The sequence below is a fragment of the Cydia splendana genome, chromosome Z, assembly GCF_910591565.1.
Source record: "Cydia splendana chromosome Z, ilCydSple1.2, whole genome shotgun sequence".
Classification (NCBI taxonomy): Eukaryota; Metazoa; Arthropoda; class Insecta; order Lepidoptera; family Tortricidae; genus Cydia; species Cydia splendana.
Window position 1 is genome coordinate 38,699,776 of NC_085987.1, and position 144,179 is coordinate 38,843,954.

Consider the following 144,179-nt stretch of genomic DNA (forward strand, 5'->3'; position numbering starts at 1 on the left):
AAGCTTTCCTCTTTCGCAGCTGGGCCTTCTGCCTTGCTCACACTTCACATTCACTTGGTCAATTCCAAGCTCTGCTTTCTTGCATCTTTTCTGTATGAAAACAACCTCGCTGAAACCCTTAAATATCGAGCCCTATGCGATGCTAGGCCGATAGAAAACTGTCCCATCCCTTCTCTGTATGAAATCCTGGATTCGCGCCTGGTTGGAACTAAAAGTAAAAATGTACAACTGTCTATCAAATTGCGTTCTTTATATCGAAAAATTTTTCGCGCTCGCTTCGCTCGCGTTTACAATAACATTATAAGGTATGATAATGGTGACATTCGGGTGGCGACTGCAGTAGCATTACTCTGTTGTAAGGTTACTGCTGCAGCACTGTCAATTTTCGTAATAAAATGATGTGACTGATTTCCATACTAAAAGTAAAAATATTCAACTATCTATCAAATTGCGTTTTTATATCGAAAAATTTTCGCGCTCGCGTTTTCAATAACTTTCTAAGATATGAAAAGGTGACATTCGGGTGGCGACTGCAGCAGCATTACTCTGTTGCAACGTTACTGCTGCATCACTGTCAATTTTCGTAATAAAACGATGTGACTGATTTCCATACTAAAACTAAAAATGTTCAACTATCTATCAAATTGCGTTTTTATATCGAAAAATTTTCGCGCTCGCTTTTTCTATAACTTTCTAAGATATGATAAGGTGACATTCGGGTGGCGACTGCAGCAGCATTACTCTGTTGCAACGTTACTGCTGCATCACTGTCAATTTTCGTAATAAACTGATGTGACTGTTTTCCATACTAAAAGTAAAAATGTACGAGTACAACTGTCTATCAAATTGCGTTTTTATATCGAAAAATTTTCGCGCTCGCTTCGCTCCCGTTTTCAATAACATTCTAAGATATGATAAAGGTGACATTCAGGTGGCGACTGCAGCAACATTACTCTGTTGCAACGTTACTGCTGCAGCACTGTCAATTTTCGTGATAAAATGATGTGACTGAGATTTCCATTCTCAGCTGTAATGCGGCAATGAACGTCACTCAACTTACCAAAAAAATCAATGTAATCTCGATGACCCTACGGAGAGGGGGCACCATGGTCTAGAAATGCTTAGGGCATCAAAATATCTTAATCCGGCACTGACTATACATTACGATACAAGAGGGAAAAGTAGGAAATTCGCAACGAGTGGCGATAAATTAAAACACGAGCCGCATTATCTTTTCGTCAAAAAATTCCCAACGCGCCTACAGAAGTTTTCACTTCAAAAAATGGTAGACAATAATAGCATGCACAACGGGCAATAATATGAGTTTTTCTGCCGCAGTAGGTATGTAATACGAGTATCTATAAGGTAAGATAACAGAGTATGTTGACTAAACTACACTTAAAAATTAATACACAGTGTGTAAACCTTTTAAACATAACATATTGAGTGAGTAATTGAGTATATTCGGAGCTACATAACTTTTACATTAAGGTAAATCAATAAAAACATTAATGCGGAATAGCCCCAGGGTGTTATAAATAGTAGATTAACCGTGATCCATAAAATTATTGTTTGCGTGAGGAAATGGCAAATGTGCATAATAGATCTGGGTCACAGTTGCATGTAAACTTGTTAATAATCTGGTTATAATGACGCACGCCATCGCAGTTGCTTGCTCCGAATGGACTTACCTACTCTACTAAATACATGTTCAAATGCTATTATTTCAGCCGCGCCAATTATCATAATTGCACGGCTTTAGGCTGAAACCTATTATTATAAAATATTTTGCCACAAAAAGTATACCAAAGTAGAGTACGGCTACGGCATATGCGATGACAAAGAAAAAGTACATTGTTGTTGGAACACCAAAGCATTAAGGCAGGAGTCAGGGAAACTTGACCAGTTGGTAGAATTAAAAAGTGGTAAATTCAAAATATTTATTTTCTCACTCCAATATCATCTTAATTAAGTATAAAATAGTGAGAAATACCTGACTACGCAGCCAAACTTTTTAAAACTACTATTAGTTGCATCACTAATTGCAAAATTATTACTCCGCACCGGGAAAATGTCCTGTAAAGGTCATTTGACATGCTTTCCACTGAACATTTTGATTGCTATGTGGACCCTAGGCTCCGAAAGTAAGCCGTAAAAAAACCGGGATAAATACATGCAAACTTAGCTAACTATTAGAAATAATTTGTATGGGCGTTCCAAACGCACTTGGAAATAGAGACTTGATGAAATCAATATTATTATTGTAACTGGACCATCAGGAATACCATGAAAGCAGAACAAAGCTACTATTACTTAGGGTTTTTTTGTAATATTTTTTTCGCATTGCGCCGCATCGGGGAGGGATTACGCAAAAGGATACCAATTGCGCAATAAATTTATACCACAATTTTACACATTTTTTCACCTTTACGTAAAAGTTATTTTAGGATAGGGGCTACATAATTGCTTAATTGAATTCGTACTTTTTAGGTTAATTTTTATTGTAAGTTTGTTATTAATTATGTTTATGGTTTTAGTACATATTGTCAGTAAGTAAGTGCATACCTATTATTTTTACGACGCTGTAAACTAAGTAGCCACTCACAAAAGACACCTACGTTCCAAATCTTCATTAAAATATATCTTATAGCTTCCGAGTAAAATGGCTTTGGCATAGGTACGCACAGCCAGACTGACGGGTGGACATGACGAAATTATAATGGTCCCGAAGTTATTGACATTTTGGAATGCTAGAAATTAAGTAGAAACGCAACAATAATAAACAATAAAAAATACAAATTCTTACAAAAAATAAATAGAAACTAAACTAAATAGCGGCTTACAAAATAAATTAACATAATAATATTATATTCATATATTGAAATTAAAAACTTATTTTTATAACTAAACTTAACTGTACTAATAACGTAGCATATATATAGGTAACATATAACTAGAGTTAGACCAAGAGAAGTCTGCAACGATTTTGATAGCACACGCAGTGCAAGTGTTGTTTATAAAGGGTGTTTTTTTAGAGGTTTGGTTTTTAAATTGGCGACACTGTTTCTAGTGATTGTCAATGTAACAGTTGGCGGGATATTTGTGGTCAGTACGTTTTGCCATTTTCATAATGAATAGACTTACTTCAGAACAACTATTGCAAATTGTACAAATTTATTTTGAAAATCATGGTTCAGTTCGCCAGCTTGACCCACGTTTTCAATGCAAAATTTTGTTCAGTGATGAGGCTCATTTTTGGTTTAACGGCTACGTCAATAAGCAAAATTGCCGAAATTGGAGTGAAGAAAACTTAGAAGCCTTTGTTGAGACGCCGTTACTGTTTGGTGCGCTTTATGGGCAGGGGGAATCATTGGCCCATATTTTTTTAAAGATGATACCGGCCAGAATGTTACCGTCAATGGAGAGCGCTATAGAGCCATGGTTGCTGACTTTTTTGTTTCTCAGTTGAATGGTATTGATGTGGCAGAGCTGTGGTTTCAACAAGATGGTGCAACATGCCTCACAGCGCGCGACACCATCAATTTATTGCGGGAAACATTCGATGAGAGCATAATTTCCCGTAATGGACCTGTGAACTGGCCTCCACGATCGTGTGATCTCACACCTATGGATTATTTTCTTTGGGGATATGTGAAATCACAGGTCTACGCAGATAAACCATTGACGTTGGACCACTTGGAAGCCAACATTCGCCGCGTTATTGCCAATATACGGCCCCAGTTGCTCGAAAAAGTCGTCGAAAATTGGACTTCCCGTTTACGCTTCATTCGAGCCAGCCGTGGCGCCCATATGCCCGAAATCATTTTTAAGAACTAATGGCATAAGAATATTTTTTGAATAAAACCAGTACCATGACAATAAAATTTATTCTTACGTGTTTTATTTCATTTTGAATTTGTATACCTTTAAAAAAACACCTTTTATGTCATAATTTCATAGAAGTTTGACGTTTAAAATAACACTTGCACTGCGTGTGCTATCAAAATTGTTACAGACTTTTCTTGGTCTAACCTTACCTGCACCTTACGGGAGACCTCGATGGAGATGGCGGCACGATCTTGACGTCTTTCGGAAAGATTGGCCTATAGACACGTGGAAGAAAGAGAGGGAGGCCTTTGCCCAGCAGTGGGACACAACAGGCTAACAAATAAAATAATAATAATAAATAATAACCTTACCTGATTACTAACTATGAGGTCAATGTGCTTTATCTTATTGCTCTGTTATCAATATTAGCACGAGTTGGGGAAAGTTGTAAATCAATCTATTTATCTCTGATGAGATAAATCGCAAAAGCAACTAACGTGAACTTTTGCGGCACTAGAATGAGGAAACGTTGCAGTAAAAGCCTTAAAAAAAATGAATTCTCTAATTTGGTTCCATCCAGTTTTATATCTTCAATCTTGTGCACGTGCCAAAACCTCCGGGAGTCGTAAATCCTACTTCCTAAGTGAACGTTGATTTGGATATACCAAATTTTACGCAAATCCTCGTTTTTATTGCTAAAGGATTCCATGTGCCTATGTGGATGCAGATACTATACATCAGACAAAACTTAAAAATAAATCACTATTCTGTACGGATATTATGGACATTATGGTCGTTATTGTCTACGTGACACTGTGATAAAATTGTGTCGCTTAACTTCAAACTCGGGTAAATCCATTCGACCCTCTCAGCAAATATCTACCCTATTACCTTATCTTAACACCAAAATCGCATAATCTGACAGATGGATTTACCCGAGTTTGAAGTTAATCTACTCAATTGTGTCCCTCACTTTCAACCCCACGATGTTTAAATGTGACGTTTATTTTGTCTTGTGGATAAACTCATCCATAATGCCTACGCGTACAGTACTTTTAACGTAGGTATCTCAATAAGAAGACGTCTGAAAACTAGGTCTGGAAGCTAAAATAGTTTGTAATTACTTTGGTAAGTCGATGGAAAATATCTTACGTAATGCGATACCTAGTTAGAGAAATTGCGCGCGTAATTTAACGAGCGATAACACTAATAACGTGCCAGTCACCTTTAAAATGAGATATATGTTTAATGAACGTTCCACGTAAATACATAATTGTGTATATCGGGTGGAACAGAACGAGGGACTTTTATGCAAACGGGGAATTGTTCAGGCTACATACTTTATTTTTCACTTATATTATAAATCACTTTAATATTTCTAACCGTTTTTGAGATACAGTTTGTTAAACATTAGTGCAAAAATCTGTGTTTCAACCCTAGCATGAATATCCTATTAATGATATGACATGTGTCAATTTAAAATGTAAATAACTTTGCAGGGTTGTCACTAATATAAAACTATTTCATTTTAATGATTTTGTTTTACTTTTTAATCCAGCTTTACAATTAATAACTCGATTGTAGATCACTTAGATAACTGCACTATCCTATCAGCTAAGTCCCTAAAAATGTTCCATCCTGTATGTATAACCATTCCCCTCAACATTAGTTCCAAATTTACTATACATTTTTTTTTATAAAATGGGAAAACGTTCCTAACGCATAAATTAGAGGAAAATTTATAATGGTCAAGCGTGAGTCAATCTTAAGGAAAAAAATGTGTGAGCACTGAACCCCTTGAGCCCGGCTCACATTTGGCAGGTTCTATTTATTTAAATTGTTTGCATTATTTTTAACCGAGTTAATTTTTAAACAAAATTCACGTACAGCGTTGCATTATTTGCAAATGTATTTAAATATATTATATGCAAACAAAATATTTTAGTGAATACGTGTATCAGTTTAATTTTTTATTACATAGGTATTTGAAATTAGCAGAAGTGTAATCGTTTTAGCAGGAGATCTAAGGTCCACCACCTTGCATTTTGGAGACAAAGCAAACCGCTTGGAACAGGTGTTCCTGGGGGTGATCTGAGCTGATTAAGCCCGGTTGCCAAGAGGTTCCCCCCAGCAGGTGGGCAGGGGAGGGGGGGTAAAAGTGCCTCCGGCGCGCCTCACTCTAAGCTTTATATCTGCATACATCTCGCAACTATATCAAGTTTGGTGTCTTTTTCGTGTAATTCGAGGATAAAGAATTCAGTTCTGTGACTAAATTTTCACTCACCCATACAAATAAATCGAGAAATTCAAAATTAAAAAAAAATCTTTTCATTTTTTTTTTCGTAAATCCTCTAAAAAATTTAAACTATTAGGATTTGCTCTAGAAAAAAAATACCTGTGAATAGCCCAGTTATCCTACTATACAGAATAGTAAACTTGTCAATCATTTTTTTTCATAACTCTGTTAAAAATGTTTATTGTCGCACGGCGTACCTGCTTTGTAAGAGCGGTATGCAGCGTTTAGGATTTTTAAGTATGTTTAGATGATTTCTGATAAGTTGTTATTCTTCTGGTTGTAGATTACATTAATAAATTACTTCTGGAAGTGATAAATATACAAATATAAATTAAATATATAAATAAAGATGTTGGGAAAACTTTCGCCAACAGAGTTAAGTATTATAAATGTGATAAAATTAACATTATTATTTGCATGTCTTTTCCATATCTCGGGACCATGGGGTCCCGGATCTTTGGGAGGCGTACGTGGGGACGAAGCCAACAGCGCAGAGGCCCTTTAAGGCACGTTAATCTAAAAGCAAGGGATACATGTGGTGGATACTATCCCCGAACGCACAATGTGATACATCCGGAGATGGTCCCCGCCAGGTGCAAAGACTATTACAGTGCAGCACTTTTGTGCTGCGATGGGAACTAAGGTCATGGGCTATAGATTTGAAAGTTGGATGGACTGGATAATGGGCTATGGGAGAGACTAGCGGACACCTGCCGTGACAATCAGTCTCAAAATTGTAAATGACAGGTGGTGACTCGCCAACTCATTGAGTGGGCCCCGCAATGGCCGCACGCACAGTGCGACAACAGGGCAACACTTTGGAGTGGCTGTGAGGTTGTCGAGAGGTGAGTCTGCGGTAGCCAGATCCCGGTAATCCGTTCAGCAGGCCGCCGGCGTTATGACATTTTACACTTCCAACCTGGAGCATAGGTCCCGCTCTTGCGACTCCATTCTGGCCGGCCAATCAAGGCAAGCACAGAGGCGAGGGCCAGATGACAGGGCCCTCTGGAATAGGGGTCCGCGGTGTCGTCACTCACCGTCAGCTCGCCACAAGCTGCCCCCGCGGGACATTATTATTATTATTGTGGTGTTGTGGGCCTTTGAGTGTCGCATTGACCAGCATTGATCTATTGTGACGGCCCTTTAAGTTTATTACTAATGCCCGTTGCATCCAGAAAGTTCCAGATTCTTTGGGCCGTAATGTTTTGTACCTCATAGGGTTGCACTACGTGTCGCCCTAGGTAGGTACTTCTTTTTGACATTAGTAGTCCACAAGAACAGAGAATGTGCGTTGCAGTCTCCTCTGACTCCTGACAGAACCTGCATGTCGCATCTTGTTTCTTGCCAATTTGAAACACATATGTTTGTTCAACTTGCAGTGTCCAGTCAGTATTCTGGTCACCGCGCAGGTTTTGTGCCTTTTGAGTCTTAAAAGCTCCTTAGCAGTTTTGCTGTTGAACCCTTTGATCGGAGCTTTCGAGTGTTCTTGTCCTTTAACGAACTTCCACCAATCGATTGCTCTCGTTTTTTCTAAGTTGCTGAGCAGAGAATATGCATCTCGTTTTGTGCTTCCACAGAAGGGTTCTGGGCCGACCAGGGGTGTGTCTGCGCCCTTTCTAGCAAGTTCGTCCGCTTCTTCGTTTCCGTTAATGTCGGAGTGCCCTGGTACCCATCTAAGTGTAACTTTGTTGGAGTAAACCAGTGCATTTAGGTTTGTTTTACAGTTCTGGACTAGTTTTGAGTTTGACTCAAGGGATTCTAGTGCCAGCGGAGCAGCCTGGCTGTCTGAGTTGATGTAGATAAGCTGGTGTCTTAGGTTTCTATCCAGGTTGATCTCCGCACATTTGTTGACGGCGAAGACTTCTGCCTGGAAGATTGAGGCCAATGTGCCCATGCTGACGCTAGCTCTGAGCTTAGATCTCTCACCATAGATCCCACATCCTACATCATTGCCTTTCTTGGAAGCATCTGTATACCAGATGTGGCTTCCCTCTTCGACGTACATTTGGTTGTTGATCCATTTGTCTCTAGGACATGACATTCGGTGTGAGCGTCATCAGTGGGCATACTAAGGGCTCTATTCGCAAAAACCCAGGCCTTTAGATTGGTTAATGCCTAAGAGCGCCATTTTGGCCTGTTTAGCGTGCATATTCTGTAGACGCACTGCTTGGCCTCCTTTTTCACCTGCAAGTGGAGTGGTATGATGTCCAGCAGTGCATCCAGGGCCGCTCCCGGTGTCGAGGAATAGGCGCCTGTTACTGTTAAACAAGCCGTGCGTTGCAGGCTGTTTAGAGTGTCTATTGCTGTCTTTTGGCTGGTTTTGTTACACCAGACTGCGGAGGCTTAGGTGACAATTGGCCTCACTACCGCTGTGTATAATAACCACATAGCAATTTGGATCTTAAGGCCAATCTTTCTCCTGCCATTCGACAGCATGACCACATGGCCATTTTCACTTTTTGTATAATGTTTCTCAGGTCAGGGTTCCAAGTTAACTTTTGGTCAAAGGTGACCCCTTGATACTTGACCTCTGCCGAGAACGGTATTATTTGTCCATTAAGTCTTGGTTTTGTGAGTTTATCGAGCTTCCGTTTCCTTGTGAATGGTTAAATGGCTATTACAGTCTTGCTCGGATTAATGGACAAGTCATTTTCTCTACAGCATTTGAATATTGTGTTTAGAGCTCCTTGCATTAGGTTGGATATTGTGTTGAGGCAAGGGCCTTTGACGATGACTACAAGGTCGTCGGCATATCCTTGTGTATCAAAGTCTTGGCCTGACATGATTGCAAGAAGTTGGTCCACTGCTAGGGTCCATAATAGTGGGGATAAAACGCCTCCTTGTAGGCACCCTTTAGTGGTATAAAATTCATGCTCTATATATAGTATTGATGGTAAGAGTGGCTACTCTGTTCGAGAGCATGCTATGTACCCATCTGGTGGTTTCGTCTACTCCCTTTGATTTCATACCATTGAGTATGGTCTCTGTGGGCGTATTGTCGAAAGCACCTTTAACATCAAGGAACGCACATAGAGCGGTTTGCTTTTCCTCTAGGGTTTTCTGCACCTTGTCAACCTGGTTGAAAATTATTTCGGCGACACGGCGGTTTTTGGCGCACGGCGCGATTTGGTCTATGTTTGGGGACAGATTATAGCCCCTCAGCAACAGCCACCATGCCCTGCTGACTGGGGCTGGTCCAAACAACAAGGTTGGGAGCCCATATGGACAAGCCTACCTGCGGCGGCTGCTGCTTGTTTAGAGCTTATTCGTTGCCGCTGCAAAACAAAATGCGCAGGGAGGTGCAACTGCGTTAAAAAAAACCTAAAATGCACAGTCCCATGGGCATGTAATGGCAATTACGAACAATATAATATCTTATTTTAACCCGCATTTTTTGTCAAACATCTCCTATGTTAATTTTATCACATTTATAATACTTAACTATATTAGCGAAAGTTTTCCCAACATCTTTATTTATATATTTAATTTATATTTGTATATATATCGCGTCCAGAAGTAATTTATTAATGTAATCTACCACCAGAAGAATAACAACTTATCAGAAATCATCTAAACATACTTAAAAATCCTAAACGTTGCCATACCACTCTTACAATGCAAGTACGCCGCGCGACACAAATCATTTTTTTTAACAGAGTTATGAAAAAAAATGTTTGACAAGTTTACTATTCTGTATAGTAGGAGAACTGGGCTATTCACAGGTATTTTTTTTCTAGAGCAAATCCTCATAGTATACATTTTGTAGAGGATTATCGAAAAAAAAAATCTAAAGATTTTCTTTGAATTTTGAATTTTTCGAATTTTTTGTATGGGTGAGTGAAAATTTAGTCACAGAAATGAATTCTTCATCCTCGAATTATACGAAAATGACACCAAACTTGATATAGTTGCGAGATGTATGCAGATATAAAGCTTAGAGTGAGGCGCGCCGGAGGCATTTTTACCCCCCCTCCCCTGCCCACCTACTGGGGGGAACCTCTTGGCAACCGGGCTTAATCAGCTCAGGTCAACCCCAGGAACACCTGTTCCAAGCGGTTTGCTTTGTCTCCAAAATGCAAGGTCCCCTTAGAAAACGGGACCTTAGATCTCCTGCTATTTAGAATTGGCAAGTGTCGGCTCGGCCGCCTCGCGCGGCGACCGCGGCTAAGTAGGCGGGCGATATGAGAGGCCCGAGATTGCCTCTTCAGACTAGGAAGTGTTGACATCTTCAACGCCACCTGACTGACTGACCTTTTTATTGACTTGAGCCGGCACTCAAATTGATTTTGAATTTAATTTTCAAGGGGGTAGGTATTTAAGAATATACGAGTATTTATTAGCAACAAGTAGTACATAATGATGATTGGGATAATTCGCTAGTAGATACTGTGTCTAAAAAAAACAAATGTGTACCCCAACAAACATTATGGAGTGTATTTGGTCTCTCCTTTGTAAATAAAATTAAATAATCGATGGAACCGCTATCAATACAACATTGACTGCAAGGTCCCTACAAATGAATGTTTATTAAATTTTCAATCCAACTGAAAAATGTATTGATACCAATTTTACTTATCCGATTGACTTTTAATGCGCCAGATTTATTTAATTAAGCAACCAGTCTGTCAATTCTATAAAATCTATAGTATTTTTTCATGACGAACTTTAGAAATTTGTAAACGAAGTATTAGATTTAAAAAATAATAAGGATCGTGAAATGGAATTACTTCAATATCTTCATTCAACAATCAATTAGACCACACATACACAAACTCGAAGGGAACTCGCGGTTAACGGTAACAACAAACATACCTATTGTACTTATAAACGTATAGCGGGTAGGTAGTCCACGGCATTCATTCTCGCTCCTCGTGTCAGACATGACATGAAAAACAAACACCACGAATAAAACTCCTCTGTTGAGAAATTTTTGACATTCAATATCGCTACAATAAGTATTTCAATAAATGTGAAAGTACGTACCAACGTTTTCCAAGATAAGTAAAATAAGTTGAGGCGATTGAGACTGTCACTGAAGACAGCTCAGTAACAAGTGACTTGTGAACTTAAAGGGACCGTTCGGATTTAGACTACATACACCAGCATTAAGTATAGTCTATCTATAAAGTTCGTTTTTTTTAGCATTAGAAATAAGGTAAATAATCTTGATGTGTCTTTTAATTGAAAAACACAGTTTAAAAATAAGTTACGGCAAATATGTAAAAATTATGAATCTAATACTATCATTTATATTCTTCTGCTTTCATAAGTAATTGTTATTGATTTATAAAAAGCGTTTTTCAATTAAAAGACATGTCAAGATCGCTTACCTTCTTTCAAGTTCTTTCTAATGCTAAAATAAAACGAACTATAGGTAGTTATATAAATGTAAACAATGTGTTTTTACATTTTCGGGTACTTTAAACATTTATCAGTTAACCAGCCAAATAGAAAACTGCCTGGATCTTTGACATTTGTGGTAGCATTGCAGTCGGCAATAATTTTGGCGAAGGTCTCTCGTTTTCAGATAGACAGAGGGGTAACATTGAGACTTTTTAATATGGCTAGTTGCATGACTACTTGACTAGCCCTTAGACTGTAAATTGTACAGTGCTGTGGGCCGCATCTGTATAGTTTAGGAGTATTTTCCTTGTCGAGTGGTACTAGTCTGTTCCAACTTGCTGCCGCCGCATTACTGCTGTGATTTTAGCAAACTTCTCATTTAGGAATTTGACAGACAAAGCGGTGACATTAATGCTGCTGTAGTAATTTCGTAACAGTAATGCAACTGGAGTTGACATATGAATGTTAACTTTAAACACCTGTCGCGGCAGGCAGTGCCTATTAAGTGCATGAGGAAATCGCGTGCAAACTTCTAGTTACAGACAATCTAGTTTATTATCCCGCGCCTGCGACAGAGTGTTTACACTATATATTTACAGGCGCTGTGGCGTTCAATTACCTTCAGACAATTTATATGGTGGTCGACTGGTCACTTATGTATCAATCCCCAAGAAACACCCAATCAGTGGCGGATTTTCCCTAAGGCCCAGTAGGCCCAGGCCTAGGGCGGCAAAAAATTAGGAGCGGCAAATTGTGACAAAAAATTCACTGATGATAACAAGAAATAACTTAAAATGTAGTCAATATGATAGGTTCTGCATAAGTGGCGGCTATAGGGCCTGGGGCCTAGGGCGGCAAAGACTGCAAATCCGCCACTATACACCCAATTCTTATACCAAATTATTATTTGTATCTAATGCAGTGGTGGGCAAAGTACGGCCCGCGGGCCATCTCCGGCCCGCGAATGGATCTTATCCGGCCCGCCGCCGGTCCTATGAAATAATTAGTATATGGCATTGGCCCACGACTATCAATTTATCACAAATCAAAATAAATTTTGGCTACAATTCTGGCCCTCCACTTAAATTTTCTAAACTTTCTGGCCCCCCATGAAGAAAGTTTGCCCACCACTGATCTAATGTTACAAAGAGATTAAAATGTTTGTTCGTTCTTTTTTCACTTCAGGAATTTTCGGGGTTTTTCGATATTGCACCTACGAGGCATGTTTTATAAAAACATTAGACAAATGATTTCAGAGAATGTTTAATTCAAGCAGTTTGTTTAGTACACAAATCTTTGGCAAAAAAGACGCAGTAAGTATATTGGGATATTTATTTAGTGAGGTGTCGCGCGCAGGTTTGAAGTTTTAATGTGAAGGAGTCCGGTAGTAGTAATTAGGAGGTGAGTACGCGTCGCAGCGGCTGCGGCGGCGCGACGGTCGATAGCTGGAGCGACAGGCGGTACCGTCCCGGGTCACGCCTGCCAGATCGATAGCGGCACGGCGGGGGCGGAGGACCCGAACCCGGCATTACTCGCGCCGCCACGGCAGACGAGACACCTAGTCCGCCGCGAGATCGGCGGCAGGCGAGCGCGGCCGGGGCACGACGCTCCATGCGACCTCCGCTCGCGACATGAGCGGCGCCCGCCCCCGCAGCGCGCCCCTGCTCCTGGCGCTCGCAGCCGCCTTTCTCCCGCAAGCCAACCATGTCGCGTAAGTATACGAGCAATACCAATCCCACCAAATGTGACGCTGACGTAAACTTTGCTCCAGCATCATAAAACACAGCGCGGCAGTAAAACGGAATACACGGTTTTTGCTAGCTCTTACATTTTTTCCAAAAATTAATACGGTATAAAACAAGTGCGCCTAAGGGTGAATGATATAGAATGCATTGGCCATAATTTTTTTTTAAATTGACATTTTGCGGTTGAATAACTAAGTAAATTAGGATGCTAAATAAATCAAGCGTAAGAATAGGTCGTTATAGTTTCTACTTTTTATTCAATAATGTATACGACGTGGGACGTGGTGAATAAGTATATATCAACGAGTGAAATGTGATTTGCCTTCTTAAAATACTTGATTAAAGATTACAAATATAGGTGCAAACATAGTATACAAATGTTTCTCACACACGTTGTTAGACTAAACAAGAATGATAACGAGTAAGTTTAATGTAGACCCAGTTTTATCGATTCGCAAAAGATGACACTGTATCGGGACTTCAATAAGATTCCCGATGCTTCGAGGACGTCCGGGCATACCTACGTAATAACGTTTGCAGATTAAACTCATATAAAAAGTAAGGAGATCGTTTTACTTCCAGGACATTTAGTTATTTTCTTGCTACAAAAAAAAATGTATAAGCATTTTAAGCCAACTACTTATACGCAGACTTTTATGCGACGAATAAATATATAATTCCTAAATTATCTAATCTCAGTGATTTCTAATCATCGAACTTAAAGATAATTACTTATAACACACAATCCTCTTGTTTTATTTAGGTACTTACTAGAATCTCCCAATTAACAAGTGATGTGAAACTGTAAAATGATTAGAAAAAAGCCATTGAAAGGCCGATTTTACCTAGACTAAAAACAAGTAGGTAGTACCTAATATGTATTTAACAACTAACCCTACGTACCTAAATGTTTTATATGAACGGATCTTTAACGATCTTTGTTCAGTATTAAACAATCTTATCAATAAAAATAACTTTCTCCACGTCTAAAAACCTGTAACATAAGTAGTTTGCGTAAACATGATTTTAGAATCCCATCCCAGTTAAGGATGAAGGAGACCCAAGTTAGAACGGCCCGGGCCCCGGCCATTTTCTATGACAGGTGACCGGTGATCACGTGATGCTTTCTAAAGAAAACAAAGTGTCGGATGTCTCGGCCTGGACCCGCGTCGTTCTAACTTGAGTCTATTTTACTCTAACATCTTTTGGCAAATCATTTAATATTATATTTCGGTAAACAATATTTGTTTTGGCGCTGTAGACTAAACGTACCTATATACTGCTAACTTGTTGTTCAAAGAAAACTGATATTAACTATAAAATATTATATCGTGATCAATGCATTTTTTCGACATATCAACGAATAAAATACTAGCGATATTGGATAGTCACAAAGTAAAGACCAATTTTGTTTTTGTTGATTCTACTAATTAAATCATAAGTGATATACTCAATGAAATTTAATTGTTTTTTGTACACGATAGAGAATGGCATAATCTCGCAGAACGCCGGTATTCCATACTCAGACCACAAAGCCACGAGCACTCACGCGACGCAGTTGAACGTGTCGCAGATATCACGCGAACTTCTACTTAACAATCTGCCAGTCGATTCTACATGAAACCCTGTAATACCGACTCAAGTCATAAGTATTACAATCTAGGTGCAGTGCAAAGCTGGATACCTACGATTGCGCGTACCTAATAGGAAAACACATTTAAGGGCGAAGGTACCTCGTCCTAAATTATTGAGGCAACTGCAATTCAAGAACACAAATTGCTATTAGTGCAACAAAATCAGTGCAGGTGGAAGGAAAATGTTCAAGTACAAACGAGTGTATGTGCTACGCGACAACATTTCCATCTTCACCACTTAAATGGTTGGCAGTCCTCAAATGTGCGATTCTGTCATAACTTCCTACCTACTGTGGAATGAACTATTGCTTGCGGTATGTCCGGACCGATACGACCTTCGAACCTTCAAGAAAAGAGCGTAATTTCATATTAAAGGCCGACAACGCACTTGTAACCCCTCTGGTGTTGCAGGTGGCCATGGGCGTCGGTAATTGCCAAAAGGCGATTCGCGTGTCGTTTGCCTCTTATCATATCATGAAAAATTTTTTTTACGATTAACAATATTATTGCATAACTGATGATACTCACTAAATGCATAAAAAAATAATCTTATGGTACCTTTAAACGAGCAATTGTATATTTATATATTTCGGGGATCTCTGAAACGGCTTTAACAAATTTCGATGAAATTTGCTTTATAGGGATTTTCGGGGCCGAAAAATCGATCTAGCTAGGTCTTATCTCTGGGAAAACGCGCATTTTTGAGTTTTTATATGTTTTCCGAGCAAAGCTCGGTCTACCAGATATTAAGTGGTTAAATCTCTTACTTCAGACACTAAAATTAGTTGTACTTCAACGAGTGAATAAGCCGCATCAGGTGTTCTATCGATACAGCTTTGCAGACATAACGAGTATACGTAGCTGTATTGATATCTAAAGGTTGTCGGTGTGATTCTATAGTCACAGTTGCCGATATTCGAAATACTGGGGATAGGTATTCAGTTACGTCGGATATTCAACTTCCACTGTATTTAAAGCTATGCGAAATCCGACTTTGAATCTATGCGGGCTTTATTGCAATAGTTCGCTTTGAAATTGCCTTCTATCTGCAATGACCATGGATAGCTATTATAGGTATATATTTGACTTTTATTATTTAATGCTAAAGGTATACCTATATAGTACAATAGTAGTAAAATACTCGGATCACCGTTTAACTAATCGTGCATCTAAATCTAATGCGTAGTGGAAACTGTCTTAAAACATTAAATTTATTTAGTTTGCGTATTAAACACGCATCATACACAATTTAATACATATTTGCAAAATCAAGTCGTATAAAAATATAATAAAAAAATACTCTTTTTGGGGGTAATATTTACGCAATTTTCTAATTTTTATTACGTTAATAACAAACTCTAGGAGCTCTAAATGACTTAAAAAGGCGCCTAAACTAGGTACTTAGTTTACTACTGAATGGTTACACATATTAGTACTCATGTCTTTGTTTTTCATTTTCATTGGACTGTATGTAAGCATAATATTTTGTTCCCGTGAAAAGTCAGCCAGGAGTAAAAATTATCAGTTTGATAATAATATTAAAACAACTTAAGTATGGACACGAAAAAATCTGGTCGTGCATGATATGGTAAATCATTTAAATGTAGTTGTTTGATATCCACAAATCATTAAAAAAAAGTGCTGCTTGAAAATCCTCATTTATTTAAAAAAATTAGTGCCATATCTTTCACGACCAGATTTTTTCGTGTCCATACTTTAAATATGCATCTTACATTTTACATGTTATGTCTATCATGCGGTACATTAAATGTTAAAAGAGCGAGGAAAATTGTTACCACTTGATGCGTGGGAAATGATGTCTTATTGGCAAAATAACAAGGGCAAAAATCGCCTGGCGGCTTATATCCAGGGGCCGCGCTGCGCGGTGGGTTAGCTACGCCCTGGCTCCGGGAGTGCTTCTATTTTTAGATAGCTGAAAAAGACATCAAGTCCTTTACGAAATACAAATAACATTTATATTTTGCTTATGCATAGAGCTACACTCGAGCCTTACAACATATATTTATGAATGTATATTCTTCTTGTTATGTGCTCTTAAAACTAACGTAAAATCTAATTTTACTCATATCCGAAGGACAAAAGGTTCTGTTACAATTAAAGTGGAGCTGTAGCAGTTCAGCCAAAAATATTATGATTTACACAATAGTTACATAATATACATGTTGAAAAAATATAGGTTCAAGGTCTATTTCCCGATATCAGTATTAATACATTACAATATCTTTATTTAATGTAAACATGTCGATTCAATTTTAGTCCTACTATAGGTAGGTAGCGTTCGTATTTGAAACATGTGTATATATTTTGGGGCATCCTAGGAGTAAAAGAGACTACCTGATCTTTGGGCGCGAGAGGCTAACTCGCTCTGTCTCGCAGGCGCGCCGCGTCGCGCCGGTCCGGGCATTCGCCAGCTCCACGTAGCCTTCCTTTTCGTATTCGCACACCACAGTAAAAATGAGCTTCTTCCAAAATACTCTTTCAGATATCGGTAAAATAAAGTTGCATGTTGATAGTCAGATTAAACATTCAGTAAATCCTCGAATTGATATGCAGTGAGTATCGATGGAAGGTATAAGGAATGAGTTTTCCTAAGCCTATCTTGACAATTCGATCGCTCAATCCGGCTTTATATCTTATATCTGTCCTACTTTTAGTAATCGATGTCCGGCATCGAAATGCTTTCTCGCTATGTCGAATTTGAACTGTAAATACTATTCAATAGGTACTTATACTGTATATTATTGAAAATGTGAAATCGCAAATAATTCAGTCATATTCTACTTCGATTGATTGTTAAAGTTTTTTTCACACCAAAGATAAAAATATTGTCATCAAATAATGTACCTACTTAAAATATTAAGCACAAAAAGGAAGCTATTTAAACGGACACTACTCATATTGAGCATTAAGAAATGACTGTTTGTTTCGTCTGGTTAATTTGGTGAAACTTTAAACAAACCGGTGTAATGTTACTGCGTGGCAAATTGAACCGAGCCAAATGAACCTAGCGAGATTAACACGGCCTTTCGGCTTCATTTATGCACAATCGCGTGCGCGAATCCGTTATAGCGAAGGTTGTTAGCTTGCTGCCATTTCATACGGTCGGCCGAATGTCCGAATTATGTCGTTGTTGGTGTAGTAACGTTTTGTCCGCGGCTATAGCAGCGCAGCACAATGCCGCAGTACGGTAAGGGCGCGCTCTCACAAACTGAATACCTAGATCCTTTTAGTAGTGTTAGCGGTACAGCCTGAAATTCGGGAATTAGCTGCAAATGGTGTTAAAGGTATGAAAATCGGTACGATTTATTTTTAGACCATTTGAATCAATTTGACCCGTAGCACTAAAAGAAAAAAAAAGGAGAGGAGTTATGACATCATCTTTTTTCGTATGGAAAAATAAATTTTTGGTCAGAAACCTATCGTGTGTGGTAATAAATGATAGGGCATTTTGAGCCGGTTCTAAAAATATATCACATTATTATATTTCCGTCACTTGTATTCAATTAAAATAAAAATAATTTTCAAAACATAAGTTTAGGCTCCTCCAGATACGAAACCGTTGAATTATTTTTTGTAAAATATACCTCATATCTAACTCCAAGAAATTAATTTCGAAAATATTTAGTTTTAGTATTTTTTTAGTATTTTAATACTTATATTTATAAATTATTAATAAATATTATTTTACTACCAAGCAAAGCTTGTAGGTACTTGAGTACCGTAATCACAAGGTAACTTTAATGCACATTAGTCCAGACATCGTACATTTTCCAGCATTTTTGGTGCAGCAGAGTGGTGTACATATCAACTATGCCGATTAGTCTAAATTCAAATATCAAAGATTTTATTAAAACCATAAACATAATTAATATATATCAAACTTACAAATAAGTACATATCAAATATCAAATTATTTATTTAGAATAAAAGTTCGTATAAAACATGTTTAATTTTTTTTAATAATGCTTAAAAGTAAAAGACTCGTCAATATTCAACGTTAAAAGTTACATTAAAACGCTTTTACAAACAGTAACTAGTTTTCTATTGGATTTTATGCACTTTATGAAAGATTAGCTTAGTTCTCATTGCATGGGTGGAAATACTTTACGTTTATTTTATATTCATGTTTAAATAATTTATCATATTCTAATCTGCTGTTTTGAAATCATAGCTAGGCTCTCCTAAATGGACCTTCTGTATTATTAATATAATATATGTGTCCTCGTCCGGGTTGTAGAATGGGCACTCGTATTGGTTTTATCCTGACACGGTTTTCTCTATGAAATAACAATGCACTGCTTAATCCTTTAAGCTTATTATTTTTCAAGTAAATGGAATGGAATATTGACAATATGTTAAGGTACCTACTTGAAGTATCAAATCGACTAATTTTATTTGCCAAAGACCTGTGTAAGTATTGGTCTAATGGTATTAAAAAAATGGTTGGAGAAAGAAACTTAAACACGCCATATCGTGATTAAATGGCGTGCGACGCCGCCGCCTTTGGTTCAATAGAAAAAGGCGACCAATTTTGTGACCTTACTTCAAAAGAAATAGTACCTATATTAAATTTAATTTTAATATACCTAGTAGTCATTTGTACAAAGCTCAATTTTTATATGATATGAAATCTAACATAAGCTATATGTAAATGACTAGCGACCCGCCTCGGCTTCGCTCGAGTTAACAAATTATACACGTAAACCTATCTCAAGAATCACTTTATTGATAGGTGAAAACCGCATGAAAATCCGTTCAGTAGTTTTTGAGTATATCGCGAACATACAAACAAACAGACAGACGCGGCGGGGACTTTGTTTTATAGGGTGTTAGTGATTACCTAGTGATAAACTCGAGTGCGCTTTATTTAACTTTATTTAACTTTACCGCCAGTTTAAGTTTTCAGTCACTTGACATTTTATTCTTCAATTTTAGCAGTGCATAAACAGTTTATCTTTGTCTAGGTTAAGGTTGACTACAAGGGAGGGAGGCGGCCTCCATCTCTAATAATAAATCCTTTCATATCCAATTTTGTTTTGCTGCATTTTATTTTAGTCAGACTGCGCTTGAACACAACCTTAACCGATGTGAACTAGGCTTGTGAAAATAGATGGAATCAGTGAACTACACTATTTATAAAGACCTGACCTTCTCCAAGTCTATCTAGCTCCTCTCTGTTTAGAACTTGGGGACATATATGTCATATTCAAGGTGAGTTCCTTGAGCTCCAGTTGAATATTGCTGAAGTTCAAAGAATTCAGGAACGCATTGAAGATTTTAGTCCCTACAAAATTCACATGAAAGTTATCAGTTAAATATCCTTAAAAAGCAAGTTATTTTATATTTACATCGCTCGTGAAATGTATGATTCTAATTAGATATCCATATTTGAATAGCTTGCATATTATATAGGGACCCTAGTCAACCATTTACGATAACCGCTTTGCTGTTCGGGTGTCCATGGGTTTATCATACCACCACCCATACAACTTATTATTTATTAAAATATCTGGGAGACCGAGCTTTGCTCGGAAAACACAAAAACTAAAAAATGCGCGTTTTTTCAGAGATAAGACCTAGCTAGATCGATTTATCGCCACCAAAAACCCCCATATAGCAAATTTCATCGAAATCATTAGAGCCGTTTCCGAGATCCCCGAAATATACATATATAAATAAATATACAACAATTTCTCGTTTAAAGTTATTAGATAAATAGATAGATATGATTTTATTTATTATAAATACTTAAATGTGAAATAATTTATTGGTCAACAAACAAACAATCTGAAATACTTTTATAAAACTAATTTATAATAAAATTAATACCTAAAATTAAAAACTAAAAATTGGTGACCCTAGGAGGTTTAGAGAGTCCTTGTTGACTACTTTTATATTGGGCATGATGGCTTGAAATCTTTGAACGATATCGGGATTGCAGAGGTTTAAATATAATTCGCGCTTCGCGAAATTCAATTCTAATTTATTGTATTAAAATAAAACATAAACTAAACATAAAACTAATTAAAAACTAAACTTAAATATAAATATAAATATAAACTAAATAAGTATAAAATAAATTACCTACTGAAGCCCGTCCCGGGCTGCCCCCGACGCAAAGGTGCCCATCACGCTCGCTGCGTTGCCGCGTCGGATTGCGATGGACAACCTTTGCATCAGGATATCAATCCTATAAGCTTAAATTTATGTTTATTATTTATTTCCGAAAGGTCTGCTAGTACTGTGTTTATGTACATCACCTCCTAGGGGTTCTCTTATATATCGCCGAAAATGGTATGGCCGATTATCACTTCCCAACTCACGTTTGGCGGATTTTTATTTCGCCGAATTTTCATTTCCCAACTTTTCAAATCTTTTTTTTTCATTTGCCAACCGCACACTTACCAACAAAACGTCTGTGTTTTATAATGCCAATTATCAAAATGCCAACTTTCATGTCGTAGAATGTTTTACTTGGCATAATATACACTTAGTTGTTTTTTGTTTACCAATTGTTTCATTTGGTCAGACTGTACTGTACCAAAGGGGGGCCGTTTCTGGGACTTTAATATATTTTTTTGAGAAAATGAGAAAAACATAGGGGTTTCAAAACACTTTTTTCTTAATAAACTTTCCTCTAAAATCAAAAATGGCTGAGATATTTTACCCGAAAGTTGCTGTGTAATTACTTTTTTTGGGTTGTTGAAAAAAAATAACCTCGAAGACTAAGGCGGGAGCAAAGCTCCCGCCTTAGTCTTCTAACCTAACCATATCCAAGTCGGCTCTGCCCAGGAAGGTCTTGCTCGCTCGCTTCGCTCGCTCGCTGCCACTGGCTTCAAATATTAAAATATACATTATAAAAAGTACAACAACTCGGCCATTTTTGATTGTTTGGTATGTATCTTTTTCTTATTTGTAACTTGCCTAATGTATGAAAAGCGAACTGTAGCTCCAACGAAACGTTATTCGTCCAAGAGTTGTTCGACCAAGTGAAAGATTTGACAAATGATAAGTCTCCCAAAAGTTTAGAGGCGTTATAATAATCTGCTTTACAATAATTCTACCAATTGAAACGTTGCCATACAAAAATTTGCTAATCGTTAGTTGTCAAGGTGAAACGTCGGCGAAATGTTGGTTGGCAAATGAAATTCCGCCAAACATAGTTCTGCGAAAAGGCAGAACACCCCTCCTAGGGTGCCATCATGCAAGTACCAAACGTTAAATTTTGAATTTAGGTTTTACACAACTGGATTGATAGCTAAACTGAAGATGGCTGGTCCGAGAGGGTCGCCCTGCTGACAGCCAACTTCGGAGGAAAGTTCATGGTTTTTGTAGAGTAATTTCGACGGATATGCATAGCAATTTAATAAATAGTTATAACGTTCCGGAGCGTGGTTGTTGACTTCTGCAAGCAGGGCGTCCCTATTGAGCGAGTTGAAGGCATTTTTGACGTCAATTTTTAGGTTTACCTCATACTGGTCTATGATCAGGCAGGTGCGAAGGGCATGGACGGCGGCTTTGCATCCACCTTTAGTACAGTCGTCGTCAAAAATATGTTAACATTTTTCGCCTTATTACAAAAGAGTAAGGTGCAAAAGTGTAAACATATGTTTGACGTCGACTGTACCAAAACCAAGTTGTACCGGTTCAAATTGTATTTGCAATTTTGAGAGTACGTGACGCACGGATATTTTGGAAGTTAAGCGTCGACATGTTGAACCAACAGCAATGGGCCTGATTCCCCCGTCTTTTTTTGTGAGGGCTATAAGATTTGCGCCGCAAATAATGGGTACAAAGAGGGGGTTGACTTTTCCGGAAAGCATGAGGTTGACAAGTTTGGTGAGTGCGATAATGAGGCGTTGGCCTGTATCGCCGACGCAGGGCGTTCTACATGACATCAAATCTCTCCAAACGGCCTCTACGTGTTGGATCCATATCCCCACGCACGCCTTATAAATAACCGGGCTCGAAAGACCCGAGAGTTTTAAAACTGAGATACAAATAATAATAATAATTCGTTAATTAAAAGAAAGAATATAATATTACATAACTAGCTCAGTGAGATTATTCAGAGTAGAGTAGACTAGTAGCAACTAGTAGTAAACTGTTCAGAGTACTGTAGACTATTTTGTGAAAATGTGAAAATATCCACTCAAACATAGAATTTTCAGAAGTGAGAATGTAGCTATATCTTATGCTGTTAAGTCATTTGAGTACGAATTTAGTACGTAAAACAGTAATATAAATATATTTTGAGTCCGGAATTTTATTTACACTTCCGTTGTTGACAGTTGACAATTCTCAATTAAAATTTAATGGGATCCCTTTGTTTCCCATAAAGTTTTAAGTCATAATGTATTGTTTGTCATAGTATCGTTAGTCATAAAACTGAAACCGTTAACTTTTCAGGATTTTCGTAAGGTTATTCTATAGATAGGTTAGGTTAGGTTAGGTTTGTTTTATGGCAATCCTGAAAAGTTACGCGTTTCCGAGAAAAACAATTATGACTAACGAAAGTTCGGACAAACAATACATTATGACTTAAAACTATTTGGGAAACAATAGAGACCCAAATTTAATTAATAGTACGTACGATAAGTGTAGACCAGGTGTCGATTGTACGTCTTTATAATGGCAGCTTGTACAGTTACCTGCAATAATATGATACACAACGAAGCCCGCATAAATATCTGACACGATATTATTTGTAGAGCCAGAAGCGCGTGTCAATTATGTATTTAATTCAAATATAACAATGCCAGGCGTTTTATTTGGGGGAAAAGTAGTGCCAGGTGATGAAAATACACAATCACTTGTGCGCCTGCAGGAAGATCACGAGCAAATTGCACCTGACTCACAAACTATGCGTAAAGCAATTGTGAGTACTGCAGGCGCACAAGTGATTGTGTATTTTCATCACCTGGCACTACTTTTCCCCCAAATAAAACGCCTTGCATTGTTATATTTGAATTAAATACATAATTAGCAATTATATCACACCAAACACAGAGCTCTATAAATTACACACCTTCAATTGATTTTACAACCACTTTGTTGCCCATCCACTCCCACACCCACCGCTAGACAGCTGCCAGGCGCCCGGATTAATTAATAATGATAGTATGGCATACTAACTAGAGGGATTTCGTTGCTCTATAAATTGCATACGTATTGCCGTGGCTAGCTCTTAGACCATTTTTGCGGCCTTCGAAGAGTAACATACTTATTGTTGCAGGTGACTGTATATAGCAGCCACTCAGCCGCGTTTTGTGGTCAGGGCCTGGCGTTGTGTTTAAATTATAACGCGCCCGAGGGACTTCGTAGTTGTCACAGTGCTCTGTTTAGTTAATTACATAGTTAGATGCTCGCTAAATTTAATCTGAACTTTGTTCGTTTGATATGGTGAGGTGGATTCAAAATATTGAACATTTAATTATATATAAATAAATTTGAGAATTATTCCCTATTGTCATATTGTTATGTAGCTTTTCGGTGGAGTACGTGTTTAGGCCACGAAGCTTGCTGAGTGGTCTAACTCGATACGAGATATTGTATACAATACTTTTTCTACAAGTCAACTAAAATAATACTTTTTCTACTATAAAACCTAAATAATTAATCAAAATTAGGTACTTAAGTATCTCACTAAAGCGTTTCGTAAGGAAGTTATTATAGTGAAGTCGGGAGTCCATAGGGAAAAGTATGTGAATCCAGTTTGGTATAAGTACGAAGTTTCAATTCAACTATTAATATCGATGCATCGAAATAACAAATTTTGTTAAGGAGTCCAGTAAAAAAGTAGCTGTGAATTATATGGTTTATTTTTTTTGCTAATTATGAAGCAGCTTTTTTTTTTGTAATTTAGTTAAATATACTATAAAATAAAAATTTAACATAAAATAATATCAATAAATATGAGATTGTTTGAGTTTTCTCATTTTTATTGCAATGTAACTTTTTGAACAGTACAATTTGATAATATTTGTTGGCGGTTCTACAATGCCACAAATGAAGTTCCAGTTTCATAACTTTTTTTATGCTTTTAAGAACATCATCTAACGAATAAGCTATTCCTATAAACTGGAATTTATCTTGGGTAGTTAGGAAGTCTCTCCAATCTAACCTATGACAGAGGTTTTTCTATGGAAGACAAATCTCTGTAAAAATGGCAAATATACAAAAGTAGAAATTCCATGAAACTACCTCAAAGTGAAGTCAAATAAAAAAGTTTTATATAGAACGAAAAATAATTGAATAATGTATTAATTCACTTATAAAACTTTTAGAAAAAACGATGTGTAAGTATGAGAAATACCTTATAATTTCTTTCAAAAGACACTGTTCAAAAAGTGTCATGAAAGATGTAATATAAAACGCGAAAACTCTAATTCACCCTTTTGAATTAAATACGTGTGTATTTAATTGTAAAGAATAGTATCTACAGATCACTATAGAAATGAACTGCTTACAAATTATTACAAAATAAAATGAAAAACCACATAATGTGTTGCTACTTTTTTTCCGGACCACTCCTATTAGAGCAGGAGTTAAGCATGAATAGCGATTTATTATAAATTCACGTAAACTCTGTGGCCAGATAGCAACGGAATGAGTTCGTAAAATAAAAGAACTTCGTATAAAAGTTTTGTTGGCTTACAACACAATAGATAAAGGTTGTTCAATACATTCTCTTGTCTTTCCGTCGGGATCCATAAATAAAAGAATACCGCAGCGTTTTCCATTGACAACTTTCAGCCGTTACACATGTTACGCTGTCGATGGACAGTTTTCCGATCACTAAGGTTCACGATACGTGTAATACGAGAATTTATTATTTTTTAAATAGGTATTATTTTATCTGTCAGTCACTCTCACTCTTCCTTTAGTACGCAGCGTGCGTGTAGTGAAAATATTTTGGCACGTTTTTAAAATACATGTGGATATATTCACTGTGACTACGCTTCAAATAGTATTTTAGTGTTCGCATGTTCAAGTAACTAACAGCCCCGCGGCTCTATTATAAATGCATAGGTACCTTTCCATGGTTTTATTCGCTCACGTTGAAGGAGTAATTACCATTGATTGTGTTTGCCCCACTTACCTGTGATAATGCATCACTCAATATGCAAGTGGCTCTCTCCTGCTCACACTTTGATCTTTATCTAATCGATTCACTTTCACACCTCACCGCAATATCAAATTTTAATGCCGGCTAGGTGCGAGATTAGGTAATATTAAACAAATATTATATTCAATCAAATCAAAATCAGTTACATTCGCGGGTACTCTAATGGAATAATCGTTATATCGAACGATACTAGACTGATATTATATAGAAATGGGAACCAGAATAAGATGTATTTATTAGGATAATACGAGTAGCTACAGTTCTATATATCCCGTTTTTTACTAACTTACGTTACGTTTTTGTACATCCATCTCAATCACAGACAATCCACTGGAGAACCTAATATGCTTTCTCTGAAATAAGTGATGTGCTGCGACTTGACGAATAACTTTCAAACTAGGTACCTGCTAATTTTTCATGAAGTCATGCTGCTTGCATTAAAAAACGACGTGTTTTCTGAGTGCACTACCTACGCTACCACGCAACCAAAGTGAAAATGTACTTACTAAACACTTAACTCTTTATTGTTATATTTAGTTTTAATAATAACTAATTTAATTGCTTGTGGATAAGAAACAGATTTTCATCTGCCTTTTTACATGCGAATATTATAGAGAACTTTTTCAAACATAGGTACGACCAAGTACAACAATAGGCTAGATGACTAATTTTCATTTATGGTATCAATCGATCAGGTTTGTCTTTAGGATCAAAAGTCTATATGGGACCCTTTGCATTAAAGCAATACAAAAGTCAGAAATGATAGTCAAAGTCCGACAGTCGTACTTCACGCGCGAAACGCTTCTAACAAAACTGTCACTGAGAGTCCATCTTGAAGTATGGACAAAACAAGAAAATTGTGTTTTTGTCGGTGAAATATTGCGTTTATGTATATATTTAGTTGCAATATACATACAATCTTTTTTTGGATAAAATGTAAGGAATCGAATGGTATCCTTACTTATTTCCTTTATGGAAGTTAAAAAAAAACTTAAATTTTGAAACTTGCAGGTCCTATATTTTTTATATTATGTCCATATATTATTTTAATATAATTGTGATAAATTGCTCATTTGCTATCTATTTTACTAGATTTTGTTATAAAATTCAACATGTGTCATCATCCCTATTGTACGCCCTGAGCCGACGACGTAGGTAACGCATCACTTCTGAAGAAACTACAAAGTATTGTTTCCAAGGAGGTACTGCAATAATAATAATATTTTTTTCCATAATTAACAACATCTTGTACTAAGTGGTATCGCGAGATTTGATTGGATGAAATCTATAAGCAATCATCTTCCCTCCCGTCTAACAAAGCATTTTGTCTTGCACCGGATAGGCCCGATGTAAGTGTAAATAATGTTTAAGATAGTTTATTGCTCGTATTAACTTATTTTATTGGATGCTTCCTGCATTATTCTGGAAATTGTTTCTAATTTAAGACAAGTGAAAAATATGATAATGTTACAAATAGCCTGTACGCGTATAATAATTTTAGTAGCTAAATATTATTATTTACAAAATACACATTTTTTTAAATGGAAACCATAGTAGGTACATCACAATAATGCATCTGTGTGTTTTTTTATCGAAATATTACCAATATATGAATGTTCCCCGTGTATAAAAAACTAAACTGAAGCTATGATAAAACTTAATAAATGCAAAAAAAAACCAATGACTGGATTAACTACCTACAAGTCATTAGAGAACTAACTATGTATGTAGGTGGTAGGTATTACAAAGTTCCGCATTACGCTTGCCTATTATGCTAAGATCACAATGGGCAACCTGTCCAGTTTAAGAACGAGAAATATATACTTACGTTCTTTGTTCATTATAAAGAAAAACGCCAGCCTGAATGCACTGACACGATGGAGTATTTGCCACGTAGTTCAAATTCTTGCCTAGGATTTGGGTTCTATGATGGCCTATAAGGTTAGGAACGCAAAGTTTCCTTATAGAGTCTGTGCGGAAAGATAAGAGTCGTAGTTTATATTGGTTCCCATAGATTCCACGACTCTTCTCTTTCCGCACAGACTCTAAACTTTTTTATTGTTGGAAATATGTAGTTACAATATTTTATAAAATGGTTTGTTTTTTGTTTACAGGGGCGCCGGTGGGGGTGGCATGTTCGGCGATGTCAATATATCAGCCATATTGGATTCCTTTAGTATAAGTTATGACAAAAGAGTAAGGCCTAACTATGGAGGTTAGTAATACACATAATCATTTCAACATAGGCCTTAGTTAACCCCACGACTCAGTATAAAATTGCCTTACAATTGCTTTAATGTGTAAATTGCATTTTATTTTGGGTCGCAGTGGATATGCAAGTTTATTTTACATGGACAATTTTGGAGGTTAAAATCAAATAACAAAATGTAACAACTTGAACTTTGCGGAGTACTTTTGCATGATTGACTGTTTGATGTTTTTATAAACGGTACATCTCTTCTGAAACTAATCGTGTATATTTAGTATCCTTAGAATGTTTTTGTATATAAAGCCAAATTAAAACGATAACCTTACTTATTTTTATATCAAACTATGGCCCCGAATAGTTTTTGTTTAAACGATCGATATCTCGAATCAACTTTATTCAAAGATACCTCATTAACTAGATACTACTTATAAAATAATAAATAAAAAGCCCTTATTAATTCTCTACCATATTGCAGTATGTTATATAGATATTTAAAAAAAATCCTTAGAGACACTACTTACTTACATCAAAATAAAAATAATCTACCGCCCGAGAGCGACCGATGCGTATCTTAAGATGACTAAGTCTGATCTGTTTGAAGTTTCTATGCAATAGCTACATAATATAGCATAAATACTCTTCATCGCACATCTCAAAAATAAAGTAAAACAGTCAACAAATTGTAAACGTAAAGGTATACCAATGGGCGATCTAGAAGAGCATTTTTTTCTAGACGACCTCTGGGTAGTGGAACTATTACAACATATTTTCAGAATTGAGTCGTTGTTGGTGTTCTAAAATCAAGATAAAAACAGCTGTTAATCAGCTTACAGAATAAACGCACATAAACTTTTACATACAAATAAATGTACATGTAAGCTCCTAGGAGCGAATCCTACGAAAATTATAAACGTGAAAGGTTGCATATTGGGATATTAGTTCCTTCTTCACGCAATGATGACGAGAGATGAACAGATTTCAATGAAATTTGACACACAGAGTGTAGGTTGCGATTTAGTTCGAGGGTATTAAGCGGGAGGATGTTGGCGCAGTTTAATGACATCCACGAGTGCGATAAGCGTGTAGAAACTAGTATAATATAAGCCTCATACGTAGGTATCATTACTGGTAGGAGACAAATAATGTGCTTTTAAAAACCTAATAGCCCGAACGGCAAAAGTGTTCACAATGAAACAACGTTGAGACGCAAATATCAAGTTTCTTATCTGGTACCTACTGTAAATGAAGGTTCTTAGCGGAAACGATGTTTGACATAATACCGTAGATAAAAAAAAATAGTGTGTGAAATGAATAGTATTTCATATTCGAATGTTAGCCATCCGCGTTCGCAAAGACTGAGGTCTTTGACCACGTCGCAAACTGTGTAAATTCTATAGTCGCTTCTCAGGTACAGATGGTGGATGGTCTATGAGATATTGCTTAGCTATTTTCCGGACATTTGATTTATAGGATTAGCTCAATCATAATTCATAGGTACATAGGTACCTACACATTTAAAGGTGATCCGTTTGCGTTGCACTCTCGTGCACAATAAATATGAATAGTACTAGATATAGAGACTTTAAAATGCGTTGCCATCGTGTAAGGTGCGTTAGGGCCAGGCTCGGGCGGTGGGAATTACGAAGTAGGTTCAACAATCAGTAGCAGCAGGCGCTGTAACCCAATTAGGTAACGTTCGGATGTCAACCGCAGCAGCATTACTGTCGCGGTATTGTTGCTGCCGCTGTATTCTGTCAAATATCTAGATAAAATGAGTGACCGAATAAATGTCATAATCGCGGCAGTAACGCGGGAAAGTCACTCATTTTATCAAAGAAATTGACAGATACAGTGGTGGCAACAACGATGCCGCTACAGTAATTGCAGCGGCTGTTGACATCCGAAAGTCAACAGCACGCTGTGCGGTACAAGCAACATATTAACCTGACTAATTTTACATGTTTTTAGTATAGCACTTAACGAAAAATTCGTTTTCGATACTGCAAAATGGGATGTTTTCTTTCATAGTTCGAATGTATGTGTGCTGTTGTGTTTAATTCCGGGATATTCGAGAATCATCTCCCTGTGCAGGTGGAAATGCCCAACGCAATACTTTAGACTATTGCAAATGGTTATATACATTCTGGAACGTTAATTTGAAAGTAATGGCGATATTGTTAAAAACAAACGTAAGCAAAAAGGCTAAATAATTGGGGTGGATGAATAGGCTGTAAATACATTATCAATTTTCAATAATGTGCAATAGAAATAGAATAGAATGTGCAATAGAATAACTTAAGACTGGGTAATACTATAAAAAGATAATAAATTACCGACTAAATGAGAGCTCAGCACATATACAACTCGTCAGGCAAATAATCACCATATTATGAGTATGTTGTGTCGTTTTCAGGACCACCCGTGGAAGTGGGGGTCACCATGTACGTGCTCTCCATCAGCTCTCTATCTGAAGTGAAAATGGTATCTTCCTTTAAAAACAGTATATGTAAAAGACACAGCGCATATATAGCAAGATATGTCCCTTAGTACAATCACCAGCATTATACCGTTCATCGTAGCACCCGTGTCCACGGTTCGATCAAATAGAGTAGGCGTGACGCGCGCGCGAGTAGCTCAGTCGCGCTGCCGCGGCCCGCGTCCGCTCGTAGCGCCCGCGCCGCGCCCCCTCTGCTCCGCCCGCCCGCAGGCGATGGGGAACGTCACCGTCCTCTGGTTTGGTTTTCACGGCGCAAGGCGCGCGCGCACTCACGATTGGGCTTGATTGCAGGTCCGCCAGTGGAGGTGGGCGTCACCATGTATGTGCTCTCTATCAGCTCCGTCTCCGAAGTGCTCATGGTACTCGCCCCTGTCAGCTCACGCTTGACTCGGTCGCTCCGGCGCCGCGGCGCGCGCCTGCCGCGGCGACCGAGCAGCCCCAGACACGAGGCTGCGAGCATGTCCGCGTTTGGTGGAGCAGATCGCCCTTTGTCCGCCAACTTGCTTTCTTATTATGTTGTTTCTCGTTAAAACACCAAAATGGTAACCTGAAACACTATACGTCAAGGGCATCATAATAAGAAAAGCAATTCGTTATAACCTTGAAAGTTTATCCAGTTGTGTGTCCAGCAGTACTCGTAACTCCAAAGTTGCTGCTACTAAAGTGATAATAAAATAATGGCATCTGATGATATTTGAACGACAAGTGATGTTATTTATAATTATAAACGTAAGGTTAAAAAAATGTTGAGAAAATAATGACAAGTTTCATAAATCAACAGTTGTCATGACTTTTGTTGTCTCGAGGTACCTAATCCAATCGTTCACAATGGAATAATATTAAAATGTGTATAAAGAAGATGTCGCGGTATTCGAAAAGCGTATAGTCAGCATATATCATGGTTTATAACAGTTTTCTATTATTATGTTCTTGTTTGTAATGTCCGAATATTTCACATTTCATGCTCTATGGATTTGCGACGACTGTGCAATTCTTGTCGTGACTCATTTTGTAGTTTGTTGTGTTTGTACGTCTATGTGTATCTACTGAACATTACCAGTATTCGTACCTTTTTGGTCTTCAGTAAATTGGAACACCGACTGCATCTCGCTCGTATACTTCATAGTCAACAGAAGGAAAATCTTATGAAGTAGGCGTTATCACCTAGCTAGCTAATACAATGCCCGCTTGCGCTGCACGGCACGCGGTCGCGCGGAGCGAAGTCGGCTTTCCAATGAGTCAAGCTGAATGAGCCCGATAGGCGTGATTGGGTGAAAGACCCCGAAGTGGAAACCAAATCAAGGTTGGGAAGGTCACAATGAGACGTGACCCATGGCCCAGGGAGGGAGGTTGCCTGAATAAAAAGTCGCGTTTCAGCGATTGGTGCTCATTAACGAACGTTGAAAATGTTTTATACCTTGTCAAAGTTAATCGTGGCAAGTTGTACCTATTCGTGCCGGCTTGTTAGCTTCTGAGAGAGGTCTGCCTATATCGAGCCGTGGGTGCCCGCCTGCGCTGCCACCCACTCAACTCGTCCTTCCTCCACGTAGCGCACCCACCTACCTGTTCATACTTAGACTTCACACCATTAATGTCTATAGGCTTCATGTCACTGATACACTCTGTGCACACCTTTATTTTATGTTTAAGCTTTTCGCTAAATTTTGTCTTTTCAATGTAGTACTGTGTCTTAATACCGAAACTCAATAGAAACTGACGCTATCTGGAGCTTAAGAACCAAGTTCCGGACTTGTTGTTACTTACTTTGTTCTTAGTCTGCCGAACACGACTCTCGCAGTGTCTACTCATCACTGTAAGATGAAGTTGTTTTCAAAACAAGCATGCCGGTGTTAGATGTTTATGTAATAATAGAATAATAGTATTTATTAAAAAAAAACTCATTTGAAAATCTATTGACTTAACATAGCTCCTACCATATATAAAAAAGTAATTCATCGATTAAATGAAGCAAAAGAAGTAGGAACTATGTATTTAAACTTTTTTAATATCCATATTATATATTTTTTAGTTGATTCATCCCGTAAGCTCATATTTCCATTCGCTGTGTAATAATTAAGAAGATAACAATTTAAATTGATTTTTTGTTTTGTGCTTTCAACAGGACTTCACATTGGATTTTTACTTCAGACAGTTTTGGACAGATCCACGACTGGCGTATAAAAAACGACCTGGAGTGGAGACGTTATCAGTGGGATCCGAGTTCATAAAAAACATATGGGTGCCAGACACATTCTTTGTAAATGAAAAGCAGTCATATTTCCACATAGCAACCACTAGCAACGAATTCATACGTATCCATCATTCAGGCTCTATTACTAGAAGTATCAGGTAACATGAATATCAACGTATATTCAATGAAATAATACACATCAAGCGCTACAAATTATATTCTATAGGTAATATGAAACCGTCACGACATATTTTATTGGCCTTTCAGATTAACTATCACAGCATCATGTCCTATGCATCTACAATATTTTCCTATGGACAGACAACTGTGTCACATAGAAATTGAGAGTTGTAAGTATCTTGACATTTTTAAAACATTACATTTTTATTAAGTCACTGAGTGTGTCAAATGCCAAAAAGTGTGCCTTAAGACTTGCAAAAATTTTGTCCTTGAAATATGTATTATTTATATATGTACTTTCTAAAATGTTATACAACTTATCATATATCAGTGTATAAATGAAAGCACGCTTTTCAATGAGTGTTTTGCATTCTTTGTCTGTCAAGAACGGTTCACGTTGATAATATAAACGGGGACGTTATATTTACAAACAAAGAAAATAAAAGAGCGAGGCCTACCGTATTTAATCACCGATGATAGAAAAATAATTAATTACATTTCAAAACTGTGTTTAATTGTGCTCACCAAAAGCAATCCATTAATTTGAGCCTGCCACAATGCAAATGTATCACTAGGCTTACCGATATTGTGTCGTGATCACTTTCTTGTATCACAGATGCTACACAGGTACCCTGTGAGCACAAGCGTTACCTTCAACACGTGCTGTGATTTCCCTCGTGTTCTCATGTACGTTGGAACGTCTCCTTCTCGCATACAGCACCCGCAGAAGGCAGACTCGTAAATACTAGTAAGCCTTTGTTCTCACGAGCATAATGCGAAAAAATGATACTGAGACATCGACGCTGAGATAGCTGCGGGCCTAAGGAGGCGGGGACGGTGGCGCCCCGGAGTCTGCATGAGCGGGCCGTAGACGAGCGCCGGCCGGGAGCGCCGCTCGCGGCGCCGGCGACATCCGGCACACCGCGTGCGCTCATCGACCTGCACTCGCACCCCGCACCCCGCACTCACTGACTGATCAACTGATCGCACCTGCATGACTTTTTATTTTAAGCTTATAATAATGCTGAATTTCATACTGTTTGTATCCGCTTTTCGTCTTGTTGTCTATTATTATTTATATACATAGATAGCATATCATAACGTTTATATTTTATTCCAGTCCCTTTTCATCAATTACGTAGAATTAGTAGAATGTACCTATATTTTTCTATCATCCACGTCGAGTCGACCCGAGAATTTAAATATGGTAACTCGGGTCTACTCGTTTGCGCCTCGCCATTTACGGCCGTGAGTCTCATCTCCGACATCGTTGCGGCCTCGCGGGTGAGGGAACCGCAATGCTGCCGCAGCGTAAGTGATAGCGTTTTGTGTGTTTGACATGTCTCCGGAGTCGGATACACTATGAGAGACATTCGATACCATTGGAAAGACGGACATTCTAGCGTCGGAATGAGCAACGAGGTGCAACTGCCCCAATTCCGAGTGCTCGGGCACCGACAGCGCGCAACAGTAGTGACGCTGACGACAGGTAACATCATACACCCGCTATCCCATGCACTGTTTGTTCATCGCTCCGCCACCGCCCCGTCTCCCTCAGCCCGTGTGCAGACGATCGATACCGCGACACTAGCACACACGCTAACATGACACGACTACCGCACGACGAGACCGCGACTATCCGAGCTCGTGACTCCCCCGCTCTTACCCCGACCGTATGACGGCTCGAGCTCAAAACCCATTGCGATGGGCCTGGGGTTATTTCATGTATGTGTCCGCTGCGCACAGTCGGCTACACCATGCGGGACATCCGATACAAATGGAACGAGGGCCCCAACTCGGTGGGCGTGTCGAGTGAAGTGTCGCTGCCGCAGTTCAAGGTCCTCGGCCATCGCCAGCGAGCCATGGAGATCTCCCTCACCACAGGTATTGCGGGGGAATTAACCCATAAATAACAAGTGAAAAGACCACTACCTTTAACACTGGACAAAAACAGCCACGATTCTTTTCACGTCCTGCTTTTGTATCATTGCACAAAAAACACGATAGAGTGGTGTGATTATACTAGTATTAATGTAATTAACACTCATATACTGTCTATTAAAATCATATTAAACAAAAACATACAATTCGTTTAAAGTTTTAAATTCTAATAAGACCTATTTTATTGAAATTTGATATGTGATATTTCTATTAATTTAATAATCAATTAATTGTTTATATCTACCTCACTCCTACACAATTAATTTCATGTATATTTTTATACTTTCTACAGGAAATTATTCTCGGTTGGCATGCGAGATACAATTTGTTCGATCCATGGGATACTACCTAATCCAGATATACATTCCGTCGGGTTTGATCGTGATCATCTCGTGGGTGTCGTTCTGGTTGAACCGCAACGCCACGCCGGCGCGCGTATCGCTCGGCGTCACCACCGTGCTCACCATGACCACGCTCATGTCCTCCACCAACGCGGCGCTGCCTAAGATCTCCTACGTCAAGTCCATCGACGTTTACCTCGGCACTTGTTTCGTCATGGTTTTCGCCAGTTTATTAGGTACAGTTTGATTGGCTCTCTTAATTATCATTATCACATTTGCACAAATGAGCTCGTGTGTATATGTATAACTATTGTTGTTCACAAAAAGGTTAAACACGTGCTCTTAAATTGCAACATTGGGTTAGCACGATTGGTTTGCGGCTGAAAATCGCGGCAAATATAAGCTTAATAATTTTGATAATCATATTACGAGACAGACTTCCCAGAGATCTGAGAGCTGACAGTTGTGCTAACTTTCCTAAAAGCATATATTAAAGCCAATGCGACTTTATCCAAATGAATGCTCCTAAGTAGAACTTATACTATATGCAATATATGTAAGTGTAGTACATATGCAATGCATTTATCAAGCGAGGCGAATTTTGCGATAGTGTATTTATGTATATTATCATAGTTTATGAAACCCTACGCTTAGACACTGAAGGCCTTCTCTTCCTTTCAGAATACGCTACAGTAGGATATATGGCAAAGAGAATACAAATGAGAAAACAAAGATTCGTAGCCATACAGAAAATAGCGTCCGAAAAGAAACTGCCTGTTGATTGCCCTCCAGTTGGTGATCCACATACTCTCTCTAAAATGGGGACGTTAGGGAGATGTCCTCCAGGAAGAGCTTCGGTAAGCTGTTCGGTAATATGACTTGCTCATTAGTAACTCGTATACAAACATGAGAGTGTCTTTATTCTTTAAGTTAATTACCATTATACTTTCCAGGAAGTAAGATTCAAGGTGCACGATCCGAAAGCACATTCAAAAGGCGGAACGTTAGAGAACACTATAAACGGGGGCCGGAGCGGAGCCGAAGAAGAGAACCCAGGACCACCGCCGCACATACTCCACCCCGGCAAGGTAATATATATTTTATTTTATTTTCTACAAGTGTCAGTAATTTTAACATTCTAGAATAAGGCCTTGCATAAACTACGCGAATATATATACATATATAATATTTCTGTGTCAATCCATGCTTGACTTATAGGCATGTGCTCCGCGAACATTTACCTAACGTTAATATTTAATAATTATATAATAACTAATAATACACTAACGCTTGCGAATCTATTTTATACTAAAGTGTAGGTTATATTTAGTTGACATGCATTTAAAATAGCTATGTCTAATTTCCAGGATATAAGCAAACTGCTGGGCATGACGCCCTCTGACATCGACAAGTACTCGCGCATCGTGTTCCCGGTGTGCTTCGTCTGCTTCAACCTCATGTACTGGATCATCTACCTGCACGTCTCCGACGTCGTGGCTGACGATTTGGTTCTTCTGGAAGAGGATAAATAGAGGGGACGATGTCTTTTATCCACTTATTTTTCCACTTTAATCGCATACAATAATAATTTGAAACGAACCGCACTTATTTCCGAAATAAGTTTGAAGAAAAATAGAACTAGCTGTATTATCCGTACGACTTAGTAACAAAGTTAGCTAACGATGCGTCGTAGAACTCATCGGTAACATAACTTATTCCAAAAAAAGAATTTGTAGATATAACAGCACTATCTAGTACCTAATTAATTAAATTTAATAATGTAATGAAAATGTAAATAACGTGTTGAGGATATGTAAAATATGGACGTCTTAATCTAAGATAATAAATCTCTTTTCTTGGAGTCTGAAGTAGTAACTAAACGACTGAACATTTTAGATAACATGGACAAGACGTGTTTTAGTTTCCGTAGTGACAGAGGGTGTCGCAGTGAATGCGAGGAGGCGCGCAAGCGTCGGCGCGGGAATTGCCGGGCTGCCAGTTCGATTGTGAGACAGTTTCCTGGTGGTCAGACTCTGTAAATACTAGCTTGCCGTATGAGTAGGTGTTTATTATAAGGCTTTAGAAATAAATATCTTTAAAACTAAACGAACCCAGTAATTCAATCATGGACGTTTTTGGAACACAATGTTGGTTCCACATTTTCCAATTTTCTTATTAAGATTTTGACACAGTGCAATTTTTCGAAGTAATTGGAAAAAGTTCCTAAACTAATATTGAGTAGCAAATGGTTGTATGAATTAAAATTAAATCGTGAAATTAAAGTTTCAAATTATTATTATTTCTGTGGTAAAATGAGTGGAGTACAAAATAATGTATGATAAAATCTGATGCTCAAATTTCTCCGCTTGAACATATTAATTACTTAGTTGTAGTATTTTGTAGGTATGTTAAAAACTTAGTTGTTCGTTTATTCTTTGCTATTTTCTACATTGTTGTGATAATAATATTAGATGTTTTTTGTTGGAATGTAGTGCAAACCTATCCAATTCTGTCTATTAAATATATTTTGTTTCATTTTAATACAAATTTGTAGCTACGTGTTGTAATTTATATATGATAAATGTTTCAAATCAGCTATAATTTAAGCTTCTCATTGAAAATGCACGTCGATTTTATGACATTGGAACCCATTATAATTACAAGCCGACATATCTAGTTACCAATTGGATACATTATTACAAGAGCAAAAAAATCTTACCTAAGTATGTTGAGAATGAATTATACCATGTCAAAAGTCGACTGCACTTGCGAACGACTAACACCGTTAGATGAAGATACAGGTAATTCATAATTTGCTTGCAGTAATAATATAATGATCATGATTAGTTTTGTCACAATAGTTTGGCTCCATAAGCGGTGTGCATGTGCGAAGTTAGTAAAGTTATTGTTGACCCACTGATAACTCCAGCATGCGTACCTACTCAACCTACCTCTGCGCCTTACACTTTGTTCCAGTCATGGTATGTTTACCTTTAAATATTAGGCGATACATTTATTTCGTTGAAGGAATTGTTGAGATTATAATATGAATGAATAAGATTAATATACTTATAACACGTTAATTTTTATATTGACATTGAAATATTTTATAGTCTAGTGCCGTGAGACGATTGTTTTTGATCGCAACTATTTATAAAATAGTGAAGAGTTTTGCACTAAGGGATGTTAATTGAAAGCGTGTTCTTGCCCGAGTAATTTATCAATAAGTGATTCGTCGCTAGTTTGAACCCAAATATCGATTACACAATAGACAAACATAATTCTTCAATATCAACCATTCCATTAAATTAAATTATGTGTAAAAACCTTTAGTAAAGCAGTGTATTATTTTCCAACTATTTATTCGCTTCCAAGCATGCCAAGCCTACGTGCGCTTAGTTAGTATGTCATTCAATGTTTTTAGGTTATTTTGATTAAACGGTAAGAAATTAATTTTGAACGTATCTTAGATTCATTGAAGTACTCCCATTATTAATTGCATAATTTATGTTTTTAAAAAATAATTACCTACCCAATTTTTACTTACCAATTTTTTCATTTTTTTTATTAAATGATTACCTCCATAGAATAGGCGCACAGTAGTCTATGCAATGCTTTCCCTAATTAGTTGGAATTAGTGTAATATTTAGCTTGTACCTCTCGCTAGAAGTAAGCTCTCGTAGCTGGAAGCATTAGGTTGAGCATTAGAACCGTTGGTGCCGGGGAAGCCGATTCGAGATCGCGGGTCTGGCACGTTGTGGCTTACTGCCACAACGTGATCCACGCGGAGCATTGAGCGACTTCCCCCCAACAACGTTCGCCGGTACCCTCGAATATCTGACAAGCAGGGCTCCTGTCATCAGCTGCGAATTCGCGAGATCGTGTTACTCTTAGCGGGTTCCATAATAACAAATATTTATCTGTTTAACTTTTAAAACTACCTAAATTAAAGCTCTAACACCATATACAGCAAACAACTGCCGTGTGATCGAAAACAAATACTACCCAGGTAAAATTTAGCGTTAAATTGTTTTTCAATTTTACTAATTAATTATAGGTACATAGATATTTATATAAGTCATTTATATTTAATGGAACCCATTGAAACAAATTCTGCGAGAGAGTGCTATAATTTAAAATATTCAGATGCTATTGTCACTTGATTGTTCAATATGTTGTGGCGATGTTAGTCAGCGACCCGTCTGCCGTGGGGGTCGTGTCGCTCGCCGAGCTCACAGATCCGTGGACTAATCTAACAGCTGTGCGCTTTAAAGTTAACTAGTGCCCGAAATGTATAACAACATCAGAAAATTTTAGAAACAAGAAGTAGCATTGTAAATTGTAGATGTCTACTAATTAATATATTGTACTAAATAGGTACGTTTTAGATTAACTTTACTTATATTACTTGAAGTATATCAAAGGCACTCTGATAATAACGGCACCTCTTAAACTGTATACTCACTGTTTATTTAATTGCAAACCGTTACTACATTCTAAATTATAATACTTACAGATAATTGATAGATTAAGATTTAGGTTCGCTGGTAGACGTTTGAGAGTAGGTACTACGGCGTAGCCTCTGCTTCGTCTCTCCGAAACGAAATTCTAAAATATTTGTCTAGTGATTAGATATAAGTACGAGACAAATAGTTATAAGGAAATGTATCTTAGATATTATTATATACATAAATACTCTTATATTATATACAACAGTCACATCCACGTTAATACGTCACAAGTAAGGTAAATAATATTAACGTTACTCGATGCTAGCCGTCCGTCGCCGTAGTCGGGGCGGAGGTTCCGGCAACTGATAGCCGGTTGTTGACTAGGTGCAGTATGTAGTCGGGGCGGAGGTTCCGGCAACTGATAGCCGCTTGTTGACTAGGTGCAGTATGTAGTCGGGGCGTAGGTTCCGGCAACTGATAGCCGGTTGTTGACTAGGTGCAGTATGTAGTCGGGGCGGAGGTTCCGGCAACTGATAGCCGGTTGTTGACTAGGTGCAGTATGTAGTCGGGGCGGAGGTTCCGGCAACTGATAGCCGGTTGTTGACTAGGTGCAGTATATAGACGATGCAGAGTACAAGGGCGGCTCGCGGCCGTAGACGCGCGAGAGGTGCCATGGCGCGGTGACGCACCGCGGCCCTACATGATCCCGACAAGTAGCCACCTTTCCAGTATTTGTATATTCTATCGAACATAGAAAATTGTATCGAAGTTCTAAAACAATAATCCACCAAAGAGTACTTGCCTAAATGTAAAAAATATACCTACTGTGCAATATGCTAGTCAAGTCAGTCGGATACTTAGTAATAAGTAGGTAAAACAACGGATGATATTTTAGCATTATCACGACGTCGTATGTAGGGTACCTTATATAATATGAATTGCTCAGAAAATAAATAGGAACACTTTGCCTCATGTATTTACTAAATGAAGTGTATAATATAACTCCGTGTATAAAACTAAAACATAGATAACCTAAGCTCATTAAAAAGTATATTTTGATGTTAGTAACAGATTTTTTGAGATTGTTCATTTGTCTACGTATTTGGAAAAATATATTTACTGCATAGATTTCACTTAGGATAGCCTGCGTTCATTTGGGGAGTGACTGCTTAAATGATATTTGTTTTTTGACTAATATGTTATATTTATAAGTTTCGTGTTATATCACTTTTCTAATAAATAAAAGAACGCTAGGTAATTAACGTGTACAGTCTGCCGGTCTGCCCGAGAGGATAGTTTATGTGCTCAATACGTGACGCTAGTCAAGTCAATTTTTTTTAGGCTATTGAACGAATAAACTATTGGCGAACGCGACAGAAGAGGGGCGACAATAACAAAGCTAGCACTCCTCAAGTACCAGAAGTACAAATGTTCGTTCTAGAGTGAGCTGCCGAACCGTGCCGGGTAGGTACTTTCGAGCCACGACGTGGCGCGCCAAGTCTGAAGTGCCCACCTAGCATGGTTTCGTGACTGACTGTATGAGTCTGATTCAACGTTTCGTTCACAAATTGATTTATTACTACGCTTCAAAAGATATATCAATATTTTCTAAACGGTATTATAAAAATTAAGCGATTACTTGATACTTTAAAGTAATTTTATATCAGTTTTGATGGAAATTACACTAAATGGAATAATAGAATCAATTAATAGTAAAAATTATTTTAGAAAATAGTAGACATCGGGGAAAAATATGAAAAGTTGCTCGGAAGACCTTTGCAGGTTTGCTCGTACATTTTTTATGACGAGAAATAAAGTTCCGATACTGATGGGATTGATTGTACTCCTGGAATGAATTCGTTATAATAAGCATGCCGCTAATGATTCCTTTGCCACAAGCTTCGGAAGCCGTCTACCATCAAAACGATGCTAAGATGGCGAATGAAACCCATTCTTTGCCTCATTCCGTGGCGTGTACCTACACTGCATAATGTAAAAAAGTGTTTACGCTTTTTGGAAGGTTTCAAAGTAGGTACCTACCTATATTTTACATATGTGATCAATTTAAATCCTGAAATCAATTATCTATAAAACTCGATTAGGTATATGAATCTACTTCCAATTGCTGTTTTTCCAGCCCGTTTTCACTACGGTAACGACACATCAACTGAATAGGATCTGTATTATTTGACCCATGATTTGACCCTGCAAGTAATAAAGCAATAAATAATTTTGGCACCCCTAGAGCACTTGCGCGGCGTAACCATGACGAAATTGATTAATTATAAAGAGACTAGTATATAGTAAGACTCCGGGTCGGGGCCGATGTATGTGTAGACCATAGCTGCGCCTCTTGTGGGGCCCCTGTTAATCGCCTTGGCCACCACGGACTCGCCTGCTCCTCGGGCGCCGGCCGCCTATCCCGTCATGCCGCGCTTAACGACATCCTGAGGAGAGCGCTCGTCAGCGCCGACGTCCCTGCGGCTCTGGAGCCCCAGATCGCAAGGGATGACGGCAAGCGCCCCGACGGGATGTCGTTGATCCCCTGGCGGTTGGGCCGCGCGCTGGTGTGGGACGCCACCTGCGCAGACACGCTGGCGGCGTCCTACATTTCAGCCACCAGTAAACAGGCCGGGGCGGCGGCTGACGTCCGAGAACGTTCCAAGGTTAATAAATATAGTTGTCTCGGCGCACACTACGAATTTGTAGCCTTCGGCGTCGAGACTCTAGGTCCGTGGGGTAGGGGGGCTCGGGGGCTCCACAAGGAGCTCAGCAAACGCCTAAGGGAGGCCACAGGTGACCCTCGCGCGGGCAGCTTTCTCGCGCAAAGATTGGCCATAGCAATCCAGCGCGGGAACGCTGCCTGCGTGATGGGCACCTTACCAAGGGCGCAAAGTTTTGATAAATATTTTTAGTTTTTAGCTTTAGTTTTTAGTTGTACTTAATTTTAGTTTTGTATTCATTTTATAACACTTATTTTACAATAAATGAGTTTTCCCCCCAGTATATAGTCATTTCTCGCGCGACAAGCTATCGCGGCGCACATGCGTTAGGGGTGCAGGTGTATTAAGGGCGACTGAATTGATAGTAGTATTTATAGTCTCCGTTGCAACATAAATTCTAAAGAAGTTTACAATAGCAATAATTACCAGTACTGTTCAACCTGTAGATTTCGTGTCTTATAAAAACATACAAAATAGTATGTAATTTAAGTTTGGTAAGAACACAATAACGACATTTTCGAATAGGGTAGACACGTAAGTATAAATTTAGCAATCGTCTTTTAAATACGTTCGACGGATCTCACAAACTATACCTAATTTAAACCAAGTCACTAACAATACTTTCACTTTAAACCTTAGATATAATAAATACCCTCTGCACAATTTTATAATAATAAATTATAATTTGGCCACACGAATTGTAGTTTATTTAGAAGTTATCACTTAACGTCAGCGCTCACTTAAAAAGTAACCTTTTTCATTAAAACGCGTACCTACATAAATAATAGTTGTACTACATATTCGGTACTTCGCACGATTTTTTAATACGTAGCACGTTTCGGTACGAGCTGCGCACCGCCGCAGCCGCTCTTCTCCATTCCATTACAAACAGTGCATATACTTGTGTAACCTTAACACATTCAACACCAAGAACCCGACTGTCGGGTACACTGTTCGTAGCGACTACGCGCTACATACGACGAAACCGTGGCTACGCGCTACGAGCGTAACCCGTAGCACTTAGTGGTATTGAATGTGTTAACAAATTAAACCCACTTAAACTCGTATAATAAAAATAACAACGTCACCACAAATTAATAAACTAGAAGTTCGTTATTAGAACATACATAACATCTCGCCTAGATACATGATAACAATAAATAATCATAAAATTAGCAGTGTCCCATTGACTCATTAACATCAAGCAACATACAAAGTAGATGTTAAAAGAAATATATACATACATACGTATATATATTATAGCGATAAACTATGACTGTAGATTGAAATGTAGTGTTTAATTACAACGATGCTGTAATAAGGATAAAAATTCTAAATCAATAATGAAACGATAGAATGAAAACAATGTGCTTTCCGTAAACATAAGAAATAATGTTGATAAACAATGGTGACGTGCATTCAGTCTAAGATGCCGCCGGCTTGAATCCCGGTCACCGGGGGTTTTATACTCAGGCTCTACGGTGCTTCTGCGGTGGCAGACATTTTGCAGAATCATATGGTAGACTATGGATACATACTATAGATTAAATGGACCAGTTGTGCCTACAGATATTAACCTGGATGATTTTATATATCTAATCTATGTGCTCCACTATTATTCTGCAAAATTTCCAGCTGTATTGATTGTTCTAGTAAAGTCCCTCGTTGAAGGAATCATTGCGCCCGCGCGCCCACGAAAGTCGCGTCGCAACAGCCCGTGAACGACTAATCCATGTGTACGCTTTATAAACGTGTCGAGTAGGTCACTAAGTTGTTTTGTAATCTACACCTCTCCCAGTAAACTGCATTGGTTTCCAATCGGATAGATGCTGACTACACGAAATGGGAATGTAAACTTATCAAAATAAAGAAAGACGTGAAATCAGTTTTGTATTTAAAATATTTATTATTACCGACACCATAGTATTTATGTATACTTATGAACGATAAATATTATGTAAAATAATAAAGAAAAATAAATCATTTTTCAAACATGTGTTTTGATTTTGCCTGCCTACTTAGTACCTAACCTACATATCTCTTTTAGTATTTAACTATTAGCTAAGGTCTCTAAGCAAGTATCCTATAGAGTTGCCACATGCCACATGCGTATGTCATGAGGGACAGAACATACACAATCACGAAATTAAAAACACCTTTTAATACATGTATTTTATGGATGTGTGCATCATGTATTTCCTTGAGGCTCAGTGGCACGTACCCCTCAATCAATTTCCACAATTTCTTGTCGAACTGTACTTCGGTAAGTAGTTGTAGAACAACACTTTATTGTACAAAACAGAAACATAAAACAGGAAAAACCACACATCACACATCATTAGTACAAAAGCGAATTTATCCTTCTCAGGGATCTCTTCCAGTTAACCTTTGAGCAATTAAGGGAGAATTGGAGATGAAGGAGCATAACGACAATATTTCATACAAATATATCTCCAAGCATATGCATTTCAGCAAATTTGTTGAACAATACACACTTAAGTACCTAACTATAAATCCGTCAGGCTCGAGTCTACTGGGCAAGTAGTTTTCAGCATTGATTTAGGTTAGGTATTACATCTTTCAACGCATTTCGAAACGAAAGACGAATTTAGTTTGTGTTGCGACACGCTACTGTGAAGTATCCCATAGCGTTAGTCACCTCTAATAATGGAACAGTAATCCCATCGAAAGGGAGTACTCCTCAACCACAGAATAAGTATAATATTATCATACAGAACGAACACGCTCCAGCCCACCCCGAATGTAATTACATCGTCCCGAGGCAGAAGTTTGACAGTCTACAGTCTACTGACATAGTCTCAGTTCGGTTAGCAACGCGATGACGAAAAGTTCAAATTGCCGGTCCCAATTTTAAGTAATGTGCTTGTCAGTTTCAAGTTATAACTACTTTAGCTTCTACCACGTTGCCATGCTTACGCCTAAATATTGATGCGTATACAGACATGCGCGGCATAAGAGATTAAGAGATTAGATACTCAAACGATTTTTGTAGTATGGCGTATAGAGACATTATCACATAGACCATGCGTGTTGGAGGCTCTGCCATCTCGTGACCTGAATCGAAAGCGAAAACATTATACGCTTCTGAGCAGGTACTACTCCCTACACTTCACGTTGACTCTATTTCTCATAGTAGAGTCTGCCATCACTAGATGGCTTAAGCCACTATAGGCGTAAATTTAAAAATGGAAACCTGACATAATGCTTCGCGCCAATGAATCTTCTTCTGTGCTGCCGTTTACGGCTCATACACGCACCCTATAAGGCCAGTGTCTTACACTACCTCGAAGGCACTTTTAATTGAGCACGAGGAATAACTGCAAGAAAAAGTTGATCCACTACTTAGTATTCCAAGCGCCCTCAAGAACCAATTAGGAAAAACATGTAACTATGTATGATACGTATTATCTACATGTTAATTTTGTAAAAGCATAGACAAAGTCTCGTAAATTAGTGCAGTATATTGTAACCAAATAATTGACAAATTAGTAGATAGATGGCGCTGTACGGCGTTACCGTATGGCCACTGTGGTATGGCTATGTGCGGCCATCTACGGTACTTCAGCTGCCAATTTCGTGGCTTGCACAATTTTTTTGTTACATAGTATTCCTTTGTCTATGATAATAAGTAGGTAAACTGAAAATCGTAATTAGATTCCAAAAACAGTAAGACAAATTTTGCCACTTTTTACTAGCACGTCTTGTATTTATGTAAAAATAAATAAATAAAAGTAGTAAATATTGTACGCCTGACAGGCAAATTATAGTGAGTCCACTAAAATACATATTATGTAATCCACCTTTCTGTAACACCTATAATTATGCAATAAATGATTATCTTATCTTATCTTATCTTACTTTTTTAAATCGTAGGTGTAAAATTATCAATAAATAAATTATCTTAGCGTGTTTATTTATAAAAAGGAATTTACTATTTTACAAACAAATTATTGCAGTGGCAACATTGTCTTACTTTTTTTGGAATCTAATAATCGAATTACGATTTTGAGTTTAGTTAGGTACCTCCCTAAATATATGCACAGGGTAAATTGATTATTCTAACTAGTCTATAGTAGGCGATTTGCATAAAACTTACGTAATCGTATATCGTATCGTTTACAAAATACCGCTCCCACATTTTTTTTATATTTGGAAAACAATATGTTAATTGCAGATTTACCTAGTATAATTCAATGAAACATTGTGTCATAACTTTTGCTAACGAACTTTTAATCCTTTAGAAGTATTAGAACAAATTAAATTAATTTCAGAAAAAAATTAAATTTATTTTTATTTCAAGTAGAAACACTACTATATAAATTATAAACTGAAATAAATGTCATATACTAAGAAAACCAAGATGCCTGTGCCATAGCAGAGGACGCTGGTTCGATTCCAGCCTGGGGCACTGGAGGCCTTGGTCACCTTTTCTTAGTATATGACATTTATTTCAGTTTAAAACTTTTAAGCGTTATAGTTCTGGCCATTCATCATTAAAAATTACTAACGAAGCATAATAATTTTAAATCCCTAGTAACTTCTCACTTGATATTGTACGTCGCTTTTCTTTTTTGGGGTTTTGTGCCCTAAGGGTAATAATGGGCCCCTATTACTAAGACTCCAGTATCCGTCTGTCTGTCTGTCTGTCACCAGGCTGTATCACATGATTTCAACTGTCTAACTAATAAGTTAGACAGTTGAAATTTTCACAGATTATGTATTTCTGTTGCCGCTATAACAAATACTAAAAAGTACGGAACCCTCCATGGGCGAGTCCGACTCGCACTTGTCCGGTTTTATTTATTTTTTCGTAACATGGCGTAACATTGTCGCCATATTGGGTTTAGATTACAGTCATGTCTTCACTTTTTTATCATTATCAGTGACATTCGGATAATCAAGTCAAGTTTATTGACGACAAAATCATCAAACCCGGCCCACGCGTTTGCGTAGCAAAACAAATTATACGTAGTCTGATAAGGGCATCTCTCCTCTTCTTCTCTTAACCTTTTGGACGCCAATGACCGATATATCCGCACCGCAGGTTCAACGCCAAAGACCGATTAATCGGTCACAGACCACAGAGCAACATAGACCTACGTGCATATGCATAAAGTTCAATTTCAGTTTTGACACTTGGGTGATGTGTGACAGCTTTTGTGTTTGACACGACGTCGAAAAGGTTAATCTCCTTTGCCGAAGTGAAATACGCGTAATGTTGCAGTTACAAGTAAATTACTAAATTGTATTGCTAAAAACTCGGGTTTCATTTATACTAGGTATATTGAAATAACACACACTCAATAAATATAAATATTCATTATACAGAAGATGAAATATTTAACAATAGCTTAACATTCATTGACGAATGATTTGATTCACATTATGTACATTATATATATAATAATCTCTATTTTAAATGGATTTTTCTGGACGGAGGTCTAGATTTAAATGTGAGCTATCCATAGGTAAACCATACGTTAGTAAAATCCATTCTTTCAGTGCGGTGTTCGTACTCGCTTTCCATACTAATTTAACATATGGTTATGAAACCTCATTATTTACTTAGGTACTTATCCAAAGTTTTTTTTAATCCTGTCCATTACAATGTAATGATAAAATTAAGCTAAATGTAAATACCTACTATAAAATTTACTATAACGTTACAGACAAACACACATCATACAAGAGAGATTATCAGGTAAAAACTTAAGTACAGCCCTCTTATTCCTCTTAAGTTTTGACCTGATAATGCTATACGTAGAATGATTGATGAACGTGTACCAAAAAGTCAATGAACCGTTTTTTTTATTGTTGAATGTTAACCGTTTATATGAACTTACATTTGGAGATCAATATCGAAAAAATCGCATATTACATGAATTATTTGTATAAATAAAGCGGTAATACTTATTGTAAGTAGGTAGGGGACTATTGGGCAGTCGGGGGGCTCGGGCACCTCCTTGTCAATCAGGACGATACAAGGGCGTGCCCGAGCCTCCCGACTGCCCAATGGTCCCCTATGTCCCCTACTCGACTATTATATTATAATATTACAATTTGAATCTGACAAAATTCTAGACCAATTTAAATTATCTTTCTTACATAAATATACCGATTTTAAATTTAAGATCACATGACAGGCTAGAAAATTACTGAACAATTACATGACTTAATAGTTATTTGTTTTACAAGGGGGCAAAGTTGTTGTTTAACCGCTCGTGCTAATATTGATACCCGAGTAAGCGAAAGATTCCAAAATTGAACCACGAGTGAAGCTAGTGGTTCGAAAAGTGGAATAATGAGCGTTGCGAGGGTTTCTAGGCACGAGGGTTAAACAAATTTTGTCACCGACTGAACACACAAAATATTACACCACACCAACGCGAGGAAAATATTTAGCTACTGTTAAATATATTCAAAATAAACAAAAAAATGATCTTTTTTAAATGAAACGTTCATTTAATACTATTTATCATTTCAAATTCAACATCTCAAAATTTGCATTCGATTACTTTGCCACACATGTGGATAAAACGCAACTTCCTCATTCGTTTCGAACAATCAAGAGAGCCTTTACCAGCTGGTGTGGTGAAAATACCTTTTTGTTATTAAAAAAGAAGTTACATAGCAAGGGCACAATTTACTGCCCAATTTTTAAGATATATTGAATTACCGTATTCCCGAAAGCTCGTAGCACTCGAAAAATGATTTATGTAAACGCTTTCATATGGATTGGTTCCTCGCCATTCTGATATTGCTTCCACATTTTATCATATAAAGACTCCAATCCGCGCGCGTAATGCTTACAGTCGAATAAAGTACTGCTGAAGCGAGACTCTGAGACTTTCGCGCGGACGTATCGTCGGCTGAAATAAGAGAGAAAAAATGTGATTAAACAGAATTTTAGTTGACAAGCTTGACTGTTGTCGTAATAATATTATTGTTCGGCAAATAAAAACCCTGTTTGACATACTAATCCTAAACTTACACATTATATCGCTAATCAAATCATAATAACAAAAGTATACCAAAAGAGTGAGAGACTTCAGCGATACCAATCCTGAGTTTTTGACTTCAGCTCGATAGAAAAAAAATCACGAACATAGGTTTCAAATGCATTATAAAAATTATAATAAATTATGCACAAAAGTTAAACACTTGAAATTTATTTCTAATAATGAGCAATATTATGCTTGAGGCTACTCAGCGATTACTTTTTTATTTTTAAAAACCCTAAACTTAATATTAAAAGCACATGATATCCGCGCTCCCGGACAGGCACTTCTATCTCGCTCACGGTTACGCTCCAATTTATTTTTATTAAATATACTTACTATTGGTTATTTAATCCTAATTTTACTGCAATGTTAACGTAATCCATCTTGCTGGTTGCAATCAGTTCTGGGCAGTTTAATGTTTTCAATTGCGATGCAGCCACTCTGGAAGAAAGATAAAAATGACATCGATTAAACAAACGATAAATATAAAGTTATTGTAGAAACATTTAAATAAAATTACGTACCAAGAAATAAAACTATTGAAACGGGTTATATATTTCAATAGTTTTATTTCATGAGGAACTATCACGGTAACCGAAGACAATATTACGTACCATGTTAAAAATACTGGAATGTCTGGAATAATGTAGTGACCCTTTAAAATTAAATTCTTCATAAATTAAATAGGTATATGAAGCCCCGCGAAGCTGTTCTTCATTGACTAGTAACCAGACTTTCCTCCTTCTTTACAAGATTTTTATTAATATGAACACTACAAGGCCGCTTGGTCTCCGGACGCAACATACGGAGTCAGGTTATGTCTATAGAAATCTTCCTGTCTTCACAAACAATGTGACGTTGCACGCAGAGACCACTGACCAGGGTCTGGGACAGATTTTGGTATACCTCAGGCTAACCGAACCAGATGCTTACCTTGACGCTAGGGTATCTCCGGGCATAGTGACTAGCGGAGTGCCAGCCCACAGCACGTCCATGGCCGTGGTATGCCCGTTGCACAGAGGCGTATCCAGACAAATATCCGCCACCTGCCCGCGGCGCACGTGCTCCTCTTTACATGCGATTTTAGTAAAAATAATTCTGCCTGGCTCTAAACCTGCAAAGCGTAATATATTTTTAACGCGACTGACGAAAGGAGATTTTAACACAATATTATATATCTTATTGTTAAACATCTCACATATGAGAGTGACATAGTTTTGCAAACAGTGGGTGTTAATAACAGAAACTAGTCAATCGGTTTATTTTTCTCAAGCAAATAGGGAATATTACGCAAGACTCTGCGTAGGGGGCGCCACTAGCACAAACAGTAAGCAAACCGCCGGGACTCCCTCTGGTCGCATAACAACTTTTGTCAGATTTTTAATTGTCATATCACTTTATGCATAACATTGTAAGTCATAAAAATCTTTAGTCAGAATTATTCTTGAGCACCACTGGGTTTTTGTCATAAATGAGTTATTACATATTTTTTATAGTCGAACGAGCGAGCGAAGCGAACGAAGTTCTTACATTCGACTTGGGACACGCGGCTGGCTACGGGCACGTCCCGGCATTTCGATGTTTTTAAGCTGAACTATCAGAGGATAGTTTGATACTCAAGAACTTAAGTAAATTTGTTCTAATTTAAATGCAATTGGGTAAACGTGTAGTTGAGGGCATTATATTTTAGTCATTAAATTATGAGCAGGCTCGATCAATGGGTTATTGAGCTAGAAGAGCTTAGAAGGCTAAAAAGCTATTTGTGAGGGGTCTTGCTATTCTGGTCATCTTTTTGCAAGAAAATATGGTCGAGTTTGGTATCAAATGAAAGTGCTCGGCTTGCACTTTTATAATATCGTTTTTAACTTTACCATTTTGAAATAATTAGCAAGATAAAAAATAAACATAATATGGGTATTTGACATTTGACAGGAAATATTTCGGCTTACCACAGATACAGTATCAGTTAAGGGCTCCACAGACCTTGTAATATATCCACGCGATTTTTGATCCATTGCTGCCTATAGTGGGACATAAAATAGTAGAAATAAAATAAAATGGAACTCTAAAATTTCCATACTATAGTCGGCCAAACAAGTTCGTCAGTAGAAAAAGGCGCGATATTCAAATATTCTATGGGACGATAACCCTTGGCGCCTACATTTATTAGCCGCATTTTTCTACTGATGGAAATGACTTGACAGACTATGTATTGTTGCCATGTGTAAGAATTTTACGTCAAAAATGTGACAGCTACGTAGAAAGTGGCGCCCTCATTTATTAACCGACTTCCAAATCTCAAAAGGAGGAGATTCGATTGTGATTTTTTTTTATCTTTATTACTCCATATCTCCGTCATTACTGGACCGAGTTTGAAAATTATTTTTTTGATTGTATGTATATGCATACAGATTGGTCCCGTTTTTGCAAAACCCAGTTTTGATGATGGGATCCGAGAGGAATGGAGGGAACTCCTCAAATCTTAAAGGCATACATATAGTGATTTATGTTTTATCAATAAATCAAGCATATACATTCAAAAAAGTGACATTTGATGAAGTGGAACTGCTGATGATGATCAGAGAACTCTTCAATGAAGCATATAGTTCACGTTCGGCGATTTGTCCTCTTCGTTATGTTTGTTAAGCAAGTTAAGTTTTTAAGCCACATTTTTGTCAAGCTCGAGTTCTGATGATGGGATCCACGAGGAATCGAGGGAACTCTTCAAATCTTAAAGGCATGCGTATAGAGATTTTTGTATTTTCATCAGAAAATCAAGCATTTTCATTAAAAAACTGTCGCATTTGATGAAGTGGAACTGCTGATGATGATCAGAACGGAACTTTTCAACGACGCATAGTTCACGTTTCGCGATTTGTCCTCTTCGTTATGTTTGTTAAGCAAGTTAAGTTTTTAAGCCACATTTTTGCCAAGCTCGAGGTCTGATGATGGTATCCATGAGGAATCGAGGGAAAACCTCAAATCTTAAAGGTATAGAGATTTGTGTATTTTCATCAGAAAATCAAGAATTTACATTAAAAACTGTCGCATTTGATGAAGATCTGCTGATGATGATCAGAACAGAACTCTTCAATGACTACACGTTTAGCGATTTCGAATTTCGATTTTGACGGAGCTGGCCCTGGAGCCAGACCTGACCCGGATCCGGGCTCTTATCTGGACCTGAACCTGGACCCGGACTTGGACCTGGACTTGGACCTGGACCAAGACCTAGACCTGGACCTGGTCCTGGACCCGGAACTGGACCCGGACCCGGACTCGGACTCGGACCTTGACCCGGAAAACCACTGATACCAAAGCTAAATAAACCACTATGATTACCTACCATAAAATGTAGGTATAAAGTATAATGATGCCAAACTTACTAGCCCCTCCCGCTCAAACCCCCGTACACCGCACCGCACGCGCCGTTAAGTGGGTTAGGTTAGGTTTGAACTGTGATCATCACAGAACCGAAAAAAAGTGGGTTAGGTTAGGTTAGAACTGCGAGCCTTACAGAAACGAAATGCTACTAGAAAAGTGGTTTTGGTTAGGTTCGAACTGCAATCCTCACAGAACCGAACTGCTATCAGAGAAGTGGGTTCGTGAGGCTAAAACTGCGACCCTTACAGGAACGAAATGCTACCTACTAGAAAAGTGGGTGGTTTTACCTCCTTTTCTACATAGTGCACCATCTATGTAATATAATCTTTCACCGGCCCCCATAGAAATCGGTTTTTTTCCTTGAAAATTATTTTCTACTATTTTATATCGAACTATACGAGTACGTAGGTGCAACAAAGTCAATCGCTATATATAATTTTTGGCAAACCGCGAGTTCTCAGTTCGGGGCGAACTACTAGTCATTAATTTAATTCGCATAAAATTGTAAGTCATCTGCTTGATATCCATAATTGTTTTTCGTTCGAAGTATTGCAATGCATAGTATTAGTTAATATAGACATAAAAAAATAAGTCATATTTTTAGTGGTCATAATAAGTTTTTTTCATAAATGTTACAAAGCATGAAAAATAAATATGTATGGTTGTGAGCAACCTATGACGCAAATATTACTTTAGTCATAATCATGACCACAGAAAGACCGTATAAAAGAGGAGATCCAAGGAGAGGAACCCGCTCCACTAGGAGAAACGGTTGTATAAAATAAACTAATCATAGATATAGATTTATTCAAATAGTAGGTAGGTTAGGTTCGTTAGGTTTCTTTAGATGCCCGAAGGGCAAACTACGCAGAAATAGGAGCGTGAGCGGGGCTCCGTCGAATTAAGTGTTTGAACGGAGATTAGGGCTATCAATAACTAAATATGCCTTAAACCATTATGGCTGAAAACTATTATGCTACAAATCGTTATACGTAAAAACATTATAAGTATCGATAAATATGCGTTTAGCTGGTATGACATTTGATTCATTATAATTAAAACCTATATGCACTAAAAATATATAACAACTGCTGAGTGTCATCAAATATTATGGCTAAAAATGTATGACACAATATAATATGACTTTTCATTTGTATGCGCAATGATGATTATGACACAAGTTGTTATGCGCATCAAAGATATGACTTAAACTTGTATGCAAACCAATATGGACCCCAAACCGCCTTATTAGGTGTCAATGTCATAATTTCGTAACAAATATTTTGTCAAAACTTGTCAATAAACTCCATAAATAAACTGTTTATCGTAAAGGCATCGTAAAGTTACTTACTCTATGGTTTACAGTTTGTGCTAGGGCTGCACTCTGGCGGCAGAACATTGCAGTAATACTCCCTATCGCTAATAGATTGCTTTAGTGTATGCAATTGTGTTCGTATTAATTACATTAACAAAATTGGTTTGTTCAATCATATTTTTTACCTAAATCTTCTGCAGCTTTTCGTATATTTGGTTCCCCGGCAGCAGGAAAACTTAAAAGCCAAAGAACACTTTTTGGTACTTCCTTTAATATTTGTACCCACATGCTCATAACCCCTGGATCGACCTTATACAATTGATTAAAGTTACAATACACAATTGCATCTTCTGGAAGACTGTACTGCATCCTCGATGTAAATATGACATTTTGTAGGATATCTTCACCAGATGCAACTTTTTTGTTGTTATTATTTATCGAAACTCCACTGTATATTGCCATATCGTTGATGAATACCTGCAAAATAAACTGCATTTCAATAAATTTATTAAAACTACGATTTTTTACTTTAAACAAAGTAACACATAAAATAAAATTTGACCCTGGTCGAGTAGTATGAAAATTCTGCGCATCAAAAGATAAGATGTTGATGCCTTCTCTAGTCAGTACTCCAGGATAATTAGGTATTCAATATCGTTGAAGATTATATAAGACGTTTCTCCAAGTGTCCTGTTATATTCCAATAAATATATGCCATTGTCCAATTGCAGTAAAAATATGGAGAGAAAGAGAATAACAAAATAGTGTTGGAAAATAGAATTTAAAATCTATTATTACCAATTTATTATAATTAACATATTCCACATTATCAATAGTACGCACCTTCGATTGATGAGAAGTATTTAAAACTTCAATAACCTTATTTGGAATGTATACTTCTCTCGTATGCACTTGAATGGGTGAATATTTCTCAAACTGAACAACTTCGTTCTCTTCCTTTACTAGAAGTGGTTCCATTAAGTTTTCGGGCGAATTGATTATTGCAACGGTACCTTCATATCTTTCATCGTCACCCTTAACTTTGAATTGATTTTTTAAATGAGGAAACATTTGCATATGGTCTCCGATAAAATAAGTTTGTGACATAAAAGCTAATTTTTCACTAAAATATTCGGCTGATGATATTGGAGATGATGTTTCGTCAGTAATTATGTAATCCATGTAATCCGCTCCACTGGTACCGGGGTATCCCAGCCACATCACTTGAACAGGTGCTGGTCTCAATGCAAATATTTCATTCCTCGCTCCCTTAGTATATCCGTTCATGTTGACCAATATATGAATCCCATCCTCATATATTTTCTTAGCCGCTATAACATTACATGTGACCGAAGATAAATCAACAAAATGTTCAGATTCTTCCTTAATCTTACTACGGAATGTGGTTCCATCATCTGGATTTAAAGCATAACAAAATATTTCGACCCGTGTGGAGTCGTGCAGTCCTGGTATCGATTGCATGAGATGTGACGTAGGGTGATTACCAAAATCACTACTCACATAACCGATTTTCAACCTCCCATGCAATGTTGTTGGGAAGTTAAATTTAATTTTTTCTAACATGTTTACTTTGTCAACATACAAGGTAGCATGTCGGGCAGCGATTTCTTTCCGGGTTTCGTTCGACAAAGGGTATAAAATGGAATGATGTGGGTGTACAGAAAGTAATTTTTCATTACTTAATTGATCTTCAACTATCGCTAAAATGTTCTGCATTCGTTCATTATAGCCATCCCAATTGCAAATGATTTGCAAACAATGTGCTAAATTGCAATAAGCATCAGGAAAGTTCGGTTTAAGTTTCAAGGCATTCTCATATGATTCAATTGCATTATTAATAATACCCAAATCTTTGTAAATACTCGCCAAGTTGCAATGCGCATCAGCAAAAGTAGGATTGATATCGATAGCTTTTCTGAAACAAGCAAGAGCGCCATTTATATCTTGCATTTCTCTTAATGTGTTACCCATGTTACTGTAAGCATCGGCAAATTTTGGCTGTATATTTATAGCTTGTTTATAGTGCGCTAATGCCTCTTTCAACCTCCCTGTAAGTAATACTTATAATTAGTCATATATTTGGCACAATTAAAAAAATACGTAGTTACTATAAAAAATATTGGTAATCACAGATATAATCTCTCCGTGACTAGCAGCCGTTTATAAATGTTAGCGTACGACACATTAAAAGTAATAAATTAAATATATCAGGCATTCGATTTTAGTAAGGTGGTGGTACAGTCACCTGCAATAGTATGATACACAACGAAGGTCGCAAAAATATCTGACACTATCTTATTTGTAGAGTCATAAGAGCGTGTCACATATTTTTGCGGCCTTCGAATAGTAACGTATTATTGCAGGTGACTGTACCTAGGTACGAGTACTGGTGCTATACGCGGTCCCAGTAGATGTCATCTTGAAATTTAAGTCATTGTCAATAGAGGTGACAGCAGGGTGACATCTATTGGGCATTAGCATGTCGAGCACTAGTACCACCACTTACAAGTAATTGCAAAAAAATATATGAGTCGCTTCTATATTTTAAAGCTTAAAATTATAATGGTTATAATTCTTATATACCTCATAGTATATTTTGAATCTTACGATCTACTACTAGTTTTTTTGTTGTAGGTATAGAAAAAACATATTTAAAAAAATATAAAAGACGGTCAATACTTAGTGAATACTTTTTGACCAAGGATGTACAGTCAGCAGCAGAAGTTGTTAAGCGGGCCAGGTATTCAAAATGATCTTGACGCGACTTTATTGTTAAGAGAATAAGAGCGTGTCAAGGAAATTTTGAACACCTCGCCCGTTTAGCAACTTCTGCTGCTGACTGTACCTATATGATATATTTTTTTATTTACATAAGATACTACCTATCACATACGTCCGTATTTAAGTATTTTTAAATAAGTATTATAACATAGACCATTGGACAAATTTTCCACATTTAACTTTGTTTTTAATAAATATTAACACCTTAAGTACCTATAAGAATTTAGCTAGGTATATTGGGTGGAACAGAACGAAGGACTTTTACGTAAACTGGGAATTATTCAGACTACGTACTTTATTTTTCACTTATTAATCACGTTAATATTTCTAACTGTTTTTGAGATACAGTTTGTTTAAACATTAGTGCGAAAATCTTTATGTTTCAACCCTAGCATTTAGATCGTATGAATGACATGACATGTGTCAATTGAAAATGTAAATAACTTTGTAGGGTTGTCACTGATATAAAAATATTTCATTTTAATGATTTTGTTTTACTTTTATATACGATTATAAGTAATAACTTGTAGATCACTTAGATAACACTATCCTTTCAGCTCAGTCTCTAGAAATGTTCCACCCTGTAGGTATAGTAGCGGCAAATAATGTATCTATTGTTTTTTCATATTTTTAAATCTTTTCTAGCGTGGACACCCTTGTGTTGGTGATAATGATATACAATAATTGATTGATTCATTTCAAGAATTTTCAAATGAAAACCTGCAATAACTAATTATTGCTATTACCTGCAATAACTAATTATTGCTAACAATATGATAGGTTATTTCCCGCTACTGTACAAAATACAGCTCAAATATATTGCTCATAAAAGACACTGATGTCTAAAGACACCAATGTGAAATAATATCATATTAACAATTCGCCATTATGTATTTGATAACCAAATAAACACTTTAACGAACCTTGTTGCTGTAAGAGGGACGCCAAATTGCTATGAGTGGCCGCAAAATTTGGAAACACTTCCAAAGCTCTTAAGTATAACTTAGTTGCCTCTTCAATTCTTCCTTGCTCCCTCTTAACATTGCCGAGATTGTTTAGAGTGTCAACATGAGAGGGACATAAACGTAAAGCCACGTTATAGCACTCTTCTGCCTCGAAGACATGCCCTTTCTCTTTGAGAGCATTAGCTAGATTACAGTAGGCATCTGGAAAGTTAGGCTGAAGTTCTATGGCGCGCTTATATGTGTCTATTGCGAGATCTATTAAGCCTTGTTTGTAGTACGAGCATGCAAGGTTGCCGTGAATTAAGCCATTGTTGGGAGTTAGCTTCAAAGATTGGAGATAGACTGCTACCGTTCTGAAAGCATACGGATAACATCTTATCGTTGGTTGTCATTTCGGAGTTAACTTCTTCGTCTAGAATTCAATCTGTACTTATATAAATAATTACGTATTTACTTATGTATTACTACAATTGAGTCGCTTAATTTCAAACTCGGGTAAATCCATCTGTCAGATTATGCGATATTGGTACTAAGCAAAAGTAATAGGGTAGAAATTTGTTGAGAGGGTCGAATGGATTTACCCGAGTTTGAAGTTAAGAGCTATGCAACATGTCTAAACTACAAGTAGGTAGTTTAATAAAAAAATAAGTGTTAAAAATTGCCGTTTCTTAATTAAGTAGGTAGGTATATTAAATTGGTAAATAAAATAGACTAATCAGAGTCAAGCAAGAAAACAATCTACAAGGTTTACAAAATTATTATAATGATCTAAAAAAAAATATTATAAATTGTAACTAAGTTGGTAACTGGATTTACTATAATGATTTGTAAATAATAATGAATAAATCTTAACCCCTTGAAGTACTTGCAGGTATGTGCTGTAAATTTAGAAACTGAAAATGTTTTGGCTAGTAATAGTGCCACTGACCTTTTGATTTTGTTTTTAAGCCACGTGATACAGCCATCGGAAAATTCCGCATTTTGGTCGAACCGCGGCGGAGCGATGTTGATGACCGTATACACGACGATGCATTGGTAGTCCATAACAGGGACATATCCTCCGACGGACAAGGCTGCACTGGCGGAGCACACGCTCCCGACTCCGAGTCAGGGCATGACGCGCCGTCGCCGCGACGCGTGCGCCGCTGCCAACTCCCGCGTCCGCGTCCACGCAAACCGCGGCCTTCGTTTACGTTAATAAACTCAAAATCAAAGGCATATCTCAAACGGTCTATTAAACAGGCGGACGAACCAAGCGATTACGCGCGCCATTGATTTGATGTGAGAGAATACCACATTAAAAAAGTAACTTTCGTGTTTCTTTACAAATTTCAATTTCATATTCAACATTAAAATTCACAGTCTTAAAATACTTATCGCTATAAATCGTTATAACAGGCCCATAATGTCCACATAACAATAGTCAGCTGTTCCCCGAGTCAGCTGTTAAGTCGTACGAGTTATATTGGTATTGTTTACGTTGCGGCATGGACCTGTCAAGACCGCGTTAAACTGTCGAAAAAGGAACTGCGATGAAGTAGAATGTAGTATCAAAAAACCGCGCGATAAAACTTTTTAAACAGCCATAACACGTCTAGGTGAGGTAGTAAAACGTGCATGTGGCATGCTTGTATCGATTTTGCGTGGAAGCGAGCGGCGTGGCGACGCGGTGGGCGCCGGGCGCGACTGCGGCGCCCGCCGCCGCGCGCTAGGCAGCGCGAGCCCATCGCGCCTGAATCTGCCGACCGCAAGACGCTCAGCTTCTGCTGATGGTACCCAAATTCTACAAAAGAACGTTCCTGTTTTGTTCTGCAAGCCCTAAAATAATGTGGGTCCTTGCTATATGTACATAACATGAACCTACCTACCTTACTCGTAGGTGCATTATTTAATTATTCTTTACGTTTTAATGATAATATATTTTTTGACAGTGTTAACTAATTTACAAATAAATAAATATTATAAAAGCAAAAGTCACATTTGTTTTCTAAGTGCCGCACTATAATCCGTGCTATAAAACTCTTCGACAAACCTATTCCAGGCTCTTGACAATGTCTTTGTTCACTTTGTGTCACATAATAGAGTTCTATGAAACGCACGCGGACATTTCCTGCCATTATTATGTTATGATATAATCTTGCCCCATCCCCCGGCAACCTAGTGACCTATTTAGGAACTTCCTGCTGTAATAATTAAATTATTACTTTAAATCTTCATTTAGCCCTGCATACTCGTAATAAGCATCCATGGGCGTGGGTGTTACCAACCTCATCTGATGTTGCGGAAATACCTATAGTTATAACTACGAAATTTTCTGTCTCAATCCTAAATATTTAAACTTTGTGTCTTAGTTTATCTTAATAGTTACTACCATATAAATACTACATTATATTTTATTATTAGCATGCAGCTGACTACGTAAGTGCGCTTAGACGTTAACTTAATTACTTTATCAGTAAGGGTGCGAAGTCTTTGTGTTTTATCTGGGGTATTGTGCAGGGGAATATAGGACGAGTTCGTGACACAGGCCGGGCTGCCGGGACCGGGACCCTTCCGGACAAAACCCATACATAGTCACATTTAATTGTTTCACAAGCGCCGGTCACTTCATCACTGTTCCGTAAAAAAATCCAATATTTTATTTAAAATCTCTTTCTTTATTGTGGAATATGACCCATTATGTTTCCGTTAATAATGCATATTTTTACTGATCATTATTTATTATAATACACGATGTAATTATATATTTAAAGAACGCATACAGTTATAAAATATTTTATTATACCGATAAATAAATACCTACTGGACAATCTTACGCACATTATTATCAACCGTGTCCCGAAGCATGCGCAGTAAGGCTTATGATAATGATCATGATCATAAGAGTATTAGGCGTAGCGTAGGGATGTGACGACTCCATCGCCCGCTGGTTTTCCCAATGCTTGAATTTCAGTCAAGGAAAGGTCAGGCAGGCGTGGTGAGCCGAGTCGTTACTCAGCTCACCACAAGCTGCCTTTCCTTACCTTGCCTTTCCCCACGTACGCGAGTGGTCCAAAGTCACCCAAAAGTTTTCCCTCCTCTGCCTTAGCCGGCCGTCAAGAGTGGAACCGCGAGAGCTGCGTTCTCGAGGGTAGATGTGGAAACAAGCGGCACGTTGGCTAATATGTCTAAAGTCCAGGCACACCTGTCTACCCTCAGCCCACACACTGGTGTTGCCGTTGAGCCATATTAGATGTCGCTTTTTGTAGTGGCCCATCCTGTGGGAGCGAGTCACCGTTTGCCGGAAATATAATTGCATATAGGTACCATTTTAGTAGGCAGGCGTCCAGTTTTAAATTCCATGTCCGAGTAAGTATTTAGTCCATTGCTTTCACCCAATAGCCTAGTTCATTTTAGATTCCAACAACTCTTAATAATCTTTACACCCTTGCGGCTGGCTGCTGCCTCTGCGTGCGTCCCATGACATAGGCAAGAACAGCTAGCATCTGCTTGGTGTACCTGAAATATATTTTCATTAAAGTGTCACTAGGAGTTGGCGTCGGCTCCGCGCTCGCCTTCAAATGTCCGGAATACCTGTTCTCCGATGGGTAAAGACATACAAAATAATGATAATCTCTTAAACGAGGTTAAGGCTAATTTATCCAAATAATCGTCATGCCATCAAAAATTTTCAATGTTATAAGCTAATTTTGCCGCTCTGTTAGCGATCTTTGCCGCTCACTTGCCAACTTTCAAGCGGTTTTGACAGATACGTAACTAGTTATAATTAAATTCAAGAAGCACTGCCAAGGACTATGGGTTTCATTTACACGGGCATGTGATTACTTCCGTACGCGTATAGATACTATACCTACACTATTGTGCGATTTATTAGCATATAATGTACCGCAACATGTTATTTGTGATTTATTATCTCGTAAGGTAGTGTAAGTAGGAGTGTAATTCCAATGTGCTGATGCAAATGTTTTATTTTTGCCAAGACTTATACGTATTTATTTACATCACAACTTCCGCTATTTAGTTGAACTTTATAATAAACTGCATTAATTTCTAAGTGATGCGTGGTAAACTGGCGTGGGTTATAAATAGCATCTCCAGCATGAGCAGTTAGGTATATTTTGTTAAAAATTAAATTATTTGATATTTTGGCAGCGTGCCTAAAACAGTTTCAATCTCCGAACCGAAATGAACCTCGGCCATCGGGTTTTGATCGTTCAGAAGACATTCAGTATGTTTTAGGTACGTATTCTTACCGACAATTAACATTATCAGTCGCTGGCGCGCTGCCAGGTGATTGAGTAACTATTACGCGGCTTCAAGTATTTCAATCTTCGCTTGATGCAACTCAACTCGATATTGGGATCCGTAATTCCGTAGGCGTAGTTAAATTTATTTATCTGTGGTAATTTATGTTATACAAATTAAAACTAAGTGATAAATGCAATAGCTATTACAATTCATCACTGATTTATTATCTATAAGCGTTTCTGGCCTCAATTTACTACAGTTGTTGAATTAAACACTAATTAGATCACAAATAAGTACCTATACTACAATTAGGCAACTAGTTTGTCGAGGGACTTGGATTTTCCGAAAATGGAAAACACTGAATTTATTTCCTTATTTTTTAACAGTCTTGTATGCTCAATGGGTGACAATAACTAAAAAAAAATATTTTCTAATATAAATTACCTGGGGCCTTGCCAAGATAACGGTTAAACACTACTTTTCAATGCTAGCAATGCTAGGACACCAAATAAAATAAGGCTGCATAATCAGAAATTAACTACGGAACCCTAAAAAGTCATAATAATTTTGGCTACCACAAGTTAGTTACCTAGTTAGTTTCCTTAAATGGCTAATGCTTTGCAACAAAATGCCAGAGAAATATTGAATGACCCTATATCCTTCTAGGAATATTTATATTAATGGATATTGGAAATAAATACTGCGATTAAGTAGTTTTCTCACTGTTTAATATTATATCATATATTATGTTATGCAAACAGTAGTCCTTGGTAAGTTTAAACATTAAGTTGAACAGCTGAATAAAATTTACAGATTTATAACATTTTAATCACTAAGTAGGTACACTTATTTTAATCACTATGTAAACATTATTAGAATATAAATATGTACCCAGACTGTATATTTGATATAACCAAATACTAAACGAGGCGTAGGTTTTAGTGCTAAAGACGATTCTGAAAGAAAATTTAGACTTAACCACTGGTAGCGTATTTTTTTGTTGTATTGCATTGAATCTATTGCGAACATCGTCGTCATCATTTTGTAGCAGTAGTGACGTCGCGACAGTAAATGAGCCATGATGGTCCAGTGGCACGCGGCCTCAACTTGTAAGTTGGAGGGCCGAGGTTCTATCCCTGGAATGTGCGAACTTTTTGTAGGTTTTTTCGTTTATGTTCAGCATTGGAATTTGTAATTTAAAATCACGTTTGCGGTCATGACGAGAAAAAGTTGAAACAACACTTGTGTACTTGCAACGGCGAGTCATGTAGACATTCTTCCTCCACTGGCGCAGTGATTTGAGGTCGTTAATTATAGAAATAATTTGGAATATGGATGGACATATCCCACCAGTGGAAGTGAAAGTATATTTTGTTTTTGTTTTGTGACTGCCGTCTCAATTACACTCTCAATCCTAGGTTTATTTAATTAGTCGTTGACGTTATTTACTCTTTCTAGTAGCGAGAAATAATGTAAATTGTATTTTGTTACAGCGTATGGTCATGCCCTTTTGGTGTACGGCTATGAAAAGTAAAATCGAACGACTGAGCTAGCGTTTACTTAGGCAGTGGTTCGGCTGAGTACCTCGTCGACCACTAGACGGAAACTCACCTGGCGTCCAACACTTAGAATAATTAGTTGATTAAGTAGGATTAGTTATCGTAATAAATAAACATAGTTTAAAATTTGTGACCTTTATTCTTCGTATACCCTTATCGACCCATAACAATGTAAATAAATATACATATAAATAAATAAACTAGAATTGCTCGTTTAAAGGTATTAAATAGATAGATAGATTAGATTAGATAGATAGAGTACCTATATTTAAGTTTGATTTCAGATCCTGTTAGGTATATAATTTTTCTCAAACATGCAATGAAATATTGATGTTATGTTCCTTATAATAGGCTGCGAAGTATGACGTTTCAGGTGCGGCTAGGACAAAAGGTCGTTAATGGAATTTCATACACATCTTGCAGGCCTAGGCCGGCAAAGACCTCTTTTTTAATTTTCATTTCACAGATATTTGTGACACTGCATCGTGGCATTCATCCATTAAAAAAAATTAGAGGCAGTATTTGCTTTATGGTTCGTAATGACACTCTGCCACTACGCCTATAAAAAAAAAACAAAAAACAATGTTTGCTCTAATTTGCAGTTTTATTTGTATAAAATCAACATGAACTTAATAAATAATACATTCTATCATTTTATAATTTTAAATTATAAATTTAACTACACAAATAAAAACATTTAAAATATTTCATCTAAACGTTAGCGGTAAAAAGGTCTACTCAAACACGCGTAGTTATATTTTTTAAATTGTTATGGAGGTAAAGTTGAAAAATATTCATTCTGTTTTATTGGATTTATGGTGCGTTGTTGATTTTTTAACTTTAATATGAGTTCCGACGAAATAATGAAATTAATATTAATTGTAATCGTAGGCGTTGGAATTGGCAGCGTAAGCAGAATTGATTTTAATAACTTGCTGCCTCTGCCGCCAAGTCAAAGACGAAGTATGTATATGGTTGCTTATGGCAATTTTATTATTTGAGCAACTAAGAAAAATGGCTTACAGTTTATTAGAAACAGTTTTGTGGCATATTTAAAATGGATGTAACTACAAATTCGTCAACACTGTGGAAATTATACTTATTTACTCCGTGCATAAAGCAACGATGTATGTGAAACATGATATCAACATGAAAGACTATGTAAACTTATGTGACGAAAACGACAGTCAGACGGATACAAGGCGAAAAAATCAAAGATACATGAAAATATACGGGTAGTAAAAATACACGACTCGTGTAAAACATACGCGTGATAATGATATAGGTACGTGTTGGTTATATTTTGGGTGTAGTTTACTTTTAGTTTTTTCTATAAATAAAACTTGGGTAAAACTATTTTATTTATTTCATTGCATGTTTGAGAAAAGCACTATACATACCTCGGCGGGGAATGGGGTTGCCCGCGCTCAGACATATCCGGCCTCGCTTCGCTCGGCCGTCTATATGTCTTCGGCCGGTAACCCCTTTCGTCCCGGCCTCTGTAGTAATGTACTATTTTCACCTCTTTTAACAATTCTAATTTTTTTGTTATCACCCGTAATGATCCCGGAAAAGAGTAAAAAAAAGAAACGGCGCCATTTTTATTTTCGTTTAGCTTTTTTTCTTAATAAATATAAATTATCATATTATTACGCTTGTAACAGCGATTATGTTTATAAATACGCTTCACAAAAGTTTGTTAAACTTAAGTAATTATCCCGAAAAAAGTAAACAAAACAGAAACACCGCCATTTGATATTTACTTAGCTTAGTTCTTACTAAATATAAATTATCATATACAATTACGCTTGTAACAGCGATTATGTTTATATTTACGGTTCACATATAAGTTTGATAAAATTAAGTAATGATTCCGGAAATGAGTAACATTCGAGAAACGGCGCCAATTTGGTATTAATTAGCTTTTGTTTTTAATAAATATAAATTATCATATAATTACGCTTGTATCAGCGATTATGTTTACATTTACGATTTACAAAAGTTTGTTAAATTAAGTAATGATCCCGGAAAAGAGTAAAAGAAGAGAAAAGGTGCCATTTTGATTTTCGATTAGCTTTTGTTCTTATTAAATATAAATTATCATATAATTACGCTTGTAACAGCGATTATGTTCATATTTACGATTAACAAAAGTTTCGTAAAATTAAGTAATTAATGCTCCCGGAAAAGAGTATGTTGGAATAGAGTGTTTCATTATCTATGTTGCATTCCAAACGTCAAGTCAAGCCCAATACTGAATCAATTCAATTTGATATCGGAGATTATTTTATTTATTCTTATTTCTTTGTCCGTGTAAATAATATATTTGTGTGAAGTGGTTCAATTTAATCTCATAACGCAGATGAGAAATGGAGATGGCGCAATACTGAATCAATTCAATTTGATATCGGAGATTATTTTATTTATTCTTATTTCTTTGTCCGTGTAAATAATATATTTGTGTGAAGTGGTTCAATTTAATCTCATAACGCAGATGAGAAATGGAGATGGCGCCACCATTGTTGCGAACTCCTTTGTAATCAAAGTCAGATATATAAATTTGTATTTTTTTATGATTCTTGACAATATGTCACTCTAAAATAAATGGCTAAACGTTTCGTGCATATTTTCTTTCGGGCTATATTTTCTCTTATTTCCTTCATCTGGCGACCGTTAAACATTATGGAAAAGTTATTAATAGAGAGAAGTATAGCCAGGAGGCTATTCACAACCGCAAAAAACGATACTGAGGCTAAATTAGAGTCGACCAACATCGACGAAATCACCGCGGCCTTTAACAAGCTCCAGCTTCGAGCCGATTCCTTGTTCAACGTCGACCAACGTATAAAAGAACAATGGCTAAAAACGGACGAGATGACTGAAGATGAAATTTACGAAGACTGCATGACCAGCGATAAGTATGAAAGCGACTGGGAGCGTATAAAAGTCATGTACGACAACGTTTCCCGGAAGAACGAACGCAAGAAGAGGTCTCGCAAGTCTAGCGGCAGCGATGAGTCGAATAATACCGACAAATCTCATCAATGTTGTGAGAAGTCGGCATGCAGTTCTGCATGTCATTCAAGACGATTCCGTCTACCGAAATTTGAGTTACGGAAGTTTGACGGCAATACGAAAAACTGGATTGGTTTTTGGTGTCAATTTCAGAAAATCGACGACGACGAATCTATAGACGACGGAGATAAGTTTCAGTATTTATACCAGTGCACTGTTCCAGATACTCCGGCGCGAGAGATCGTCGAGAGCTTTCCGCCGTCAGGAGCTAACTATAAGAAGGCTGTTGAGCAATTGAAGTCCAGGTTTGCACGTGACGAAATGTTGATCGACATTTATGTGCGTGAACTGCTTAATCTTGTATTAGCACAAGCAAAAGGTAATACTTCCTATAAATTAGGCCACTTATACGATAAGTTAAATACGCAATTACAAGCACTACAAAGCTTAGGTGTCACTATAGATAAATACGCTGCTTTACTTTTCCCTTTAGTTGAGTCCGCGTTGCCCGAATCTGTTTTACGAGCATGGCAGAGGTCCCACGTACTCGAGGAGAAGAGCGACGATCATCTGAACCGGCTTATGCAGTTCCTGAAACGCGAAGTGGAGTCGGAGGAGCGGATCCAGCTTGCGCGTAGCGGGATAGCATCGGGTGACAGTTTGCATAGCGTTTCTACTCAACCTACCGCGGCATGCTTGGTGTCAACGGAAGACGCAGGTAAGAAGATTTGTTGCGTTTGGTGTGAAAAGGCATCGCATAGCAGCTTCGAGTGCTACAAAGCTAACAAGATGTCGTATGAAGCTAGGAAGGAAGTGCTAAATAAAAAGGGAGCATGCCTTATTTGTTTAAAAACGGGTCATAATACGAAAAGATGCAAAAATTTTACAAAATGCCTATGAAGTTTGTTTCACTGCGGTGCAGGAGACTTCTTCATGTATATGGAAATACTGTTTAATACGTAAATTAAAATCTTGTTTAATTCATAACAATACTTTACTATATCGAGTCAACTGACAAAAGACATGTAAACACCATTGCTAAGCAACTACCAATAAATCATCAAACCAAACAAGTAGGTATGTAAAGATTCTAAAGGAGGTCAACATATCATCTTCACATCCACAATACTTTTTTTGTCTTTTAGAATTGAGGCAAGTCTTGAAGTCCTATTCTTTTGCTTAACGTTGCCAGTCTTGGTCCAAACAATGGCTTGGTAAACATGTCCGCTAATTGAAGTTCAGATGAGACTTGCTTTAGAACGAAGTCGCCATTCTGTAAGCACTCTCTAATAAAGAAGTGTTTAATTCTTATATGTTTTGTCCTCTTGTGGAACTCATAAGGCGGATTCTCGGAAAGCTTGATAGTTGATTCATTGTCAACATAAATGGTTGGTTTTTCAATAAATCCGGTCAACTCCTCTAGGAGTTCTTTAAGCCATAACGCTTCTCTCGCAGTTTCCGTTAATGCTACCAGTTCTGATTCTGTTGACGAGATAGCGACGGTCGGCTGCTTCTGGCTTTTCCACATTACTGGACCGTTGAATAGGAAAACCATCCCTGATGTTGAGTGGCCCGTAGACGAGTCGCCACCGAAATCAGCATCGCTGAAGCATATCAACTTCTTGTCCCGGCTGGTTGAAAAAACCAATCCTTTATTTACTGTACCTTTGAGGTACCTAAGAATCCGTTTTACTCTCATTACGTCGAGACTAGTAGGTTTTTCCAAGTTTCTCGAGGCAACACTAACTGCATAGCTTATATCTGGCCTTGTAGCGACCATTAGATACGCTAGAGCTCCCACAGCTTGACGGTAAGGAAAAACTATATTGTTATCTTCTTCTTCTTCTTCGTCTTTATTAATTTTTACTGCCGGGGTTGGCATTGCTTTGCAGTTATCCATTCCGAATTTATGGAGTATTTTTTCTGTGTATTTACTCTGGTTTAGCGTGATATTACCTTCTTTGGTTTTGTTAATCTCCAGCCCCAGAAAGTAAGACGCCGGTTTAGTAGTTATTTTAAATCTATTTCTTAACTCTTCAATAAATTTTCTTCCAGATGTTTCATTGGCTGAAGCCACTAAACCGTCATCTACGTAAAGTGCAATCAAAACTTTATCACGCATGTACAGGCAGGGATCTTTCTTGCTCTGGGTAAAACCTGAGTTTATGAGGTATTCCGATATGCAAGCGTTCCAGCATAGTGGAGCCTGTTTTAGTCCGTACAAGCTTCTTTTAAGTTTGCAGACTTTATTTGTACCATCAGTGAATCCTTCTGGTTGCTTCATATATATGTCTTCTTTGACATCACCATTCAGGAATGCAGTTGATACATCAAACTGTTGAAGAACCAGGTTTTCTTGAGCTGCCATCCCTAAAACAGCTCTTATGGTACTGAGGCGAGCGACTGGACTAAAGGTCTTTTGGTAATCTATGCCTGGTTTCTGCAAAAAACCTTTTACTACCAGCCTAGCCTTGTAACGTTCAATAGTGCCGTCTGGATTGTTTTTAATTTTGTAGACCCATTTGCACGAAAGTGGTTTGCGATTTTTGGGCGGATCGACGAGTTCCCAAGTTCGCATTTCATCCAGCGATTGCATTTCACTTTGCATGGCCTCTAACCATTTCGCTTTATCTTTGCTGATCATAGCATCTTTAAATGTTTGAGGTTCTGTTTCGTTATCGATATTCATAGCTGCCAAAACATAATCCTCTAATACTCTTGGTGTTTCTATGCGCGATCTATCACGAAGATTGTATGTTCTTCGTGCTTCTACTTCCTCTGGTGCATGGACTGATGCATCGTCATCCACAACAAGTTCTGGTTCTGCCTCATGATAGTCATGATTTACTACAATATCATCTGCCTCGTTGTCAAATCCATTTACATTTGCTCCGTTCTCTTCGATCTCAACGGTATCGTAAAATGGTTCATTTTCATTCAGGTCATCAGGATTTTCTATAGTATCACTATGGACATCATTTTCGAAGTCATAGAATAACTCGTGTTTGTTTTGTCCATGTAAAGGTGAGAGGTTAGGAGAATCTTGTCCATTTTCGTTGTTCTCTTCTTTGACGGGACATAGATTCTGAACGCTTTAGAAACTTCAGAATAGCCTGCGAACATTCCAGGTAATGCCTTAGAAGAAAATTTGCTGTCACGTTTCCCTTTCTTAAGGACAAAAGCTTTAGCACCAAAGATATATAGATGGTGTACACAGGGTTTCCTTCCTACCCATCTTTCAAATGGTGTTTGGTTATCGATACTTTGATTTATGCTCCGGTTAGACAAATAATTTGCTGTATATACTGCCTCTGCCCATAAACACATGGGCGCTTTAGATTCCAACATCATGCATCTTGCTTTTTCGATTAGAGTTCTATTTTTTCTTTCAGCAATTCCATTCTGGTGAGCAGTATATGGAGCGGATAACCTTCTTGCTATACCGTGTTTCTTCAAAAATGAGTCGAATTTTTGGTTCCGGTATTCAGTACCATTATCGCTCTGTAGGCATTTTATTTTGTTTTCTGTGTAGTTCTCGACTTCTGCTTTATATTCTTCAAATTTCTGCAGCACTTCGCTTTTATTTTTAATGAAATATACTCGGCAATATCTACTATAGTCATCGATGAAGGTTACAATGTATTTATTGCCGTTCAGCGAAGGTTGTTTGAATGGACCGCAAACGTCACTATGGACGATTTCAAGACGTTGAGTCGTACGTGACATTTTTTTATCACTTGGCTTGCTGGGAGTTCTGGTAAGTTTTCCTTGTACGCATATTTCACATTCATCCAAAGAGCTATCGCTGTCAAAATGTAATCCAACCAGGCTTTCATTCTTTAAAGCTAGCTTCAGGTCTTTTTCATTCATGTGTCCCATTTTGCAGTGCCATTTCATGATATCTGTAGACTCATCTTGTTTTCGATCATTATTATTATCATCAGATTCTGCAGCATTGTTGGCTCTGGCAACATCATTGTTTTTAGTTTTCAAATAGTACAGGCCATCATCGTCTCTGATTGCCATCATTTGTACTCTTCGCTTGTGATCTTTAATTATCGCTTTCGTCTTTGTAAATAAGACAGTTAATCCCTTATCAGTCATTTTCCCAACAGATAGGAGGTTAGCGCACAGGCTTGGTACATATAGTGCATCAGTTAAGGCAATTTTTCCTTCCTTAATTTCAATCAAAGCAGGCCCAGATCCTTTTATCTCTGCAGTTTGGTCTTTTGACGCCAATCGTAATGTTTTTGAAGTATTTTTAATATTGGTAAAGGGCTTGTCCGAATATGTCATGTGTGATGTGCATCCACTGTCTAGAATCCAACTTGTTTTTGTTTTTTCATTAATGAAGTAGCAACTGTAGAGGTTCGTTTCGCTTTTATTAGATTTGCAGGAACTGTTCTTAGGTTTTTTATTTTTCTTGCTAGTATTATTTTTATTTTTCGACCAGCATTTTGACGTATCGTGGCCTTTCTTTTTACAGATCTTGCAAAATGCGTAGAATGCTTCTTCAGTGCTGTTGGAATTACTAGTACTGGGGACATCACGTCGACGAGCTTCACTCTCTTCAATTATTTTAATTTTTAGCTTTTCAGGAGTAGGCAATGAGTCTTGAGACTCTATAGCAGTTCTGAAGTTTTCGTAATCGGAAGAAAGGCTGTACAGCATCATAATTGAAAGTAAGTCACTGTTGATGTCAATATCCATATCTTTTAGTTTATCAACTGTGTTCATTATTTTCTTTAGGTGTTCTCGTACGTCATCACCTTCTTCAAGTTTCGCTAGTATTAATTGTTTTAGGAGAGTAGCCTTCCTGGCGGGACCCTTACTCGCATATATGGATTCGAGGGTGGTCCAGACATCTTTAGCAAATTTGCAGTTTTTTACTTGTCTAAGCTCCGATGGTGCTATTAATAGCATTAATTCTGACTTCGCCAGTTCATCTGCGTCGAGTTCGGCTTGTGTAGCGTCTGCTTTAAGAGTTTCCGATACATGCTTCCATAATTTATTTTTAATTAAGTACGCCTTGGCGTGTATGCGCCATGTATCATAATTTTCTTTGTCTAGAGCTTCTAAGCCCACTTTAATACGTATAGTTGACATACCCTTTTTCGTATTTCCGTTTTTCGTGGAGATTTTACATTTCCCTTTTTCACTCTGCTACCATATGAAGTTTGTTTCACTGCGGTGCAGGAGACTTCTTCATGTATATGGAAATACTGTTTAATACGTAAATTAAAAGCTTGTTTAATTCATAACAATACTTTACTATATCGAGTCAACTGACAAAAGACATGTAAACACCATTGCTAAGCAACTACCAATAAATCATCAAACCAAACAAGTAGGTATGTAAAGATTCTAAAGGAGGTCAACATATCATCTTCACAATGCCTTTTCTGCTCCAAACGTCATTCTGTATTGATGTGCCCTGACATTAAAACGTCAAGTCAAAATGAAAGTGAAAAAAATTCAAATGTTGGAACGTCAAACTTAAATAATAACGTAACTCAAAATAAGGCTAGTACTATACTGTTGCAAACGTTCATGGCGAATATTATAAGCGATAAGAAATGTATACCGGTACGATGCTTTATTGATTCGGGAGCACAGAAGACTTATTTACGTCGCGATATAATAGAAAGTTTGAATTTGAAGCCTGTTGGCAAAGAAATCGTGTCGAATTGTCTTTTTGGCGGTATCGAAACTGAAAGGGAACTGTTTCATACTTACGAGTTCACTGTAGCAAGCTTGGATAAGAAGTTTCAGTGTAGAATGACCGCGCGAGACAAGTCCACGCTCTGCGGCTACGTTCCTCGTTTAAATATAGATCATGAGATGTTCAAAGAGTTGCAGAAACATAACATCACGCTGAGCGACGTCGGCGATGCGGCCGCGCCTGACATCGGGCTGTTGATCGGCGCAGACCACGCAGGCATATTGCTCACGAAGAGTTTCATGGAACTGAACTATAACCTCGTGGCAATAAAGACTAAGTTTGGATGGACGCTTCAAGGACCCATTATGCACGCATGCAGTGTTTTGACGAACGTAGTATTGGTTAATTTTCAGTTATCTGAGCTATGGGACTTAGAAACTCTCGGAATACGAGACCCAGCGGAAGTTTCAAATAAGGCAAATACAGACGCTGTCATAATGGACCAGTTCAGAGAATCCATCAAGATTAATGATGAAGGACGGTACGAAGTTGACTTACCGTGGAAACCAAATCATGGAGAACTCCTTGACAGCAAACATTTAGCTGAAAAAAGATTGATGTCAACAACGCAAAAGCTAGTGAAGCTAAACGAGTTTGATAACTATGGACAAGTCTTCGAAGATTGGTTAAAGGAGGGCATAATCGAGGAAGTTGGTGAAGCATCGAGGCCTAAACACTACCTTTGCCATCATGCTGTCATCAAGAACACGAGCCTCACTACGAGAGTGCGTCCAGTTTTTGACGCTTCAGCTCGAGATTACAACGGGAATTCTCTTAACTCGTTCCTAGAAAAGGGCTTAAATTGTCTTGAATTGATTCCGAAACTACTAATAGAGTTCAGAAAACATGCGATTGGGATAACGTCCGACATTAAAAAAGGCCTTTCTGCAGATATCGTTGAAAAAAGAAGATAGACAATATCTGTCATTCCTGTGGTGGAAGAATGACGAAAGAAAAGAGTTTATAACTTACCGTCACTGTCGTGTAGTGTTTGGCGTGACTTGTAGTCCATTTCTTCTCGGTGCGACAATAAATTACCACTTAGAAAAGTACACGGAAGAGTTTAAAGGCACAGCCAAACGACTGAGAGACTCCTTCTATGTTGACAATTGTGTGATCAGTCTAGAAACAGAGGAAGAAGCTGAAACCTTCATAGAAGAGGCAAAGAGAGTGATGGCAGATGTGAAATTTGACCTAAGAGGTTGGGTGACTACTCCGATGGCCAAAGATATGGAGACTACTTCGCATGAAGATAAATTGTCTGTACTCGGCCTTATGTGGGATGTCAATATGGACCAACTATACTGTAATGTCAGCTTCGCGCACGGTACTGCCTTAAAAGAAAACGTTACAAAAAGAAGTTTACTCTCTATAACTCAGAAAGTTTTTGATCCAGTCGGTTTGACATGCCCAGTAACACTTGTGCCTAAGCTAATACTACAGAAGACTTGGAATTTGCGTCTGAGTTGGGATAGTAAATTACCAGATGCCTTGCAAAAAGAATTCTTGGATTGGTCTAAGTATATTCACTTGCTGAACGAGTGCCGAATTCCACGTCGACTTACTTGTAAGCCAATAGATAAATGTGACAACAGTCTACATGTCTTTAGTGATGCCAGCAAGGTGTCATATGCCACTGCTATCTTCTTACGAAGTAATTATGAAGGAGAAGTCACTGTACAACTAGTCCAAGCCAGGTCACGCGTATCACCAATCCGTGAGGTCAGCATCCCGCGATTGGAATTGATGGCAGCACTGATTGCGACAAGGTTATATCTTCAGGTTAAAGAAGCGTTGGATCTGCCAAACTGCCGCGTTTTCTTCTGGACTGACGCAAGTGTGGCTTATACCTGGATTACTGCTGAGGGAGACTGGAACATATTTGTCAAAAACAGGGTAAAAGAAATCCGACAACATACAAACGTGGAAGATTGGCGTCACTTACCAGGCTTAATGAACCCTGCCGACTTGCCATCTAGAGGCTGCAATGCCAGACAACTTATGAAGAGCAAGTGGTGGGAGGGACCTGCCTGGCTAAAAGCAAAGGAAAGTGAATGGCCTGGATCTCAAATGAAAGTAGATGAGCGAGAAGTTAACAAAGAAACTAAGAAAGTAGTTCTGGCTAACAACACTACCGACAATAGTACGTTTCTGTCTACGCTGACTTACTTTTCTAAATACACTATGATAGTAAGAATGGTCGGGTGGATATTGAGATTTTCGTACAACTGTAAAAACTAGAACTAGACTCCTGAAGATTGTCCAAGCCGAAATGGTGGCAGATGTGAACCTACAGAAGATGAAGATGTTCAAGAATGAAGAAGGCTTACTGAGGATTCGCACTAAATTAGTTCTTAGCGATGAACCTGCCGACTTTATCTGTCCGATTTACATACCGGGTAAACATTTAATAATCCAAAGGTTAGTAGCTTCGAAACATCGTCTGATGTACCATGCTGGCCCTGCTATACTAATGGCAGCCCTCAGGGAGACATACTGGATCACAGGAATAAGAAGACTTGTCAGTTCCACTGTTTCTAAATGCATACCCTGCAAGCGGCTTTCGGTGAAGCATGCTGACACACCTTTACCGCCTTTACCTCGTGACAGAATAAAAACCGCTGCCGCCTTCGAAGTGACAGGTATAGACCTAGCTGGTCCTCTTTTTCTGCGGTCGGGAGGGAAGGTATGGATAATTTTATTCACCTGTGCAGTTTACCGAGCCGTACACCTCGAACTGACCAAATCGCTGACGACAGAAGCCTTTCTCATGGCCTTACGAAGATTCATTGCAAGACGTGGAAGAATTAACACAATATACACGGATAACGGGACTAACTTCCACGGAGCTAATAATCTTCTTAAGAGTTTGGATTGGCAAGAGATTGCGGCTTATTCCAGCGTGAGGAACATTAAGTGGAAATTCAGTCCTCCTGCAGCGCCATGGTGGGGAGGTTGGTGGGAGCGCCTCATACGCTCTATGAAGACCTCCTCAGACGGAACTTAGGCCAAAATACATTAACCTACGAAGAGCTGATGACCTTGATGCACGACTGTGAAGCTTTAATGAATTCAAGGCCTTTAACCTACGTCGTGGACAACTCGGATAGGTTAAAACCCATTACTCCCGCGTGCTTCACTCAAGCGCTTCCTTCAAGCGAGGTTCCGGATCTTGATCAGCTCGACCGTGACTCTATGAATAGGCGCCTCCGGTATCTTTACAAGTTGAGGGAAGATTTAAGAGAGAGGTTTAGGAACGAGTACATGGGGATGCTCATACAGAAGGGCAAGGAGAGGGACTCTAATTTAAGGGTAGGTGACGTAGTCTTAATAGAAACAGACAATAAGCGTATCAAGTGGCCTTTAGGGAGGATTATAGAAACTTTACCCGGTGCGGATGGTTAGGTACGAGTGGCTAAGGTGCGGACAGCAGATGGACAATTCACACGAGCCGTTCAACGCCTGTACCCGCTTGAAATACAGTCTGGCGAGATCTAAAGAAGAGTTTTGGGCCTCTTGCCCAAAAGGTGGGAGGATGTTGCGAACTCCTTTGTAATCAAAGTCAGATATTTTAAATTTGTATTTTTTTATGATTCTTGACAATATGTCACTCTAAAATAAATGGCTAAACGTTTCGTGCATATTTTCTTTCGGGCTATATTTAACCTTATTTCCTTCAACCATCATGTAAACATTGCGCTCACGTTAAATAATGTGTGAAAATTATAAACTGTGCAAAATATTAACTTTATATTGGTTTGGAGTGACTATCGAGACTCGATTATTAAGTGACATTGAAGATTACAAAATACAAAATACAGTGAATAACATACAGTGCAAGTACTTACAAACAAGTCGCTCATATCATGTTTTAGTGAAGTATCACTAATTAAAAAACACTATAGTAGTACACAAGATCACAAACACAGTGGTGAAGTTTAGCACATATTACAAAACGGCAACAAATATCATCAAATTACGCGATATTGAGTTGAAAGTGAACACTAGTGCAGTTAAAAACTACCTGATTTAAATTTGTGATCAGAAAAATAGAACTGACGGTCAGCCAACAAACACTTGTATGACTCACACAAATATGCATAACAGGACGCTAAATTTCACGCATTGAAGTCAAGTCAAAGTGGTGTAGTGGCTTCGCATAGTGACAAAACACGGGGCGTGCGCTATCGAACCGAGTTCGAACCCTGATCGAGTTTTGCGACTTTTTTTGTTTTGTTTCTGAATTTTTGGTGACTGGACTTTTTGAAATCTTTTTTTATTTTTTTATTCTTATTATTGTTTTTTATTTTTATTTTTTCGAGTGCTTTATTATTTCACCTGATCTTAATATCTGACGAGTGATATTATTATTAGTCTTGATAATTCATTTAGTATTTAAAATTTGTTTACAATTAAAATGGATAAAAAAGACCTCCGGAAAAAAACGTTACTAAGACCACAAAAAACTACAGGCGATGGAAATCAACCTGCACACAGCGATGAAGAGGGTTTCCATGACCATTTGAAATGCCTAGAAAAAATTAATGAAAGTGATAAAATTATTCAAAGATTAAAAGCTGAGCTGTCAATCTTACGGGAAAACACTAACACTAACTTAACCGCAGAAAAAAATAATTACGAAGAAATTTCTACAGAAAATAAACTATTAAAACAACTTTTGCGTGAGAAGGAAGAACAATGCCACAGTTTGGAAACGAGACTATCACGAATTGAAAATTGCGGAAGTATCAGCAACATTGACCATGAAGACTTACAAATCTTAACACCGCTGAAGACTAAAATCGAAATGAAAGAGAAGGAAAACCTTGCACTAGTCATGCGAATTGAAGAAATAGAACATGAAAACAACGAACTATGCACTATGATAAAAACAAACGAACAGGGTCTTACTGACAAAAAAATAAATGATTATCAAGAGAAAATAAAAGAATTAGAATCGAATTATACGGAATCACAGTATAAAGTAAAAAAAATTTCGCTGCGATTAAGCAAACTTCTTAAAGATTATAAGAATATGAACAAAAAATATACAACTTTAAACAATCAGCAAAACTCCTTGAAGTCCTTACAAAGAACAATATCTGAACTAAGGAAAAGTACTCAGGAATTAAAACAAATTACACATAGAGCTATAAAAAAACAGGATGACATCAGCTGCCACGGAAATGTAGAGCTACCAGTTTCGAATGATACTTCACTTTCGGATTCCAAGAACATTACGAGTACCGCGACAGTATTGGGAAAACAGACAGACAATAACAGAAAGCCAAATCTACTACTCGTCTCAGATTTTCACGGCACGGAGATCATATCAATATTATCCAAAATACGACATAATGACTACAACTTCTGCGGTGATATCATCTACTTTGCGAATACACAACGGGTTCTTCTAGAAATTGCTGAAAAAACTAAAGACTTTACGAAAAGTGATTGTGTAGTGATTATGTGCGGCGGAAGCGATTTTAATGTCAACTCCCCGAGGAGAATAGTTAAATATATTGAAGACGCGGCTAGGTCTTTAGCACATTGTAATGTCATAGTTTGTACTGTACCTCTAAGCACTAACGAGGGCTCTCAAGCCTTTAACTTCTTTGTTAACAGGTTAAACATAGAATTAGGTATGACTTTTACAAACAATGTCCATTCACACTTATTGAATATTAACCAAAATTTGACATTACATGATTATAAGTATGATGGCTACAAACTTAACATAAAGGGAAAATATAAACTAGCTACGTCTCTCAATGGAATGCTTAAAGAACTAAATCACAAATTCTACAATAGCATGAATTCTTTTTTAGGCCAGAATTAACCGATATACAAGTAGATTCTCCTACCAACTTTTGTATATTACATTTAAATATTAATAGGTTAAGAAATAAACTTCTAAGCTTGGAAGCATTTATAGAGTTGGATCTGCTACATAAACCTAGTATTATAATGCTGACCGAAACGTGGCTGGAACCCGGGGAATTTGAAACTATACACTTGCCTGGTTATATTTTACTAAGCCACTCAGCACGTGCCATGACAAAGGGAGGTGGCACTGCGATATTTGTTAAGGAGGAAATATTAAATATATGTAAAGTAGAAAACATGTCCAATTATTGTACAGAAGGTTCGTTTGAAGTATCCACAGTCAGTCTGAAGCCGCCTAAGTCTAAAAAAATATATTTTATTGTCTTGTATAGGAGCCCTAATTCCAACTATGCAACCTTTATGAGTTTATTAGATAGATATTTAAGCAGCGTAAGTTCCCATAACATTGTTATTTCAGGCGATTTTAACATTAACTTCGCGGCGGAAGATGATATTAGGACTAAAGAGCTTCTGCAGATGTTACTCGAGCATAACTTAAAACCTACTATTTCGGAATCAACTCGTACAACAGACAGTACCTCTTCCACAATAGATAATATAATAACTAATTACCATGACATAATCAGTGCTCGTGTCGTGCCATGTGCGTTTTCGGACCATGATGCTCAAACTCTTGATATCTATCTCACATGCTGTCCAGAGAACCAGCCATGTCAATTCAGAATGAAAAGAGTTTTTAAAGAAAGTGCAATGGCTGCTTTCCGAGAGAATCTGAAGAGCATTGACTGGGACAGTAGATTTAAAAATTCTGACTGCAACAAAATGCTACAAATATTTTATGATAATATACAAAATTTAGTAAATAAACACTTTCCTTTCAAAAAAGTACCCTTCAATAGAAACTCAAAGAAATGGTTAACAAAGGGTATTAAAAAATCGAGTAATACTAAAAGAAAACTGCTTATATCCACCAGAAACTCGAAAGACGAATCACTAAAATCATACTACAAGCTATATAAAAAGATTTTTAAAACTACTCTTATAATAGCCAAAAAAAATTATATTCGTAACACCATTGCTAATGCTAAAATAAAATCTAAGGCGGTATGGAAAATGGTTAACGAAAGTACTGGAAAAACTAGTAAACGCAATAAAAATCACAAAATAATCCTTAAACTAAATAACAGTTTGATAGAAGATAGTACACAAGTGGCAAATGAACTCAACGATTATTTTATCCAAATAGGCAAAAGCGCTATAAATCTAAATGACATTACTTATATGAATTTACTCCGACATTTAAACATCAATAACGTCAATTCTATATTTTTGAATCCTATAATTGAACCTGTGGTGATCAAAATCGTAAAAAACCTAAAAAATACTAATTCAATGGGACCCGATGACTTAAACACCACGCTTATTAAAACTCATATTGATATCCTCTGCATTCCGCTCTGCATTATTTTTAATACTAGTTTCTTGGAGGGAACCTTCCCGGACCTATTTAAACGTGCGAGAATTGTCGCCATACATAAAAAAGGAAGCAAATTAGAATTAAATAATTATCGTCCCATCTCAATTCTGTCGATTATAGCTAAAGTTTTCGAAAAATGTATAGCCAATAGACTGGAAGCACACTTCTTAAAAAACAATCTCTTCTGTAAACACCAATATGGGTTTAGACGCAATAAAAATACATCGGAAGCTGTGAACAACTTAGTAACAGAGGTATTACAATGCCTCAACCGAGGCTTTAAATGTGGAGGGGTATTCTGTGATCTAACAAAGGCTTTTGACTGCGTTGATCACAGAATACTACTCGATAAACTAAAGTATTACGGAATACGTGGTACGGCACTTGAACTTTTTAAATCATATCTATCCGAACGATCCCAGTTTGTTGAAATAAAAGAACCGTTGAAGGACATTGTGATCCGATCTGATGAGAAACAAATAAAATATGGAGTTCCTCAAGGATCCGTTCTAGGACCACTCCTCTTTATAATATTTATAAACGACCTGCCGAACTGCATTAACTGTGGGACTACTTATCTGTACGCGGACGACACCAGCATAGTCTTGAATGCCGATTCTGAAGTTACGTTTAACGATCTAGTACAAACCTGCTGGAATGAGCTGACAACCTGGTTCGCAGCAAATGGTCTACGAATTAACTGCAGTAAGTGCTTCTATATGATCTTCCGTCGCTGCAGTAATAGTCCTGACTTTGAGTGCAACATTCCTATATCTAAATCTAACTGTGTATGTTTTCTGGGCGTAAATCTTGACCCGTATCTAAGGTGGAATATCCATATTGACAAAGTTAATAAGAAATTGGCGAGCGCATGCTATGCATTAAAAAGTTTAGCTAGTAGCTCGGATAAATATATATTAAAAAGTGTCTATTACTCTTATTTTGAAAGCATAATCAGCTATTGTATTGAGGCTTGGGGTAACGGTGTCAATATGAACTCTATCCTGTTAAAACAAAAAAAAGCCCTTAGAATTATAGAAGGCTGTGCTAGAGTACCTGTCACACATAGAAATATGTTCATAGACAATAAAATTTTGACCGTAGTATCGCTGTATCTGTATCTTATATGTTTGTTTATCCACCGTAATAAAGAATCATATCGTACGGTTGGCCAAAGTCAGAATTATAACTTAAGAAACAGTGACAAACTACCTGACTCTAATTATGCACACTTCAAGAAAAGTTTAAGTAATAGTGCAATTAAAGTATATAATAAGTTGACCAAAGATCTAAGAGAATGTGACGATATGAAATTATTTGACATGAAAGTGAAAGAATATTTTATAAATAGGCCATATTATTCTATCGACGAATATTTTGCTAATGTATTAAACTAACCTGACATTATCCATACCTACTGTTATTATTATTATTTTCTTCTGTTTGTTTGTTTTACTTGTGTTATTTATATCTAGTTTTATTCTTTGTATATCTATTGTTGTGACTTATTATTATAAGTGAAATGAACTGTATTTGCATGCATGCAACTGTGCTTACTTAGCAAATAAAATTTGATTGATTGATTGATTGAGTAAAAAAAAAGAGAAACGTCGCCATTTGATATTTACTTTTCTTTAGTTCTTAATAAATATAAATTATCATATAATTACGCTTGTAACAGCGATTATGTTTATATTTACGCCTAACAAAAGTTTCGTAAAATTAAGTAATTAATGCTCCCGGAAAAGAGTAAAAAAAAGAGAAACGCAGCCATATGATATTTACTTAGCTTTAGTTCTTAATAAATATAAATTATTATATAATTACGCTTGTACCAGCGATTATGTTTATAAAGGCTGTCCCAGAATAAAAGGATAAGTTTCAAATTTCGAACTGATTGAAACGTTTTTTGTTTTTTTTTTTGAAGAAAAATTACTGTCATAGCTGCCGTAGGCATTATTATATCTGTCAGATTAAGCGGGAATTACGATCGTATTTTTGAAGTTTTAATAATGAAGAGAGCTGAACATGAAGTATTTGCTATTAAAAGAGTTATTCAGTATTAACTAAGAGTATTAAGTATAAGTTGATTATAAGCGTCATGGAAAACGGACACCATTTATGTAATTTTTCTCCAGAGGGAGTTCGAAGAACTTCTTTATATCGAAATATAAAGTTTTGAAGAAACGCACAGAGATATTTTTAAAAACATTCCGGGAGGAAAACGTACTGTTTTGACAGCTAAGAATATAAATAAGGTACGAAAAGTTTATAAACGGAATCCCTCGATGTCTCTTGGAGTTGCTGCGAATAAATTGAAAATATCGAAGTCAAGCTCGAATGAAAACACACGACCTACAGCTTAAAGCGTTTGTAAAATTATCTGCTCCTAAACATGTTAAAGACCAGGCCCCAATTTCACCACGGTGACAGGTGCGACAATTGTAAAATCACTGTTGCTGACGTCACAGGCATCCAAGGGCCACGGTTACCACATACCATCGGGCGGGCCGTATTCCTGTTTGCCACCATCATTGTATTATTTAAAAAAACTTTAATATATCGGAAAAAAACAGATATTTCTTTTGCGAAGTTTCTGACAATTGTCAAGATTTAGAAGAATTGTAGGTAATTCTTGACAGGTAATGAGTTATATGTCGGAATTTCGTGACAATTGTAGTGTTTCTTGTGACAATTGTCATAAACTTAGCAAGAGAAATATCTGTTTTTTTCCGATATAATAAAGTTTTTTTTAATAAAACAATGATAGTGGCAAACAGGAATACGGCCCGCCCGATGGTAAGCGGTAACCATAGCCCATGGATGCCTGTGACGTCAGCAACAGTGATGTTTTACAATTGTCGCACCTGTCACCGTGGTGAAATTGGAGCCAGGAAGTGCGAGCTAAAAGAGGATGCCGAAGAGTGTATTAAAAAACACTGAGAAAAGTTCTTATAATTGATGACGAGACCTACGTGCCCGTGGGCCCAATGGATGTTCCTGGGAAGCAACACTACCATGCGACCAATCGGAACTCTGTAGAATATTCGCAAAAAATCATACCAAAGGCCAAGTGTTTCAATAAATACCTCGTTTGGCAAGCCATAGACTAGAGTGGTAATACGATTGAACCATATACATATTTGCACAGATTATATGAACGCACGCATTTACCTGAGAAAATGTATAATAAAGCGATTGATTCCCTGCATTGATAAATATTACCATAGGGATGAAATTATATTCTGGCCGGATATGGCGTCATGCCACTACGCCACGGAAGTTACCCAACATTTAGAGGCTGCGGGGATAGATTTTATACGAAAACATAACAACGCCCCAAATGTTCCCCAAGCTCGTGGCATTGAAACTTTTTGGTCTTTATGCAAACGAGAATATAAAAAACAAACAGAAAAACCCAAATCGTTGGCTGCATTTAAACATCGATGGACTAGATTGGCTAAAATTGTGGCAGCTAGGTCAATAAAAAGCTGTAATGAGGCGACCAGCAATAAACCTTACAAAAATTGGCTAAATGGCATTGCATATGGCACAAGCAAATTCAGTTTAAAATAACAAATATGATTTTATTCTATATTGGACTTTATGTAAATTATATTTTTCCATTAAATATTTTCATTTAAGTCTTGTCTCTTTACTCCTGGGACAGCCCAGTATTTACGGTTCACGTAAGTTTGTTTAAATTATGTAATGATCCCGGAAAAGAGTAAAAAAAGAAATACGAAGCCATGTTGATTTTCGTTTAGCTTTTGTTCTTAATAAATATAAATTATCATATAATTACGCTTGTCACAGCGATTATGTTTATATTTTACGCTTCACAAAAGTGTGTCATCATTAAGTAATGATCCCGGAAAAGAGTAATAAAAGAGAAATACCGCCATTTGATATTCACTTAACTTTTTTCTTAATAATAGTAATGCATTATGTTTAATAGTGATAATTATATTTTATAATCCGTTTAAAACATTATAAAATTTTAAATTGATGTATGTGTAAGTATACCTTCTTGTGTGTGTATATGTCGCAGTCGGATCGTATAATCCGCCGTATTACATTACGGCTAGCCGTTTTCAAAAACAGGGGCGTTTTGAAATGCGGCGGTTTAACGATTAGCCGGATTGAATGCGGCTGAATGAGAATCCGCCGGAATGTATTCGGCGCCATACGTTCTTCAACACGGCTAGCCGTAATGTAATACAGCGAGTCATTAGCCGCCGCTTTGACAGTTTTTAGTTCCCATTTTTAACACCCGTGGCGCTACCTGACAAACGCTGGGGTGTCCATCAAATCTGGAGTTCGTCGGACTGTTTCTTTTCAAAAAACATTTCCTTCGCAACTTAACTAGACGGAGTCCCGCTTCGCGGGGCTCCTATTTCTGAGCGATTTGCCCTTCGGGCATCTGAAGCTACCTAACGAACCTAACCTACTTACCTATTGATTTAGTGAGACGTCCGTGAAAACATTACACTTTGGGGAAAAAAGCGTAGGTAGGTAAGGCTCCGTCTATTTAAGTTGTGAAGGAAATGTTTTGGAAAAGAAACAAACACATGTAGTGCGGTGGGACCATGGTCAAAATAAATGAAATTGCAAACATTGTCAAACTCCGGTTACGTAGGCGACCGAAAGAACTGGTCACTCTACAATCTAAAATAGTAGTACGATGCGGCTAAACGTAGGCCGCCTTCATGAAGAACGTATCGCAATGACAATCCGGCTAATCGTCGAACCGCCGCATTTCAAAACGCCCCTGTTTTTGAAAACGGCTAGCCGTAATGTAATACGGCGGATTATACGATCCGACTACGACATATACGTATGTTACGTGCTCTAAATTTATAACTTTTATTAAGTAAGCAAATTCCACACGCAATGTAATTGTTCACTTATTTCGAGTACAATTTGATATTACTACAGCAATAAGTGCTTAATTAAGTGAAATAATGTTCTTAAATGTGTTTAATTAAATTTATTTATGAATAAACTTTCCGGTTCCGACGATGTCCAGTAAGACACCTAAGTACTTGGCGTGTACTTGCGCTTTGCTAGTTAAATACTGTGAGTAACATAAAGATCGACACCACACAACCAAAAGAACTTCCGCTCACACTTCAGCACAGCTGCTGACCATATACATGTAGCGGAACAACTAATAGAAAATCTTAATGAAATTAACAAACCGTTTGTAGGCGATGGAACTACGAAGTACTACGAACCTTTATGCTGCACGCGTGCTGGCCACCGGCCTGGCCGGTACGGATGCCGCTGCCAGCGCGCATTTTTTATTTATATGTTCATAGTTTTTTACATCATCTGTAATTTTTATGTGTTGTTGTTTGTAAATATTCTGTGTTTTTCCGAGTCATTGTGTATATAGAATGTATTATATACTATACAGCCAAAGATTTTCGCGTTTCATTCACCATCAGCGGCCCGACATCGTACACCGTTATACGTATTTATAAGTACATTGCTTCGCCGACTACAGCAAAGCCTTCAACAGCATAAGCCATCACTCAATCTGTAATGGCCTAAAGACATCAAAAGTAGAACAGAAATACATAAATATAATCAAAGATGTTAAATCGCACAAGCAACTTAAACTTGAACGGAAATTTAATGGTTTTTCAAGCAGTTGAAAATGATTCGGTGGGCTCATTAGGTCATTAACTTGAATTTAAATGGTCGCGTTATGAGACTAATGAAAAAGGAACTACAGAGATCCCTCCAATGGATAGTGTGCTTTCTTCACATGAACGAGTTACCACTGAGACATATTTTTCACCTCGATGGCGCTACGTCAAGACCTCGTACATATATATACAGGTTTCATAAGCTTAGGTAAACTGGTAATTGCGAGCCAATGCCGGTCGTGCCGTTCGAGCCTATGGAAGTAACTCTGGCCCCAGTAGGCAATCATTTAAGCACAGATCGATGAAATCAAAGCCTTCGCGACATGCACTTGGAGGGATGTCGCAACACGTTTATTCCATATCTCTAACCATACACAAGCTGTAGAGAGGGCGGTTAAAATAACGACAGAAGCATCGGTGCTGTGTGATAAAACAGCCAGAGAAATCTAAAAAGATTTTAGAGCAGATCAGTGGAGTTTTTTTTGTATTTTAGTAGAGTTTTTGCTATGTTTTGTACATATTAAAACATATTTAGTACTGAAATATGGTTTTATTTTGCCAAGACCTAAAAACGTTATAAAAAAGATTAGTAGGTACGTCACATTAAAAAAGGATGAAATATTGTATTTTTTTTAATGTTCAAGGACGTTGCGGAGGCATTAAATGGCGTGTTAAATATCAAAAAAAAAACTCTGCATATAATAAGTCCTAGGATAACTTATCCGCACTATTAGATAAAAAAAACTTATACAAGCGCGCTCCACCCTATTAAATACGCTACACAGTTCCCATCAACCTAAAAGGAAACACTATTCAATATGTAAATAACTAACAAATATATCTGGGAAAACAAATATCATTTATACGAACTAACAACGAGGAAGAGATAGAAATAAGGAAAAATATTACATGCAAAATGTATTGGTCATCAAAGAAATTAAATCAAAACACGAAAATATGGAAACCTATAATGGACAATAGTCTCCTACCTGGTTTATGGGTGCCAATTTGGGACTTACATTAGCAAGGCCAAAAAAAAACACCACTACACTGCGAGCAATAGAAGTATCTTGATAATAAACAAAACACACAATACTAAAAATGATACAATTAGAAAGAAAACAAATATGCACTCACAATCGCTAAAGATTAAGTGGCAAAGGGCGGAATAACAGAGACATATTTCAAGACCGATAAATAAAAGATGGAAAAGACGGTTACAAAAACAAACAAAATGTCGATGAAACCTGCAAGACCTTTTACGATCAAGATTTGCTAATCAGAAGAAAATAAACCCAAGATTCTATTCAGACAATGAAAGAAGATAATGCCACAATGTGATATTAAATCGTGTAGGTAAATTATTCCCTTAAAGGTACTATACTTTTACACTAACAGCAATTATCTAACACTGCAACTTTTCAGGTTTATTAATAACAATTCCCTTTCAGCCATATGAAAGTACCAGTTGTACTGTTATTGTTATAATTGCGCGAGGATATATTATTTTTCAACAATATTTTTGGACGACTACCCGATACTTTGTCAATATAAAACCTGTTCTCGTTAGAAGAGTATATAACCAATATTATTATGATAGGTACCTATTGCATTGCAAACTGCTATACCTAGTATTGTACCTATCATCTATTGTTTCAAATGCTAATGAGGTTTCCCAGAAACGGCTAGATTACGGTAAAAATTAAAATAGATATTTAGATAAATGCAATTATGAATCTATGACCAGATGACTAACGAATATTTTAATAACATTTTCGCAATTCAATACATTGCGGCTACCTCGCACAACGTATCAGCATTGCGATACAGCGAGGAAATGCCGCCAGCATCCTTGGTACAATGCCTCAAGGGCCTATTTTAGATTTAAGCTATTAATTTCTTTTAATAATACCACTGTATATATCTTGTTTGCAAAGATTATGCTGAAAACGAGTGAAGTGTACAATCTAATTCTCCGGCCTCGGCGACGCGCCGCGGTCAGAGTTTGGCGAGCTCCCGCCGGAAGTGCTCTGCGGGCTCCGCTCGCTCACCTGCAACAAACAACCAATAAAGGGAACCTCGGAGATGTGATCTGAGTCAACCAAATATGTACATATTTTAGTGTACTTACAATGACTAGTAGTTCGCCCCGAACAGAGAAATCGCGTTTCGCCAAAAACTATATTTTATAGAGAAGATTCATAGACTATTTAATTTTCGACGCGATTGAAAAAAAAAATTCAAGATGGCGATCGTTTGTTCCAATTTTGTCTATGGATTATATGAAAGAAATTATATTATTAAACTGATATGGATTCATATTAAACGGCCTTTCAGATCCTCAGGTATCCATTATTGTCGTGATCTGACCAAATAATTCAAAAAAGGAGAAAATCTAAATGGGCGAGGTTTGTCTATTGTTGACCCCTGTCCTTCCGCACCGCAGGTCTCGATGACACAGACTAGTGATAAATACAAAAAATTAAATGCCTCCTAAAACGCCCAGTTTTCCGAGTACCTACCCACCACAGTTGTCCAGACAACAGTCCGATGTACGAAACAGCATTCATATGTATGATGAAAAAAAACATATTATCATATCACCATTATTTTTCCCTCTTCTTCTTAAAAAAACATGAATTTTCTTTTTTTTAATCTTAATAAAGTCACAAAATTCCTACCTGGATGCCAAACAATTTAACTTTCAACTTTGAAATTGCAGGAATTACTCGCTTGCTAAAAAAATACTTAAACGAAGTACCTACCTAAATATGAATGTAATGGCAAGAAGTCCTTTCGGTGAGGAAATCAAGAAATTTAATAAGTATTTCCAGAAGCAAGAGATTAAAAAAGATTATGTTGTTGTGATACCGAGCAATTTAGAACTACCGAAAAATACTCGTAATTTAGAGGGGCGGCATGGCAAAATCAACAGATACCTATACTTATGTTGGTACTTGATGTTATGGAATCTGAAGCAACTTTTGAAAATGACCCGATTTTACGACCTTTATGTATTTTTCTAAATGCTTCTATTACTGTTCTGAAATAGGGCCATATCAAAATGTGCATGGCATAACATCCAGAGAATTGTTAATTCGCTGCGCATGATGCATTACAATGCTATTAGCATTTGAATTACCTACATAGATATGTATTGTTTGGGCGCATAAATACAACCCGCCTCGTGAAACATCAAATAACGTAAACATTTTGGAGCTGCTTACATAATGAGCTACTGTATGAATATTCTAGTTGCTCGGGGCTAACACATGTACAGTCGACGTCAAAGATATGTTTACATGTTTCGCCTCAAATTCAAAAGGAGTAAGTAAGGTGCAAAGTGTAACATATTTTTGGCGTCGACTGTACAAGACACAATAATTTTATTGCGTAGTTATACCTGTAAGCCGGTGTGCAACATGTTGGCGATAGTCTCGACGTCGAGCGTGGAGTCCTGCGCGGAGATCTTCTTGATGGCGGAGGATACGATGCAGATGTCGCCTCGCAACTCCCGCACGAGCGCCGTTATCTTTTGGGCGTTGCTTAGCACCTCCACACTCTGCGTGTACGGGTTGTATCGCACGCCGAACGGACGCTGGATACTTTCAGCAAATGCACTGCAATAAACGTTTGCTTGCACATAATTATACAACGACAGAGAAGACCAGTTTTAAACCTAACAAACCAAAGGCAAAGTAAGCAATTTTAATATCATCGGTAAACATTATTCCGTGCAACGTGGGAGGGACTGTCCTACATGGTCCTCCATGGCAACAATATATCGTTTCCCACAAACTTCAATAAATCAAAACAAAGAAGTCACACTGTTTAGAAATTAACACCGTAGCAGGCCTCCGTCACACGCTCAAGGCCACGCGCTATATGCCTACCGCTCGGCGTATCGTCGACGATACAACCGACAGAGGGCCGCCGAACGCCCGCCTGAACGCTCACACCGGACGTTTCCCGCGCTTACGCTTCGAAATGCCGAAACCACGTAATTATTGTGCAGTAAATGGGTGTAAAAGTCAAAAAACAAAGGAAAAAGCCTATAATAAAGATTCATCTTTTTATGGCGGGCTAAAGGTCCCACCTGAAACGTTTAAGAATTATATTGAAGGGTTAGAAAAAGTATTTTTAAATAATTTTGACGACGTAATAATTAATCGGCCTGGTAGCACCGTATTACAACTTTAAAAACCGTTGATTTTCCGTGGCTTTGCTCCTGAGTATTTATTAAAATTATTTACGCAATTTAGGATATTTACAACTATAAAATTTAATAACAGAGAATTCCGAGAAGGGAAAAAAATATAAATCATTATATAAAACTAAAACATATTTGATTGACTAATAAAAAATATGGTTGATCCGCAACATTCGTTTTATTACAATAATCATCATAGGTATAAACCTACAACCCTAGCGCATTCTTACGATGACGCGTTAGCACGTGACTCGCACGGCGGGCAACACAGTCTCGACTCTTTGTGCGCGTACTTATGGTACATTTCTTCTTGTCCTGAGCAGCAGGTATTATTATTAAGGTTTTGTAGGCTATTATAGCGTAGGTATTTTCGCTTTTGTTTGGGAATGAAGTATCTGTTACGTAGTAACTATTTATTAATCTGTGACCGTAGTGGAAACGTGGTTTGCTACAGGATTCCGTACAGCGCTTGAAGGACTAGTTTTACAATACTGACCGCATCTTTTCTTTGGCCTCTTCGAACGAGTCTGTATAGTAATAAGCATTCTGGTAGGAAGTGATGATGCAGGTTTCATTGACGGTGACGTCGGGGTCGAAGCGCTTGAGTTTGGCGCTCGTGGCTAGAGCGTGCTTTAGTTCGGCCACAGAGGAGAGCAGGCCGGCGCCGTAAACGCGGAACGACCCATCCGGGGAACGGCAGAGACCGAACTCCACGGTGAAGAAATAAAGCTGAAATAAACATGTGTATTTTAACTGCCAACCAATCAGAACGTGGTGTTAACTAAGTGAAGTTTGAGTGGTCTAAAAGAAGATTCCCATACATCCAGAATGGAAGCATTGGAAGCCAAGGGATTTGAACATGCATTAAACGTGTTTTAACTACCGACCAAGTAATTTTAGAATTTATAAAAAATGTCGACATTTTGAGGTTGCTTTCTGAAGTACTGCAACTACGTTTTAATTAGTTCGAGGTCATTCTAATATTGTATTGTCACCAGTCTTATATAAATATACCAAATTTGAGCCCTACCGAATATCAGAAAAGTGGTTCCGATTTAGCTTCTAGGATATGACCCATGCTATATATGAATATGACGTCCGTTAGGGCATGGTAAATAAAGAAGAAGATATATGGATCGATCCTGAATAGCACCTTCCCAAAAATGAATGTTTGTTACCGTTGCCAACTTGTCAATGTCCTCGTCAGATGCACCCAGGGAAGCTAGTCCCAGCTCTTGAGAGAACTGTGCGAAGGATGAGTTGGCGAGCAACGGCATGTGCCCTAGCAGCTCGTGGCAGCAGTCACTGAAATAGCATGCAAGTATATTTATTTACAAAAAAAAGTAGCTCATACACATGAGTGTGATGACCGAAAATAAAATCTCGCCACGGTTTGTGCCGTTCCAATCCATTTAATTGCAGGCACGGTCAATGTATAGGATATAAGGTACTGCGATATTTGAGACTTTCTCCGTGTCGATATTGAACGCCCAGGACTATCCACGCATAAATAACTTTTCTCAAACATGCAATGAAATATTGATGTTATGTTCCTTATAATAGGCTGCAAAGTATGACGTTTCAGGTGCGGCTAGGACAAAAAGTCGTTAATGGAATTTCATACACATCTTGCAGGCCTAGGCCGGCAAAGTCCTCTTTTTTAATTTTCATTTCACAGATATTTGTGACACAGCATCGTGGCATTCATCCATTAAAAAAAACTAGAGGCAGTATTTGCTTTATGGTTCGTAATGACACTCTGCCACTACGCCTATAAAAAAAAAACAAAAAACAATGTTTGCTATAATTTGCAGTTTTATTTGTATAAAATCAACATTAACTTAATAAACAATACATTCTATAATTTTAAATTATAAATTTAACTACACAAATAAAAACATTTAAAATATTTCATCTAAACGTTAGCGGTAAAAAGGTCTACTCAAACACGCGTAGTTATATTTTTTAAATTGTTATGGAGGTAAAGTTGAAAAATATTCATTCTGTTTTATTGGATTTATGGTGCGTTGTTAATTTTTTGACTTTAATATGACTTCCGACGAAATAATGAAATTAATATTAATTGTAATCGTAGGCGTTGGAATTGGCAGCGTAAGCAGAATTGATTTTAATAACTTGCTGCCTCTGCCGCCAAGTCAAAGACGAAGTATGTATATGGTTGGTTATGGCAATTTTATTATTTGAGAAACTAAGAAAAATGGCTTACAGTTTATTAGAAACAGTTTTGTGGCATATTTTAAAATATGAATGTAACTACAAATTCGTCAACACTGTGGAAATTATACTTATTTACTCCGTGCATAAAGCAACGATGTATGTGAAACATGATATCAACATGAAAATGAAAATATACGGGTAGTAAAAATACACGACTCGTGTAAAACATACGCGTGATAATGATATAGGTACGTGTTGGTTATATTTTGGGTGTACTTTACTTTTAGTTTTTTCTATAAATAAAACTTGGGTTTCGTGGATTTTTTATTTTATTTATTTCATTGTATGTTTGAGAAAAGCACTATACATACCTCGGCGGGAAATGGGGTTGCCCGCGCTCAGACATATCCGGCCTCGCTTCGCTCGGCCGTCTATATGTCTTCGGCCGGCAACCCCTTTCGTCCCGGCCTCTGTAGTAATGTACTATTGGGGCCAATTATTGATAGTTTCAAAGAGAAATGAATCAATTTTGTACTTTGATGTCAATATCCAGGGAGGAAAATGGAGCCTAGGTTTGTTTGGAGAGATGATCGTTCATTTTAAGACAGACAGTCAACGTCATAACTAACTTCATAACCGTAAGAATACCTTAATATTGACGTTTAGGCGCATAAAACTTACGGCTCCGGAGTGTAAAACGGATCTGAAGAATGGCGAATGTACTGGGTGCAGTGGAAGACTCGAAATGCGAGGCCGGAGAGAAAGTCACGTGGAGAGAGGTATCCGGCCACCGGGCGGAGCTGGAAGCCAGTCTTCCTCTTCAGGAACGCGCTGACATCCTCCAACTGAAAGTAACGTCGATAGGTAATTGATACGAGTATATTTCAACCAGTATGCACAGGGTGTCCACATTGTTTTAAAGGAAATGATACACGGGCCAATTAGTTAATAAGATTAATAATCACTACATCTTATAAAACAAAGACCCCCGCCGCGGCTGTCTAGTTGTGTGTATGTATGTTCGCGATAAACTCAAAAACTACTGAACGGATTTTCATGCTGTCAATAGAGTGATTCTTGAAGAAGGTTTAGGTGAATAAGTAATTTGTTAAGGTTTTGTGTAACCCGTGCGAAGGGGCGGGCCGCTAGTTTTAAGTATAAGTAGTTATGTATAAGAATACATTGCTGTGCCCTTACGGGGTCTGTGTTAATTGTATTATATGAGCAATAAAGATGATTTGAGTTTAGTTACAAGGAACAAATTCAAAGACAAAATTTTCATCAAAACATAAGTCCATCCTAAAAAGCGTTAATACATAGCAGTTTGTCGCCATCCGTCATTTTTATTAGTGTTTGTTATATTTGTTATAAAAATACAAAAATTAACAAGGGTGTGCTAAGTTTTCTGAATATGGGGGAAGCTCAACGCGTATGTTTCAATTTCCTTGTTTGTCCTGTACTTATAGCCGTGCTTTCTACAATGCGCTAGCTGACGTATTAACATTATAATAGAATGGTTTATTCGTTTATGCGATTTCACTCCCTGTTAGGCATCGGTCTCGTTAAGAGCCAACAGGAGTGGTCATTTCTCCATACAAACGTTCTCCTCGTTTTCCTCCGTGGTTTTTGAAGCTAGAGCAATGATTTTTTCAACACAGATTAATATTGTCAATATCTGTGTCGGACCGTTTTGATTTTTTTGATTTTTTTGTTTTTTAAGGCAATAGAGCCCTTCAAAAATGGCCAAAATGGACTAATTGACTATGCCGCAATGAGAGGCGTGGCATTCAAAACTGATATAAATTAGCCAAAAAAGCAAAACGGTCCGACACAGATAATTTCATAATCATTTAGATTTCCAAATTTGGTTACGATTGGTTAAGTTTTGGAGGAGGAAACAGAGGAGTACGAAACCTCGATTTTTGAGATTTTTACGCAGGATTTTTCGCCTTGTCCTTATCACACTACTTTTAGGTGCCGCTTCCGTTAGCGAGACGGGTATATTTACCTAAAATATTTAAAACTCAGCTCCTGTTTCGTCTTAAAGCGTATTTGTTTCTTACATACCTGGGGTAAGTTGTCTTCCCTGTAGCCACAATACTTGACGAGTTGCGGCCAGTTCTCCAGGTACTCCTCGCAAGCGTGCACCAGGTAGAGCTTGTGCAGCTCTCGGAAGATTATCCCCCTGGGCACAGTAATCATCGCCTTGATTACATCCATTGCACGCACACAGTTAAGGGAGGGGGAGAGTGAACTTACTCTATTGATAGAGCTGTAGTTTGCCAAGAGTCTCTTTACGCTTAAGCATTGGCAGAGAAAAGCATACTGCCATTTTATTACACCAGTATTATCACCCCAAAAAAGGGATGAGTAGGTAGGTATAGTTAATTTATATTACTGCTACTGACAAAATTGGTTTGCCAGAGTATAAATATTCACATTAATCAATATTCCTTCATTCTTTTACATTTTAATCAAAACAAAAATATACAGCACGTAAGTATACTCTTCCTCTAAATTATAATGTATGTACGCATGCCTGACATACCTAAGATTTTTATGCATTTATTAATTAGGTATCCGTTTGTGTATGTAAACTGAAGTTATCGAGTTTCTTTAACAAGATGAATGCACATGCAAAAACATCCCCAATCTTGTAGGCAATTTGTTTGGGCTATTATTTATTATTCGTTTTGTCGAGCCCAATGCTTTGAGGGCGTGTAATTCGATCGGCAATAACAGTGTGTATGTACAAAAGTTTCTTTTTGACAAAAACAAATCTATGTATGTAACTCACTCTCTAAAAAACTTAGTAAACTTACCATGTTTTTATTTCAACTTCAGTATATTGCACTTTCGGTATCGGTTGGCCACTATAAAAAAAATATGTGTACGATAATACATGTTCACTTGTTAACGATAAAGGTTAAGTAACGATTCGATTGAATGTAGGTACCTATACCTAATGATATATGATTCCGAAAAACGTTATTCTAAGACTACGTTATCTGTGTCCCTAGGAAAATCAAAATTACTACTACTGCGACGATACAAATTACGCTATTTATTAAGTAAATTTTACAATAATGTCGGTCGGTCACTTCACTTTGCACTTGTAAACGGAGTACGGTTTTTATTGCTCTGGAGTGTAGCTATTATGGCTTAGTATTTTTAATGCATTTTCACTCTTTTTATTAATGTATAATTATTATCTAGACCATTTAAAACTTTCGCGTTTTGAACACATATTAAATAAAATATAATTATTAGTTAATGACCAGGTCTGTCGCGAATTTATTTTATTATCTTTATATTCGTCAATTTGAACGTTATGACGCGGGTTTTACCGGTCGTTATCGCGGATAACTGATGTCTCAGCAAAATGTCAACAGAGATTTGCGTAACTACCCGACGTAAAGTCTATGAAAAAGTTTGGGGTACAAATACGTTAATTATTGTCAATAATCCGACACACTCATCCGAAGATCTATAGATCACTTGGCTTAAACTTCTGGATCACTGGTCCCCAAGTTGGCCATAAGGCCCATAAGTTAAAGTTAAAACCATCTTCAAGATGGTTATCTTCCCTATTAAAAAATCTGGGGTGATAAAATAAATAAATAAAATTCAAAAATTAATATATATGAATGTTTAATAGGTAATAAAATAAATTCGCGATAGACCCGGTTATTAATGTTTTAATAACAATAATCATCTACCTACTTAGTGAAGCGGGCTGTGACCATAATATATATAATATTATGCACTCCATAAGCAACCGGATTATGTTCATTTCCCACTCTCGCACCATAAAGCCCAAATGAAGAAAAATTTGCACACACTCCATAATAAAACATATATAGAGAGCAGAACAGGTAAACACGTAAAAAACTGGCTACCCACATTGGACGATATATACTTGTTACGCAAACATACAACCATCACATTTCAATTGACACAAATTCTAACCGGTCACGGATATACCAAATTCTATCTAAAACGTTTTCACAAAATTGACAATGACGCGTGTCCCTGTGACGACGTCACACAACAAACAATTGATCACCTTATTAAAACTTGCCCAAGGTTCCTTTACGCAAGAACGATCCACGATACCATATGCACCAAGTACAACATAGACACACTGAATATAAACAAACTTACGGAAAAAGAAGAAGCCCTCAACTCTTTTTTAAGGTATACTAAATACATCATAGAGAATTTAAAATCATTTAATAAATAATACAAACTTAAAGGCAATAGGCCGCCCGTACTCCTAGCGAGGACCGATTGACCCTCACCAAAAAGCATTACGTCAAAAAAAAAAAAGTTTTTATCGCTGCAGGTAATAATTTATTTTAATGTACTTACCTATTTTACCAAAACCAGAAACATAATTAATAACAAAATTAGGATAAGAGGTAATCCAAAATTTAAACTACCTACAAAACTAAAACAAATACCTAAAAAATTATACACAGAATTTAACCTGTGATACTGAACTGATATTGTAACATCGCAAAGCGTAGAAAAGTAATACTTACTACTTGTATTTGTTCGCGATGGCAGCGAACTGCTCGCGCCGCTTGCGGTACACGGGGTCCTTGAAGCCGGGGTGGTCAGCATCCAACTCGGAGCCGTACATCAACACGTTCTGCGCGCGGTCGAGGTCAGAGATCTTCCTCGGAAACCAAGGCATCTCACCGAAATCTAACAAATACCAATAGAAATAACGTCATAGGACTCATAGGAATCAAGTGTTAGCTGTATTTGGCAAATATGAAAAATACTCTAATGTGCTAAGTTGTAAAAAGTTTCGGATGTTTTTTTTACAGAGGCTTTAAACTGCGCATTTGTTACGGTTATATATGTATAATAGAGTATTTAGTCAAGTTTGAAAAAGTAGGTACCAAAACTAGCGGCAGCAGAAAGCGGCGTCGGTGGTGGAAACACTTCCCCGGTTTGAGCTTGTAAGACTTCGAACTCTTGAACCTCGCGCTTCAGCATTCTTTTCAATTGCTCCATCCTACGAGGATCACACTCCACATCCACAAGTATATCTGCCTAAAATAATTTGGATATATGTTTGAACTCAAACTACAATAATATGTACGAAAATCAAGGTACCAGTCGAGACTACTCACGTCAGCTACTTCAGTAGTAGATTTCCTGGACTCAATATGGAGCACGTTTATACCCATGTCCTGAAATACGGACAAGACACGGACTAAGCCGCCAACTTGGTTTTTTAATGAGAATATCACCGAAATCCTCTCCCCCTCGGCCGCCGGCTGCTGCGACGCCATGCCGATGTCTCCTAGCTTAGGGTGGTGGGGCATATCCTTCTTCATCTCCCACTCAGAACCGTTTCTGTACAACCATAATCCGAGGAACCCTTTTCCCGATCCACTCATTATTTGTAAACTTCGATGTTATATGGAACAAATTAAAAATTATTGCTTAATGTAGGTGGTTGTTTATTGAATCCGAGATGCGCTGCTGCATTGGTGAAGACAAACTGCGGGCTCCTCCCAGGCAGTTCGCCTTATAAAGAGAAGAGGCGCGGGAGACTCGACGGAGGGTGGGTATATTTGATTGGCTGAATCAAGCGTTCGGAGTTACTTGGAAAATGTTCTCTTTTCACGCTGTAAAGACGGAGACACACTTAGATATATCAGTCTTTTATTACTTCTCGGATTTAGTACTTGAGGATTAAAATACCACTCGTATTGATGAATACGTCGAAAAAAAAATACTTATATCGGGAATATCATGAACTACAAATTATAATTTTAAGTTTAGAACTGACTTTTACTTTGCGTGCGTCGTAGAACGTTACCACAGCCGCGATCGCCGCTTTTGTGTGTACTTGTAGTTTTAGTTATTGCAGAAATGAAAAAGAACTATTGTTTTACCTACCTAAAATGGTTTTTAGAGCCCTTAGAGTTTTGAGATATATTGAGGGGAGGACTTTTAACGTGGAAAATTATTCCGAGCTCACCTCACTCTAATATCCCCTAGGCATTTTGAGATAACCATTTTTATATGTAGTAGGTTATTGTGAAATTTCACTTGAAAGTCATAATGGATACCACTTGAGCCTCTACCATCAGTTTTAACATTGACATAACGCTCACGTCTACGTAATTTACTTACTGTACATCTCGCTTGCACTATTGCTCGCATATGCGAGTACGAGCGAGATGCATAGAAAGTAAGTTACGTAGACGTGAGCGTATATGTCAATGTCAAAACTGATGGTAGACGTACTGTCCTGTTTATTTAATAAGTAAATCAATTTAAAAATTTGGTTCAATTTGAATCCTAAACAGATAGGTAACACAACAGTATGTGCGAAGCCTCAGCACTAACACCTATAAAGGCTCGTGTAAGTGTAGACCGCGAGGAGGCACTCGGGCTGACGGAGTTAAACGGTCCAGTCACTGTATTTATTACCATTGTTTAGCGAAAAGAGCGTTCCGTATCATTCATTATCTAGTGAGGAACCCGCCCGTTTATTCACTTCGCTACTGGGTACGGTATAAAATTAGACCAGAGATATTTTCTGATAGTTCTGATACCATCGGCAAGCATCCTTCGTTTACTAAACTTCTTTGACAAGCTCAGTTCAGATTTTATTAATTTTTATAGTTTTATTTTATCACAATTTTATACATAGTTATGTTTTTTTATGTTTCATTGCTGTTTAGCCATTTAAATCACAACAGGGCGTTGAATATAGAACATAGTTAGAAACCGGTCAAGTATGAATCAGGTAGTTATTATTATTGTAGTTAAAAATATCTTTTTTAGGGTTCCGTACATCAAAAGAAAAAAACGGAACCTATACATAGGATCATTTTGTTGTCCGTCAGTCCGTCCGACTGTCTGTCAAGATCCTTCATGTCGGGAATATGTTGAAATTAAAACCATATAGGTATCAGGCCTACAGTCCCTTGAAGGTGTGAAAAAATCAAATTTTTAATTTCATGTTTATATTATGTCGTATCAGCAATAAAAATACACATGTAAAAATGTATTATGGTTCTTGAGATAGAGGCCTATAACAGACAGATGGACGCATTTTCCATACACAATACCTAATAGATAGAACATAACAAAGTAATATTAATTATTGCGCTAGGATCGAGCTAACGAGGCGTGAATAGGATAAGGTGACGTCACCGTTAGTGACGGTGCATGTGGGCTTTATCTGGTCATACTCCGTAATACGACTTCGCGCACTAACTATATACATACATACAAGTTACATCAAATATTAAAATACATTGCCAAATATTTTTGTTTTATTTTAGATAAGGGCTAGTTACACTTTTTTTAAATGCCAACTTGGAACAAAATGTACTTAACGCATTTAAATGATTTGTGTTGAACTAGTAGAATACTCGTACCTATTATTTTCTGTTTAAGTTAATTAAAAGATAATATTATGTTATATCAGAGACTAACAGGGTTGAGTGGAGGAAAGGAGGGGAGGCCTTTGCCCAGCAGTGGGACACTAAACAAGGCTAACAAAAAAAAATCAGAGACTAACTAAATTATGACCAAATGATAAACCTCAATGATTTGTTGTAAACATGTTAAATAAGACAACCAAAATCTCGACTGCCAAGATGTTGGCAAATAACCCCTGAATCGCAAATCAAACTACGTCTCCAAGGAAATTAAATTAATTAAAGGCAACAGCGCTTCCGAGGGACAGCCGTTCACGCTGTTTAATATCATAATGCTTCTATTTGTTGATCGTAACTCATATTTTTATACCTTATTGATCGTAATTTTAGCAATTATCACCATTCATTAATTACTTTTTTATCCGTGAAAAACTTTTTAGGGGATTGTACCATTATCAAACATTATGTAGTAAATATTCTGCATAAATTATTTTGAGCCTAGGTAAGTTATTACAGTCAAACCTGGATAAGGTGGAACTGGATAAATGAGAAACCTCTATTAGCGAGAGTAATTATAAGGTCCCGTCATTTTTGCCCTAGATTACCTCTATTAGCGAAAGACACAAGACTCTTTAAGAGAGAGTCGTTTGTCCCATTCGAACCTCTGTATCAGAGAGTGTCTCTTCCTTGGCCTCTATAAGGGAGAATCCCGAGTGTAATTATTATCCGTTATTTTTGATACTTTCTAATTTTCGTGGAACTAACATGCACGTGGTGCATCTCACCATTTTTTTATTGTTTATAAAAATGGGTTTGTGTTAGGTCATTGTTTTTGATCTTTTTGAGAACATATGTGCTTCGTGAACCGATATTTTCGATCAAACTTGCTCAGTGCCTAATAATATAATGGTTGAACACATTCTAGGAATGTCTAAATGAAAAATAGGTAGGTAAATGTTAACGATAAAAATTACAATCGCTATCGAGAACGGGAAATCACGAAAACTAAATTCACAGTAAATTTGGTTTCCATACATATTATGTATCAAATTAGTAAAATATCACTGGGACTTATTTTTCAAACCTGCCTAAGCAAGAAATCTCCGATCCCTTACCTCTGAGAGTGAGAAACTCGGATTAGAGAAAAACCTCTATGAGCGAGAAAAATATTTTGGTCAGGTTTGACTGTATTATGAATCTAAGCTTGTTATTTTAAAAGGACTTTGAGGCATGTTTTTTTAAACCTTAAATGCATAGCCTACATCACCAAAACATCAAATTTTAAGCATAAATAAGATTTGTTTTTATATATTATTTCGATAGTAAAACTAACAAAATTTGTACAGTAAGTACAAAAGGTTTTTGTTTTGGGGAGAGGTTGGGGGAAAAGTGGAAAAAGTCAAATATCGATGATATTTAGTAGTGATTTAGGCGGTTCTTTCGGGGCTTATAATCATTTTACAAGTAAGAAATAGTTTGACGTGGCTATACATTCGGTCTGTAAAATGACTGGACTAATACCAACTTCCAACTTTAATTGTAATATCAATGCCACCGGCGCCATTTTATGCTCAATAGGCAAACCCAGGCAAAGTAAAATGACACAGGACATTGATGTAGATTTATTAATATCCCTTATTTAGGAACGCCCAGTATTGTGGGATAAAACCATCAATGAATATAAAGATAAAAATCTAAAGACAGCTGCGTGGAAAGAGGTCTGCGGAAACATATTTCACGATTTTAATGACTTAAGTAACCAAGAAAAAACAAATCGAGGCTCATATTTTATTTAATTGCCAACTAAATGCTCCAAATTCGCTATTAAAATAATTACAAAATTCATTCCTTATATTCGTGGCGGTTGTCCCTCCTACCCTCGGTTATAGATTGATTTAGTTCAATAAAAGAATCATCAACTTGTACCTACATTATCCGAAACTTGTACGCCGTCTCGATTTATCACAAAATTATGTAGAACACAACATGCTTTTCACCACACCAGCTCGGAAAGGCTTACTTTGCACTTCAAAAACTGATAGCAAAGTTGCATTTTATTCACATGTGAGGCATAGTAATCAAATGCAAATTTTGAGTTGTTTTCTTATGTTTGCTGGTAGAATTGACTTTTAAATGATGATTTTGGATGATAAATATTTAATAACATACATTTGGATTTGATTTGGTTTGATTTTGTTTGATATATTACATTTAATATTTGTTTCGGGTTGGTGGTGAAAAATTTTGTGTTTCACTCGGGGGCAAATTTTGTTTAACCCTCGTACTTTGAAACCCTCGCAACGCTCAAGATTCCATTTTTCGAACCACTCGCTACGCTCGTGGTTCGAAAAATTGGAATCTTTCGCTTGCTCGGGTATCAATATTAGCACAAGCGGTTAAACAACAACTTTGCCCCCTTGTAAAACAAATAACTATTTATGATGTCTGTTGCAAAAGTGAAAGAAACATTCAACGGTCGATGGAATACCCTCCATCTGTTCGGGAGGATGCCGAATGCACATTCAACATGCCTTATTGCTCGGCTCAAACGATAAATAAAATAAAAAAACTACGGGTTGCACTCCGGGAGTGCCAGCAGAAGTGAAAACTCAACGACATTGTAACTCAAAATATTAATAACAGGGCCATATAGTGCAAAATGTCTGCAGCACTATGTATAATTGAGGTTAACGCCATCTAGCGTTGTATCGTCGCATTGCTTGAAACCCCTAAGCACATCACTGTGAGTACTACTGGTACTACCGTTATATTAATACCAGTTTGAGGGAAACTCACTAGATGGCATTTAAATCAAAAAACAATGACATTGTCCGTCACACATAACATAAGTCACGCAAGCGCCCACATGAAACAGCAGGCTCAGGCATACATTTTCGCCGTGCGGTAGAAAGAGAGTAGAGACGCCTTACGCGTTACGCCTTACGCTGTCTCGAGTTTATAATATTTTCCTCACCTCAAAAAGTGCACAGCGCCGCTAAATAAGTTTTTACTTCAAAAACTTTGTTGTACCGTCAAATGTTTACCAGGATATGGGCGCATAATGTTGTTTGTTAATGATAAACCTTCATCTGCCACAAAAACAAAAGGGCTGGGTGATTGAAGACCTGGTAGGGGCTTCGGTGCTGGTTAGGAATAGGAAGCTGATTTTTTAGCAATAAATCGTTCAATTTTGAATTATGAAAAACGATTGAGTCACATTCTTTGCCATACGCTCCTATGTCGACATATATAAATCTGTATTTAGAATGCACAAGAGCCAACAAAACTATAGATGATAATTTTTATAGTTAAAAAAAGAGATCCACTATGAACAGGGCTCCATATACGAACATGTTCCCGTCCAGAGCGCCTACAATTGGGAAAGTTGGACCTCTTGTAAAAGTCTTTAGCGATTTCCAATAGGCGCTAGCTGTAGTCATTTTTTGTACGGTTTCACTCAAAAGATTTATCCATATAACACAACAGACTACTCTTATTATTTATGCAATGTGTTTCCAGATGCCAAAAACCTGGAACAGAACAATATTAATTTAGTTATTGTTGAGTGACACGAAATATTAGGTACATTTTAATGCACGTGTTTCTTATTAGGTACATTTTATGATGTGTGTTTACATAGATTCTTTTTAAAATTTTTATTGTTAAGTTCTTAAGAAAACGATCGCATTCAATAGTAGTACAAGTCAAATCATGGGATTAGTTGTCAAGCGAACCCCAGGCTCCCATGAGCCGTGGCAAAATGCCGGGATAATGCGAGGAAGCAGAAGGGTTCTGCCAATTTTTACTGATCTGTATGAACCATCACATCACCAATATCAACACAATTTCCACAGAGAAACTATTATAGACACCAAAGTTACCAACAAGCCCATGCTGCTTCGTGACATAATACCCCAAACGAACCCCACCTATCTATACACTATCACCCCACACGTCGTTGCTAAGTTTAAAAGATATAATATCACCACGCACGACGTCGCAACGTGAGATGACGTCACGTCGTCCCACTATACGACGACGACGACGACATTAATTACTGGCACAAAGAAAAAATAAGCATATTTTAGAGTTAAATATGTATTTCCTGGCAGTTATTTTATACACGTACCTACCAGTGTGATCCCAAGCCGAGCTAAATGCACTAGAATACAATGTAACCTACGCCCACGCCGTAAATATATCATTTTGCTCCCTTGTGGCACAATCTACTAATAATGGCTATATGAATGTTATGATTCATGCATGCAACATCTCAGACGTTTTCGCGAATATCTGCTTAGTAAACAGTCGCGGCTGCCACGGAAATAAATCAAATAAACCTTACCACAAATTACCATAAATATATATTATGTACTTACATACATACACTGAAAGGGCACAAGTTATTATAATTGAAAGAACCTAGTTCTTTTTTCCTGTTACCCCAGTAAGGAGCAATCTCCCACTCAGCAAGAATGGCATCATGTTGGTCTTTCCGCCGTTATTGCGAGATCTGCCGTGACACCGGAGTCGCTGTGGGGCCAGCTTAGTGGTTGTTTAAACCCACAAGTTTTCCTTATACGGCAGACGTGTTCAGATCAGACTCATAATATTTTAAATCCGGGCTATGTCGTTGGTTCATTCGTTTCCTACTGTAACGGTAAAAATACAAAAGTAATAGAGAGGCAGATAATGAAATTTCGATTATCAAAATAGGCTCTTTGGAGCGCCTCAACTATGAAAGCATCTTTACGAATAAAGAAATAAAATAATCCGTTATCAGTTTTTACCGACCATGAATTACTTCCCTTAATGAGAGATCAAAAGCGAAAGCGGTCGTCATTAATTCCAGTAACGTTGGCCAAACATGTTTTGCCAACGTATTTATTTATTCTAGCCTAAGTACCGGGGACCAATTTAAAAGCCCTTCTTGTCAAATCCAAGTTAAATAAACGTATAAGAGAATCCGCAGAGAAAAACCTCTCGTAACTTCAAATAATTATATATTAAATGTAACTTACCTTTCTTTCCCTGTACAAGAGTTTTCTCCGATATAGATTTATTTGGTATCCAAGAATTGCAAAAGGAATTGGGTGTTTATAGTGTTTATCTAGTAAGTGTATTCGCACGTTAGTTTGAACACCGCGGTTTAGATAATTAACGTGGTTCCGGTTCCAAAGAACCGGAACTTCTTCAAATAAAGAGTCGTAATTGAAATTTTCCACTACGAAGTTTCTTTTTTTTGCAAATGGATCAAATGGAAAACCGAACAAGGCATTTGTAAAATAGCAAGAGAAAAGCCTAATTAATAATTTATGGTTTTTAAAAAATGTATAGTTTAAAGACATTTTAGGATTAGTATACATTGTTAAAAAATCTTTTTAGTTTGAAATTAAAAGTGTATTATATGAACAAACAATGTAGAATTCTTTTAAATTTAAAGAGGCAAAATGTTGTCAATTTTACAAAATAAATGAAATGTCATTCAATTTGCACATACTTAATAGTAAATAATAATATAAAAATTTTAACAAGGAAAACAAATAGAATGTCTGAACAAGGTTTAAAAGTCTATTATTTTTATTTTCTTTCTTTACCAAATCTCTAAGAATGCTATTTCTCAGCCAAATTTGAAATGTATTGACCTAAATAATTCACCAGCCACTATTCCTAGGAATCTTTGCAGTTCCTTGACATTCTTTGGCCTAGGCATTTTGCATTTAATAGTAAATAATACGTATTATAACAATTTTAACAACGAAAACAAATATAATGTCTGAACTAGGTTTAAAAGTCTATTATATTTATTTTCTTTCTTTACCAAATCTCTAAGAGTGCTAGTTTCCTCAGCCAAATTTGGAATGTATTGTCCTAAATAATTCACCAGTCACCATTCCTAGGAAACTTTGCAGTTCTTTGACATTCTATGGACTAGGCATTTCGGTAATAGCTTTTATTTTTGACTTATCAGGAGAAATGCCATATTTGTTAAACACACCCACATTACACTTCAGGCCGCGTAGCCAAGATGCCGATCGCTTACGCTCCGTAGCGATCGAAACGCAACTGTCACTGTCGCACCAATATGGAAGAGTGATAGAGAGACATAATGCTTTTCGTTGTCGAAGCGATAGCGATTGTAACCTTGGCTAGGCCGGCTGATCAGACATATAAAATTGACATTTTGACCTATTTAACCTGAATAACCTGATGTTTACTTCCTGTGCTCTTTTGTTAAGATTGGCTAATCGTTAGTCATGTTCACCTTGCGTTTTACCAAAACACTAATAAATCATCTATAAATATCTGAACACCAGGTAAGTCACCAAATAAATAGAAACCATAGTTCTGTGAAAGATTTCTGAACTTGAATTGATCCCGAAAGGTAAACGAAGGAATTTATACCTAACAAATGGGGTGTTAAATGGACATAGATTGCTACTTTCCTCATCTAAAGGTATCGTCCAGAATCCTGAGATAGCATTTAATTCGCTGAAAACTGTTGCTCCAGCTATATTTGAACGTAGATCGTTAAACGTAGGAAATGTATAGTGATGAGGCCTTTTTATAGTTTCATTCATGTTTCGTGGATCTAAACAGACTAGCCATTTCCATTTGCTTTTTCGAGTGCTCCCAATCAGTGGGCTTTTAAATGTTTTCAATTACATTTAATTTTTCCATTTTATTTTATTCATATTTTATACGCGATTGCAAAGCAACAGGTATTCTTCTACTGGCACTAATCTTACGTTTGCCACTAGGATCCACATCCAAATTAGCTTTTACGGGTAAACAGCCTAGACTTTCAAATTTTGCATATTTGTCAATGATATCATGATGATATCAATGAAGTTATTTGCACGGACCCAATGGTAACTACTGACCTTAATTTTGAAAATTTGAGCCATTGACTTTTTTACTTCTTACATATTGCCGGGACTTCTGTTTAGACGGTGGTAGTTGTTGCTGCTTGACGGTCTTCGAGATCGCGACATACTTCTTCCGGATGAACTTGATCGACGATGCTTACGGTACGGTTTTGAAACGGCGTCGATAGTTTGATTTTCATTGTTGTTTAGTATTTTAGGTGACCTTTCCTGCGATCGTTTCATACTATTTGCAATTTAGCGTCCTTTTTCTATAGTCAAGTTTTCTTGTAAAAGTCGTTGTTTGACGGATTATCGGATATTCTAATGACAAAATCTTTTATCATTGTCAGAAACTTCGCAAGAGAAATATCTGTTTATTTTCCGATATAATAAAGTTTTTTTTAAATAATACAATGATGGTGGCAAACAGGAATACGGCCCGCCCGATGGTAAGTGGTAACCGTAGCCCATGGATGCCTGTGATGTCAGCAACAACAACAGTTTTACAATTGTCGCACCTGTCACCGATGTGAAATTGGGGCCAGAACATTGAGCGTTACGGCGCCTGTGAAGACACTCACATGCTTGAACTATCTAAATAGTCAAATAATGCAACGCCACCAAAAGTAATAATATAACATCTGGGAAGTATACTAATGTTTTTATCGAAGTAATAAACCGCAAATAGTGCTAAATGCGCGACTGAAATATTTAAAATTTTCCTGTCATCATGCCGAAATATGACTCCACGACTAATCATTTCCCAACTAAACAAGTCGCATATAAATATTTTCCAAGAGAACGATATGCAAAAAAATATTTAGACATTTCCTTTCTTTGGCAACATTAATTTTACCAAATTTTAATTACTCGAAATTATTAGTTGCCAAAGAATACAAAAACCATAACAAAACATGACAAATGTAACAGTTATCAAAAAAAGAAAATGCCAATTTTTATTTGAACAAAGTTTAATTACTCCAAATGAGTACTTACCAAAAAATACAAAAACCAAAACAAAACGTGCTTTCTATTTTTTCAAACTTTCTATTTTCTGCTCTGAGGAATACAAGGTAACTAACGAACCTATCTAGGTAAAAATATAGGTAGTCCTGTAGTGTTTTTTTTTTCAATGCGGGGGGCTCCGATAACAATCCCTTTTTTTAAAGCAAGTGAGACCCGGCAGCCGGTCGACGAAGCCCCGCTTCGCGGGCCTTCTATTTTCTGCTCTGAGGAACACAAGGTAACTAACGAAGCTATCTAGGTAAAAATATAAGTAATACCGTAGTGTTTTTTTTGGTAGATTTCGGGCTGTTTAGTTTACCAAACCAAATGAAGCACCCACTTTACCTAACCTAGCCGTAACACATTTTTAATAACATAATGTTTAGGATAGACATAATTTGTCAAGTAGTGGTTTTGCAATACATTTATTTGAACAAACATTTTTTGGGTAAATATATTTTTGGACAAAATAAATTTGTCCAGTGATTTATTTGACAAAAATAAATTTGAGCGAACATTTATAGTCTAAGTAAAACATTTGGGAAAAAAACAGTTGGTCTTATAAAAGTTGTAAAGTAACAGTTTGGGAAATGTTCATTTGTCGGGTTTTAAGTTTGTCAAATGTTTATATGGGAAAGATTGAGTTGACAAACGTGCAGTTGGTAAAATTTGGTTGGGAAACGAAATTTGGTTAAAAAAGTTTCGGTAAATTAAAAGGATACCACTTTCAGCCACAGACTCAGATGACTCCAATGTAACAATACGGAATAAAGGTCACACATTACACAGCCTCGACGACAGTTTGTTAATAATATCCCGTAAAGACCCGGATCTAAGTCTAAAAAAGAACAATGAAGTATTGTCTTATATCATACTGACCGAATTAAGAAGTTTCAGATCTCAAATGACTTTCAAGCTTGAACAACAAGAGCAACGATTTACCAACCTAGCTGATAGAATAGAAGCAAATATCTCTGATCTCTTTCAAAAATACGCTAAATTATTCACGGACTTAAATAACATAAGTAAAACTAACAGTCGATGCAACAAATATGCAAACAGGTAACATTTTAAGAACATCAAACTCAAATTCTCAACGTATTGCTGAAACTAATAGAAAATTTTCAACTCTCGAACGAGAAATGGCAGCCTTAAAATATCAAACACAATTATTAGAAGACAAATTAAAATGCTCGAACCTGGACCGATTAAATACCAACAAAAACTATATAAGGGATAGCTTAAATCCGAATTTCACAGGACCAACTCGAGCTGAATACACGAGAAGGCTGGTGCTCTACGGTTTAAATGAATACGACCGTGAATCTGAATCCGTGCTTATAAATCAAATACTACATCTATTTTATGACATCTATAACATAGATCTAACAGGACAAATTGAAGAGATCTGGAGAATGGGCCGTAGAGGCTCTAGACGCCCTATTGCAATAGAACGCCTAAGCAAAAGGATGACGAAATATATAATAGAAAACGCGTCATACTTTAAAAATCTTTGTCTCAGAGTTCCTTGATCGTGATAGCCTTCAAAACAGACTACTACTAAGAGAAGCTCGTCAAGCTGGACAAAGCGCAGTGATACGCATTAATAAACTATTTGTAAATGGGAAGGAAATGCCCCTCGTAGAAACACATCCCGCTAATGAAAATAGAAACATGACCACACCTACAACGAGTTTACGTGCAGAATCACTACCTCGGAGCACTACTGCTGCTGTACACAACGGAGAAGAACTCCCGCCATTAAGAACCCAATCGCCGTCCCCAGCACCGTCTGTCAAAAATTTTCGTCCCTAAACGAAAGCAATCAGCGATATTGTACCAAAATATGTGTAGTGTTAAAAACAAAATTCAACTAATTGAATCACTTATAGATGATAAGCAGTTTATTGAAGCAATATGTATTTCAGAGACTTGGATCTCTATGTCTAAACTTGATCTATTAAAACTAGAAGGATATAATTTAGCTAGTTGCTACTGTAGGTCATGCCACGAAGGTGGTGGTGTTTGTATATTCCTAAAGGATACTATAGAATACCTAGAATTGGCAGATATAAATAAGTTATCTTTAGAATGTATTTTTGAAACCTGTGCAATTGAGATTCGTAAACCAAATTTTATATATTGGCCTAATAACTCACGAAGACCCGACATATTCTTTGAACAATTAGATAAGCTTCTACAACTCGTAAATATAAAGTACAGTAAAAAAAAAACTGGTCAAGTGCGAGTCGAACTCGCGTCTCAAGGGTTCCGTACTGCACACATTTTCGAACGAGCGAGTAAAGCGAAGTTCATAAGTACATTCAACTGTTCATTAAACTTTTCCACACGCGGCTGGCTATCTTTAATTTTGTTCGAACTTCGCAAATTGCTGGCATCTCACTCTGTCACTCTAATTACGGTTTCATTGGAGTATAAGAGAAATCCCCGCAATTTGCGAACTTCGGTGTTCCCGGTAGACCCTCTGATATACGGCAGTTCAGCCTTCTCATTTAGCTACTCGTACTTAAACCAATTATTTGTTCTGTTTGAGCACTAACCTCCTAAAGATCTTTCTTCGACCTTGCGTGGAGGCACACCTCTCTTGAATGCTTCAGGCCTTCGGCCCAACGCAGAGCTCGACCTATGACCTTCGCACTAGCTGTCTACATCACGTTTCACGTAAATCAATTGCGGTTGTGGCCCTGATAGAGCTTATCCGCAATTCTTATTCTTAAGTCCGGCTCACGCTTAATTGTAGACTTCTTATACGTTTTCCAGTAATCTATAGGTATCGGGCCCAATCGCTTAACAAAAGATAAAACAAACTCAACGATCTCCTTTGCAGGAAGCATGCACATCTCGGAGGCTCCGGGCCTTCGACCTTCGCATTCAGACACTTGTACTATAATTGTTCTGTGTTTGAAAACTAACCTCCCGCAACTCGGCCTTCGGCCGTGCGTTTCAAAAAGCTACCGGGGGATGCTTTGGGCCTACGGCCCTACGCGTAGCTCGGCCATCGGCCTTCGCAAAAGCTGTCCACACCGAGTTTCACGTAAACCATTACAGCTGTGTCCCTAAAACAGCCCAACCGCGTTTTTTTTTCTTAAGTCCGACTCACGCTTGACTCTAGATTTCTAATAGGTTTTCCTGTCATCTAGAGGTAAAGAACTATTATGTGTATTTTTTTCAAAATTTTAGACCCAGTAGTATCGGAATTAAGGGGGGCGGGGGAACGGTAATTTTTGCCTATTTTCTTAAATAACTTCTAAACTATTTCATATAAAATTATAAAAAATATATATTTGAGATCCTCAAAATAAGCCCTTTCATTTAATATGTAACACGATATGGTTTACAAAACTTTGTTTTTTTATTTCTCATATTCCCCCTAAAAGAGCCCCCTGTGCTTAAAATTCATTTGTTTTTATTACATGTCCGTCTTTGGGTCACAGACTTCCATATGTGTACCAAATTTCAACTTAATTGATCCAGTAGTTTTGGAGCAAATAGGCTGTGACAGACGGACAGTCGTCGCACGAGTGATCCTATAAGGGTTCCGTTTTTTCCTTTTGAGTTACGGAACCCTAAAAAAATGATTATTGGAGGAAACCTAAACGTCGACGTCCTAAAAGCAACAATTCTATCTCAAAACTTATTACATACCTTCAGAAATGCAAATTTTCACCAATACGTAACAGAACCGACAAGAATATCACCGAATTCGAAAACATGTATCGATGTTTTATTCACAAACTTTGACGTAAATAACATGAGGAATGATATCGTTGAGCTTGGCTTTTCAGACCATAGAGGAGTTTTAGTAACTTCACAAAGCATATAAGACAAAAGCACGGCGAAATCAATACTCTTATAAGACCCGTCTTTACACTGAAAGAAACATATCTAAATTCAAAATAGAACTACAAAACACTGATTTTACATGCATAATTAAGTCACATAACACAATAAATGAAAATTATGACCAATTTCATAATAAAATTATAAACCTGCTTGACCAATGCATCCCAAAAATTCAATTTAAACTGAAACCCAAACCAAAAAGGCAATGGTTAACCCGTGGTATTATAAAAGCTTCATCTGAACACAAACGCCACCTAAAAATATTAATGACTCAAACTGACGACCCAATCTTAAAACAGCACTTTAAAACCTATGCTAAAATCCTGAAACGATCTGTATATATTTCAAAAAAAATAAACAAATCCAAAAATAAGGTAAAAACAGTGTGGAAAATTGTTGCTGAACAGACAAATAAAACAAAACCTAAAAAGTATAAATGATAGCATAACATCCGATCCACAGCTAGTGACCAATACTTTTAATACATTTTTTGCTTCCGTAGGTTCTACCAATACTAATAATATACCGCGCGGCCGACCTGTCATTGACCCAACCAGCAACACGTTTTTTCTATCGCCTGTAGATCCCTCCGAGACGTTTAAATGTATCCAACAACTAAAAAATAAAACAAGCTGGGATTGATGAAATTCACTCGTAAAATCATGTGCCGAAAAGGTGACTATTCCTCTCACAGTCCTTATAAACCAGTCTTTCTCCTATGGTATTTTCCCGGAGCGCTTGAAAATTTCGCTCGTAAAACCAAAATATAAAAAAGGAGACCTTTCTGATAGCCAAAATTACCGTCCCATTGCTTTACTTAGTACTTTTTCAAAGATCTTTGAAACTATTATGGCTAACCGTCTTACTTCTTTCTGTAACAAATTTAATATTTTTGATGAGCGTCAATACCTACGGCTTTAGAAAACAAAGCTGTAGTGGGTATGCTTATAAATATAAAGTGGGTACTTGGAGATATGCATGAGATGGAATAAATCAGTCATACGCCATCAGCTGTTTAATTTGGATCCCTGTCCCATACTACATGGTGTCAGGTGTGGTTTTCAAGTGTGTTTTTGTGCATAAAAGTGCTTAAATTGTGTGTATAGTAAAGGACGAGTAATAGTAATACAATGGTTGATAAAACTGAGAGTGCGAGAAGTGTGTACGCGGCTATTCAACAGCCGGCTCCTTTGCAACAAGAGGGCAATATGGCTACCAATTGGCGAGAATGGAAAATGTCGTTTGAATATTTTTTGATTGCCTCAGACAAGGCATCTGTTTCGGATGCAGAGAAATGCGCACTGTTTATGCATGTTATAGGAAAATACGGCAGAGAAATTTATGAGGAACTAGATGTTGCCGAATCGGAAAAATCGAATTATGACGTTTTGTGCAAAAAATTTAGTGATTATTGTGATCCACAGAAAAATATAAATTACGAAAGACATATGTTCTTTGAGACGTATCAGAAGGACATGACTTTTGATAAGTTTTTAGGGGTGTTAAAAGTGAAAAGCAAAAATTGTAGTTTTGACAGTTTAAAAAATAGCCTAATATTAACGCAACTTATTCGTGGGTTAAAAGATGTACAAATGAGAGAAAAATTACTGGCAAAAACGTCGTTAGGGTTAGAGGAGGCGGTAACATGGTGTCGAGCGGCAGAGCGAGCGGGTCAGCAAGCGGCGGGCTGCAGTGTGCAGCAAGCGACGAGCGGCGGCGGCGCGATGGAGCGCTTGTGGCGCGATGGAGCGCGGGCGGCAGGTGCACCCGCGGCTCGGGGTCGCTGGCGCGGCGGCCGCGGCGCCCGCGGCGGCCAGGTGCGCGGCGCGTCTCAACGCCAAGCGCCGCGACAATATTACTCAAATAATGTGTGCGACAAGTGTGACTTAAGGCATAGCGTGAGTGACCGGTGTCCGGCATCGGGGGTTTCGTGCTATCGGTGTGATAGGGTTGGACACTTCGCGAAGTGTTGTCGTGTGCGACCTGTGCAGCCGCAAGTCCGCGAGATGGTCGGCGGTGATGGCGGTGACGAGGACGGTGATGTAAACGAGGACTTTGGTGAGCTTATTTTGTACAATATTAATATTGATGCGGCCGAGTGTACCGATGAGTCGTGGACGGAAATGATAAGTGTGAATGGCGTGGATATAAATTTTAAATTGGACAGTGGTGCGGCCGCCACGGTAATATCATTAAAATCATATTTAAATGCAGGTTTTAATACGGAAAATTTAAGAAAAAGTGACACTGTACTAAGACAAATTGACAAACAGCGATTGCCGGTAGTAGGTTATTTTAATGCGTCGTTGATATGTAACAATAGGAAAATAATACAAAAAGTTTTTGTGTTGCGGGTGAATTGTAATAATTTGCTGGGATTAAAAGCATGTGTCAATTTGAATCTTATTGTCCGAACTAGTGATTCTACTGACAGTAGTTTGAAAATAAATGAAGTTAAAATTGATGAATCAGTATTTGATGGCATAGGGTGTTTGCCAACAGTATGTAAAATAGAATTAGATAAGACTGTACAGCCGGTGGTTGCCTGTTCGCGAAAAATACCCCTGAAGCTGCGTCCTCGTTTAAAGGAAGAACTCGATAATATGGTCAAGTTGGGTGTAATTGTAAGGGAGGATGGTCCCACAGACTGGGTTTCAAATATAGTAGTAGTGGAAAAACCAGATAATAAACTTCGTATATGTTTAGATCCTAAACATCTAAACAAAGCGGTAAAACGAAGTCACTTTTTACTTCCGACTCTGGAAGAGATAACCAGTAATCTCTCGGGGGCTAAGTTTTTCTCTAAATGTGATGCTAAAAATGGTTTCTGGATGTTACGATTAGATGAGGAAAGTTCTAAGCTTTGTACGTTTTCAACTCCTGAGGGTAGGTTTAGGTACATTAGAATGCCCTTCGGAATTAACTGTGCCCCGGAAATCTTTCATAACGAAATGTCAAAAATATTTAAAATGGAGGGGGTGGAGGTTTACTGTGATGATATTTTGATCTGGGGAAAAACTGAGCAGGAACACGATAGTCGACTAAAGGAGGTTATGAGACGGGCGGTGTTAAATGGGGTCAAATTTAATAAAAATAAATGTGTATTCAAGGTGTCTGATATAATTTTTTTAGGTCACAGTTTTAATGCCGATGGTATGAAACCAGATAATAGTCGGGTGAAGGCAATAGTTAACTTGCCAAAGCCCACTGATAAGAAAGATCTCGAGCGGTTTCTGGGGGTTACTAATTATCTTTCGAGATTCATACCTCAATATTCAGAGATATCGGCTCCGTTGCGTAGTCTATTAGCAAAAAATGTTCAATTTGAGTGGCTCCACATTCATGACAACGCGTTCAAAGAATTAAAGTCAAAAATAAGTAGTAGTCCAGTATTAGCGTACTATTCGCCGCACGAAGCAGTGTGTGTATCAGTAGATGCGAGTTCGCGTGGCCTGGGCGCTTGTCTGATGCAGGGCGGGCGGCCCGTCGCCTATGCGGCGCGCACGCTCACGCCTGCGGAGACGCGCTGGGCGCAAATCGAAAAAGAGCTGCTCGCAGTGGTTTTCGGGTGCACTCGATTTCACCAATATATTTATGGGCATAATGTGATTAGTGTGGAAAGCGACCATAAGCCGCTGGAAGCTATCATGAGAAAACCACTTAACGAAACACCGGCGCGCCTCCAGCGCATGCTTTTAAAATTGCAGCATTATAATATTGATCTTCGCTATAAGCCCGGAAAGGAGATGTTTATTGCGGACACATTGTCGAGAGCGCCTAGCGAGGTGGGCGTCGATAGTGATGTGTGTAAGGATGTAGTGGTGCATGTGAACATGTTATATAATAATGTGGAGGCGACAACCGAAATGCTAGGTAAAATAAAGGAGCACACATTGAGGGACCCCGTCCTGATGGCGATTTGTGAATACTATCATAACGGGTGGCCCAATAATAAAAGAGAGGTCAAGGATATTGTGAAGCTATACTGGGACGTGCATGACGAGCTTCACGATGTAAACGGTATTGTATTTAGAAATGAGAGAATTGTGATACCGGCTTTGTTGCGCAAAGAGATGGTGCGTCGAGTTCATGAGGGCCACCTGGGGGTGGATAAGTGCCAGAGGCGAGCGCGCGGAGTGATGTGGTGGCCCGGCATGGCCCGGGACGTGGAGCGCGCCGTGCTAGCGTGCGAGACGTGCCAGCGACACCGCGCGGTGCCCGCACGCGAGCCGCTGCAGCCGCATCAGGTGCCCGAGCGCCCGTGGCAAGTACTAGCGGGTGACATTTTTGAGTTTAAAGGCAAACAGTTTTTACTGGTGGTAGATTATTTTTCAAAGTTTGTTGAAATTAGTTGTTTAAATAACTTACAAAGTGGTACCGTATTTGAATCACTTAAACAAATGTTTAGTCGGCACGGGATACCAGAAAAATTGGTCACCGACAACGGGACTCAATTTACATCTATGGAGTTTAAAGAGTTTTGTAAACAATGGGAATTTGCCCATGTTACCAGTTCACCTTTGTACCCGAGATCGAATGGTCTCGCGGAACGCAACGTACGCACAATTAAGGGATTAATGATAAAAGCATATGAAACAGGGAGTGATTGGTACCTAGGTTTACTAAATTTCAGAAATTCACCGGTGACAGGAGAAACATACTCTCCAGCTCAATTATTAATGAGTCGAAGTTTAAAAACACGTTTACCGGTAACAGATGCGTTGTTAAAACCGCGCACGATTGATCGTCGTTTATTTAAAGATGAGAGATCCGCACGGATAAATAATTATAAATCAAATTATGATCGTGGGACTAGGCCCTTACAAAAATTAAATCCAAATGATACGGTACGCGTGAAGCAAAATAAAGAGTGGGTTAAGTCACAAATAGTTAGTCAAGCTCAAGACGGTCGTTCGTACTGGCTACGAACTAACGATGGAGGAGTTTACAGAAGGAACCGTCAGCATATATTGAAAGTCCCAGACACAACCAGCGAGTTAGCTAATCGTAGTCAACCTAACACTGGCCATACGCGGGGTTATTTGGACTGGGACCAGTTTCAGGGACCGGCAACCGGTGCCGCGACCACCAGGCCCGACCCGCAACCATCGACTTCGTCTAATGGGTATTATGTAACTCGAAGTGGCAGAGTTGTACAACCGCCTCAACGGTATTAATTAATTAATTTTCCTTAATGTCACTAAAACATTGTATTCTTTACAAACGTGAGGTGTATGTTAAGCAATTTCGAACTTTAAGTTAGAGACGCACAGTCTAAATTCCATTGTTCCTTAAAATGTAATATTTAATATTCGAAAAATAATATTACACGTAACTTGATGTATAGTTAAATGGTTGAGTTACTATTATTAAAATTATGATCATTTAATTGTTTCTCTAATATAACTGTTAGAGTATAACATGATTTCTTCTTAATTATATACCACTTTTATAATTTGTTTAATTTCGAAAGATGGATGCACTGTTATTCATGTATAAGGTAGTACGAATAGATAAGTAGCATAATAAGTAAATAAATATTAATAATAAGGGGAAAGATAGGAGGCATGTAATATATGTATACTTTTGTTACTTATGTGTACCAATATATTGTATTAGATTTGTTCTATTATTAAATGGCATGATAGGTTAACAGTCAAGTTCAAAGACCTTAGTTTAGGCATTGTAAAAGAAGGGAGATGTAGTGGGTATGCTTATAAATATAAAGTGGGTACTTGGAGATATGCATGAGATGGAATAAATCAGTCATACGCCATCAGCTGTTTAATTTGGATCCCTGTCCCATACTACATCCCATCCACAACACTGACAGTATACACATTTATTCAAGAAGCTTTAAAACTAATAGATGACAAGATATTTGCCTTTGGACTGCTCCTGGACATGAGCAAGGCATATGATCGAGTCCGGCACGATATTCTTATAAACAAACTGTATGGCGTGGGCGTTCGTGGTACAGCGAACGATTGGTTTACCTTAATAACCGCCAACAAATATTAGAAGTTGAAGTCTACGATGACGACACAAAAACTTTATCCAAAGTCCGATCATCCACAATAAACGTGACATGCTCAATTCCTCAGTGAAGCGTGTTAGGTTGCAATTTATTTCTAAGTTATGTTAATGACTTGCCAAAAATACTAGACTGTATTAACATTAAATCTCTACTTTACGCGGACGCCATTTCTATAATATTTCCTAGCACAAACACAAATGAAGCTACAACCAACTTAGACACTATATTTAACACAATTCTACCTTGGCTTCAAGATCACAATCTTAACATAAACCTACAAAAAACTAACTTAATTCAATTCAGACCACATCAGAGATTAGCCTTAAAAATTAATTATACCTACCGAAATGACAAACTACAACTTACAAACACTTGCTCCCTCCTCGGATTTAATATTGATGAAAATTTAAATTGGAAAGCCCATATTGAAAAAAAATCTAATAACTTGTCGAGATTTGCCTATGCCCTTAGGCAAATACTTATGAATACAAACGTAAAGACCGCTACCTGCGCATATCATGCTTTTGCCCAATCTTGGCTCGAGTATGGAATAATTTTGTGGGGCAGTAGTGTAAATATAAACAATTTATTTCTCCTGCAAAAAAGATGTATAAGAGTTATTTGTAACATAAGAAATGACGTAAGTTGCAGACCATACTTCTCAAAATTGAATATACTCACCCTCACATCGCTATACACACTGAAGACCTGCAAGTTTGTGCGAAAACATAAACAATTATTTGACAATCCCGAAAATCCCAACCCGCCAATCCATAATCTACGCCATCGTAACAAACTAGTCCAAGCAATCCCCGCCAATCTGAAAATGTTTAACAAGGGCCCGTACTCAATGTCAATTAAAATATATAACCGTATACCTCCGAATATAAAGAACATAACCAACTACCCAACCTTCGTAAATAAACTAAAATCCTACCTAATAATTGAATGTCCTTATACTCTACAAGAGTTCATGGAGAGTTAGCTCAATTATGTACTAGTTTAAGACGGTGCTTGATTGTTATAATTTTTATGTGTATTGTTCGAAATATTATGTTATATTCTATATTTATGTTATGTTTGTGTGCAACTTAGTTTTAGATTAGTTATGGTTTTAAAATTTTGCTACGCCCTAGTAGGGTCCATGTATGTACTGACTAAAATATAAGAACAGCTTGTAATACCATGGATGCAATAAACGATTATGATTACCTCTAAACCTTTCAACTGATAGACTTTTGAGTTTGAGAAGGTTGAATTTGGCGTCGAATTTCTCAATGACTTGTTTCAGAGTTGCGGTCTTTCTGTCGACGGAGAGAGAATCAAAAATTGTTAGACCTTGATCCCCAAGCAAATTAAAAAACATAGCCAACTTTCTGGTTTCCGGGAAGTCGTCCGAATTATTGGCTTCAGTATAAATTTCAAATTATGTTTCCAGATCCTCCATCTTTTTGGAACTTTGCTATCAATTTTCAACGGCCCAATAATGGAGATTTCTTGAGCGTGGCGTTCTTCATCTTCATCCTCAGATTTCTCATCTTCTGACACCATGTTTTATTTTATTAAAATACATACTTGATATTTTGTAGTAGTTTTATTTGTCGAAACCATTTTCCGAATACAGAGTTCTAGATTTCAAATATAACTCGAATCAAAGACAATATATAAAAATAATAAAACAATAAACCATATGGCCAGTATGAATTACTCCCCATGTTCTGGAGGAATGCAGTACCATGTTTTTGGATCTAGGACCTTCCATCTTTGTTGCGTAATTATTCTCCAGATGACATTTTTAATGGAGACGAGGCAGGATTATTTTACAAATGTCTTCCTGACAAAATATTCACATTGAAAGGAGAATGGTGGCAAACTAAGCAAGGAACGCGTTACGGTAATACTGTGTGCTAATATGACAGGGTCGGAAAAGCTGCCATTTCTTTTAATCGGAAAATCTAAAAACCCAAAATATTTAATATTCTTTTTTTAACTTGTACATTATTGTAACCCTTAATATATTATTTTATTTCCACCAAACTAGCTGGATGATTATGATTGTCTATTCGATACAAACCGACTAAGAATTATGAATATTATTAATCTACAACACGTTATTTTTATCAATACTGTTATTAATAAAAAGGGAACGATTTTGATTGATTCAACATTTTAATGATATTTCGGTCAAACGAAGAGTTTTTGCACTTGACCTAGTAAATATAAGCAGGTGATAGGCAGTGCCATCTGCGGTTATTCTCCTCTCCTGATGTTTTATTAGTAATCCCCATCTGGCGCTGTGTGTTTTGCTCTCGTGCGTGCGGTGCGCGCCGCGTCGAGGATGAGGGCTCCCAGCTCTGCAAATAACGTACTACTTTTGTAGCATAATGCACTAAGAGACAAATATAAAGCGTCCCAGGATGAAACTTAGTTAAGGGCCGGAAAAATCTGAAATGGAAAAACTGGTGTTTTTATTGCACATTCCTGATGCGTATTGGCGTGGACCCAGTCGTGGTCGCATTACTTTTTAAGGCCCTGTACGTGGAGGGAACCCAATTACTGAGCGTTTTCGTTTCTTCTGTCAGCGGAAGTATCTTAAGAATCGTAATAGGTCACAGACCAACCCAGGCGGTTTTCTGTGTAATAGGTACCTAGGTAAACAGTCTAAATTTGGTAGGTATGCAATGAATAAAAAACAAGGTGCAGTAGGTTCACCCAGCAGAGCTTTTGAAAAATCGTAGCGCATTTTTAGATACGGTTGCATGGTATGTAACAATTTTTGCACAAAAGCTAAATATGATAATTGCTTCTAAAATTGTGCAATTTTATTTTTAATTATCTCAACGATTACATTTTGTTGTTAAAACTTACTAAAAATAAGAATTAAAAACACGATATCCGTGATCCCTGGCACGCACACGCACAGGCGTCTCGATAACACTTACGTATTAGAGTGAGAGAAGAACCTGTGCACCCACGGGGCCTTAAAAAAACAAGTAATTCTTATGTAGGTAATTGACTGAGTGAAACGTGATATTAGATGCATTTTGTGATCCACCTTTTATTTATCTCATAGAAGTGTAAATATTTGCTTGATTTCTTGTAACTGAAAAAAAAACCATTGAAACAGGAATCCGGCAAAACAAGAATTCGACGAATCGGGAATAAATCTTAACTACTTCTACCTTCGTACTTTCTATATGTATTTTTTGTCCATGGTTTTTCAATGGCCAAATTTCCTTCACCTCACCACAACCATTTTCTACTTACATACCATCTTTTCAACTAACTCGTAAAACATTGTCTTTATTTATTTTGAAAAAGTATGTTACCGTTTTTTATTCCAATTCAAATTGCGATATTTATTGAAAACTTAAAAAAGGTTGGTTATTCCGTATAAAGCCGACAGTTTTGATGCATACAGTATACAATGTATACTGCATGTCATGTAGTCAGCTGTGAGCCTGATCTCCTTTACAATATGATTTCCTGGGTCATGTGTGCATGTCCTAGGTACACACTTAATTAAATAAGGTACAGTTATCTGAAAAAAAAAGTTGGTTTTATGGATTTATGGAGGTATTTATAAATGTAGAAATTCACTGCGGAAATCATCGCTGATGCATTTCATCGCACAACGCATTACTGCGAAGTGCTGTGGGCGCCTGCAGGACACGTGCGCGCGCCGCGCGGTGCGCACCCTGCGCCGGTCGATACCACCCCGAGCGCTCGACGCGCGCAACCCCGCGCTCTATACCCAACTATCAGGTGCAAAAGCGACATGGCCGACAGCGAGTTTGAAGAATTTCGGAGAGTTTTCGACAGAATACCACAACATACAAAGGCTCCAACGCCGTTTTATTCGTAAGCGCTCTTTTTTATTTCTATGTTAAGCCCGAGTATACCGAGTTTTGTGGCAACCGCAACTAATATTCGCGAGAGTGGAGATGAAGACGTTATGCGCGACGCAGTGAGTCACCCTAACGAGATCTACTAAAGTTGGAATGTGGTGTTACAGTTTAGTGCCAAATGTGGGTTTGGAAGACGAGTCCCCGTCATCGAAAAGTGATGGGACGCCGGAGGACGACCGAGGCTGCGTAGCCGACAATGACTCCATGTCAGCGCTCCCTCCCGGGACGGCATCCCCGGGACCCCCGCCGGAGCCCCCCGAGGCGCAGCGCAGTCCACGTCACCAGACCTTCGTCAACGGCGAACGGCGCAGGCGAAAACTCCCCGAAATACCAAAAAACAGAAAATGTAAGTTGTAATTTTAGCAATCCATGCATGAGTTTCCTGTTATTGTTTTCGTTGGTTCAAGTCCAAAGTTGATAGCCGGTTCGATAATTTTACGCGGGCGCTTGCATCGTTCCCTATTAATAGATTCTGCACCTGCGCTTTGGCGAATGCAATTGAGTCCACCCATCCTCAACCTTTAGTGCTATTGCGACTGTCCAAAATCTGGACGCAGCCCAAAAAGTGCAATGGATACCCGTGGTTAGTAACAACAGCCACCACTTAGGCTTTCTCAAAATTCGTTCAAATTATTTCGTTCGTCAAAATTATTTCGTGATTCGGTTTTCACCATCATAATTTAACAATTATAAAGGGGCCCACTGATCACCAGGGGGGCGATTTTTGAATTTCGATCGCTCGATTTCGCCACTGGAAAATCGGTGAAAAACGTCGAAATGCTAATTTATTAAATACAACGATAAAAAAATTGTATTGACCACTCGTTTTCAATTATATTAGTAGAATTTAAATGCCTAGTAGTGCAGATAAAATTGAGCGAAATACACGAAACCGGGCGGTCGAAATTCAAAAATCGGCCCCCAGTCCGCCGAACAATATCGGCCTGTCACTTAAACGCAAAATTTGACAGCTCCGAGCAACTGACAGGCTGATATCGTCCGGCTGGGCTGATATGGGCCGGAACTGGTGATCTGTGGGCCCCTTAACGATTAATTTCCTATACTTACCTACATATTACGTTCAATTTTACGACGGGGCCCAATCGCTTAAGAAAATCGAGGATCTCCTTTGCTAGTAAAGTTTTTTTAACTAACTTTGAGTTTTATTTTAATTTTCGTTTCCATAGTTATTGCACTGGCATGGTACTAGGTATTAAATTTAGCACGTCTTAGTTTATATTTCTACGACATGAAATAGACGCCAATGAGTGAAGGCCTGATTCGAACTTTAATATACTGTTGAAACAGGCCGTTAAGTAAATGTCAAACGAAACAATCGTCAACAGTTAAGAACATTAACATGGGATTTTCCCATGAAAGCTTCCACATATTGCGGAAATTTTGAGAGCCACTACTTTTGCACTACTGGCCTCTCGTAGACATTTGAATTACGAATCATAAACTTAAAAAAAAACCAGACAAGTACTAGTTACACTCACTCGGAGAGGGTTCCGTACGTCGAAGGAACCTAACTTACAAAGTTTATTTTTTAATCGAAACCAAATCTGGTTATGGTAACTGAAAAAAGTATGTATGTAAGCCGGATTGTAGTGGGAAATTACTAAATATATTATCTATAGTGGTATTCTGCCTTGTAGTAGGTATATTTTGAATACGAGTATGTGGGCTGAAACCAAGCGATAAAAGGTAGTCTGATATTTCATCTTTTGATTTGACTCTATAGTTATTATTAATATCTCCCGCTGTAGTTGTCTTTTCCTGTACTTTGATCTCAGCTTTTCTAATGCATTCTACGGCAATTTTAGGGTGAAATTTTGGAGATATGTATATGCATAATAATTGAACACTCAATAATTTGAATGTGAGGCATTCGCAATGCCCACGCCCTGGACTAGGTACATACAAAAAAAACATTCGTAGAGCTATTATCTAGTTCATTGACGTAATTATTATTTATATAAACGGTAGAACCCCACCCTGGATGTGAAATCGACACATTAGGACCGTCTATTTCTGCGGGCTCAGCACGGTTCCATTTTTATCGACTATCACTATGCGCGTCTCTTTCGCACTTACGAGGGGCGTTCAAAATATTCTCGGTATTGATATCTTACAACCTCTTCTTAAATTTCTTTCGTTACTGGCCGCTAAGGTTTATTCATTGACATTAAAAAAAAATATAATTGGAACCGAGATGTTCTTTTGTTTTTCTGCAATTGCTGAACAAACATGAACATCATGTGCGAATTGACCATGTTAACTAAATTAGAACATCAATGCGTCATAAGATTCTCGACAAAACAGGGTAAAAATCAAAAAACCATAAAAGAGGAAATGGATTGTGTTTACCGTGAGTCTGCTCCTTCTTTATCTACCATTCAAAAGTGGTCAAGCGAATTTAAACGTGGAAGGGAGAGTATTGAAGATGACCCTAGACCTGGTCGGCCTGTAGTAGCTACTTCACAAGAAAATATTGATAAAGTGGAAAAACTTATATTGGAAGATGGTCGAGTGAAGGTAAAATCTATAGCTCAAGTAACCAATCTTTCTATTGGTATCGTACATGATATTATCCATGACCATCTTAATATGTCAAAAGTAAGTGCAAGATGGGTTCCGCGAATGCTGACTCGGCTTCAAAAAGACATGCGTGTAGCGTGTTGTTCCGATGTTATTGACCTGTGCGGTGAAAATCCTAATGAGGTGCTGCAAAGAATAGTTACTGGAGATGAAACCTGGGTTCATCATTATGACCCAGAGAGTAAACAAGAGTCCATGCAGTGGCACATTAAGGGTTCAGCTCATCCCAAAAAGTTCAAGGTCGTCCCTTCAGCTGGCAAGGTCATGGCCACGATATTTTGGGATTGTAAAGGAATATTACTAATCGATTATAAAGAAAAAGGTGTAAATATCACACGACAGTACTACGCTAACATTCTACGTCAATTAAAGGATGCAATCAAAGAAAAGAGGCGAGGAAAGTTAACCAAAGGTGTTCTGCTTCTGTGTGACAACGCCCCCGTCCATACTGCTCATATTGCCAAGGCAGCTATTGTTGAATGTGGGTTTGAAACTGTTACTCACCCACCGTATAGTCCGGACTTAGCCCCCAGCGACTTCTTTTTGTTCCCCAATCTTAAAAAGGATCTGCGTGGATTTTTTTTTCTGACGATGAAGCATTGAAGGCTGCAGTGGAGGAGCATTTTTACACCAAAGATAAAAAATATTTTTATGAGGGATTAAAAAAAATAATTGATCGATCTTTTAAGGGGATTAACATAGGGGGGGAGTATATTGAAAAATAAAAATATCAAACTTTTCGTACTTGTTTGTTTTCATTCTCATACCGAGAATATTTTGAACACCCCTCGTACATACTTGTTAGAACGTGACAGGCATGGTGACAAGGGCTAAAAACGCGACCGTGCTAAGCCGCCTGCACTCTCTTGCTCAAAAACCTTCCAGCACAAAACTGTCGCTTCAGGAATCCCATGTTTCTACATATAACGCGATGTGGGATGAATTAATTATACCTACAGTCTGCTTTTTAGGGTTCCGTACCCAAAGGGTAAAACGGGACCCTATTACTAAGACTCCGCTGTCCGTCCGTCCGTCCGTCTGTCACCAGGCTGTATCTCACGAACCGTGATAGCTAGACAGTTGAAATTTTCACAGATGATGTATTTCTGTTGCCGCTATAACAACAAATACTAAAAACAGAATAAAATAAAGATTTAAGTGGGGCTCCCATACAACAAACGTGATTTTTGACCGAAGTTAAGCAACGTCGGGCGGGGTCAGTACTTGGATGGGTGACCGTTTATATAGATAATGGTACGGAACCCTTCGTTTGCGAGTCCGACTCGCACTTGGCCGGTTTTTATATCCAGTAAGTGTTTTCGTAATGATAATATTGATAATACATTATGAAAAATTATTTGAATATCGTCTCCTGTACGGTTACCATCAGTTTGTCACTGATATAAACGCCGTCGAGAACGTAATTTACTTTCTATACATCTCGCTCGCACTCGCATATTAGTGCAAACGGGATGTATAGAAAGTAAATTACGTTCTCGACGGCGTTTATGTCAGTGACAAACTGATGGTAACCGTACTGGTGACTGCATAAACTCGAAGGTTTTAATTTGTTTTCTTTTAGTCTCCGTTAAAAAATTTATTTGAAATAAAATAAAACCTTAACAAAACTACATAAAACTATAAAAAGGGGAAAGATTAAAACTAAAACTTATAAACTTATAAATAAAAACTTATGAAAAATTATTTGATATTCGTCTCCCGGTGACTGCAAAAACTCGAACTGGGGGGCGATTTTTGAGTTTCGATCGCTCGATTTCGTCACTTGTAAATCGGTGGAAAACGGCGAAATGCGAATTTTTGAAATACGAGCGATAGAAATTAGGAATCGAGTGGTATTGAACACTCGTTTTCATTCTATTAGTAGAATTTAAATGCCTAGTAGTGGAGAAACTATTGAACGAAATACACGAAATCGAGCGGTCGAATTTCAAAAATGCCCCCCTGGACTTTTGATTTATTTTCTATTAGTCTCAGTTAGTAAATTTATTTCAAATAACCTTGTAAGGTTACCAAACAACATAAAACTGAAAAAAGGGAAAGATTAAAACTAAAACTACAACTAATCTAATGTAACCAAATAAAGACCACTAGCTGATGTAGCTCTGGAGCAAGCTAAGTAAAGAGGCCCACTGATTAACAGTCCGCCGGACGGTATCGGTCTGTCAGTTAGAACAAAATGTTGACAGTTCCGAACAACTGACAGGCCGATACCGTCCGGTGGACTGTTAATCAGTGGGCCCCTTTAAGCATTGTTCGCTTTACATTTCCACTTAAATGAACAACTAAGAACTTTCTCCATAGTAGATCCTTGAGATTTATGAATCGTCATTCCTTCAGATGGTCTAATCAATATTCATACAATCCCTGAACAGACTGCATTCTTGACTACGATGAGACGACAATTATCTTTTTCTTTGCACAAAACGAACCTTACTAAGAAGGAATTTATTATTCCGTTTACGTTTGCAAGGTATTGCTTGCTTTTAAACCCAGGTTTCGTATCTATAGCTTCCCGATTTACTCGTAACTGACTATTACAATAATTTTTCAGCAACCATATTGACATGTGGCCAACCGGCATCGCTTGCCGACGAGCTCGGAGCCCTGGCTGGTCCCCTTATCCGACCAGGATGCCAGGGCCGCCCACTTTTGGTGCTCAAATGCGGATACCTGCTCGACGAGGACTCGAGCCCGGACTCGGAGCGGCTGCAGAGCCTGGGCGATGTCGACAGCGGCCACAGCACAGCACATTCACCTATAGACACTGGCCCCAAAAGTTTATCCCCGACACCGCTACAACAGAATGGTTAGTAATATAATTCATTTAGATTTATCAATTCCTAATAATAATGTATTTTACTTAGTTTTGATATCAAACTTAAACATATACTAGGTACAGTCACCATCAATATAAACAATGCGCCGAAAGTATCCCAATCCCGGTGCCATCCTCGATATTTTTTTCAAATAAAGATGAGATACTTATATCTCGATAGTTCGCGTTCAAAAGTACCTATATGAAGCATTGTTCTGTATAAATAGACACATAATTATCTGTTTTCGTTAAGCTATCAGAGAATGGTATATACTTTGGCGCATCGTCTGATACTGTTGATGCTAACTTCTTCTTCTACCTAGCGTTATCCCGGTGTATATTAACAATGCTGTTTTTATGTGTACAGAAACGAACATTTCGGTTTCACCATCATCCAGCTGTAGCATTAGCGGTATCAATTTTGCCGGTAACATGACCACGGTGCCCCACAGTCAACTGGAAATGCTAGAGGCTACACATAGAGGCCTACATAAGTTCAACCCGCGACATCACGATGAAATAGAAGTGGAGATAGGTGACCCCATTTATGTCCAGAAAGAAGCTGAGGATTTATGGTGTGAAGGTAAACATTTATTAACTCTTTTATATTGCCCCGACTATTCGTCAGGCCGTAACGGTACCTAATATTGGAGAAATTTAAATAGTTACGATTTTAATTATTAAAGCCAAATCTGCTTAAAATGGGATCAATAGGGGAACAATTTGGCCCATCCAAAAAAATACGCTTCATTTTTAAACAATAAACAACAAAACAAATCTAAATCTGGTCTCTTAAGGTTGATAATCATAATTATAATAGGTACTTATTAGTTTAAATCCTACTTTTAGTTATAGATTTAACCAGTCGACATTAAGGTTGCGCTTTGCACCTTATTCTACAATAATTAATTAATAACTTAATAAGGTGTTCAAATGTACTGTCTTTGTTGTTGATTTTACTTTTTTACATTACTTGCATGTGGTGTTTACTAGTGATTTAGTTATAGGTACATTCAGCTTTTAAAAAAAATATACGTAATTTTCAATCATTTTCAATGTAATAACTGTTGTTGAACCTTAAACAAACTTTTAAGATCATGTACTTATATCTTATTAAAGGTTCTGACTTTCTGAGTGTTGCTAAGACCACGTACAGCATTTGTTTATTTATATCCTAAAAATGCGATAAAATATCTAATTTTACCCTTGGAAATTGCCCGATTGTAATCCTAATATGATTCTCCACTATTCATACAGGAGTAAATTTGAGGACAGGGCAGCAAGGAATATTCCCATCCGCCTACGCAGTAGATATGGACTACAATGACTTTGATCCAGCAAATGCCAAAGTAAAAAGAGAACGATATTTATTAGGGTATGTTTTTTTTATATATAAAATAAATGATACTTTACTTAAAGTTTTGTTTTACTTACATTTAAATATTCTCCAGGTACATGGGATCAGTGGAGACGCTAGCTCATAAAGGGACAGGGGTCGTCTGTCAAGCTGTTAAAAAAATTGTGGGAGAATGCAGCGGCGAACCGAGAGCGCAGCCGTGCATTCTAGAAGTTTCTGACCAGGGCCTACGAATGGTTGACCGATCAAAACCAGAGGTAAGCTTGGGACAAGTTATCGTTGTTTTTAGAGGTGGTCCGTTATATGAAAGTTTTTATCATCATATAAATTGCTAGTTTAAAATTGATTGACGCGTAAGGCCTTGTACGCGTACGCACTTGGGGTTTTTGTATTTTAGAGCATGCATGTTGGAGCTAATGTATAGAGCACTTTCCTTACAAGCCAACAAAATGAACAATAATAGGTAAATTGTTATCTTCTAATATACCAAATAAAGAAAATCGTGTACCTACTGAATTGTTTGGTTTCTGTGTACAGAGAGGTCGAAACGCTCCATGCATCGACTACTTCTACTCATTGAAGAATGTGTCGTTCTGCGCGTTCCACCCGCGCGACCACCGGTACCTCGGCTTCATCACCAAGCATCCCACGCTGCAGCGCTTCGCCTGTCACGTGTTCAGGGGCCAAGAGTCCACCAGGCCAGTCGCCGAGGCCGTAGGGTGAGTACACTACTTTTCCAATGAGCTGCTTTTATTTGTGTCATATATTTGGTTAAAAAGTTTTGACGCATGACGGTCCAACTTAATGGAATAAAATTAACCTTTTTATTATCTTAATAAACACAATATAATAAATTACTTATAGTAATAAAAAGTAATATATTTTACTGAACAGATTTAATCTGAAGCAAACCCGAATTTGCGATTTTTTTTTCTGTTTTATACCAGTTTATAATTTGCGATTGATCACATGTTTTCTATGAAACAGTCAAAAATTATTTTACAATTTCGCGGTTGGTGCATATTTAATTACAACAAAACTACAATGAAATGTATAATTCTGATTTCAGGCGAGCATTCCAGAGGTTTTATCAAAAGTTTATAGAAACGGCATATCCAATCGAGGATATTTACATAGAGTGAAGCCATAGTTATAGCAATCATCATTGCAGTAATTTTAAGCTTATCCGTTGCATTTGTCACGGTCATCCAAGATGGACTGGAGACAAGCTGTAAGTTACTAGATTAGAAAATCCACGTCCAGTGGCGTAGCGTGAATTACTCTAGCCGAGGGCGAAATCGCATCTGCGGTGGCCGTTTTCTATCACTTTGCCCGAAGGGGGGAACGAGGCCGTGGGTGACGGCCTACTTCACCCACGCCTAATAGCTACGCCACTGTCTGACAAAAAACGTTGCAGAATGGTGAACAGGATGGATGCTGGTTACATTATGGTGCTAACATTTTTTCTCCTGTATTTTCCCCGAGTTATATTTAAAGCTGCCTATGTGTGATTATAAGTGCTGTGATGTGACCTGCTTCGAATGTGTCTATGAAAAAACTGAGCAAAGGTAGATATGCAAGATATAGTCCTAGTCAGAAATTTCTGCTGGATATCGTGATATTAATGCTATTTTAATGAAATAGGGAGAAAATCTGTAAGCACTATAAGCGAGTTGTTTGTGACAAAGCAACGTAATCTTTAAACTCGTTGTCGAACGCTGTGTCGCGGTGTCTCTTACCAAAAATGTTTCAAATATTTTAAATGTCATTCAGTTGAGTGTAATATTAAACAAAACATACTTGTATCTACATAAGATTGCAATATTAGAAAAGATCTTCCAATTCTATCATACCTTTACTCACTGTTTTAAGCGGCGTTCAAACTTTAAAAACGATAATGATGTATTATGTAATTACTCGCAACGAATCTCGTTCGCACCAATACAATAAATAAGTAAGTACGAGCTCTTGCTTTAAAGATATATGGGTGAGTGATATCAAATTAAGATTAAATTGATATCACTTTGCAAATTCGAATCGGCCTCTACTATGTACAGTAAAGGGCCATAAAGTTTGCACATCGGTATTTAGAAAGAGAATATTGGAGGCAACGAGAATGAAAGAGACAACGCTCTACGAAGCCGAAATTCCGATGTGCAAACTTTATGGCCCTTTACTGTATTCAAATGATGATGGTCAAACAACAACAGCCATGTAATTAAAAATTATCATCTTAATAATTCATTCATTAAAGTGAATCCTTACGTAATTATTGCAAGAAAAATGTAACAACAAAATAAAACCAAGTGGATAGAGAAATGCCTTTCCAGAAGACGTAATAGCTATAGGTACAATAGGGAAACAGATTTGGGTCAGTGAAATTATGTAGGTGTATATAATATTTTTAAAGAATCATGCAATTCTGCTCTTGTAGTAATTTGATAGGACTGGTTAGGGCAGCACATTCTGGTTTAGTAAGAATACAGGAACTCTTGGAACCGAAGATCGTTGGGTATTTTCTTATAGATGTCCCCTTTTTAACTTTTAAAATTATATTTTAGTACTTTGGTTGACGGCGAGTGACAAGTGTTGCCCGTCCGATTGATTAGGTGGCGTAATTTTAGCGACTAGTTTTCTGTGAAGGAAGCTAATAATGTAGGCACCTATATATTGGTCTAATTTTACGTTAGATTTCATACATATGTACGTTCTCTAATACACTATATGATATTTGTTCACATCTGCATTCTTGTATGTGAAGTCCTAAACCCAGCGTACATACATGCTTAGGTCATTTTGGGGACCATGCGGTATAGTATAGCCCAAGGCATGTGCTGAGCAATAGAACGTAACTATATTATTATACCTACCAGTGGCGGCGCGTCAAACATATCCATAGGCAAGTCGGGGCTATTTGGCTTACATATTTCCTTTACAACTCTGCTCAAACGTCCAAAAACAGGCAAGCCGGTGGGAATCGGCTTTTATGGACGCGCCGCCACTGATACCTACTTACAAACTGGAGACGGATGATAACCACTACAATACAAAGTTGTAATGTAGGTACACGCCCAATAACGTCGTTTGTTTAGTTTATGTTACACTTTATTATTATAATATATTTGCAACAACTGTCTTGTTTATGGTCGTCACAGGTGTAGGTATACGTCATTTATCCTGCTTGTAAAAATGAGCCTATGCAATTGATTAGTTACTTAGTTTATAGTGAAATACGTATAAGTACACTTACTGCAAGGACACTGTTTTTCGAAAAACCGCCTAGCTAGACAACAAACATCACAAGAGTCTACCAAAATGCGTATTCCATAGTATCATTATAAAACGACAAGTATTATAAATTAAACATTGAATCTGAAAGAGTACAATAAATGTTCTGTTACTTAATGTTTCTCGTTTGTAAGGATCCAGCGATTAGCCGGTTTATTATTTTATTTTGTAAAATCAAGTCAATGTACATATAAGACTTTGTAACGCGCATCAAAAGTAATAATAGAAGTAAGTAGAATAAAGTGTGATTACTTTCCTATCTGATGGAGTATCATTAGGACTAGGTCGCCGGGAAAGCCGACGAGCGTTTGTACTTAGTAGATAAATCTAGACAGACCAAAGTCAATGTACATATAAGACTTTGATGCAAGATTAATACCTTACGAGTATTTTATTTTATTTATTTATTTGGAAAGCAAACAGAAATAAGTGAGCAGGAGATAAGTTTACAGAGACACACTAAGGACATTCACTTATTTCCTTAACAGCTCTCACTAAAACATATATAACAGGAATATACTACACTTAACTACTCTTAAGGTACTAAATACAATTGTTAATTTACTAACACTACATAGACGCTAAGCTTATCAAACAGAATGATGGTTACTAAGAGAGGAAGAGACACAGTAAAAAATAAAAATAAAACAGTAACGACTAACACGACTATTGTACAATAACTAGGTACTATAAGTATGTAGTATGCGTATGTTCACTCATGCATTAAAGTAAGAAGGTAGATCTCTTATTAACTATCCATTGCCAATTTCAGTATTTTTTTCTTAAATTGCAGTTTACTATTATTAAAGATGTCGACTGAAACCCACAATTTATTGTACTCATCACAAATACGGTGCAAAGGTGCGCGAGCGCCAGCGTGGCTCGAGGACAACGGGACGGCAAAAGAGGCGAGGGATCGCAATGAGCGCGCGCTACGTGTAGGGACTCTAAAGTGAAGTTCCTCAAGAAGTTCAGAACTTTTATAACAGCCCGAGCAAATATTAAATAGCGTTGTCGCGTCAGCCATTTTACGCCGAGCTTCAAGAGTTGGAAGGTTATATTTTTTAAGAAGAGCAATGTAGGACATTTTTTTACCTGTTAGTCTACGGTGCATTGACCTCAGGAACCGCTTTTGCACCATTTCAATAGCATTGGAATATTTGTTATATTTGGGGTTCCATATTACGGAGGCGTACTCGAGATATGGCCTTACAAGTGCCTTATAGAGCTTTAGGTAGGACGAGGCAGTCTTAAAAGGTTTTGTTAAACGTAATACAAATCCTAACATACGCATAGCTTTGGAGACAATATTATCAACATGAACATTAAAATGCAGTTTATCGTCATATAATACGCCCAGGTCACTACATTGATTTACCTTCTTTATTTTGGTATTTCCAATACTATACTCGGACTTGACAATGTTTTTGTGGTTCTTAGTAAAGGTTATTTGCATACATTTGTCTACAGCAAGTTGCAGTTTGTTACGCTGACAATAGTTGAGAAATGAATTTAAATCACTTTGGAGCATGGTGGAATCATTTTCATTTTTGATGGCTTTGTAAATTTTGAGGTCATCAGCAAACAAAACAAAGCTACTATTCTGAAAGCAATGCAAGATGTCATTAATAAAAATAACATACAACAGTGGTCCTAATATTGATCCCTGTATTACACCGGATGTGACGTCAGTTTCCCTCGACTTAAAGCCATTAACAACAATGATTTGAGTTCTATTGGATAGGTAGGATATAAACCAACGAAGGAGGTTACCACGAATACCATTGAAGGCTAGCTTTTTCAGTAAGAGCAGATGGTCAACTTTGTCAAAAGCTTTGCGAAAATCGGTATATATGACATCCACTTGCTGCCTCGCATCCATAGACTTGAACAAGTAATTACTGTAAAGCAGCAAGTTTGTGACAGTGGACTTATTTTTCATGAATCCATGTTGCTCAGGTAGAAGAGTACTTTCAACGGAAGGGTAGACAATGTCATGTACGAGACCCTCGAAGAGTTTAGGGATACAAGATTGAACCGAGATGGGTCTATAATTTGAAACCTGTGTTTTAGAGCCCGATTTATGTATGGGAGTTACATAAGAAACTTTCCAACGCTGTGGAAACGTGCCCGCCAAAAGACATTTGTTAAAAATTATGTGTAACGGGCTAAGTAAGGAATGAGCCGTATTTTTTATAAAATAGGGATGGATTCTGTCTGGCCCAGCGCCCTTATTGGCGTCAATAGTTTTGATCTTTTTAAGGATATTAGATTTAGTTAATATTACGTCGGCTACTTGTACGGCCGATTCAGAAAAGGGTATTTTTTCAAGGTCATCGTAATCAATTGAGAGACATGGTTCGAACACCGATTTAAAGAAGTCCGAGAACATTTCCACCATTTCTTCCGGAGAATCCGATATCTTGTCATTATGGAGCATCTGGGGTGGGTACTCAGATGACTGACTTTTTAATGATTTTATGTATGACCAGAACGGTTTTATGTTATTACGTAAAGACTTCTCGGTATTAGAAATATAAACATTAAAACAGTGCGATAACAATTTTTTACAACGAGCTCTGAGAAGGCAGTACTCAGAATAATCAGCTAAGGAGCCATAAACTTTCCAACGGTGCCATATTTTTCGTTTTCTTTTAAGGGTGTTTTTTAATGCCGGAGAAAACCATGAAGGGTATTTAGATGACTTATTATTTACTAACGGTACGTTGTTATCAATTATGTCGAATAGGAGAATGTAAAAACGGTCAACAGCGTCATCCGGGCTTAGATGAGAAAGTTCAGATTCCCAATTGATTTTATTAAGTTCATCGGATATGTTTGTATAATTAGCCCTATGGTAATTAAATTTTGGTACTTGCACCTTTGGGAATGCGTTTGATGTCGAAAAGTCTAACGAAAATTGAATAGGAGGGTGGTGCCTGTCTACATTAGAAAGCTCGATCTCAGGTTGAGTAATCTTGCAATGAGTATTACAGAATAACAGATCCAGTATTTTATTATTCGCGTTTCTGAGCATGTTGTATTGACTTAATCCTAGAAATTTAGTGGTATCTAATAACGTTTTCTCGCTTTGGCCCAAGTTGTCGCTGGCTACCAAAAATTCAGACCCACCCGTAGAATGAGTCCAACAAATGTCTGGCAGATTAAAGTCACCTACTATGCAAATATCACAATCATAGTTCATAAAATTAGACTCCTCTATTTTACTAACATACGAATTATATATAGAGTTATTAGATTTAGGAGGAATGTAAACTCCATTTACTACAAGTTTTCGTCTAGGTGTCAAAATTTCTATAAAAATACCTTCCACATACACTGATTCCCAATCTAGTCTACGGTTTACTTTTAGATATTTCTTGGTAGCTATGAGCACCCCTCCCCCGTCCTTTTTTGCCGTACCCGCCAAATCTCTATCGCGCCGAAAAACATTGTATGAATTATCAAACAATTCAGAGTCATTGATTCCGGGCCTCAGCCATGTTTCAGTCAACACAATTATATCATAGTTACACTGTAGTATGTTTAAGCGCACTTCTATAAGTTTCGATCTAAGTCCGCCGCAATTTTGATAATAGAACGTTATTTTATTTCTCGTAATTTTTAATTAATATGAAGTTACAATAACTCAGATATACAACTATAATGGACGGTACATATATGCGGCCGAGGACTTGTTTAGCTAGTCTTAGTAAAATACAGGTATGTGCGCTTGTTACATAAGGTATTATTTGTAATATTATAGAAGTTAACACAGGAAGTCGAAACAACATTAGTGAGATAATAAGTGGTGTGTAGATAATAGGACATTGGCTTCGATTTAAACAACAGACAATATAAATAAAATAAGCATTATGTGTTACTATTGTAGTATTTGGCAAAGTATAGGCAGTTAAAAATTCAAATGGTACTAGAGAACTTTGACCGAACCGTCATAGCTTTGATAAGTCGGTCTCACTACGAATAACGAGCACCCGTGAATTATCATCTTTACGGACGAGAATCGTAGCATTCTTAATCCAAACATATTTATAGTTTTTATTCTTTGCTTCCAGTCTAGTCCGAGCATATAAAATCTTATTTTTTAAGGTGAGATGTTCATTTATATAAATACGTCTACTGGCAATAGCGTCGTCAAGGCCCGCGCCGCCCGCGCCTGCCGCCGCGTCCATCAGCTGGCCCGCGGTGAGGCTGCGGCGCGCACGCATCGCCGCTATCACGTCGTCTCTCAAGCGGCGAGAGCACAGTTCCACTACAATGTTCTTGGGACGTTCGCTCGAGGCGTTGTGGGCCACTCTATGTACCGTCCTTATGGTCTCGCTTGGTATGGGCACAGCGAGTACTTGTCCAATTGCAGTAACAATGTGTAGCAGGTTTTCCGATTTGCGTTCCGGCAAATTTTGAATTTCCAAGTTACACTGGCGCGATTTCTGGTCAAGGTCATTCTGCACGTCACGTAATGCACTTAGTTCAGTACGAAGAGCAGCATTCTCCTCTTTCACTGCTTCAAGGTCCGATGGAGTTGCATGCTGTGTATTTATTTGAATACGGAGCGCCGCATTTTCTCGTTTCACTGCATCCAGGTCCGATTGCATGTCTTTAACTGTATTTTCCATTTGAGTAAATTTGTTAGACCAGGATCGTACAGACGCCGCCAGGCCCTCGATATCATCTTTGAAACTAGTTTTGAGCTCACGTATTTCGTGGAAAAGTTGGTCAAATTTCTTATCCATATTTTTCATTACGGCATCTAGGTCAATACTTACGATGGATGGCAAGTCAGTATTAGCACTGGGGGTCTGTTCATTAATAGCAATAATTGATGCCGGCGGTTTCGGGGAGCAAGAGGGTGCCGCGACGGACTTTTTTACAATTTTGCATTTTGAGCACTTCCATTTCTTGAGGTTCATAGGTAGAATTCTGTCAAACTCTGCTTTAGTAAGTCCAGCACACTTATAATGTTGGCTCTCCTGGCATGCTGTACATTTAATAGCGTCGCTGTGATCCAAGGGGTCCTCACATCTATTGCAGATCATGTTTATTTTTAAATTATGATGTTGTACTATAAAAATAACAAACACCCTCCCAGAGGCTCACTAGAGTTAATAATTGCAATGTCACTTCTGCACCCGTATGATCTATCGCCGCGCGTTATCGGCAACCGACCGTCAATTCAGTTCGCTTGCGCTCGCGCGATTCACGTCCTTACGCGCGACGCACAGCTCACGGTTTTAATTGCACCACTCCGCGGCACTAATCCTTTACACTAGCGGGTAATCGAACTAAATCACTGTTTGTTTAAGCATTTTACATTGCAACTGCAGTTTATTTAAGGCATTTTTGTCACACACAAATGTTTTTTTTATTGTTTATTACACTATGTATCTATACACTAAGTTTGGGGCGAAATATTAACTGATATACAATTTTAAAGTATTTTTAAAGATGCAACGAACAGACTGTGATGTTATGTGTAGTAGCGTCAAAGAATATTTCCAGTATAATAGTAGACATAGGTAGGTAACGTATTAAAAAAGCAAATGAGACATTTACATTGCTTAACTCTGCCTTCCTGCCAAACGACTTGGCGGGACTTGGCGGGACGACCTAGACACATTTCTCAGCAACTGGACGGATGCTGCAGTTAATCGGGAGGATTGGAAGTCTAGAGGGGAGGCCTTTACCCAACAGTGGGACACCGTATAGGCTCGTTAAAAAAAGTTGCGAGTGCACTATCTATAAATACACACTCTGATTTGCTTTCGCTGTTCTTCTTGTCACTCTTACAAATTAAGGACTTAAAATTGCGTTTATAGATACAAAGTATCCTTATTTGTGAATTAAACGACTGGATTAGTATGTGCAATCGTGCATCAAATACAAAATTATTGTATTACACATTATAACTTATGAGCAGACATCGTAAATTTTATAGCATTTTTGGTGCAGCGGAGTGGTGTTAACGGAATTGGTAGGTATAGATAATTCTAACTGAAATGGTAAATTAAGGTTAATATTAACGTAATTTACGCTAATAAATTATTAGAGTTGAAATTGTTTACCAATTCCGTTAACACGACTCCGCTGCACCGAAATGCTATAAAATTTACTATGTCTGCTTATGAGACATTACTAATTAATGAAAAATAATATTCTATCTAAATTGTACGATGAGTGTTTTTAAATATATCCAAATTAAAAACACAAAATAAAGGTAAAGTAATTAAAGAAATAACATCAAAATAATGACAGATAATATAAAAACAGCGTGCCTTTCTAAGCGTTTTTATAACACGTGTAGAAATATATGACTCAAATTGTATATATTATTATATGTACAGTTGTACACAGTCAGAACACTTGCCGAACAGTGCCATAATTTAAGCGTCAGTTAAACTCTTGACACATAACAGAATGTTATACATCAGTAGTAGATATCGTCTTAGCGGAGATGTAGTTATTTAGTAGGTACTTGTAGCCAAGGTTTTCTAGGTATACGTATATTTTCAAGTATTAATATAATAATTGTCGTCCCCTGCCTGCTATAGGTACGGCTACATCTCAAAAATTATGAATATTATGATCATTGGAGATTCAATCTTAATTAGGTAAAAATAATAAAGTTAAGTTTCCAATAATCATAAATTTTGAGATGTAGCCGTATAGTAGGCAGGGGACGTTATATCCATTCCAATAAAAGGGCATCCAAATGCTTCACGACGGTACTTCACAAACGATGTAGTAACTTAAAATATGCGTGTGTTAATATCCTGGTGAATTGCACCTGCTGAAAATAATGTGTGGCTAAAATGCTCTCATTATGATAGTCAGTTTTGGTTAAGATTATTTAGTGGCAATTGCCCGATTAGTTAACAAACGTCCCCGGATTGGCTTTAAAAATAATCATTTATTATGCAAAGTAATTTATAATGCTGTAAGTAGTATTATTTATTTCAACTATAATAATCCTGCTAAGCCAATTAGCGGTATCTCAATATGCAAACATATATCTTACATTCTTTATCTGAAAATTCCATTTTCAAAGTCATTTGTTTTTGAGGTACCGCTATTCGGCTTAGGAGGGCAATAAAATTATTATTTCTTGCACAGCTAAAATCTTAGAGGATATAACCAATGGAGACGCCATGTCTAAAATTTTCGGTACAAAATAGTCTGCCGTTTTTTGCGGGGGAGGGGCACCTCAAATGTATAGGTACGTCATGTCAGATAAACGTCAGTCCATACATATGGTTGACATGTGGTTGACCATTGGCCGCCTATTTTCGACAGAGGGGAACGCCTGTTAATGGCGGCTCCATTGTTAATTACTCCGAGGCTAAAATAGATTGTTTAGGACTCTCTTTCTCTATACTTCTATTAGTCGTAGTTGTCAAAGCGATAGGTAGAAAACCTGCTACATAATTGTTGTATCTTAAAAATGTTTAGCGGTAGTTACTATGGTAGATTATTATTTTGAGAACTTACTAATTTTATCATTAATGGTAAACACGTCATTAATTAACGCAAGAACAATGAATAACATACGGTCAAGACATGTAATACTAGTGACTAGTGTTTTTCTTCGGTTACGTTTAAAAAATTAAAGTAGAGCTAGACCGAGGTAAGTCTGCAACGATTTTGATAGATGATACTTCACAATTTCATAGAATTTTAACGTTTAAAATAACACCTGCATCAAAATTGTTGCAGACTTATCTCTGTCTGACTCTAATTAAGTTGTGTCCCATTTTACAGCTTTTAAAACATTTCATTCCTTTTTCGAACATAGAAATAAATCGAAAGTCTACCATAGACATAGTATTCATTATAAATATTTATAGAAGTCAGAAATCAAAAAGAAAAGTACTAAATTACTAAATTAGGATAAGGTCATTAGAATCAAAATTGAATCTATGTATAAGTAGATGAAATTAGTTTTAACAGTATTATAAATAAATCACAATCAGGTAGAAGTAAAGTTAATCAATTAAAAGAACTACAGAACTTACGATGTGGATGTATTTAATAATAGATATGTAGGTAAGGTTCACTCGGGTAATTCCGAATGTCGAAAACTGTCGGATAATTCCGAAAAGAGACTTTTATTATGATGGAATTAAGGGTGATTTTCATCTGAATTTCGGAATTATCCGACATTCGGTAATACCCGAATACACCTTACATAGATATTGATAGTATGGTTATTGTCCCAATTACGAGTAAATATATCTATGACTACCCTGAAATCTTATCTCTTTTTGTTCTAATCTGATTTAGTTTTATGATTTATACGAATCAGTGTGACTTTATTTCGGTACCTAAGCCGCGTCGCCTACAAATTTGTATTTTAATGTAATTCACTACGTTTTTAGAAGGGACGGAACGCGAGACGTAGCTCAAACGGCGATAGGAAACTTTAGAAGCATGCCATGACGTCACCGTAACCCGTAACTATAAATATTTATTGGTCGGTGCGGTGGTCTGGACATTGTACCATTCTACTATTAAGTAGCTATAGTTCGTTTTTTTAGGGTTAGAAATAGACTACGCGATCTTGACGTGACTTTAAATTAAAAACGCTTTTTAAAAATCAGTAACTATTACTTATGAAAGCAAAATAATGTAAATAATCGTATAAGATTCATAATTGTTACATATTTGTCGTGACTTATTTTTCAACGGTGTTTTTCAATAAAAAGACACGTCAAGATTGTTGAACTTTTTTCCAATGCTAAAAAAACGAACTATATATCAAGGTGTTTCTTGATTCATTGCTAGGTGCTATTACTGCAACCTTAGTTTTGTATTAAGAGTACAAAACGGTGCTCAAGCGGTGATTATACTAAATCATTATTCAATAATGTAAATAAAACAATTGTCCTAAATCATTTGTTTCCGTTTAACAGATAATAAAATCACATAGGTAGGTAATATAAATAAATTTTACAGCACATATGGTCCTACTTTGCCGCACTAGTGCGGGAAATAGCACTTTCCGTGCGTATGTCAAAAGTTTAAAGGACCATATGTACTGTAAAACGTTGTACGATACACGTGCGAATAGGTAATTCGCAACTCGTGTCGATTTAAAACACTCCCTTCGGTCGTGTTTTAAATTATCGCCACTCGTTTCGAATTTCCTCTTTTCCGCACTTGTATCGTAAATAACTATTTCGGGTTTTCTGGAAATTTAATTCAATCCTGAAAAATCTTGAGTTATTTGGCTGACTTGTGTGTGACAGCGCGCGTGACCGGTTCGTCGTGCCGCGATCTATTTTAAACGCTCCTCAAGTAACTGACGTGACGGGAGACTAACGACTTCCAGATGATCCGTGTTACGTGCCTCACGTCGAATCAACTTTATTACATCACGATCACGACTTTGTCAACCCAAATACTTACAATACTACAGTAAAGAATGCGTCAAATGAAACGAGAAAACTAATTTACCTTTCCTTAAAATTAACCATAGCAGAGATTTTTCAACAAACATTATATTAATATAATTTCTCAATTGAGACCGTTCCGTTGCTTACCGTTTTCTTTGTAAAGAGTTGTTTCGGTAACCACTTCTAAAACCTACTTTTTATGTATATTAATATTACAATTCTCTTAGTTAGTATAGTATAAAGATAATTCGAGAGTAAATAGATAGGTACTATTTTTATATCGGCATAGGTTAGTCACCAACCGCATTTTCCTTAAGCTTTCTCATATCCTGTTATTAGTTTATGACTACTCATTACCGTAAATGAGACTGTACTTGTATCATAGATTCCTATAAATAAATTGTATATTTTAGACTGTGTACTCGGGTTTCTTCAGTAGGTAACTTTGACCATAGAGAAATATAGTAAGGCAAGAGTGCACACGTCATACATCTGTTTTGGTACCAAAAAGACTATTATTTTCATAGTCGACATCTAGCATCGAGTAGCGGAATTATCAGTACTGCTACTTGACAATAGGTGTAGCACCGACCGGAAAGTCTTATGTTGTTGAGCATTACTCGATGCTTGATGTCGACTATGAAAATAATAGTCTTTTTGGTACCAAAACTGATGTATGGAGTGAGCAATCTATGTATTTTTTTCTCTATGCTTTGACAATTATAAACAAGACAGTGATAGCAGAATTAGCAGATCGACTTGCCCATATTACCGCGCCTCGCGCGACACGACGGAAAATTTTAGACACATTACTTGTTATGTGATGGTTGGTACTATAACATTGCGTGATATAAAGATTTTAGCCACAAGCAACCGATGCGTATTATTTTAGCTGAAAGCATAAATTAACTAGTAAAACTAAATTTTATTTAATCCTAAACGAAGTCATCCTCTTAGAAGAACACCGCGAAATCTCCAATGTGAGTAAGTCATACAGATGTATAATTGTATACCTACATATTATCAGGAAAGGGTGATTGCCACAACCCAGTGTTTAGTAAACAATTAGACCGAAAACGAAATTAATAAAAAAAACAATGATCATGCATCAGTTCCGTTTTCTAATACTGATAATATATATTAATCGATTTAACAGAAAATAGGCATTTCTCTATACCCCAGGCAATTATATTTAAAATTTACATGAGAATCTCAAATACTGTGATATGTAACAGCTGGAATCGGTTGTAAATAATGTATCCCTATTATTTTACTTGGCAATTGCTTAGTACATATATATACTTAATTGCTGTTTATTTTATTGACTGATTCTACGACAAACTACCTTTTACGTAGCCGACAATCATGTTTCATGATTATAACAAATATGTACCATTACCACGGATGTAGCTGTTTATTGTACTTATATGTATTCCTATATTTAACATTTCCTGTATATTGGCTGATGTTACGGTTGTCCTGTAAAAAATAAATATTTTGAAGAAAAAAAAGTGGTCATTTTTTATAATTTCGTCGAATAATACTTGTGCTAAGTTGAGAAGTTTGGTCCCCAGATAAACAAACTACTCTTTAGCGTAGTATTTTTTTTTTTACAGTTATATAGTAATAAAGTAATATCATACTGGCGCCCATAAAATACCAGTAGGTCTTCGTGCCAGTATGATGTTAATGTTACTAAGCCCACCTAACAATATTGGGTTATATAAGTAAGTATCTACCGCTCCATGTATTCACTCCTATATGTAGGGGAGACCGAGGTGAGTTGTGACAGAGGAGAGTTGTGACATCGTTGATTTTTTGGAATCTATTAACTAAAAACAAGGTCGCAATAGCGCGCGTTTGTTAGTTCAAGATACGAGCTAACAAACGCACACTGTTGCGAGCTCGCTAACAGTCATTAGATTCCAAAAAATCGACAATGTCTCAACTCTCCTCTGTCAAAACTCACCTCGGTCTCCCCTGCCTATTCATTTACGTTAATTAAATATTGGCTTTGTTTGCATTGCACCTAAATATTATAATCATAATGCCATTGTATTTATTTTTCCTAAATTTCAAAACAACTGAGTCCCAAAATGCCTAAATGTCAAAATGTTTCCTTCTTAAAATGGTGGAATTATTGTGAAATCCATATCGTCCAAGTCCCAAAATGCCCAAATGTAAAGAAATTTGTTAGATACATGATATGCTGAATAAATGTATTAAGTTAAACTACGTTTTAGTGCTATTTTATTACCTTTGTCATATTAACACTAAGTTTTAACTGTCTGTTGGAACAAAACTGATAAAACGAAAATAAGGTGTAATAAAACCAAATAAAATATTGAGGCAGTGTCAACATTGTCCGTAAAATGTAAAACAAATTCTTGTATCAAATTTGAGAGATAATGTAGACGGCGCTGTATAGCTTCGTACATTCTGCGGCAAATATTGCCTCGTTCTGATTTAGCTGTAAAACAGTGGCAAGATTTGTCCGTAATTTACAACAACAATCAATAACTGTTTCGTAAATATGTACATGCAATTCTATATTAGTGATGGTCACAATAACTTCCGTTTCAGCAAAAGAAATAAAATTAAAAATTATATTTTAATGTAATGGTATAATCATATGTTATTTATTATCACGATTTCCTTAAGGTTGAAATGAACATAATAAATTAAAATACTGTAATTATGTACGAAGTGACAATCTGTAATGTATTTATAAGTTTAATAACGTATGAACAGTGTAGTTTTCAGTTTTAATTGTTCTGTGACACTGTCAATCATAAATACTTTCATAAAATATATGTACTGTGTAAAATCCTCACAGAACCCTTTATGAACGCAGAGTAGAAAAATTATAAAAACTTAAAACCCGCCAAGTGCGAGTCAGACTCGCACAGGGACGTTTCTTATAGTAGAAGAGCCGGCCGCAAAATTTCTAACCGACATGATACCACGATGAAATGCACAATGGTTTCCCATAAAAGTGATGCTAAGTCCGAATTCAATAGTCTGCCACGGCGGAACTTGCCGAAAGTACGAAAACGAAGGCCACTTCCGGTGCGAAAAAAGGGGGCTGATTTAACCCATCTGATACCGAAATAATAGTTATGGCAGCAGTTAGAAATTTACATGTAGACACACAAAAGCGAAGTCTGTCAGTATTTTTTTCTCACATATCTTGCTCACATAATCTCGTCTGCCAAGGTGTTTCGGCAGGAAAAGCCTTGGCAGACTTATATATTCCTCAAATGGGGGTTCATAACTACCGACTGGAATTGGTTTCATGGTGGTATCAGATGGATTAAATTAGGGGTCCCGGTGGCCACCTTTGAAAGCGTCTGCCAAGCACTTCCGGCAAAAGAAATACTGGCAGACTTCGCTTTTGTTTGTCTACATGTAAATTTCTAACTGCCGCCATAACTATTATTTCGGTATCAGATGGGTTAAATCAGCCCCCTTTTTTCGCACCGGAAGTGGCCTTCTTTTTCGTACTTTCGGCAAGTTCCGCCGTGGCAGACTGTCGAATTCGGACTTAGCATCACTTTTATGGGAAACCATTGTGCATTTCATCGTGGTATCAAGTCGGTTAGAAAATTTGCGGCCGGCTCTTCTACTATTAATACAATTCATAATTAATTCATTTCTCGAGTG

At 37.4% G+C, this 144,179-nt stretch overlaps 5 protein-coding genes across 13 annotated transcripts; 3 read left to right on the plus strand and 2 right to left on the minus strand.

The window, feature by feature from the left end:
- The first annotated feature begins 12,768 nt into the window (after positions 1-12,768).
- On the plus strand, positions 12,769-42,119 carry LOC134805021 (gamma-aminobutyric acid receptor subunit beta). Of its 9 annotated transcripts, none has more exons than XM_063778308.1 (11): positions 12,769-13,178; positions 28,110-28,210; positions 30,993-31,060; positions 32,824-33,050; positions 33,160-33,242; positions 34,424-34,561; positions 35,306-35,590; positions 36,036-36,223; positions 36,308-36,442; positions 36,722-40,157; positions 40,382-42,119. In XM_063778308.1, the coding sequence occupies exons 1-10, from the start codon at positions 13,099-13,101 to the stop codon at positions 36,884-36,886; spliced, it is 1,470 nt and encodes a 489-aa protein (XP_063634378.1). In that variant the 5' UTR covers positions 12,769-13,098; the 3' UTR covers positions 36,887-40,157; positions 40,382-42,119. The 9 variants fall into 9 exon arrangements, with proteins under 9 accessions (XP_063634378.1, XP_063634377.1, XP_063634376.1 ...); XM_063778307.1 differs by lacking the exon at positions 34,424-34,561 and adding an exon at positions 34,819-34,956 and having other exon boundaries at positions 12,770-13,178; XM_063778306.1 differs by lacking the exon at positions 30,993-31,060 and adding an exon at positions 30,618-30,685 and having other exon boundaries at positions 12,771-13,178.
- A 6,482-nt stretch (positions 42,120-48,601) lies between these two features.
- Positions 48,602-59,687, minus strand: LOC134804048 (UDP-N-acetylglucosamine--peptide N-acetylglucosaminyltransferase 110 kDa subunit-like). Its single transcript, XM_063776928.1, has 7 exons — positions 58,945-59,687; positions 57,975-58,369; positions 55,093-56,318; positions 54,435-54,726; positions 50,484-50,664; positions 49,887-49,991; positions 48,602-49,418 (listed from the first exon to the last, which is right to left on the minus strand). Exons 1-7 carry the CDS (start codon positions 59,058-59,060, stop codon positions 49,262-49,264), a joined length of 2,472 nt encoding a protein of 823 aa, XP_063632998.1. The 5' UTR covers positions 59,061-59,687; the 3' UTR covers positions 48,602-49,261.
- Positions 59,688-72,616: 12,929 nt separating this feature from the next.
- Positions 72,617-75,965, plus strand: LOC134804004 (uncharacterized). Its single transcript, XM_063776859.1, has 4 exons — positions 72,617-73,285; positions 73,452-74,703; positions 74,843-74,981; positions 75,638-75,965. Exons 1-4 carry the CDS (start codon positions 72,617-72,619, stop codon positions 75,963-75,965), a joined length of 2,388 nt encoding a protein of 795 aa, XP_063632929.1.
- An 11,513-nt stretch (positions 75,966-87,478) lies between these two features.
- Positions 87,479-97,659, minus strand: LOC134804441 (tryptophan 5-hydroxylase 1). Its single transcript, XM_063777481.1, has 10 exons — positions 97,071-97,659; positions 96,837-96,990; positions 96,471-96,636; positions 94,749-94,799; positions 93,994-94,111; positions 92,608-92,771; positions 90,927-91,053; positions 90,245-90,477; positions 88,942-89,158; positions 87,479-87,589 (listed from the first exon to the last, which is right to left on the minus strand). Exons 1-10 carry the CDS (start codon positions 97,338-97,340, stop codon positions 87,506-87,508), a joined length of 1,584 nt encoding a protein of 527 aa, XP_063633551.1. The 5' UTR covers positions 97,341-97,659; the 3' UTR covers positions 87,479-87,505.
- Positions 97,660-120,704: 23,045 nt separating this feature from the next.
- LOC134804594 (JNK-interacting protein 1) lies at positions 120,705-129,101 on the plus strand. The gene is made up of 8 exons (XM_063777705.1): positions 120,705-120,977; positions 121,132-121,370; positions 126,198-126,452; positions 126,829-127,044; positions 127,719-127,836; positions 127,913-128,075; positions 128,356-128,537; positions 128,888-129,101. The coding sequence occupies exons 1-8, from the start codon at positions 120,895-120,897 to the stop codon at positions 128,958-128,960; spliced, it is 1,329 nt and encodes a 442-aa protein (XP_063633775.1). The 5' UTR covers positions 120,705-120,894; the 3' UTR covers positions 128,961-129,101.
- The last annotated feature ends 15,078 nt before the right edge of the window (positions 129,102-144,179 follow it).

What these genes read in the sequence shown, in the direction of transcription:
- LOC134805021 (XM_063778308.1), top strand. Translation starts at nt 13,099, where the DNA reads ATGAGCGGCGCCCGCCCCCGCAGCGCGCCCCTGCTCCTGGCGCTCGCA. An exon ending in CCGTCTCCGAAGTGCTCATG is followed by an intron (nt 31,061 to 32,823) that starts GTACTCGCCCCT and finishes TGCTTTCAACAG; the next exon opens with GACTTCACATTGGATTTTTA. An exon ending in AGTAGTGACGCTGACGACAG is followed by an intron (nt 34,562 to 35,305) that starts GTAACATCATAC and finishes TACTTTCTACAG; the next exon opens with GAAATTATTCTCGGTTGGCA.
- LOC134804048 (XM_063776928.1), bottom strand. Translation starts at nt 59,060, where the DNA reads ATGGACTACCAATGCATCGTCGTGTATACGGTCATCAACATCGCTCCG. An exon ending in GTCCCTCTTACAGCAACAAG is followed by an intron (nt 56,319 to 57,974) that starts GTTCGTTAAAGT and finishes TATTACTTACAG; the next exon opens with GGAGGTTGAAAGAGGCATTA. An exon ending in GGAGATACCCTAGCGTCAAG is followed by an intron (nt 49,992 to 50,483) that starts GTAAGCATCTGG and finishes TCTTTCTTCCAG; the next exon opens with AGTGGCTGCATCGCAATTGA.
- LOC134804004 (XM_063776859.1), top strand. Translation starts at nt 72,617, where the DNA reads ATGACCGCGCGAGACAAGTCCACGCTCTGCGGCTACGTTCCTCGTTTA. An exon ending in ACACGAGCCTCACTACGAGA is followed by an intron (nt 73,286 to 73,451) that starts GTGCGTCCAGTT and finishes GCCTTTCTGCAG; the next exon opens with ATATCGTTGAAAAAAGAAGA. An exon ending in TAACAACACTACCGACAATA is followed by an intron (nt 74,704 to 74,842) that starts GTACGTTTCTGT and finishes AAATGGTGGCAG; the next exon opens with ATGTGAACCTACAGAAGATG.
- LOC134804441 (XM_063777481.1), bottom strand. Translation starts at nt 97,340, where the DNA reads ATGAGTGGATCGGGAAAAGGGTTCCTCGGATTATGGTTGTACAGAAAC. An exon ending in GAGGCCAAAGAAAAGATGCG is followed by an intron (nt 89,159 to 90,244) that starts GTCAGTATTGTA and finishes CGTTTATTGCAG; the next exon opens with TGCATTTGCTGAAAGTATCC. An exon ending in TGTTGCACACCGGCTTACAG is followed by an intron (nt 87,590 to 88,941) that starts GTATAACTACGC and finishes TGTTTGTTGCAG; the next exon opens with GTGAGCGAGCGGAGCCCGCA.
- LOC134804594 (XM_063777705.1), top strand. Translation starts at nt 120,895, where the DNA reads ATGGCCGACAGCGAGTTTGAAGAATTTCGGAGAGTTTTCGACAGAATA. An exon ending in GCTCCAACGCCGTTTTATTC is followed by an intron (nt 120,978 to 121,131) that starts GTAAGCGCTCTT and finishes GTGGTGTTACAG; the next exon opens with TTTAGTGCCAAATGTGGGTT. An exon ending in GACACCGCTACAACAGAATG is followed by an intron (nt 126,453 to 126,828) that starts GTTAGTAATATA and finishes TTATGTGTACAG; the next exon opens with AAACGAACATTTCGGTTTCA.